This window comes from Pogoniulus pusillus, chromosome 31 (genome assembly GCF_015220805.1).
Source record: "Pogoniulus pusillus isolate bPogPus1 chromosome 31, bPogPus1.pri, whole genome shotgun sequence".
NCBI classification, from domain to species: domain Eukaryota; kingdom Metazoa; phylum Chordata; class Aves; order Piciformes; family Lybiidae; genus Pogoniulus; species Pogoniulus pusillus.
Genome location: NC_087294.1, coordinates 2,023,381 through 2,167,559, shown reverse-complemented (window position 1 = coordinate 2,167,559; position 144,179 = coordinate 2,023,381).

Below are 144,179 nucleotides of genomic sequence, written 5' to 3'. Positions count from 1 at the left end.
GGTGCATGTGCCATTTGTTTCCTGTAATACTTTCCATTTCAGAACCCCAAAGTTCAGTATCTCTTTATTTTTTTTTCCAATTCCTTTTCTGAATTAAGTTGAAGCTTAGCTTCATTCTTCCTACTGGACTAAGACTTTTTCAGTAGCAAACCCACAGCTGAGTGGAAGCAACACTGGACACAGTTGCCTCTTGTATCCATTCTTCACAGGAGCACTGTTATGACAAAAGTTTTCATCTTGTATCATACTTTGTACTCTTTCTGATTTTTTTCCCCTCACAGCAATGACTAGAATCATAGAATCATTTGTGCTGGAAAAGACTTATGCTCATGGAGTCCAGCCACTGACCTGGCACTGTCAAGTCTACCACTAAACCAGCTGCTTCAGCACCACATCTACATGTCTTTTAAAAACCTTCAGGCATCACAGTATCACCAAGGTTGGAAGAGACCTCACAGATCAAGTCCAACCCTTTACCACAGAGCTCAAGGCCAGACCATGGCACCAAGTGCCACGTCCAATCCTGCCTTGAACAGCTCCAGGGACAACATGGTGATTGTCACAGTATTTTACTCTGTTACTGCATACTGAGAAGTTATCTCAGCTTTTTGTTGAACCACATTTCAGTTGCTGAGTTGCACATTATGAATGCTGATGAGTTATTTCATTGGTGTCAGTAAAGGGCATGACTGAAGCACTTTCTAAAAGCATTCTTTAAAGTAGCCTTTAACCAGATGAGCATTTTCTGAAGGCCGTAGATATCCTGAACTCCAAATAACTATGATATATGGAATCCCAACCGTACACTTCCAGCTGAATTTGGTTCACTATTGCCACTCATGTGGGAAAGTGCTCTGTGGTATTTAATAAGCAGAATATTTCCGTCTGCAAAAATAGATCTTCTTCAATGTCCTGTGTAGCTTCATGCTCTCAGGTCTGAGTTACAGTTCAAGGTATATTTTGTCAAGTAGGAAATGAAGATTAAGAGTGTATGTAATAAAATTCAGAAAATCTGATTATTTCCCCTTCTTCTCCAAACACTATTTTTCAAATCCACAAGGTGATTTGTGACCCTGGTTTTCAGTCATTCTAAAGTATTGTGTCCATAGTACAAAACACTTAATTTTCAGCATTAGAGAGACTTCTGAGTGGTTCATTTGTCAGCCGCTGATGCTGAAAGTCAAGGGAAGATAAATATTGCAGTGGAAAATCTTCTAATAGAGTATATTTTGTGGCTTGAAACATTATAATGCTTAGAGTGTTTGCTAAGCTGTCCTTATTTAGCCAGGATCCATCCCAAAATACCAGCTGTGCAAACTTATTAACACATCCTTTTGTTTATGGTGACTCATTCCGCAGGAGTAATGTCTGAACAATTACTCTCGTTACAGAAAGTGCCATTCTGCTCAGTTTAATTGCGTGAGGTCTGATCTCAGCTGATTGTTGTTGCAGATGAGGACACAGGGACAGCAGGAATCTGAAAACATGGAAGACATGCATACTCACCCATGTAACTTCTACAACTCACTTTGCTGAATGGCAAGAACGTTACCATACTTTTTTGCGTATGCATTGCCTACTCTACCTAAGTGACAGTGTCATTTCTGCCAGTGGTCTCTTGGAACCATTTCATTGCAATGTGCAGCATGAACTTCTGTGGCAAACTTGGATCAAAAAATAGCTTAAATTGTGGATTGTCAAGGTAACCACAAGAGATACAGCAATTTTGTTTTAAAAGATGACTAACACAGTTGGCAAGCTATGCTTACACTGTCACTCACCCTAAGTACAAGAATTCAGTGCAATTAAGCCTCCCATCATGCTTTTGGCTATGGATAAAGCTTCACAGGATCACAGGATGTTAGGAGTTGGAAGGGACCTCCACAGATCATCAAGTCCAACCCTTCTCCTGGAGCAGGACCATAGAATCTAGCTCAGGTCACACAAGAATGCATCCAGACAGGTCTTGAAAGTCTCCAGAGAGGGAGACTCCACAACCTCTCTTGGGAGCCTGTTCCAGTGCTCCGTGACCCTTACAGTAAAGAAGTTCTTCCTCATGTTGAGGTGGAACTTTCTGTGCTGTAGTTTATACCCATTACCCCTTGTCCTATCACAGGTTGCAACTGAGAAGAGTCTGTCTCCTCTCTCTTCACTCCCAACCTGCATATATTTATAAACAACTATTAGATCCCCTCTAAGTCTTCTCTTCACCAGCCCAAAAAGCCCCAGGTCACTCAGCCTTTCTTCATAGGGCAGGTGCTCCAGCCCCTTAATCACTTTTGTAGCCTTCTGTTGGATTCTTTTGAGTAGATCTCTGTCCCTTCTGAACTGGGGAGCCCAGAACTGGATTCAATATTCCATGTGAGGTCTCATGAGGGCAAAGTAAAGGGGCAGGAGAACCCCCCTTTATCTGTTGGCCACATTCCTCTTAATACACTCCAGGATCCCATTGGCCTTCTTGGTTGCAAGGACACATTGCTGTCCCATGGATAGCTTGTTATCCACCAAAACTCCCAGGTCCTTCTTCATGGCGCTGCATTTCAGGAGATCACTTCCCTGTACTGGTGCAGTTTATTGTTCCTTCCCAGGTGCAGGACTCTGCACTTATCCTTGTTGAACATCATTCGATTCCTCTTTGCCCAGCTCTGCAGTCTGTCCAAGTCTCGCTGGATGGCCGCACAGCCCTCAGGTGTATCAGTACCATGGAAGTAGGGAATTAATGTGGCTGAGTCAGGAATTATAAAATAGAGCTCAGAGAGTGGTGGTGAATGGTGCCACATCCAGTTGGCAGCCAGTCACAAGTGGTGTTCCCCAAGGATCAGTGCTGGGCCCAGTCCTGTTCAATATCTTTATTGATGATCTGGACGAGGGCATTGAGTCCAGCATCAGTAAGTTTGCAGATGACACCAAGCTAGGAGCAGGTGTTGATCTGTTGGAAGGTAGGAGAGCCCTGCAGAGGGACCTGGACAGGCTGGATGGGTGGGCAGAGGCCAATGGGATGAGATTTAACAAGGCCAAGTGCAGGGTTCTACACTTCGGCCACAATAACCCCAAGCAGTGCTATAGGCTGGGGACTGAGTGGCTGGAGAGCAGCCAGGAGGAAAGGGACCTGGGGGTACTGATAGATAGTAAGCTGAAGATGAGCCAGCAGTGTGCCCAGGTGGCCAAGAGAGCCAATGGCATCCTGGCCTGCATCAGGAACAGTGTGGCCAGTAGGACAAGGGAGGTTATTCTTCCCCTGTACTCAGCACTGCTCAGGCCACACCTTGAGTGCTGTGTCCAGTTCTGGGCTCCTCAATTCAAGAAAGATGTTGAGGTGCTGGAACATGTCCAGAGAAGGGCAACGAAGCTGGTGAGGGGCCTGGAACACAAACCCTATGAGGAGAGGTTGAGGGAGCTGGGGGTGTTTAGGCTGGAGAAGAGGAGTCTACAACTACCTGAAGAGGCATTGTAGCCAGGTGGGGGTTGGCCTCTTCTCCCAGGTAACCAGCAATAGAACAAGGGGACACAGTCTCAAGTTGTGCCAGGGTAGGTATAGGCTGGATGTTAGGAGGAAGTTCTTCCCAGAGAGAGTGATTGGCATTGGAATGGGCTGCCCAGGGAGGTGGTGGAGGCACCGTCCCTGGGGGTCTTCAAGAAAAGACTGGATGAGGCACTTAGTGCCATGGTCTAGTTGACTGGCTAGGGCTGGGTGATAGGTTGGACTCAATGATCTTGGAGGTCTCTTCCAACCTGGTTGATTCTATGATTCTATGATTCCTGAAAGCCCTGCCCCAAACCATATACAAAACTAGTTTAGGTTCATTTACAGATGCTAATTCAATGGGAATTATCCAAAAGGATTCTACAGACAACTGCAGAGATTTAGGAAGTCAGGAAATGGAAAAGGCTAAGCTATAATACAGCTTTGCCCCACTATCAATCAGGCTGAGCAGAGAATTAAGGGCTTTACTCACAGAGGTGAGATAGGTATTCATCAGTGATCCCTTGCTGGATTTCTCTATGGCTCACCTGCCTCCTGACACTGCAAGCAGTATCCAATAGTCTGGATCCATGTGGCAGGAGCCCAAGGCAAGTGGCAAAGCTGCCAAACTCAGAAATGTCTCAAGACATGGCTGCCACAAGACAGGGATTCATGGAGGCAACACTGCTTCAGCAGTGGCAGGGGAGAGCCAAACTGCTAGGATCTCCCAGTCTGGAAGGCATGCAGGAAGTTGGCTGCTGATATGGTCCGAGAGTAGCTGGGTCCAGGTGCTGCCAGCAGCTCTCTCAAATGGACCCCAGGACTTGCCAAGCTTGCAAGTTTGCATAGAATGGTGCAAAAATGGGGAGAAACGTCCAAAGGTAGGATCTCCTCTCCATTCAAACCCTCAGGGGATGGGGAGGAAGAAGAAAGGAATTTGGAGTACTCTGGAACAATCAGCCAAGTCTCCCAGTTTGGTAGCATTAGCAGACTTGCTGAGCAGATGCTCTGTCCCTTCATGAATGTCATTGATGAAGATGTTGAACAGGACTGAGCCCAGCACTGATCCCTCGGGGACTCTGTGGGAAGCTTTCTCCTGCAACGAGGTATGGAATGTATACATCAGGCCCTGTGATGGGAAGTGTCCTTGGAGCCTTACTGATTCCCAGAGGCCTAGGCTGAGAACAGTGAGCAACCCACGCACAGCTGTCAGGGGGTGGAATCTGCCGGCCCCTGGGGCAGAAACAGCCCCAAGGGGGCTGACCCTGGCCAGCCCCCCTGGGTGGTACTCACAGGTTGTTTACCACAGGTAACCTATCTCTGCCTTACACATAACTTGGGGCCAATCTGTACTGTCCACTTGTGCCAGCCCCAGGCTGGTTGGGCACACTTCCTCGCAGGCACTATATAAGCCTTTGCACTACCCTAATAAAGTTGTCCTGATGCACAGATGCCTGGAAGCTGCTGTCTGGAGTCGTCAGTACCCCGATCTCGCCTCTTGCCAGCCTCTGTACCCCAACAGGACTCCACTAGTTACAGACCTCCATCTGGACTTGGCCCTATTGATCACTCTTTGCACTCTATTGTGTAACCAGTTTTCAATCCATCTCACTGTCTCCTCTTCTATCCCACACTTCCTGGGGTCATTGCTCACAAGGATGTTATGGGAGACAATGTCAAAGGTGTTGCTAAGGTCAAGGTAGACTATATCCACTGGTCTCCCTGTATCTGCCCCTTCAGTTACAGCATCATAGAATGCTTCATACTTCAGCTGGAAACCAACATTTCCATTTTCTACCTGATCATCTCAGCAATGGTATACAAACACCATGGAAAAATGTCAGGAAGGCTTAGTCATTCTTTAACAAAATTCAACATGAATGTCTACTTCTGAATCTTTTTCAGTTGGGATTTTCACAAGGTCACTCAAGGTTACTTGTTCACCAGGTTACCACTGGCTCCTGTCTAGCTTAGTAAGAATTCAATAGGCCCTTCCAGTGACATGTTGCTAAGGGTTAAGTGGGATCAGGCTTCATTCTTTTTTGCCTAGCACTCCATAATCATTGACATCTCTGTAAAAGCTTGGGTAAGCACTCTCCACAAGATATCAGCAGTGTATCTCCTATTTTTGCAGGCATTATGTTATATGTTAAATGACAGTATGATGATGAAGAATGATATCCTTTAATTCTTGTTAAGGAACAGGTATTTTTTACTGCAGAGATTTTCTTTATATACAAGTAAGCATTCAGATAAAACCTCTGGCAGCTTGAAATAATGAGAAATGAAGTTGTATTTTCTGTATTTTGTTATTTTTCTGACTCTTTAAAAAGCTGAGCATCAACAAATGAAAATTCATTACCACATTCATCCCAGAATGTAGGATATCTTTGGAGTTTCAAGCGTTCAAAGTTTCTTTTGTTACTTTGAGAAGTCCCTATTGGTAAGAGATCAGTACATGAATGACTAAAGAGTACATGAGAAAGAACTGAGCTGTTCAGCATGTTTTTTCCTCCATACCTCAGACTGAGGGGGAAAAGGAAGAAAAGATCAAGTACAATGTTCCAGTATACAGAGATAAACCAAAAATTCTCATCAATGCTTTGTAATGGAAATCTTTATAAGTGCTTTAGGTTCTGTCATTGCCTTGGTTCACTGCATTGCTCTTCCTCTATGCATCAATCTGCTTTCACACTTCATAGAAGCTTGTTCTCATTTAGGTTATATAAGGCCTTTATCCATTCAACATTAGTGTGCTCCCTTAATTATATCTGAACCTACGTCACTGTAGTTACAACAGAACTCTAACATGTAGGACAGTTCCAAATCCTTGAGTTTTAGGAAATTTCATATTTGGTACTGTTACAACTGTACAAACTTTACTCCATATTGGTGAGATAATCCAATTAAAGCCTTTTGTCTGACACCTCCTTAAATTCCACTACAAGCAAAAGTGTGTATCCACTTTAGCTCAAAATTCAGGAAATGGTTCCTGTGATACTTGAGGCAATCCACTTAGTAAGAAGGCTTACATAGATCTAACAGCCTTTTAGACATTAGGGCTGTCTATCCTTCCATTTAGGGTCAGCTAAATCTCATTAAACTGCTAATCAGGCAGTCTAAACAGCTGTGATATAATCCCTGTGTTGCTACAAATGAAACTATAGTCATAGAACTGTCTGAAACTATGCAAGTGCCAGTTAATGTGCAGGACAGTTTCCACTGGAATAAAATTACATGCCAAAGCAGGTCATTAAACACAGCACCATAATGCACAAGAAAATTCTACAGGCAGGATAATTCTGGCATTTTCTAACTCCTGTGATTCTCTTAGGAATTAATCTCTAAACAGTGTTTGTTGAGTTTCCCCCTAGACCTACAAGCAGTAGTGCTGTTGGAACACTTATTCCATGTGCAGAACAAAGACAATGTGTAGGCACTTCATAAAATATATAAGAACTTGGCTATGTTTATAGGAATAAACCAACCAACCAAAAAATTAAACCCCTGGAAATATTAAGGGGTCAATTAATTTTAATGTTCTTGAAATTTACTTACAAAAATGAGTTAAAGTGCTAAGGGATGCCCCTGTCGAACAAAGAAACAATTTGCAGGACCCAGTGCGCTAGTTTGAGCCTGGCTAGAATGTTTTGGTGAGAAGGATTAGATCACAGGCTGTGAAAGAGAAAAACAATGGTGATGTCTGATTCACTCATAGGCTTGCTGAGAAGTATATGAACAAGAATCCAAACGTAGATAAGAGAATCTTCTGCTGCTTCTAGGGGAACAGGCTGAGCTGCACTTCTCTCTAGCCTCTCTGCCGTCTCTCTGACTAATCCACTTTGCTTCCTAACCCCCTGGGCGAACCTCCATTCTTCCTTGGGACTGGGGTAAGGTAGAGGGGTGGGAGAAGGTGGAAGGGCAGTTGGGAGCCCCTCCTGAGGACTTAGGTTTCTGGGAGGGGAGTTGTGTTTCTGTATTACCTTTTCCCTTGTCTATTTCTGTCTATAACTGTATATGCAGTTCAAGGCAAGGTTGGATGTGGCACTTGGTGCCATGGTCTAGCCTTGGGCACTGTGGTAAAGGGTTGGACTTGATGATCTGTGAGGTCTCTTCCAACCTTGGTGATACTGTGATACTGTGATACTGTAACTATCTGCTTGTATATTGTGCTAGCTGTAAATATAAGCTTCATTCAATTTCCAGAGCTGGCTGAGTCTATTCTGGGTGATTTCTAAAGTGTGGGGGGACAGGGAACAGCCAAACCATCACACCTAGAAAAACAAATGCAGGAGAATCAGTCAGACACAGAAGAATTGTTTTCATAGGACATCTGTGAGTATTTGTGACAGTTTCCATTCAGAAACCAATGTGTTACATACATTTCATATTATTTTTCATTATTGCTATTTCAGATTTCTGCCTTGGATATATAAGAATAAAAATGTGAGTCTTTGCCTGTCTTTACAGACATTTGTTTTTGTATTTTGCTTAGAGCCATTACCTCTTGTTAGACTTTCTCTTTCTTGTTTCTTACACCATGTCCAGCTTCCATGCTGATTGGATGGCACACGTTAATGGAGGTCACAGAATCACAGAATCACAGGACAGTAAGAGATGAAAGGCACCTCTAGGAATCATCTAGTCCAACCTCTCTCTTAAAGCAGGTTCACCTAGATCAGGTTGCACAAGAAGATGTCCAGTTAGATTTTCAAACTTTCTAGAGAAGAAGAATCCAGAACCTGTCTGGGCAGCCTGTTCCAGTGCTCCATCACACTCAAAGTTTTCCTTACGTCAATGTGGAATTTCCTGTAATCTAGTTTGTGCCCATAGTCCCTTGCCCTGTCACTGGTCACCACTGAAAAGAGAATGTTCCTATCCTTTTGACACCCACTCTTTAGATATTTATAAGCATTGATAAGATCCAGCCTGAGTAGTGCTCAATCTGCTGGCCATGCTCTTCTTAATTCACCCCAGGATGCCACTGGCCTTCATGGCCACAAGAGCACACTCCAGCCAGCTCTCCAGCCTGTCCAGGTCTCACTGAACGTCTGCACAGCCCTCTGCTGTGTAAACCTCTCTTCCCAGTTTTATATCATCATCAGACTTGATGAGGATACACCATGTCCCTTCATCCAGGTCACTGATGAGGACATTGAACGAGACTGGGCACAGCACTGACCTGGGGGAACACTGCTGGACACAGGTCTCCAACTAGACTATACGCTGCTGAGCTCTGAGCTGTGCTGTTCAGAGGTTCTCAATCTACCTCACTGCTTGCTGATCTAACCCACACTTCCTGAGCTCACTAAGATGGCTGTGGAAGTGTGATAATTCTGGGTGGTGGAACAAACGAGGCCTGGCTTCCTATGGATGGACTTTTTGCTGTCTGTGGAGCTGCTAACTCCCCTTGAAGTTCGTCATGCTGCTGAAGTGTATGGCTTTTCAGTGCCTGTAATAACATTCATGCTGTGCTCTTTTTTCTTGTCAGGGCACTAACAGGGTCATCCAGTCTATTTTCATGACAGTAGTAGGTTGTTGGTTCCTGTGAAGCTACTGTTGATGTGTCAGATTGTCTCAGACTGTTCAAAAGGTGTTACATGGAAAATATGGACAGACAGAGATGTATGTTTACATCTAAAAACCCATGAAAAGCATGGTTTAATAAGCCTGGACTGGAAAATGTCATCTAAGGTAAGTCAAAGAGTACATTTTCCAGAGGTATCAACTTCAAGCAAAAACTGGAAAATACTGGGGGAGGGAGCAGAGAGGATCAGCTGCCCAGATGTAAGAATCAGATGCATGTACAACCTGGATTCCAGCAGCATCTCCTTAACTAAAAGCCATGTTACTGTGCTTAAGTCCTCTTAGATACATGGCCCTGTGAGTAAAACCTTTAAAATATTCTCACTCACAGCAGGCTCACAAATATGGCTGAAGACAGCAACAGGCAGCCCTCCTGCCATAGCCTGGCTTTCAGAAAATGCAATCTGTGTGCATGAACCCTTCTCAAAGTCATAAAGCTGCAAGCCTTTGCCCTCTGCATTTGTGACACAGAGACGTTTTGAGAAATGAGCTTGACAGATGCAAGAGCACAGTGACACACCCACAGACTAATGAGATGTTGAGTAATGAAAAGTTAATTCTTATGCTATGTTATCACAGGATCACAGCTCACAGGATATAAGGGGTTGGAAGGCACCCAAAGAGATCATCAAGTCCAACCCCCCTGCCAGAGCAGGACAATCCTATCTAACACAGATCACAGAGGGACACATCCAGACAGGCCTTGAAAGGCTCCAGAGAAGGAGACTCCACAACCTCTCTGGGGAGCCTGTGCCAGTGCTCTGGGACCCTTACAGTAAGGAAATTCCCCCTTGTGTTGAGGCAGAACCTCTTTTGTTGCAACTCACACCCATTGCTCTTTGTCCTATCCCAGGGAGCAGTGAGCAGAGCCTGTCACCCCCCTCCTGGCAGCCTTCAGATACTTATAAACATTTATCAAATCCCCTCTAAGTCTTCTTTTCTCCAGACTAAAGAGCCCCAGGTCCCTCAGCCTGTCTCCTAAGCCATGCCCTCCTGTCCCCTAGTCATCCTTGTAGCCCTCTGCTGGACCCTCCCCAGCAGATCCCTGTCCCTTTTCAACTGGGGAGCCCAAAACTGAAGGCAGTATTCAAGATGAGGTCTCAGCAGGGCAGAGTAGAGGGGGAGGAGAACCTCCCTTGATCTGCTGGACACACTGCTCCTAATACAGCCCAGGATCCCATTGGCCTTCTTGGCCACAAGGGCACATTGCTGTGCCATGGGGAACTTCTTGTCTTTGCATTTAAGTCAGCAAGATGTGTTCCCATGAAGAAGGCATCACGTCTGTAGGTCACTGATGAGTGCTCCAGCTTGCCCCACCTTCTCATGCAGACAGCACAGACACATGCATTTTATAGCCTGAATGCACCCCTGGCAATTTGTGTCTTCAGCTCTGGAGTGCCACAGGCCTGGGCTCAGTGGGCTCAGTGAATGGACAGCTTTTGTGCAAACTTTTCTGAACCAAACTCAGAATTACCATTTCCAACCACTTTTGATATTCTAGTGGCAGTGATACCCAGTGGTACTCTTTGGTGATCCTGTCCTGATTTATATTGTGCCCTCATTACAGAGCCTTTTTCTTCAAGAAACATCACTACAGTTACATGAAAAGCTGTAATCCTCACAACTATTTTCACATATTCAGGTGCTTCCATGAAGTCTTGCAGGTGTTTTCATTGGTTCATAGTGAGGCCTATGCCACTCTTTCTCCTACCAACTACTCTGGAAGGTTTCACAGAAGCACAGAATTAATCAGGTTGGAAAAGACCTTCAAGATCATTCAATCTAACCCATCACTAAATGCCTCATCCAGCCTCTTTTTAAACACCTCCAGGGATGGTGATTCCACCACCTTCCCAGGCAGCCCATTCCAATGGGCAATAATGCTTTCTGTGAAGAACTTCTTCCCAACATACAGCCTAAACCTGCCCTAGTGCAGCTTGAGGATGTGTCCTCTTGTTTTGCCACTGGTTGCCTGGGAGAAGAGACCAACTCCTGCCTGGCTACAATGTCCCTTCAGGTAGTTGCAGAGAGCAATAAGGTCTCCCCTGAGCCTCCTCTTGTCCAGGCTGCACATGCCCAGCTCCCTTAGCCTCTCCTCATAGGATTTGTGTTCCAGGCCCTTCAACAGCTTTGTTGCCCTTCTCTGGACACATTCAAGCACCTTGACATCTTTCTTAAATTGAGTGGCCCAGAACTGGACACAGCACTCAAGGTGTGGCCTGACCAGTGCTGACTACAGTAGAATGACCTCCCTCATCCTCCTGGCCACACTATTCCTGATACAGGCCAGGATGCCATTGACCTTCTTGGCCACCTGGGCACACTGCTGGCTCATGTTCAACTGGCTGTCAACCAGTACCCCCAGGTCCCTTTCTGCTTGGCTGCTCTCCAGCCACTCTGTCCCCAGCCTGTAGTGCTGCACGGGGTTGTTGTGGCTAAAGTGCAGAACCTTGCACTTGGGCTTGTTAAAACTCATGGCATTATTTCAGTTCTCTGTATCAGTCTTGTCTAAGACTCAGTCCAGGGTTTAAAATCTGTTCTGATGATATTTGACCACATTACATTATTTTTCTTTGCTGAAGTTTAAAGTGCAGCCTGCTTCTTCAGTTGCTGATATCCATTCCCAACCACTGGGACTCCTAACATTTCATAGTGGGCACTAACAAAAATGTGAAGGTTCATGAGTCTTTGCTTCTCCATAAAGATCACTTGAAAACTAAACCATGTCCAGTCTATTAACATCATCTTGAGCTTATATCTCTTGAATATTTCAATTTCTGGTCCCAAACCTACCTGACTAAACAAGATGGTCACTGCTCAACTAAAGTGCGACAAGAAAGCTTCCAAGTCAGAGATACAAGAAGAGGAAATGAAGAAGTATAAAAATGCTGTTTGGACATTGTGGTTGAAATTGGAACTTGAGAGGGACAGAAAGAGGAATAGAAACTTATTATACAGTCGGTCCAGAATGACCTGCAGCACCAGACCAGTTGGCCAGCAGAAATCACATTCAGAATGACAGATCTCTACACCTGAGGCATCCTGGATCAGGGAATGGCTGAGGAGCAGCCTTGTTGAAAAGGACACAGAGTTTACAGTGAACAACAAGATGAATATGATCCAACACAGCTCTCACTGCAAAACAGCACATTGGCCTACAATAGCACATGCAAGGCCAGAAGGCTGAGGGCAGCTACTGATTCCTTCTATCCAATGCTGGAGAGGCCACACTTGGATCCTGGGTCCAGTTTTAGGCTCTACAGTTACAGAAAAGTATCAGAGGACTGCAGAGGACTACAGTGATGGTCAGATATGACTTCTTGAGGACTTGAGGATGTGAGCCTGTTTATTGGCACAGAGAGAAAGCTAAAGGATCATAGAATCATTGAATATCTCAAATGGGAAGGGACTCATAAGGATCATAAAGTCCAACACTCTGCTTTCTCTCCGGACTACCTAAAATTAACCTATATGACAAAGAGCACCACCCAGATACTCCTTGAAGTCTGCAGAGACTCTTCTGGTGACTGACCACTTTCTCTGTGAAGAGAGTTTTCCTAATGCCCAGTCTGAACTTCTTCTGACACAGGGATGGAAGATCTAATAACCTGTGCCTAACAGATTACACAGATGATAGATCCAAGCTCATCTGAATGGTTCCAAATGATACAATAAGAAACATGGACCCCATTTGCATTTCATGTATCCTACATTCTTGAAGGGTTTTGAGACTTGTATATACAAAATGAGAGAGGCAAAAGCCCACTTAGAACTTAGGCTGCCACTGCTGGTAAGGAGAATAAAAAATGTTTCTATAAGTCTACTAATGGTAAAAGAACGGCCAAGAACAACCTCCAGTCCTTATTAGATGGAGAGGGGAATATAGGGACAAAGGATGAGGAAAAGGCAGAGGTGCTTAACACCTTCTTTGCCTCAATCTTCAATAGTAGGACAGGTTGTCTCCAGGACAGCTGGTCTCCTGAGCTGGAAGACGGAGTCAGGGACCAGTACAGTCTCCCTGTAACCAAGAAGGAAGAAGTAAAGGACTCCTGAGCCACTTAGATCCTTATGAGTCCGTGGGACCAGATGGGATCCATCCTAGGGTTCTGAGAGAGCTGGCAGCTGAGCTGGCCAAGCCACTCTCCATCATTTATCAACAGTCCTGGCTCACTGGAGAGGTCCCCAAAGACTGGAAGCTGCCAATGTGATGCCCATCCACAAGAAGAGATGGATGAAGGAACTAGAAAACTACAGAGCTGTCAGCCTGACCTCAGTGCCAGGCAAGGGCATGGAACAGGTCCTCTTGAGTGCCATCACACAGCACCTGAAGGATAGCCAAGGGATCAGGCCCAGCCAGCATGGGTTTAGGAAGGGCAGGTCCTGCCTCACCAACCTGATCTCCTTTTATGATCAGGTTCCTGCCTGGTGAATGTGGGGCAGGCTGTGGATGTAGTCTACCTGGACTTCAGCAAAGCCTTTGACACAGTCTGCCACAAGAAGCTCCTGGCCAAGCTGGCAGCTCATGGCTTGCACAGATTCACTCTGTGCTGGGTCAAGAACTGGCTGGATGACAGAGCTCAGAGAGTGGTGGTGAATGGTGCCACATCCAGTTGGCAGCTGGCACTAGTGGTGTGCCCCAGGGATCAGTGCTGGGCCCAGTCCTGTTCAATATCTTTATTGATGATCTGGATGAGGGGATTGAGTCCAGCATCAGTAAGTTTGCAGATGACACCAAGATAGGAGCAGCTGTGGAGCTGTTGGAGGGTAGGAGAGCCCTGCAAAGGGACCTTGCCAGCCCTTGGATGGATAGGCAGAGGCCAATGGGATGAGATTTAACATGGCCAAGTGCAGGGTTCTGCACTTTGGCCACAACAATCCCAAGCAGTGCCACAGGCTGGGGACAGAGTGGCTGGAGAGCAGCCAGCAGAAAGAGACCTGGGGGTGCTGATATATAGTAGGCTGATGATGAGCCAGTAGTGTCCCCAGGTGGCCAAGAGAGCCAATGGCATCCTGGTCTGCATCAGGAGCAGTGTGGCCAGCAGGACAAGGGAGGTTATTCTGCCCCTGTGCTCAGCACTTGTCAGGCAACACCTTGAGTGCTGTGTCCAGTTCTGGGCCCCTCAATTCAGGAGAGATGTTGAGGTGTTGGAAGGTGTCCAGAGAAGGGTGACAAAGCTGGTGAGGGGCCTGGAATACAAACTCTATGAGGAGAGGCTGAGGGAGCTGGGCTTGTGCAGCCTGGAGAAGAGGAGGCTCAGGGCTGACCTCATTGCGGTCTACAACTACCTGAAGGGAGGCTGTAGCCAGGTGGGGTTGGGCTCTTCTCCCAGGCAACCAGCAACAGAACAAGGGGACACAGTCTCAAGTTGTGCCAGGGAGGTCTAGGCTGGATGTTAGGAGGAAGTTGTTGGCAGAGAGTGATTGGCATTGGAATGGGCTGCCCAGGGAGGTGGTGGAGTCACCATCCCTGGAGGTGTTGAAGCAAAGCCTGGATGAGGCACTTTATGCCATGGTCTGGATGACTGGATAGGGCTGGGTGCTAGGTTGGACTGGATGATCTTGGAGGTCTCTTCCAACCTGGCTGATTCTGTGATTCTATGATTCAAAGCCTAGGCTAACTCAATAGCCTTGCCAGTACCTTTGCTGTGAGTGAGAGACTGACACAGGGAAACCTTCAGCATTCACTTCCAGTCAGCATTTCCATGTATTGTATTGGTCTATACTTTTGTCCCTCTGGAATGCTGAGCCAAGGTCGTGGATTTTGATATGTTTTATCCCAACTGTATTTTTTTTTCAATTGTCATCTTCAGTGCCTGACAGAAAGCTGTTTGATGAGAGAAATACACTGCTCTGCCCAAGTCAAGAAACCTTTTTTCCTAATTAGCATTATAAAGCCAGTGCAATGAGGTTGCACATTCTTGTCAAGCTCTGAGTGTTGAGTCATGTCCACTATTTAACACATGTATTGAATAGATTCTGTCACCCTAAATGTACTTCCCGATGTGATTGTCAGGAAGACATACCAAGTAATTTCACAGTAGTGGAAATATAATTGCAAGTGTTCACTTCTCTAGCTGAGAAAAACAAGATATTTGCATATTATTACTTTTTGGGAAGTCAGCACAACTGGGTGCCTCCCTCAAGTGCCTGTACATTAATTCATGAACCATAGGGATCGCACAGGAGGAATTAGAGATCTGTGTGCAGTTACAGGGCTGCAATCTCACTGCAATCATAGAGGTGTGGTGGGTTAGTCACACAACTGCATCATTGCAGTGGCTGAGTAGTGGCTTTTAGAAAGGACTATCTGGGATGAAGAGGACAACAGTAACCCTATTTGTTAAAGAGCATGGGGAATGTGTGGAACATGGGACAGATGGAGAAGCAGTAGAGGGCTTATGGGTCAAGATAGGCAAGCAGATCAATGTGATGGGTGTCTTTGAAAAGTCATGGTGACTGCCAAGGACTGGAAAAAAACAAACACTGCTCCTGCCTTTGAAAAGGGCCAATAAGGAGGATCTGGGAAACTACAAGGCAATCAGCTTTACCTGACACAAGTAATCCTAGAAACCATTTGCAGATACATGTGAGTAGTCAGTATGGATTGATGCAGAATAAAGCATGCTTATCCAACCTTCAAACCTTCTATGATGAGATGTCTGTCTTGATGGATAATAGGAGAGCAGTGGATATTGTTTATTTTGGCATTAGCAAGGCTTTTGACACTGTCTCCTATAATAACCTGATAGACAAATGAATGAAGTATTGACTAATAAAGTACATAGTGAGGTGGATTGAAAAGTGCAGCTGCACTCAGATGGTTGTGATGAGTGACAAAGTCCAGCTGCAGAGACAGTGCTACTGGTGTGGCCCAGGTGCTGATATGGGGGCCAATACTTATAATTGTGTTTGTTAATGGTCTGAGTGTGGGAACAGAGGGTATTTTCAGCATGTTAGCAGATAATGCAGAATTGGGAGGCATGATTGATATGCTGGATGGCTTTTTCTGGAGTGACCTTCAACAAGATGGAGAAATGTGCACAGAAGAACCTTGTGAAGTTCAGCAATGGGAAATGCCAAGTTCTAGCCTTGGGGGAAAATTGCCCTATGCATCAATGCAGAGAAGAGGGAAATAGAAAGTAGGCTGTTATGAGAAAAGCCAGTTTCCATTCACAGGCTGGGTAGTCCTACTGTTTTCAGTCACTTTAAATACGTAATTGTTTTGCACTAGGAGATACTGAACAGTCACAATCATAGTCATGAAAGGCACTTGGGCTCTCTGAAAGATCTTTTGAAATGCTGCATACTAGAGCTGTAAAGAGAGAAGAGTGCAGATAACTTGAAATCCCTTTAGATGCTGGGAGCCTTATGTCATGCAGCTTTGAACAGACCTTTGATCCACGCACAACTGTGCAGACCCCAACAGTTAGAAAAGTAACCTCATTTTGGTCATTGGAGTTACTGCAGGATTTTCTTATGCAAGAACAACACTGCTCACCCTTTCTTTTGTTAAACAGAAAGGCTGCTCACAGAAGAACATTTTGCTGCACTTTTGGATAAAGACAAGAACAGAAAGGCATTACAGCCACTGGTACCCAGTGGGAGCAGTCTGCGGTCCTCTCATTTGCAGTAGCCAGCTGGTACATTCTTGTAGCCAAAGGGTTTGTGCAGCCCAACAGACATGAAAGTCACACTGGATGTGAAGCACAGCATGACACAAGACCTACTGTACTCAGATTAACTTTGCTACTGATCACCAGCTCCTCAATATGTGATGGTCTGCCAGTCAGGAGAGATTACCTTGGCACTAGTTTATAAACATTTGTGTGATGGTTTGGGTGTTCCCTGCCCCTCCACACTTTAGAAATCACCCAGACTAGTCTCAACTGGCTCTGGGAATATAAATGAAGCTATTTATTTACAGCTAACACAATATACAAGCAGATAGTTACAGGATATACAGTTAAAGACAGAAATATACAAGGTAAAAGGTAATGCAGAAACACAACTCCCCTCCTAGAAACCTGAGTCCCCAGGAGGGGCTCTCAACCACCCCTGCACCTTCCCCCTGCCCCTCTCAACCTTACCCCAGTCCTAAAGAAGAATGGAGGTTCAGCCAAGAGGTTATGAAGCAAAGGTGAGTGGAAGGTGAGGTTAGGGAGGAAGATGTTACTCAGCCAGCAGCCCAAGGCAGAGTGCCACAAAATGGTGAGAGTGTTATCTAATGGTTTCCTTTCTTCTTCAGCAAGACTCTGAGGGAAGCAGACATCACCATTGTTTTCCTTTCACAGCCTACGATCTAGTTCGTCTCACCAAAACACTCTGCCCTGCTTCAAACTAGCACACATTTGTCATAATTTATTTAGAAAAACTTCTTATAATGTCTATTTAATTTTGCTGACCCAATACTACTGGGCCATGTTGGACAACTCCTATTTTAAATAAAGGATTATCCATTCTTTCCTAATAAAATGTTTACAAACATAGATTTACAGTTAATATTTTTTAAAAGGATGCTGGGGATGTATCATTTTCCAAGAAAAAAAGGTAGAAGAAGTAAAATATCAACTCAGACATACTTGATCAAAATGTACTTGATTTAAGAATTACACTGGCATGGCATGGAAAGTTATGCTAATTGCAGACCACCTCAAATGGTTTTATTTTTCAGGTTATGCCATGCATTTTGGCATTAAGTATGTGAATTCGCATCCTAAATTGTTGAGTAATTTTCAAATTTTCCTGATGGGAAAAAAAGGTTGTGTATTCCATGAAACATTAGAGCTTGACAGTGATTTTGAAGCCTGACAATGAAGTACTTCTGAGGTGCTTAGCTTATCGCAGTTTATAGCAATAGACATGTTTACTCCTTGATGGACTGAGAAAATCACTCCAGTTAAGGAGAGATGCTTCCAATGGAATTCAGCTCAGATGATTTCATTTTAGTCTTCTCTGAGGTATTTTTCATAAAAGCTGAAAAGAGTAGCCCCACCCTCTCCTCCCCACCCCCCAGCAAACAAAGAGATCTAAACAGGCAACAGAAAGACTAGATGGAGAAGTGAAAGGAATATGGTTTCTGCCACTTAAAGGACAGACCCTGGGCAATCAGAGAGGATCACTGTTAGAAACTGTCTTTTTTTCCAGCACACAAAACCAAGCAAGGAAAGCCCTCGCAAGGCAGCAGCCAAGCTAGAGAAGCCAAATGTGAGGCAAGTCAGCAGGTTGATTGCCACAGTTGGGCTTTTTTGTCCCTGTAACAGGATGCTACAAAACCTGATCCGTGCTTATTGCTGGTTTAAAATAAGGACCTTTCAGAGGTTAAGTGAACAAGCCAGTTGCTACAGCAATGGGAGCTTTTCAGCTGTGTTAAGCAGGATGAAAGCACAGAATTTTATTGGCTATGAAGGTGATTGCAGAAGTGATGAGAACATGAAAGCAAAAACTAAAACAATGAACAAAAAAAGGGGCTATCCTGTGCAGGGGGCAGTGGTGGAAATACCTGTGTTTGTTTAATTCTTTGACTTTTTCTTGCCACTTTAAGCTTTTAATTTACTATTCTGCTTTGTTTTTTCCTCCCTATGCTGTGAAGGTGCTGTCTGGTCTGAAGTAGTAAATCTGTTCTGGAGCATCCAGACTGCTGGCACCCTCTGATGGTTTGGAAGTCATCCACCCCACTACACAATGAAATCACCCAGACTAAACTCAGCTGGCTGGAAGTTAAGGAATGAAGCTTTATATTCACAGCTTAGCACAATATAAAAGCAGATATTTACCATATTGTACCTGGTTAGGGTGGATCCCTCCCCTGGGAGAGTAAACTCACTACAACACAGATTTTTGGAAAGTCAGGAAAACTGAAATTGTATTTCTTGTAGTTTAAACTAAATATAACAATACAAGGATGTAGTGATTACACTGGCTGATTAAATGAAGACCTACACCCAAATTCCTTCCATTCACAGTTTCACAGTTCCTCATATCTTCATTTGCCATCTTTACCTAAAGCTATACCATTGTTTCTTCAATACTGAACATATCACTTCCCCTATAAGGAGAACAAACTATTTCAGAAATATCATAACCTTAAGGAAGATGGGGAAGGGGTCAAGCAGCAGTGAAGCAGCAAAAGCAGCAGCAGCAGCCAAAACAGTGGTGGGGGAAGACAGCAGCAGACACAGCAGAAGCAGCAAGGGGAAGGTACAAGCTGTGCTTCCAGACATACAGCTCTTGATGCTCCAATGAAATGATATTAACTTATCTACTGTTGCCATTATATGGCCTATCCCTGGAACGTTCACCTCTCTGCTCAGAGCTTCCACTTCTGAGTTTCTCTGTTCTGAATATTTTCCTGTGTGAGCTAGAAATCTAGCTCAAATGGCCACACATGTTACAGTAGTTACAGAAATAGACAAAAGTAATACAGAAACACAACAGCCCTCCCAGATATCAGAGTCCCCAGGAGGGGCTCCCAACCACCCTTCCACCTTCTTTCCACCCCTCTACCTTATCCCAGAGTTTGCCTTTTGTGCAAGGGGAGTTTGGAATATTGTCAAGGGGGGCTTAGAACCAGAATGATTAGCTGGGTTACACAGATGCAAGCAGAAGAGAAACACACACTCTCTGACAGACAGAGACACACTGTCTTATCTATGTTTGTGCCTTTGTTTTTATACGTCTCAGACAACCTATGAGTGAAGTAAACATCACCACTGTTTTATTTTCACAGCCTATAATCTATTTTTTCTCATTAAAATATTCCTGTTAGCCTCAAACCAGTACACACCCAAGTAGGGAAGATGCTGATGACAAATCAAGCAAGTTCAATCAGTCTTTTCACAGTGGATGCCTTAGCTCCAAGAGCAGTCCATGGACAGAGATACCATTTCTGCTAAATTCTGTTAATTTTTGGACACTCTACATGAAAAAACTCCTTGAGTCAATAGCCCTACCCATCTTTTAACGGTTTGCCTTACCAAAATTAGCCACATTAAATCACCACTGACATCTAAATTTGTCCTAGGAGAGAGTAATGACTGTGAGGAGAAAGTTCATTATTAATCACCAAACCCAGTCTGAACAAATGGCTAATGGGGAAACCAAAGAGCAACTTCAAAGACCTAAGGTAACTTCGAGTCAGCCAACGTTTTGGGTTTATAACCATGTGTGCTGGTTTGAGGCTAATTGGAATATTCTAATTAGGGAAATTAGATCATTGGTTGTGAAAAGAAAATAATGATGAAGTCTGTATCATTCATTGGTTTGCTGAGAGGGATAAAAAGCCAAAATGCCAACAATTAGTCCCACTCTGGTCTGTGGTGCTGGATCTATTTGCTTTCTCCTCACTCTGCTCTAAAATCTCTCCACTAATTTTGGCCAACAGATAACAATGTAAATTTTGCTGGTTGTTTTGTTTGTCTGTATGGAAAAGAAGAAAGAGAAAGAGGAGGTAGCTTTGAGGCCCTTCTGGGCAGCTCCCTTTGTGCAGGAGGGAGTTTGGATTTCTGTATTATTTCTAATTTTTCTATAATGGTAAATACTTGTAAATATATTGTGTATATATCCTTGTAAATTTTGCTTTGCTGCAAATGCAGCTTCATCTTACTTCCAAGCCATCTGAGCCACTGTGGGAAATTTCAATAGTGTGTGTGTGTGTGTGTGGGAAGGTTGCTAATCCATTGCACCATGCTTGCACTGACAAGTATTGCAGTAGAAAAGAGAGTGCAGAGTAAGAGAGCTGGTGCTGAGAACTGAGTCACAACTTGGTATTTATGTGGGAACCCTTTTTAATATATATATATATATATATATATATATATATATATGTGTATGTATGTGGACTTTTATCCCTTAATTGGATTGTGGGCACATCTCATGGACTCACTGCCTGTTAGTAGCTGGAGAGGTAGATGTGCAGGTCATTGTCCCCAACCTTCTGCCATAGGCAATTGCCTCTATATCCTGCTCTTCAAGCCAGGACTGTCCATATAATTGACTTCTTTTATAATTCAGAGTAAATAATTGTTAATCTTAAGTGCCATGTGCAAATGGATAGTAAATATAACAATCCATACAATTTACAGCATTCTATGTCGTTTTATCAGTTTTTCTGTCTTCCTTGCAATTACAAAATCATTGGCCTTGCAGTGATTGCTTTCTCAGAACCAAAGGGCAAACACAGACTTTCATAATTGAGGCAATTTCTTTTCATCTGTTTTTTTTAGAGCTCCCTTCATGATTTGCACCTTTAAGGAGCTTCTTATGGTTTAAAATACTCAAATTTCACAGTGTTGGTTCTCCCCAAACTCCAAATGTTCTAAAGTCTCAGAGACTAGGTTGTGTTTGATATTCATTTGAATCAAAGCTTTCATCAAAATATTTGGTCAACAGGCCAGTTACCTTTTAAGCTTAAATTTCTGTGTACCTCTGAATATTTAGCTCTACACACATATAAGATTATCACAATGAAAGCTTACTGACTGTGGTTTTGGGCGTTAATGAAGAATAACTTAGTCCATTCAAAAGTGCAATTGTATTTAAGGAGCAATGTCTAGCCAAATACAATGAAGTCTCCATCAATATCCTGTTGAGTTACCTAAACAATTTGCTTGGGAATGAAGCTGTATTTTGCATTAGAAAAGGAGAAAGAGGAGGATATTTTATCATTATGGGGTTTATAGCTCTGTAGAGGATACTACAAGAGATCTTCAAGGTTGATCTTGCTTGAGAGTGACGGAATAGATGCATTTATCTCTTGAAATCTCTTACAAGCATTTGTCCTATGGTTTTATTGAACAAATAATTTTGTGATGGCAGGCCTGAAGAGCTAGTTTGTGAAGGACTGAAGAGGGAATTTTCCTCAGTCCTCTTCTGAAATAGCCACTGCACTATTAAAGTAGTTCTCTTTCACTGATCTAGGAAATGAAAGAAAGAAAATATTCTTTTTGTACTTTTCTACCTATAAATGGAATTTTAGAATATGATGTCTTACTAAAATCCTGTTTATTTTGAACCAAGCTTCTTCTAGCTTCATTTGATGGCCTCTACTTCAGGGAAAGACACAGAATATAGTCATGCCAATTGCGCTCTATGCATATTTACAGACATGTGTTCACCCTTCAGGACCTCAGAAAGATAGAGAGCTGAAGGCTGTAAGGAAATCTTTCCTGTCTAATACAAACTCTTTGTCCAGACTTATTGTCTCTGCACTGACTTATTTTGTAGTGGATTTTTCCTGCACCCCAAATTGAATAATTTGTCCAGATCTGGGCATTTTTTTTTTTTTTTTAAGCAAGAGTGGCAAAAGACCTATTACTGTTACAAATGAATTCAGAAATAGAGCTCCACTTCATTTCTGATGGGTGATGTGATGGTTTGGGTGTTCCCCCACACTTTGGAAATCACCCAGACTAGACTCAGCTGGCTCTGGAAATTGAATGAAGCTTATATTTACAGCTTAGCACAATATACAAGCAGATATTTACAGTATCACAGTATCATCAGGGTTGGAAGAGACCTCACAGATCATCAAGTCCAACCCTTTACCACAGAGCTCAAGGCTAGGCCATGGCACCAAGTGCCATGTCCAATCCTGCCTTGAACAGCTCCAGGGAGGGCGACTCCACCACCTCCCCGGGCAGCCCATTCCAGTGTCCAATGACTCAGTATATACAGTTATAGACAGAAATAGACAAGGGAAAAGGTAATACAGAAACACAACAGCCCTCCCAGAAACCTGAGTCCCCAGGAGGGGCTCCCAACCGCCCTTCCACCTTCTCCCTCCCCCCTCAACCTTACCCCAGTCCCAAGGAAGAATGGAGGTTTGGCCAGAGGGTTAGGAAGCAAAGTGGATTAATCAGAGAAACGGCAGAGAGGCTAGAGAGAGAAAAAAATGCAGCTCAGGCAATGCCCCAAGAAGAAGTGTCCTATCTATGTTTGGATTCTTGTTCATATACCTCTCAGCAAGCCTATGAGTGAAGCAGACATCACCCTTGTTTTCCTTTCACAGCCTGTGATCTAGTCCTTCTCACCAAAACATTCTAGCTAGCTTCAAACTACCACAGGTGTGTAGGGGGTTGTTTGTTTGTTTGTTTGAGTGGGGAGAAAGTTTCTGTGTTTTTCTTGTCTTGAAAATTTCTGGAATTGCTAAAATTCAAGTATGAAAAAGAGAAAATGAAAAACTAAAAAAAAAAAAATTAAAGTGCAGATCACAAATATGTCAAAATTGTAAAGCAATTTGGAACTGCACCTTGAAAATGGACTACAATAGCCATAACTATAAACCAGGCTATCAGTCTTGTCTCTTACTGTATTGCTCAAAAAATACCAGACTAAAAAAGAAAGATATTGAGGTGCTGGAACATGTCCAGAGAAGGGCAACAAAGCTGGTGAGGGGCCTGGAGCACAAATCCTATGAGGAGAGGTTGAGGGAGCTGGGCCTGTTTAGCCTGGAGAAGAGGAGGCTCAGGGGTGATCTTATTACTGTCTACAACTACCTGAAGGGGCATTGTAGCCAGGTGGGGGGTGGCCTCTTCTCCCAGGTAACCAGCAATAGAACAAGGAGACACAGTCTCAAGTTGTGCCAGGGTAGGTCTAGGCTGGATATTAGGAAGAAGTTCTTCCCAGAGAGAGTGATTGGCATTGGAATGGGCTGCCCAGGGAGGTGGTGGAGGCACCGTCCCTGGGGGTCTTCAAGCAAAGCCTGGATGAGGCATTTAGTGCCATGGTCTGGTTGATTGGTTAGGGCTGGGTGCTAGGTTGGACTGGATGATCTTGGAGGTCTCTTCCAACTTGGTTGATTCTATGATTCTATGATTCTAACAGCTGTAGAATTGGCATTGTTCTCATTTGCCAGGCCTATTATTCATGATTAACCAGCCCAAAACACTTACCAGCTAATTGTTTTGAGATTAGTTACTGCGGGGTCAGGAAAGCCAAGAGACGACTCAATATGAGTTAGCTTGCAAGGCAGTCCGAGGTTTATTGAGAGCATCAGGCTTCAAGTCACAGAGCATAGACTCTTAGGTTAGGGTGAGCCCAGCATGCAATGCAGTACATCTAAAGATTGGAATTTCCCTCCTAATCTGGACACGGTCCCATAGAAGCTGTTTATCAGAAGGCTCAAGGACAAATTCCACTGAGCTTCTTCACATACACTGCTGTGGCTTAACTGCACTTCAGTAACTCAGACCTCATGTCAAGGGCTTAATTGTACAAGCTTCTAGAGACTCATGTCCCCTCTTCTTCAGCCAGTTCCCAAGAAGTTACTCCATCATCCTCCTGCCAGATACAGAACTAAAGAAAACTGTGAAGGGTGATCAGCATCAACATATTTCACAAATTATATACAGCCTGGTAGAGTTTAACTCATCTCAGTTAAACAAGGTAGAGTATTATTTGTGAACAGTTTCAAACTGTTTTCAGCAGTAACAAACTCAGAACAATACACTGAGTATTAAATAAAAGACTGAAAGAAATAAGGGGCAAGATCCAGCATTAGGGAAAATAACTTTGGGAAAATTAGAAATTCAAAGCATTTGTAAGCAAAGGAAATGGTTAAAAATGTCAAAGTTGGGTGCCTGGCATAGCAGTTAGTTAAGGAAGCTAAACCACAGGTGTCTTTTGGTGGCTTTCAGAGACCTCAACATATTTCTTCATTTTGTCAGTCAAGGCTTTGGGAGGTGCTATCTACATGAAACTAGTGATAGAAAGTGAAAGAGAGCACAAAATCTCTTGGAGACACTAACACTTCTACAGGTGTGCTTGCAAATGTCTAAAAAACCCTTTGATAATTACTTTCAGCCAAATAAAACTTGAGAAGAAACAAAATAATAAAAACATTTGGTTGGTTGGTTGTTTTGTGGGTGGTTTTGTTGTTGGTTGCTTTTGTTTGTTTGTTTTGCTTGTACTTGAATTGATTTGCTGAGTAAAGCTGAAGGGCTCCTTCACAGTGCCAGAAAGGGCAACAAAATTCTGGTCCTGTGTAAACCTTGCAAGAGCATGGAGCCTGCCTGCCCTCAGAGAGCTTTAGTGAGAGCCTCAACCTCTTCCCAGGATAGACCTCCAGATATTACAGCAGCAGCTGGAAGACAGTGCCTTAATGTACATGCATTTTTGTGCAAGTCACAATACCATCAGACAGCCTGGAAATCCAAGGGCTTGGCAGTTTGGTGGTATCATGGCACACATTAGAGAAAGGAGCAGTTTTTTGCTCTAATCAATGCTTGAAGAGGAGCATCATCAAGGAAGTCAGTCTAGATGGATTTCTTCTGCTGTTCATGTCTTTTTCATTGCAGGTTCAGCCTTCCAAGACTGAAAGCTTTTTTCTTCTGATTTTGCCATGTGGTGCATTTGCCTGGGATGTAAAATTTCTCAAGTTCATAGCTGGAAGAAATTTGCTATGCTATTGCACCTTTAATTGCTCTTCTTTAAAAGGCTCTGCATATGCAAAGCCTGTGCTTTTCCCCTCTCCCTAACTCAGCCAACTAGGATTTTGTTGTTGGTTTGGGGTTTGTTTTGTTTGTTACACAGGCAGAAAGTGGTGCTGTCCAAATGGCAACTCTGTCTTGACAGTTTTTCTTGACTTACCTCTAACCATATCCAAGCTTCTTGCAGGTACTCCTCGCAGGTTCATTATGAGTCTATGTTAAATACTTAGAGCAGCTTCAGGTGGAAAGAGCAGGGTTTTTGCTGGCAGTGCAGAGGCCAATCATCCAACCACTGAAGTAAAAAACCTATCTCAAAATAAATACCTTAAAGGCAGACAGTTAATGTGGGCTCAAATTAAGCTTTTTCATACTCTGTTAGGCTTGTTCATCACTGTATCAGCAGGAGTCCTCCTGTTCAACAGTGCTGCAGTTCCAGAGCTGCAATGCTAGCTCAGGGAACTTCTCATGCTTCATGCTTCATTCTTACCTTTGCTGATGCTTTTAAGCTACAACATCTCCATGCTGGTTTTCTCTTCTCTCTTGTGTGGCACCTCACTGTTTTGTCAGTCATCCTTGCATCCCTCACCACCTATATCAGAATGTTTTGATTTATAATTAGCATTTGAGGACTCTGCTTTTAAACCTTCTCTCTTTTGTGCAAGTGGAAAGGTAACACAGAGGAAAACCAAAATGCCTCCTTTGGAGATCTCCAAATTGTCTTTTTTGGTTTTTTAGTCTTTCATTTGCCCTACCTGTGTATCACAGTATCATCAGGGTTGGAAAAGACCTCACAGATCATCAAGTCCAACCCTTTACCATAGAGCTCAAGGCTAGACCATGACACCAAGTGCCACGTCCAACCTTGCCTTGAACTGCCCCAGGGACGGCGACTCCACCACCTCCCCGGGCAGCCCATTCCAGTGTCCAGTGTAGCCTCATATCTGTTGGATCAGGGTCAGATCCTTTGGGAGACTTATACATTGTGGGACAAGAGTATAAGTGATAGCCATTCAGCGTAAAGTCCATTGGCTAAATAATCTCTTCTCACACTGCTCTGCATTTTCCATCAGTTTTAGGGTTGACTGTTACAGCAACCAAAAAAAACCAAACAAACCAAACATTTTTGTTTACCATATCTAAGTCTTGCATTCAAGTGATTTATTAAAAAACTGGGTTTGTGTTTAGGCAGGGCACAAGCAGCAGTTTAGCAGTTTTCATTGACAAAACACATGAAAATTGTGAACCGTGAAATTTCCACAGCGGTGTCCTCCAGAAGCTGGAGAGATTGGTTGTGTTCAACACTTGTTGTGCATTTCCCAGGAGAACTGACAACGAGCATCGATTACAAACATGAAGTTCTTAAAGACAGCTTGAAACCCCTGCTTAGCAATCTTCCCCCACTTCAGTCATATCCCATCTTGTTAATGGACTGCCTCGTTAATTGACTGAACTTTCAGTTCAAATAGTATTTGTGTAGTGTGTTATTACTTTGTACCATAATCTATTATTACTTTGTACCAAGTGAAAAAAAAAAATCAGCTTTTTAGCTTATTAACACTTCGTCATCAAATTCAACATTTCCATGAACTGCAGTTTATGGAGCTTCATTTGTATTTCATAGCAAATGAGCCACAAAGCTGCCATTCCTGGATTATAATGGATGTTATTTCTCTGCTGGGATGGTGTCCAGGTATGTGTTATCTCATACTAGGACATTGTTTCCAGGAGAGGAAAACATGGGGGAAACAGACCATAAAGGAGTCATTCAGTGATCAGGACAGATAACTAAGCTGGATTTGAATTGCACCAGCAGGCTAGGGCTGTGATGCTTTACAGCTCCCTGCAGTTTAGACATTTCTGTTTCATCCAAGGCACATGATGCTTACTAATGTGCCTGCTTTTTCTCTACTCTGTGAGCTCTCAGAGTCCAGGATTGTCTGAGAGGTTTTTCTTTGTGTGTTGCAATTACAGTTTCGAAGGGAGATTCTAAATGTCTGTAAACGATTTGCTTCTCCTCAGCTGTCACAAAAGGCAGTAACAGTTTCTTTTCACATTTTTCTTTTGAAAGTCCTTTTGGCAAAATTTTGAGGTGCCAAATTTATTCAGTAGATCACAGAATCGCAGAACCTTAGAGGCTGGAAGGGACTTCCAGAGGTCACCAAGTCCAACCTCTCTGTCAATGCAGGATCCCCTAGGGTAGTTCACACAGGAACACAACTGGGCAGGTTTTGAAAGTCTTCAGAGAAATAAACTCCACAGCCTCTCTGGCCAGCCTGTTCCAGTGCTCTGTCACCCTCACTGTAAAGAAGCTTCTCCTCATGTTGAGGTGAAACCTTCTTTGTTCCAGTTTGCAATACCCCTAGAAGGAATACCCTATAATGCTGTGTGTAACAACCTGACTGTCTACTGATTCACAGAATCATAGAATGGTTTAGGTTGGAAGGGACCTCAAAGCTCATCCAGTTCCAACCCCCCACCCCACGCAGGGACATCTCCCACTAGAACATGCAAGGCCTCATCCAATCTGGCCTTGAACACCTCCAGGGAGGGAGCAGCCACAACCTCCCTGGGCAATCTGTGCCAGTGTCTCACCACCCTCACTCTAAAGAACTTCTTCCTAATATCTGTTTTAAATCTCCCCTCTTCCAGTTTAAACCCATTGCCCCTTGTCCTGTCATTACAAGACTGTAATGGAAATTAATAAACTATTATGAATTATGAATATTAATTTAGGCACAAATATAGATTTTATTATTAGTATTTTTTAAAATTGGAGAAAGTCCCTGAGATTCTCTGGATTTTTAGTTGCCAGGAAGTAGTTGCATAGAATGAAATTGTTTAAACAGTCAGAACAAGGAAAATAGGAATGCTTAAACAGGGGAAATTGTAGCTATGCTTGTGGAGTCTGGGCACTAACTCCAGTATGTACTCACAATGGTTTTTGGTCCCTCAGCAAGTCTCCTGTACCAAAGCTGCTTTCAAACTCACAATAATGATTGCAAGGTAAAATATTCCATGCTGAGGAAGAAGAACTGAGTTGGTGCTGCTGAGCTACTAGTGCTAGCTGCACACACCTGGCCGCCTTGATGCCCAGTTACCAAGCTGCAAACGAGGAGAGGTGGGAAGGCTGAACACAGAAGGGCACAAAGCTGAAAGGCAGACAGCAGAAAAGCGTGGTTTCTAAATCACCCCCCATTAAATACTTCACTTTGAAAATCAAATGGCCAATAGGCACTAGCACCATTGTTCTGGCCGATGAAATCAAAGCTTCATGCCTTGTTTGACCATGCAGGCATATTGAGGGGCAGCACAACACATCTGACATGTGGTGCTAAGCCCCTAGCCCTCAAGGCTTTGCTCATCTTACTCCGCTTCCCAGACCTGCAATAGGATGGAGGAGAGCAAGGGCTAAACTGGCCTGGCAGGATTTATTCCCTACCCGAACAAAGACCTTGTCAATAGTCCCTCCCCAGCCTTCCTGGAGGCCCCCTTCAGATACTGGAAGGTCATTATAAGGTCTCCTTGATGCCTCCTCTTCTCCAGGCTGAAGACCCCCCAGCTCTTGTAGCCTGTCCTCATAGCAGAGGTACTCCAGATCTCTGATCATCTTCATGGCCCTCCTCTGGACTTTCTCCAGCAGTTCAATGTCCTTGTCTGCAAACTTGCTGAGTGTGCACTTGATTGTTCTGTCCATATCACTGACAAAGATGTTAGACAGCACTGCTGCCAGCACTGACCCAGCACTTTATAATTGACCTGAATAATACTGTGAGGCAGTTTTTAAGAAGTAGCCATTTAAACCATACCATTCAATCTAGACAACAAGCATCCCATTTTTTTCTCTTCAGAAATGTAGTTCCCAAATTCTCCAGGACAAATGGTGCAAGGGAGTCTTGGAAGCCAAAAAAATAGCATTGTCTTAGTGGGAAATGAAGTGTTTGCTGCAGCCTAAAAAGAAGTGAGCCATGTTTGCCTTGTCACATTTACAGTGCAAAGGGATGTTTGGAGAGAAAAACCCTCTAGGGATGGTACAATTCCATGCTTATAATGATTTTCTTCTCTGCCTTTTGCTATCAGAGCTAAAATTAAAGATCCAGTTGGCTTTCTAGCAATTCATCCTATAGCTGAATCTGTGAAGTCCTTATTCACATATTTTTGGTTCTTCTAAATCTAGTTCAGTTCCTTGTTAGTCATGCCACAATGCACTAAGGAACTGGCAGAAGGTGAAATAAAGGTTTAGTCCATTGACCTGCTCATGCTCCTTCTAAGTAATGCAAATAAATCTTTAACCTTTTTAGGACAGCTGAGTTGGAAAACACTGGGGTCTTGCTGACTTTCAGCTCTAACAGCATTTCCTGAAAAATCCTCTGAAAGTCCTGCATAGTCCTTTTGCAGTGTTCTGGTTTGATTTTATCTCCTTATCTGGTGACTTCCTCTGTGTGCGAGTTTGAAGCTAGGTAGAATGTTTTGGTGAGAAGAACTAGATTACAGGCTGTGAAAGGAAAACAGTGCTGATGTCTGCTTCACTCATAGGCTTGCTGAGATGTATAAAAACAGAAATCAAAACATAGCTAACACACTCAGCACTCCTGCTGGGGAAATGGCTGAGCTGCATCTCTAACCTCACCCCTCTCTGCCATTTCTCTGACTAACCCACTTTGCTTCCTAACCCTCTGGCCGAAGCTCCATTCTTCCTTAGGACTGGGGTAAGGTTGAGAGGGGTAGGGGGAAGGTGCAGGGGTGGTTGAGAGCCCCTCCTGGGGACTCAGGTTTCTGTGAGGGCTGTTGTGCTTCTGTATTACTTTTACCTTGTCTATTTCTGTCTATAACTGTATATACTGTAACTATCTGCTTGTATATTGGTGCTAGCTGTAAATATAAGCTTCATTCAATTTCCAGAGCTGGCTGAGTCTAGTCTGGGTGATTTCCATAGTGTGTGAGGGGGTGGGAAACACCCAAACCATCACACTTTGAGAAAAACAACCAATACAAAGCCCATTGCCACCAACAAAATCACATTGCAGTCAAACCTCCAAATTCCTGTAGTCAGATTCTGTAAGTGTCCTATAAGTATTCAGTCACTGATTCTTTTTCCCTTAGTTAGAGTTAGATCAATGCATTTTGAGTACACTTTGCTTTGGTAAACAGATACTTCTGTCTCTTCCATTTCAAAATTTAAGGAAAATGCTCAGATTTAGTTCCTGGTACCCTGCTTATTTAGATAAAGACAACGCTATGGATCAATAGCAGACTTCTCACTTGTCGAACTCAGGTCTGGAAGCAATCTCTCACTAGTGCATTCCTCTTCAGCAGAAGTTTTTCCTTGTTTTTACATGTCCTGATAGTATGAATTATAAGAGACACAGGCACATCCAAGTGGGTTCCCGGTAATGTTCTTGTGATTTGATTAAATGAATATTTAATCCACCAATTTATAGCTGTTCCATATGTAATTAAAGTTTCTTCTCTCAGATGTTCCAGTATTAAGGATCAAGTTAATTAGAGCAGTACAGTGTATCGTAACACTTCAAACCAGCTCTTAACATTGACATTTTATGGCTATCCACACTGCCCAGATGAAATAAGGCTCTTTCTATTCTGATATGGTAGATTTACTGAGCATCCAGCCAGGAAATTATCTGCACTAGTGCATGTGGATCTACATGAAGATCTGCAGATCGTCCACACAAGTTCTTCAGACTGAAATAAATATGTGCAGTCAGTTCAGGGTAGGAAGATCCTGGAGATATGCACTAGGAAGACAGTCTGTGGAGTGCTGGAATCCCATTTATCCATACTGAATTATAGTTTCTGGCACAGATAGTAGCTGCTTACCTTACAGCACCAGCAGCTGCTTTACTGCCACCAATTCCTAGCACACTGGTAACATGAGGGCTTTCAGAGTGTAATAACCTGAGCCTAACCAAACAAGGGCTGCAGCATCTGGATGTGTGGGCAGCAAAGTAAACTCCACACAGCTTCATAGTGCTGGTTTTCTGTAACCACTGAGAGTCATCTTGCATTCATGTAATGAAGTACCCACGAGACAAAGCACAGGTTAATGCCTGATGGTTGCCACCACTTGTGTCTGGTCTCCCATATCTTTGCATAGCCCCTGGCACCTCATCAGGATCAGTTGTCTTTTGAGAACATGGCTTAAGCAGCATTTCTTATGTGTGCAGAGAGCAAAGTAGCTTGGTTTATGGACTTACCTCTCTTCAGAGGGCTAGCAGAGACAGAAAAATATGCATCCTCATCCACACCTCATAGCCCCTCTGCTGAATGAGTTTATTATATCACATACTCCTTCATATATGTGATCAATACTTAGTTGAAGAAAGTTCTTTCAGTATGTCTGTCTTTAGAGCAGGTATTCAGTCCAGTCTGAAATAAGATTGTGTATTTTAAGTAGCAGAGAAAGCTGCAATTCTCTGGAGAAGCTCTGGAAAAATAAATGTTGACATTTCTTAAGTGTTCTGCTCAGTACCTTTATATCACTTTTCACAGAGCCACCGCTGTGCTGTGAAAAAAGTCCTGAACTGACTATAATACTGTCAGCAGGTGTGACACAAGAGTGCCCTAAATCATCATAATCCCAAGATGGAAAGCATGTAAAGGCCCCTCAACATAGAATCACAGAATCAACCAGGTTGGAAGAGACCTCCAAGATCATCCAGGCCAACCTAGCACCCAGCCCTAGCCAGTCAACCAGACCATGGCACTAAGTGCCTCATCCAGGCTTTCCTTGAACACATCCAGGGATGATGACTCCACCACCTCCCTGGGCAGCCCATTCCAATGCCAATCACTCTCTCTGGGCAGAACTTCCTCCTAACTTCCACAAGTTTATTACAGAATGAAAATAATTGCTCAGCCACTCTCACATGACTCCTGGGACTGAAGTCCCCAAAGGAAAGTGGATTTTTGATAAAACAGGGGAAATGGTCGGTATTTTGGGCAAAAGAATAGGATTCTTCTGTGAAGGTGGTGGGTGGACACTCATAGTTACTATGACTGGTTGCTCAAGGGAAAGAAAAAGACATTTTGCTTTATGGAAGCAAATCTGAGATTCTCCTTTATTGAGTCCCAAATTTCTGCTGACTGGTGTAGCTGCAGACTCCTTCCAGCACCTCTGCAGGTCGCTGAGCACACCAAACAGGGCAGGCTACCTGAATTCAGGCATACTGGTCAAACAGGTTTCTCCTTATTCAGCTTCTACATTTTCTTCTCACAGCTCTTTGCCATCCTCACAATAAAAATAGAAACCTTCACTGCTCTTGTCAGGATTTCTATTAAAGAAGAAATGAAAGTGGGATCTATGTGTCTCCAAAGGAGTTATTAAAACCAAGAATAGAGAGAGGAACAAAATCAATCTTCAAAAGACTTTTTTGGGGAAGGTGAATGGACGAATTCTGCATAAGTTAATACCAGCTGATTACAGACATGAGTTAGTATATGACTGAAAGCTGCTTCATCTAAATTTTGAGCCCATCTAGTGCACTTCTTTATCAGGAAGCATACATGTGGCAATCGTAACTCCATGAACCAGCCTGGCTGACATCTGGTGCCTGAAGGAGAGGTTATTTTCAGTTAGCTCCTAAGAGATGCAGGCTTCTCTCCTGTGGTAGCTGCTCCTAGGCAAAGCACAGAGGCAACTGCTAATTTCACAGCTGTGGTAAAACCTTCCCAAGTCTTCTGCCAACAGGTAAATCAGAAGCAAAAGCACATTTAGCCTGGAACAGAATGCTGAACGTTTGCAACGTTCATTTATAGTTGTAACATTTTAAACATGTTCCAATGGCTTGGAATTCATCTAAATATGGAATGAAATTCTTAACTGTGGGTTCTAAACACTGAAAATTTAAACACCACCTGTAGTTTTGATGATTCACTTAAATATAAGAAGTCAATTCAGGTGTTTACAATGTTACATCTTCCTGGAGTTGTATCCCACTAACTTTATCTGTCCTTGGTCACTTATGTTAGATCATTCTTGTGGTACTTGATTCTCTCTGACAACATAGCAATATGTCATCTTTCTGTGCAAACTTACTAAGAAAATAGGCAAAATCAAATATTTTTCTATTGAAAGGATATTTTATATACATCTTCCTATTTTATAGCTCAGACTAATAGTATGTAAGCAGGTCTTGGACAAAATTATGAAGCCATTTGACTCTGTCCCACGTGACATCCTGGTCACCAAACTGAAAAAAACATGGACTTGATGGGTGGAGCACTCCTTGGGTAAGGAATTGTCTGGATGGTTGCATGCAGAGAGTGGTGATCAATGGCACAACATCCACCTGGAGACCAGCGACAGATGGTGTTCCTCGGGGGACACGGCTGGCACCAGTGCTGTTTGACATCTTTGCCAGTGAGGACAGAGGAATCAGTGCACTCTCAGCAAGTTCGCAGATGACACCAAGCAGTGTGGCACAGTCAACTTGCTAGAGGGCAGGGATGCCATCCAGAGGGACCTTGCCTCAGGCCAATCTCATGACATTCAACAAGGCCAAGTGTAAGGTCCTGCATCTGGGTCAAGGCAATCCCAAGCACAAATCCAGGCTGGGTGGTGAATGGCTGAGAGCAGCCCCAAGGAAAAGGACCTGGGGGTCGGAGTTGATGCAAAGCTCAACATGAGCAGGCATTGTTGCAAGTGCAGCCCAGACAGCCAGCTGTGTCCTGGGCTGCACCAAGAGAAGTGTGGCCAGCAGGGCAAGGGAGGGCATTCCCCCCCTTTACTCTGCTCTCATCAAACTCCACCTGGAGTACTGTGTACAGTTCTGGACCCTCAACACCAGCAGGACACTGAACTGTTGGAGAGAGTCCAGAAGAGGGCCATGAAGATGATCAGAGATCTGAAGCACCTCTTCTATGAGGACAGGCTACAAGAGCTGGGGCTCTTCAGCCTGGAGAAGAGGAGGCTTCAAGGAGACCTTATAGTGGCCTTCCAGTATCCGAAGGGGGCCTCCAGGATGGCTGGGGAGGGACTATCGACAAGGTCTTGTAATGATAGGATGAGAGGTAATGGCTTTAAACTGGCAGAGGGGAGATTTAAACTAGATGTTAGGAAGAAGCTCTTTAGAGTGAGGTTGGTGAGACACTGGCACAGGTTGCCCAGGGAGGTTGTGGCTGCTCCTTCCCTGGAGGTCTTCAAGGCCAGGTTGGATGAGGTCTTGAGAGACCTGTTCTAGTGGGAGATGTCCCTGGCTATGGTGGGGGGTTGGAACTGGATGATCTTTGAGGTCTCTTCCAATCTGAACCATTCCATGATTCTATGATGTGTTTCAGGGTTGTTTGGGTGTGTTGCTTAGGGCTATAATTTAAGGTGAATCTTGTAGAGTGGGGTCATAGGTTGGCCTTGGTGATCCTGAGGGGCTTTTCAAACCTGGGTGTTTCTGTGGTTCTATCATTTGGTAATAAAACCATTGCAACGTCTGAAACTTGTCTCCATAGAGAAAACGATAATATCATCTGTCTCCTGGTTCATGGGAGACAATAAAAATATAATTTAATTGAAGTTGGACCACAGATTTATGCAGCTAAAGTAATATCAGAAGAAATTAGACTTAGCAGGAACTTTTCAGGGGAAAATATTAATTTAATCAAAAATATCACTGTATGAAAAGCAGGAGGAAAACCTATCATTTCAGCACACTTTTCACATCAGTGTTTTCAGAAGGCAACATGTGCCTAACATATTTATCTTTTATTTCAAGATGAAATAATTGCACTTTATTCATATTTCATTTTAATGGGAATCTTTAAAAGCAGAAGTTCACACAATGCTGTGAAGTTGCCTGGATAATTTTGTTTTGGCACAATTCCTCTTTCATTTAATTTGATTTTGATGTAGAATAATTTTTGCAGTAAATATATAAGGGATCAAATTTACATTGAATGAATTTGCATAAGAGAACACTTTCCAAAGAATAATCAATTTAATGCTATACTAAAACTTATGATTGCATAGGGAATTGGAGTGAAATGCTAACTTCTGTTTCCTTTCTAGGTAAAAACGTGCTGCTATGATAGCCTTATTCTCACAGGAAGAGGTTTGTTTGACAGATGGGCAGAGTCCAAGGGGATGGCATTCAATAGCTCCAAGTGCAGGGTGCTGCACTTTGGCCACAACAACCCCCTGCAGAGATACAGGCTGGGGTCGGAGTGGCTGGAGAGCAGCCAGACAGAGAGGGATCTGGGGGTGCTGATTGATACCCACCTGAACATGAGCCAGCAGTGTGCCCAGGTGGCCAAGAGAGCCAGTGGCATCCTGGCCTGCATCAGGAATGGTGTGGCCAGCAGGAGCAGGGAGGTCATTCTGCCCCTGTACTCTGCACTGGTTAGACCACACCTTGAGCCCTGTGTTCAGTTCTGGGCCCCCCAGTTTAGGAGGGACATTGAGATGCTTGAGCGTGTCCAGAGAAGGGCGACGAGGCTGGGGAGAGGCCTTGAGCACAGCCCTACGAGGAGAGGCTGAGGGAGCTGGGACTGGTTAGCCTGGAGAAGAGGAGGCTCAGGGGTGACCTTATTGCTGTCTACAACTACCTGAGGGGTGGTTGTGGCCAGGAGGAGGTTGCTCTCTTCTCTCAGGTGGCCAGCACCAGAACAAGAGGACACAGCCTCAGGCTGCACCAGGGGAGATTTAGGCTGGAGGTGAGGAGAAAGTTCTTCCCTGAGAGAGTCATTGGACACTGGAATGGGCTGCCCGGGGAGGTGGTGGAGTCGCTGTCCCTGGAGCTGTTGAAGGCAGGACTGGACGTGGCACTTGGTGCCATGGTCTAGCCTTGAGCTCTGTGGTAAAGGGTTGGACTTGATGACCTATGAGGTCTCTTCCAACCCTGATGATACTGTGATACTGTGATACTGTGATACTGTGAAGTGCAAAATAAAAATATCCATCTAAAAGTAGTTAATCTTTGGTGCGAATCTGAGGCAAGTGCACTTAAAGTCACAGAATCAAAGAATGATTTGGGTTGGAAGGGGCCTTAAATATCATTTAGTTCCAAGCCAGCCCACCATGGGCAGGAACATGTTTGATATTGGGGAACTTCATCTTGCCACAGGTCTGCAATCAGCAGATGGGACACAACTATCACAGAAGGGGAGAAGGACCCTGGCACATAAGCTGGCTGGGCTTGTTGAGAGGGCTTTAAACTAGAATGGAAGGGGGAGGGGTTTAAACATGACAGCACCAGAGATAAATCAAAGGCAATTGAGGATGGTAGGCTAGAGCTAGGAGTAAAAGCAGCAGCCCAGCTGAAGTGCATGTACACTACTGCACGCAGTATGGGTAACAAACAAGAGGAGCTGGAAGCTCTGGTGCTGGAGGAAAACTATGATATTGTTGCCATCACTGAAACGTGGTGGGATGGCTCACATGATTGGAGTGCTGTAATCAATGGCTACAGACTCTTCAGGAGAGACAGGCAAGGGAGAAAGGGTGGGGGAGTGGCTCTGTATATTAGGGATGCTCTGGATGTCGTGGAGGTAGAAATCAGGGATGATCAAGTTGAGTCATTATGGGTGAGACTTAAGGCGAAGGCCAACAAGGCTGATATCCTGGTTGGAGTCTGTTACAGACCACCCAACCAGGAAGAAGAGGTTGATTTATTACTCTTTAAGCAACTGGAGGCTGCCTCAAGATCACCTGCCCTTGTTCTGGTGGGCGACTTTAACCTACCAGACATCTGCTGGGACCTAAACACTGCAGAGAAGAAGCAGTCTAGAAGGTTTCTGCAATGTGTGGAAGACAACTTCCTATCCCAGCTGTTATGTGAGCCTACCAGGGGGGCAGCCCTGCTTGACCTGCTGCTCACAAATAGAGAGGGGCTGGTAGGGGATGTGGTGGTTGGAGGCTGCCTGGGGTCCAGTGACCATGAAATTATAGAGTTTTCAATACGTGGAGAAACCAGGAGGGGATCAACAGAACCTCCACACTGGACTTCCGAAGGGCAGACTGCAGCCTATTTAAGGAACTAATTCAGAAAGTTCCTTGGGAAATAGCCCTTAGAAACAAAGGGGTCCAGGAAGGTTGGACCTGCTTCAAGAAAGAACTCCTGAAGGCACAGGAGCAGGCAGTGCCACTGAGCCGGCAGATGAGCCAACGAGGGAGGCAGCCAGGCTGGATGGGCAGGGAGCTGCTGAAGGGATTAAAGATTAAAAAGAGAGTGTATCACCTTTGGAAAAGAGGGGAGGTGTCCCAGGAGAAGTTCAAGGAGGTTGCTAGGTCTTGTAGAGGAAAAATGAGAGAGGCAAAAGCCCACTTGGAGCTCAGGCTGGCCACGGCTGCCAAGGAAAATAAAAAGTGTTTCTTTAAATATATGAATGGCAGAGAAGGGCCAAGGACAACCTCCAGTCCTTACTAGATAGAGATGGGAACATAGTGACAAAGGATGAGGAAAAGGCAGAGGTGCTTAACACCTTCTTTGCCTCAATCTTCACTAGTGGGACAGGTTGTCTCCAGCACAGCTGGACTCCTGAAGTGGTGGATGGAGGCAGGGACCAGTACAGTCCCTCTCTAATCCATGAGGAAGCAGTAAGGGACCTGCTGCGTCATTTGGATCCTCACAAGTCCATGGGACCGGATGGGATCCACCCTAGGGTGCTGAGAGAGCTGGCAGCTGAGCTGGCCAAGCCACTCTCCATCATTTATCAGCAGTCCTGGCTCACTGGAGAGGTCCCTGAAGACTGGAAGCTGCCAATGTGATTCCCATACACAAGAAGGGTCGTAAGGAGGAGCCAGAAAACTACAGAGCTGTTAGCCTGACCTCAGTGCCAGGCAAGGTGATGGAACAGGTCATCTTGGGTGCCATCACAAAGCACCTACAGGATAGCCAAGGGATCAGGCCCAGCCAGCATGGGTTTAGGAAGGGCAGGTCCTGCCTCACCAACCTGATCTCCTTTTATGATCAGGTTACCCGCCTGGTGAATGTGGGGCAGGCTGTGGATGTAGTCTACTTGGACTTCAGCAAAGCCTTTGACACTGTCTGCCACAAGAAGCTCCTAGCCAAGCTGGCAGCTCATGGTTTGGACAGATTCACTCTGTGCTGGATCAAGAACTGGCTGGATGGCAGAGCTCAGAGAGTGGTGGTGAATGGTGCCACATCCAGTTGGCAGCTGGCACTAGTGGTGTTCCCCAAGGATCAGTGCTGGGCCCAGTCCTGTTCAATATCTTTATTGATGATCTGGACGAGGGCATTGAGTCCAGCATCAGTAAGTTTGCAGATGACACCAAGCTAGGAGCAGGTGTTGATCTGTTGGAAGGTAGGAGAGCCCTGCAGAGGGACCTGGACAGGCTGGATGGGTGGGCAGAGGCCAATGGGATGAGATTTAACAAGGCCAAGTGCAGGGTTCTGCACTTTGGCCACAATAACCCCAAGCAGCTCTACAGGCTGGGGACTGAGTGGCTGGAGAGCAGCCAGGAGGAAAGGGACCTGGGGGTACTGGTAGATAGTAAGCTGAAGATGAGCCAGCAGTGTGCCCAGGTGGCCAAGAGAGCCAATGGCATCCTGGCCTGCATCAGGAACAGTGTGGCCAGTAGGACAAGGGAGGTTATTCTTCCCCTGTACTCAGCACTGCTCAGGCCACACCTTGAGTACTGTGTCCAGTTCTGGGCCCCTCAATTCAAGAAAGATGTTGAGGTGCTGGAACATGTCCAGAGAAGGGCAACGAAGCTGGTGAGGGGCCTGGAGCACAAATCCTATGAGGAGAGGTTGAGGGAACTGGGCCTGTTTAGCCTGGAGAAGAGGAGGCTCAGGGGTGATCTTATTACTGTCTACAACTACCTGAAGGGGCATTGTAGCCAGGTGGGGGTTGGCCTCTTCTCCCAGGTAACCAGCAATAAAACAAGGGGACACAGTCTCAAGTTGTGCCAGGGTAGGTATAGGCTGGATGTTAGGAAGAAGTTCTTCACAGAGAGAGTGATTTCCCATTGGAATGGGCTGCCCAGGGAGGTGGTGGAGGCACCGTCCCTGGGGGTCTTCAAGAAAAGACTGGATGAGGCACTTGGTGCCATGGTCTAGTTGACTGGATAGGGCTGGGTGCTAGGTTGGACTGGATGATCTTGGAGGTCTCTTCCAACCTGGTTGATTCTATGATTCTATGATTCTATGTTCTGCTAGATCAGGTTGCCTAAAGCTCCATCCAATCTCGCCTTGAATGCTTTCAGGAATGGGGCATCCCCAACTTCTTTGAGCAACCTGCTCCATGGCTTCACCATTCTGAGTGAAGAACACCTTCTTTACATGCAATCTAAATCTACACTCTCAGCTAAAAGCCACTGTCCTTTACCTTACAGATACATCTCCTTGTAAAAAGTCCTTCTCTAGCTTTCCTGTAGGCTGCCTCCTGATGCCTTCTTTTCTCCATGCTGAACAAGCCCATCTCTCCCAGTCCACTGAGGGGAGGTGCTTTAGCTGCTTGATCATCTTTGTGCCCCACCTCTGGACTCACTCCAAAAGTCCTTCTTACATTGAGGACCCCAGAGCTGCATATGGAACTTCAGGTAGGGTCTCATGAGACCAAAGTAGAGGGGGGAGATTCAGCTTCCTCAACTTGCTGATCACACTTGTTTGAACACAACCCACAATACAAATGATTTTCTGGAATACAAACCTACCTTGTTGGCTCTTCCTTTCAGGGCTATTCTAAATCCATGCATATCCCAGCCATGTGCTTAAGATTGCCCCAACCTGGGTGCAGGACCTTGCACTTGGCCTTGTTCAAATTAAAGAGAATCACAGTGGCCCACATCTGAAACCTCATCCCTTCCCTCTGGCAAGACTGTGATACCATATAGCTTGGTGCCATCAGCAAACCTGCTGATAGTAGCCTCAGTCCCACTACCCACATTGCAGACAATGATGTTAAACAGCGTCAGTCACAATACTGACTCCTGGAGAATGACACTCATCACTGGTCTCGAGTTGGACATTTTGTCCTTGACCACAACTCTTTGAGTGCAATCATCCAGACAATTCCTTATCTACTGAGAGGTCAATCCATCAAGTCCATGTCTCTGCATTTTAGGGACAAGAGTGATTTACCTGGTCAAGATGGAATTAAAGAAAATGAGAGTATGCCTTTTGTAATCTTTTTAGACTCTTCAGTAAACACCATAAAGCCAGACCAGTAATGTATTTAGTCTGCAGCATCTCTGATTTGATTTCACTCTGAAGCAAGACTCTGGGCAATGAGGACTGAAGACTACCTGCATGGTTCTGTGGAACTGAAGAAACTCCTCCTCTCCCAATAAATTTGTTTACATAATAGTGATTTGTGCACCTAATCCAAGGGGAAAACAACAAACAAACAAACAAACAAACAAAGCAAAAAAAAAAAAAAACCAAACCCCAAATAAACCAACCAATCAAAACCCTAACAAACAAACAACAACAGCAACAACCAAGCAGAAAACCAAAACCAAACCAGACTTGGTTTCCAAAATGGTTTGTCATGTTAGACCTCTTCCCATTTGCTGTTGGTGTAAGAGACAGTAGAAGAGAAAACAAGCGAAAGGCCTGGAACACAAACCCCATGAGGAGAGGCTGAGGGAGCTGAGGGTGTGCAGCCTGCAGAAGAGGAGGCTCAGGGTGACCTCATTGCTGTCTACAACTACCTGAAGGGAGGCTGTAGCCAGGTGGGGTTGGGCTCTTCTCCCAGACAACCAGCAACAGAACAAGGGGACACAGTCTCAAGTTGTGCCGGGGGAAGTATAGGCTGGATGTTTGGAGGAAGTTGTTGGCAGAGAGAGTGATTGGCATTGGAATGGGCTGCCCAGGGAGGTGGTGGAGTCACCATCCCTGGAGGTCTTCAGGAAAAGCCTGGATGAGGCACCTGGTGCCATGGTCTGCTTGACTGGCTAGGTCTGGGTGCTAGGTTGGACTGGATGATGTTGGAGGTCTCTTCCAACCTGGTTGATTCTATGATTCTAAGCCAATATTTGCCTTTAGAGAAGGCTTCCACTTGAATGTCTAGAAGGATATGTAGGTGAGAAATTAATTCTCTTTAAGAAAGTTGAATATTCACCATCACAGTCTTTGATCCACCACACTGTGTTTGATTCTATACATATAGAAACTTGTTTATCAGAGGGAACTTCAAAACAAGTCAGCTGAGGAGGTGTAAGAGAGGAAAGCCTTCAGTCCTCAACAGGGCAAACAACCAAAAACAAACAGGTCATCCGTGGTACTATGGATGTGTGTTTGTGTCTGTGCCTGTGTCTGTATATGTACATGCACAGAAAAGACACCTGTAAAACCTGTGCATACACTTTCTTCCAACTCAGAGACAGTACAAAAGCAGACCACACTGTGCTTCTAAGAGCAGTAAGTGTGTGCCAAAGCTTTTCAGAAAATGAAGCACAAGCAAATAGATTGCAGAATGGGACTTGGAAATGTTCTCATTTCAAACTACATAAGCTATGTTAAAAGCTTACTTGTGTACACGGGAGTTTACTTCCAGATCATCTTGCCCAGTGTCTAATCCTGCATTTGTATTGATGTTATACTATAATATAAAATCTCCCTCTCTTATCTCTAGATTCTTCCTGTGTTTTGCAAGGAAATTATTTCCATCAATTAGCTGCATGGGTGGGTTTGCTCTCTGGTATAAATAATCCATGGAGCAGCATGTCTAAAAATTCTAAGCTTGTGGTCTTTACTAGGTCTGGACCACATGTGACCATCTGCTTATTTCCCAGAAGAGAAGTAAAAAGCTTTCAAGATCTTAGCTACTTTATTTTTCCTAACCCATTCCCCCCAAACAAACAAACAAACAAACCCCCTAATAATATTAGTATAATTCATGTCCTGCCATTTCAGTTGGCCTCTACTGAACTAAAATGCTTGCTGTGGCTGGTTTTATCCCAGTCAATTTTTGATTTGCTCATTTGCCATGTCCTGGAGTTAAATAAAGTGTTCTGCACAAAAATAATTAGATGTCCACGCAGCAAGTGCTGCTACTATTTACAGTGCTGTTGTGGTTTCAGGTCCAGCTGCAACTGTGGCTGCTCACTCAAATGCTCCCTACCCCACACCCTCCCACTGGTAGGATGAGAAGAACTTGAGAGCAAGGTGTGAGCCCCCATGGATTGAGATAAGAAGAGTTTAACAAAATAATGCCCAGAACAAATGAACAGCTGGAATAACAAGAAAAAGAATATGAAACAGGCAATGTAAAGTAAAATGCAGTTCACACAACGCTAACACTTTGCCACCTGTGCCAAATGTTGTGGAGGCAGGGAATTAATGCAGTCCAGTCAGGAATATGTAGAAAAATAGAGTTATTTTATTTTCCTGAAACCTGGCCCCAAAACTATACACAGAAATTCAATCAGTTCTAATTAGCAGGTTCAGTTTGATTGAGAAGCTCCTACAAGGATACCGTAGGTAAATTTGGCTACTTTGGAAGTCAGGAGTGGGAAAAGGCTAAGCTACCAAACATAGCATTCCCCACTATTAGTCAGGCTGAGCCACAAGCTCACTCCCAGGTGAGCCAGGCTGGCTGAGAGAAAGGGGCTCCAGACGCTTGTCCCTCGCTCTCTTTCAAAAGCCATCCGGGGCTCGTTAAGGCCAATCAAGCTGCATAAAGGAGATGCTTATGGTGGGAAGCATCCAAAGCAGGGACGGTCCTGTCCCTCAGGATCTTGTCCTTTGCAGCACCAGGTGGTCAGCGCCAGAACGAGAAGGGGAGATTTAGGCTGGAGGTGAGGAGAAAGTTCTTCACTGAGAGAGTCATTGGACACTGGAATGGGCTGCCCGGGGAGGTGGTGGAGTCGCCGTCCCTGGGGCACTTCAAGGCAAGGTTGGACGTGGCACTTGGTGCCATGGTGTAGCCTTGAGCTCTGTGGTAAAGGATTGGACTTGATGATCTGTGAGGTCTCTTCCAACCCTGATGATACTGTGATACTGTGATATTTATACCCTCCCTAGACAAAGAGTAGAGTTACCTCTGCCTGGGCGCGAAGAGCACAGCCAATGCCCAGCCCAGTTCCAGCGCGGGCACTGCACGGGCACTCCTCATGCAGGAAGGGCCCTTTGCTGCCCCCCTTCACACCTGCTGAGCAGGGCGGGGGGAATAGTTTTTTCCTGCCTTTTCCTCTCCCATTCAAAACACAGAGGGAGAGGGATTCTGGGGTATATCAGACCCTGGGACACCAAAACACACCAACAGACACCTGCCCCCATGCCGGCCTCCCAGCATGACATTTCTAGTACGGAATGCGTGGGTGGTTCAGCTGCTACCCTGGGTGCAAGATACTTCACAGAATCTTGTGAAAAAAAATAAATAACCCTGTCCAAGCTAAATCCAAGGCAAGTGCATAATAAAGAATAAAACTGATGGAAATTTGGCATCAAAGAGGAATCTAGTTTTACTGCGATAAATTCATTCCTCACTTGACTGCTCAAGAATTAGGCACAGAAATGTCAGATGATACAACTGTGTCCCAGTAATGAACACAACTAAAAAAAAATCCTCTTTCCCCTTCATATACAGTAAGGAAAAGAATGAGAGGCTCAAGTCTAGCCTAAAATATTGGAAATATCACCACATACATAATATAGACCACACCTTGAGTACTGTGTTCAGTTCTGGGCCCCCCAGTTTAGGAGGGACATTGAGATGCTTGAGCGTGTCCAGAGAAGGGCGATGAGGCTGGGGAGAGGCCTTGAGCACAGCCCTACGAGGAGAGGCTGAGGGAGCTGGGATTGGTTAGCCTGGAGAAGAGGAGGCTCAGGGCAGACCTTATTGCTGTCTACAACTACCTGAGGGGTGGTTGTGGCCAGGAGGAGGTTGCTCTCTTCTCTCAGGTGGCCAGCACCAGAACAAGAGGACACAGCCTCAGGCTACATTAGGGGAAATTTAGGCTGGAGGTGAGGAGAAAGTTCTTCCCTGAGAGAGTCATTGGACACTGGAATGGGCTGCCTGGGGAGGTGGTGGAGTCGCTGTCCCTGGAGCTGTTCAAGGCAGGATTGGACGTGGCACTTGGTGCCATGGTCTAGCCTTGAGCTCTGTGGTAAAGGGTTGGACTTGATGATCTGTGAGGTCTCTTCCAACCCTGATGATACTGTGATACTGTGATATTAAAGTTGATTTTCGTGATCGCATTGGAGTCACCCTGAATGTTTGTATGATCTGCCACGTGAATGTAGAGTAGCTTCTATGTTTATTGCACATACCAGTTCTCTTAATTCAAAAGCTGTCATGCACAAACACTCACTGTGATTTTTGTGGTTTTTTCTCCTTTACAGTGTGAGCTGATAGCCTTTCCTGAAGTAATTTCTAGCTGGAATATGAGATGAGTAATTATCAAAATAAGAATATTAGTATTGATATGTAGCCAAGAGGAATCCTTACATGATGATTGAATACAACATATGACAGTATCTGTCACCTTTTTTGTACATAATTTCAGCTATAAATAGTATTTAGTGTTTTAAAAATGCTTTTGGCACTTTCCCTTATCAGAGATAAGAAATCAAGATGCTATTGGAGAAAGAAAGCATTACTTTTGTCAATTCACAGTTCATGAAAGGATGGGAAAGGAAGACCAAAAGGTCAGTTTCTTCAAATAAAGAGAGGTTGCTAGAAGTATTTAGAACTATTTGTGAGAAATCTATGCTTTTCAGTGTATACATCACTGATCTAAAGTGATAGAGATAGTATAGAACATCCTATCCTATGCTGGTATGTAAAAATATTGCAACTAGGTCTGTCTTTGAAGGACCATAAACCATGCTGAGTGAACAGAAAGTGAAATGACAGAAGCTATGTAGTCCACTAAGAAATACTGCAATGGGGAAAAGCAGTCCTAATTCTAATAAACTGCATTACACATAGACAAGAATGACACTAAAAAAAAAAAAAAGGAAAGAACACTCCCAGTCAGGGCAGAGAGTTCTGAGAGAATGTCAAGAGAGTCCTCAGCCATTGTTAAAATCCCCCAGCAATTAGACTAGCATGAATCATTAGAAAGGAATTAGAGAGTAAACTCAAAACCTCATTTTGCCATTGTAAGTGCCTATGTGATTATATTCATTAAGAAGTCTTCAATCTGGTGTCATGAAAGGCCTGAACAGGCTAAAATAGGCCTGCCCATGTCCTGGCTTGCCCAGACATGTTTTTCTGCTCTCCCTTCTTCTATTGTTGGGAGAGGCAACTGTGGGAAGGAAGACAAAATGGCCTGGTGCCTTCATATCTGTCCAATTTTGTTTACAGGGTACCTGTACATTTTTATACACTTGTTTGTGTTCTGTCCTAAAAGGTGAAAGCAAGCCCTGACTTCACCTAATATGGTTAGGATTGTCTAAGTGTCATTCTGATTGACTAATCTATGTCCAAAGGCCTGTTTGATTTGGGCTACATTGATAAAAGAGATGAACAGGTAGAGACAGTGTGCTTGCTGCTTGCTGCTGCCACCACTGTTTCTGCCTTAGCACGCTCTCTGCTTCTGGCAGTGATTCTGCTACTGCCTCGTTGCCTCCTGCCATGCTCTGCTAAGCTATAAGCTAGCTCTTCCACAAAGTAACAAACTCTTAATACTTGGGGTTTGAGTTTACCAGGAATAGGAAGCAAATGCCTCCGCGGGATAGGCTTGCTCAGCCAGTGTGACACCAAGCCAAGACTGCACATCTGCAAGACACCCTGCCTGCCCCTCTGCAAGCCTCCCTGCTGGGTCAGGAGTCAAGAGGAACCAGGAGCAGATCAGACATTGTCTGCTTCCTTCCCCAGGATCCTTGATAAACCTAGGAAGACCAGAAGCCTCAGCGTCTGACAAAACATAGACAGAAGCCCCTGCAAGTGTTTGGGTGCTGTCTGGAAACTGTAGTTTGCCCCACGAGTCAGGAAATAATATTTTGTGAGTAAATACTCCAAGCCTCTTTATCAAATCTTTAGCAAATTCTGTAAATCAATCTAGTTGAACCAGAGCCTCCTGTCTTAAATAGAAAGGAGCTTCCTCAATCCTTCTAGCAGGCAAGCAGTATGCAACACTTCTTTTCCAGTTCTAATGGCTTAATGATGTATTATTGCTAGTTATGTGGTCTAGATCCATGTACTCCTTTGTGTAATGTTTTCATGACCACTGCAGAGAACCTTATTATTATTAAAATTTACCAGGTGGGTAGGAAGAGTCCTGAATATCCAAATTAATAAACAACATTAATTTTGAAAAAATCCCATCTTGCATCAGTTGGTTACCCTCCATTACATCTGGTAAAAGAAAAAAGGCTGGAAATGAGAGGGGAAAGCTAGACAGGAGAGGAACCTTTAAAGCAAGAGGACACTGAGGTGGTGCTGGGCATGTTTCTGTGCTGTTTCTCAAAACACAAGGAGTGAGGTGTACTACAGCAGGTTTAGAGGGAAGGCCTCTAAAAGCCTAGAGGAAATATCATTACATATAGGCTACATATACTTTTTGCTTGAGGTTGTTTGGTAGGTCAATGTGGAAAGAGATCTGTAGAAAACTGAGCATGTGTTTAGTCTGTATATGTTTCAGTGCAATGGTCTGCATACAGCTTCCACAGCAAAAAGCACTACACCCTACTGGTCTTCAGTCTTATACTATCTACAGGCATCCACTTTGCTGCTGTCGAGGACAGAATACTGTCTGTGGTTGTCTACTTATTTGGGGAAGTGACTTTTCCACCTCTGTGTACTATTATCAAAGACAGCATAAATTCAAATCATATTTAAAAAATAATGTCTAGTGCAGTAGCCTATTATTGTTTTGCTGCCCTGTAAGATTGACTCTATTTAGGGCACTGAGTATCAAGCACAAAAGACCAAATCATAGCCTGACGCTGTTGCCCATTAGCATTAGCAAAAACTGAGTAGAAAATAGGATTTCACAACGCAAAATAGAGCACTCCAGAAGAACTTTCTTATCTGTACTGCAAATACTTCATAATATATAAGGAAATTACAACACAGAATCAGGTCACCCACTGGCATTTGTTCATGAACAGGCTGAAATACTCTCCTGTAGCACAAGTAAGCTAAGAAGTCGTGATGGTTTGGGTGTTTCCCACCCCCTCCCACTTTGGAAATCGACTAGACTCAGCCGGCTCTGGAAATTGAATGAAGCTTATATTTACAGCTGGCACAATATACAAGTAGATATTTACAGTATATACAGTTATAGACAGAAATAGACAAGGGAAAAGGTAACAGAAACACAACAGCCCTCCCAGAAACCTGAGTCCCCAGGAGGGGCTTCCAACTGCCCCTTCACCTTCCCCCTGCCCCTCTCAACCTTACCCCAGTCCCAAGGAAGAGTGGAGATTTGGTCAGGGGGTTAGGAAGCAAAGTGGATTAGTCAGAGAAACGAGGGTGAGGTTAGAGAGAGAGCTGCAGCTCGGAGCTTCCCAGCAGGAGAAGTAGTTGTGCCTTATCTATGTTTTGCTTCTTGTTCTTATACATCTCAGCAAGCCTATGAGCGAGGTAGACATCACCATTGTTTTCCTTTCACAGCCTGTAATCTAGTCCTTCTCACCAAAACATTCTAGCCAGCTTCAGACTAGCACAGAAGTGTTTGTGCTTTAAAAGACTTGAACAAGAACAATAAACATTGATTGAGGCTTTTAGATTTTTTCTTTTGTACTTCTGTCCTCACCATGGCATCTCTGAATTTAAACAAACAAACAAACAAACAAACACCACAAAAAAGACAAAAACAAAATAAAGAACAATGAAATATTAAAAAAAAAACCAAAAAAAACACCAAATTATTGGAGTGCTCCTTTCTCTGGCATTACCAGCTAACAGGTTAGCTCAGAAGTGATAGATAAGTGAAACACCAATAGAAAATATTCCCAGCATGATGGGCATTAATGGGAGAACATATATTTCTAACAGCAGAACAGTTTTGTCAACCCAAATGTTTTTTAACTTGTGGCCATCTTATGCCTCAAAGGTCACCCAAGTAAGCGTTTTTGAATGAGAGGGATGATGAACATGCTTTGCTGATGTTTGCTTTCATCAGTCTGCAGGAGCAGTTCCTAGAAAGCAGAAAGATTGCTGCAAATACCAGCTGAGGATAAATGTACATCTGGATTTTTGGAGGATAGCTCATGAAAAAAGTGAATGGCATTCAGAGCGGTCTCCAGGCATGCTTTAAGCAAAACATAGATAGTTTACTTCAGGACAAATAATTTTTTCAGAACTTTTGGAAGGTAGGAGAGCCCTGCAGAGAGACCTGGACAGGCTGGATGGGTGGGCAGAGGCCAATGGGATGAGATTTAACAAGGCCAAGTGCAGGGTTCTGCACTTTGGCCACAACAACCCCAAGCAGCACTACAGGCTGGGGACAGTGGCTGGAGAGCAGCCAGGAAGAAAGGGACCTGGGGGTACTGATAGAGAGTAGCTGAAGATGAGCCAGCAGTGTGCCCAGGTGGCCAAGAGAGCCAATGGCATCCTGGCCTGCATCAGGAGCAGTGTGGCCAGTAGGACAAGGGAGGTTCTTCTGCCCCTGTACTCAGCACTGCTCAGGCCACACCTTGAGTGCTGTGTCCAGTTCTGGGCTCCTCAATTCAAGAGAGATGTTGAGGTGTTGGAACATGTCCAGAGAAGGGTGACAAAGCTGGTGAGGGGCCTGGAACACAAACCCTATGAGGAGAGGCTGAGGGAGCTGGGGGTGTTTAGCCTGGAGAAGAGGAGGCTCAGGGCAGACCTAATTGCTGTCTACTACTACCTGATGGGAGGTCATAGCCAGGTGGGGTTGGTCTCCTCTTCCAGGCAACCAGCAACAGAACAAGGGGACACAGTCTCAAGTTGTGCCAGGGGAGGTCTAGGCTGAATGTTAGGAGGAAGTTGTTGGCAGAGAGAGTGATTGGCATTGAATTGGGCTGCCCAGGGAGGTGGTGGAGGCACCGTCCCTGGAAGTGTTCAAGAAGAGCCTGGCTGAGGCACTTAGTGCCATGGTCTGGTTGACTGGCCAGGGCTGGGTGCTAGGTTGGACTGGATGAGCTTGGAGGTCTCTTCCAACCTGGCTGAATCTATGATTCTATGATAACTAGTAAAAAACTCAATGCATACACTGAAGTGGCCTGGTCAAAGCTTTACATATGAATGGCATATCCCCTTTCCTCACAGTTTAAGAGGGGATAATAATAGAGAAGAAATACTGTTGGAAATGTTTCAAAGAGCTTCTGCAGCCTCTCAAGCTGCATGCAGCAACTGGGGTCCTCTTAGGATATTGGTATTGCGGAACAAAACAAATGGATGTAATTTTTTTTCTCGTGTGAGCAACTGTCTCAGAGTTGTATTCCTTTTCTACACACTGCCTCAAGTTCAGTGAAGGTCCACAACAGTAACCTGCTCTTGCTGTGTGTACATCATGGAAACATGTGGCCTGAAGTACTAAATGCACATATTTCTGCTTAACAATTGCTTTTGTTTCATTATAACTTCATTTTATGTTGCATTACCCAAAGCAGCTGAGCTGTGATATTATATGATGTATCTTAATCACTGGCTTTTGCTAGCTAAGAAATTCCCAGTCCTACAAAGGAAAGAATCAGTCTTTATCAGTAAGTATCTAGTTTAACACTTTGGAAATTATTTGAGATTGCAACTCCATTCTCTGTCCTGCACTGCCCTCCTCTTAACACAGGCTTCTCTTCAGTGTCATGCATTGTGGACAAGTTCTTGCAGGATTCATCAGGAGACCTAACCAGAGAGTTTGTACCAAAAAGTACAAGTCAAATCTATCACAGTATCACAGTATCATCAGGGCTGGAAGAGACCTCACAGATCATCAAGTCCAACCCTTTACCACAGAGCTCAAGGCCAGACCATGGCACCAAGTGCCACGTCCAGTCCTGCCTTGAACAGCTCCAGGGACAGCGACTCCACCACCTCCCCGGGCAGCCCATTCCAGTGTCCAATGACTCTCTCAGTGAAGAACTTTCTCCTCACCTCAAGCCTAAATTTCCCCTACTGTAGCTTGAGGCTGTGTCCTCTTGTTCTGGTGCTGGCCACCTGAGAGAAGAGAGCAACCTCCTCCTGGCCACAACCACCCCTCAGGTAGTTGCAGACAGCAATAAGGTCACCCCTGAGCCTCCTCTTCTCCAGGCTCACCAATCCCAGCTCCCTCAGCCTCTCCTCGTAGGGCTGTGCTCAAGGCCTCTCCCCAGCCTCGTCGCCCTTCTCTGGACACACTCAAGCATCTCAATGTCCCTCCTAAACTGGGGGGCCCAGAACTGAACACAGTACTCAAGGTGTGGTCTAACCAGTGCAGAGTACAGGGGCAGAATGACCTCCCTGCTCCTACTGACCACACCATTCCTGATGCAGGCCAGGATGCCACTGGCTCTCTTGGCCACCTGGGCACACTGCTGGCTCATGTTCAGGCGGGTATCAATCAGCACCCCCAGATCTCTCTCTGTTTGGCTGCTCTCAGCCACTCCGACCCCAGCCTGTATCTCTGCATGGGGTTGTTGTGGACAAAGTGTAGCACCCTGCACTTGGAGCAGTGTGACCTGGAGATTTGGGCTCACTTCCTAGGAAACTGCCCAGAGCTGACTGATGAGAATGGGATCTTTCACTGACATACTGCTTGTTAGAGCAAGCATGGTAATAGGTACTGGATCAGGTCAGCAAGAGGCCAGTAAAAAAGGAAAAAAAAAAAACAAACAAAAAAAACACTTTAAAAGATCCTGTCAATGGTAGTTTACAGAATAGTGAATTTAGTTTTCCCATAATACTGAGTATGAATTTGATCTAGTCCATTGAAAGGCAGTCTGCTCTGTGTTTAGGACTCAATCAGTTTGTTAAATCACACTTTAGATACAGCTCTTCATTTGTCATTCAGTTGTCACTAATAACTTGGGCAGCATGAAACATTCTCATCATATTGCAGGAGAGAGATTGAAAACTAATTGAAGCAGAAAAATGCAATCCTTCCACTTGGGAAATAAGGCAGCAAAGAAATGCTAGTTTTTGTGCTGTCGTTCTCTGAGCCTCCAATTTCAATAAAACAGAGGCATTATGAACAGTCAAATCTGAAATGTAGCTCAAGGATTAGGCTTTTGTCATCATCTCAAAAGAATCAAGATTAACAGCAGTGTTAAATTAGCCACATCTTGAATCCTTCTCGTAAATCACAAATGGATTATATTATGGACATGGAAATAAATTAGAGAAGTATAAATTGAGATCCATAGGAAAACTACTTTTTGACAAACAGAATCAGAACCAAACAGAACAGCTTTGGTTGGAAGAGACCTTCAAGATTATCTATTCCAACCTTTGACCCAGCACTGCAAGGTCCACCACTAAATTCGTGTCTCTAAGTGCAAGGTGCACATGCAGTATAAACACCCCCAGAGTGTTTTGACAGGCTGAAGAGTCGGGCAGGGAGAAATTGAATGCAATTCAACAAGCACAAGTGTAGAGTCTTGCACCTGAGAAAGAACAACCCCAGGTATCAGTATAGGCTGTGGTTAGTAGGTTGAGAGAGGTTCTCCTCCCCCTCTACTCTGCCCTGGCATCTGGAATATTGTGTCTGGTTCTGGGCCGCTCAGATCAAAAAGGACCTCAGGCAACTGCTTGAGTCCAGCATAGAGTCACAAAAATGATCTTCCTGATGAGGAGAGGCTGATGGAGCTGGGGCTCTTTGGCTTGAAGGAGACTGAAAGGTGACCTCTTTAATATTTATAAACACATAAAGGGTGAGTGCCAAGAGGATGGAGCCAGGCTCTTCTTAGTGATGCCCAAGGACAGCACAAGGGACAATGGGTGGCACTTGAGGCGTAGGAAGTTTCATGTAAACAGGAGGAGGATTTTCTTCACTGTGAGGGTGACAGAACAACAGATCAGGCTGCCAGGGGGGTTGTGGACTCTCCATCTGTGGTGGATTAGGAGCTTCCCCCCCCCCCCCCCCCCATTCCCCCAACTACTGAAATTTAAAAGACTAGCTCAATTTGGAAGATAAAGCTATATTTACAGCAAAGCAAAATGTACAAGCATGTATACAGAGTATACTCACAATATATTTACAAGTATTTACAGTTAGAGAAAATTTAGAATACAGAAATCCAACCCCCCCCCCCCTCCTGGCCAAAGGAATTGCCCAGAAGGGGCTCAAAGCTACTCTCTCTTTCTTCCTTTACTTTCCCAGCCAGACAAATGAAAGCAATCAGCAGAGCTTGCATTGCTATTTGTTAGTGGAGAGATTAGAGCAGAGAGCAGAGGAAGCAAATAGAACCCACATCACAGATCAGAGTGCCTAAGACCCTCAGAGATTCAGATTCATATGTACACAGTTTAACAGTCTGTAACTTTGTATTAGATGCAAAGGCATTTCTGTGTCATTCCGGAAGTCCTGAATGAAGAGTCAAGGTTTGATCCCCAAGTGCTGCATATGTGCTTTGAGATGTGCCATGCTAGCAGGCAGATTCCACTGGTTCTCAAGGTAGTTGAGCCTTGATTTGGTGGCAGAAAGCTGGTACAGAAATAACATCACAGGAGAAAAAGTCTTTGTCCTGGAGTCCTGTACCCCTAAATTCCTCTCCTGCCCGGACTTCGGGGGGAGAGAGGAAAAGCCGCCTGGTTTCCCTCCCCCCCTCGCCTGCCCTGCAGCAGTGAAGGGGGGGAGGACTGCCCCGTGAGTTCCCGCGCTGGAGCCAGGCTGGGACTGGCCGTGCACTTTTGCGCCTGAGGTGTGGTAACTCTGCCCTTTGTCTAGCCAAGGTTATAACTATTGGGGGTCTTCCTGCCTTTGGGGTTCCCGCTTTGGAGTTTGCCTGTGCCTGGACGTATGTGTCTGCCTGAGCTCACACACTCTCCTCGGGACTGCAGACCTTCAGGAATTCGCTTTCCTGTTAACACCTTTGTGTGCCTAACGACCCTTAACGACCCTTAACGATTCACCTGCAGCCGCTGGAAAGGAAGAGAGGGACAGACCGCAGGAGCCAGCCTGAGTGAGTTATTTGGCTTAGCTTAATTTAGTAAGAAACCACTATTAATTAATAGCTGAGGCCTTTTCCAAATTCTGACTTCCAATATGGTCAGATTATTGATGGTATCCTTGTAGGTTAATTCTCATGCAACTGAACCTGTTTATTAAACTAAATTAATCTTTGTATATATAGTTGTGGGGGCGGGTTTTTGGGCAAATAAAAAATATCTATTTTTGATAAATTCTCGACTCGTCCACGTATTAATTCCTGCCCTCCGCAACAGTCTTCCAGGCTTTAGACAACATTGAAGGAAAGTTGGAACTGAAGTGCATTGCTTATAAACTTCACAGGAATCAGAGGCCAGAGTAGGATGAAATTGGTCTACTGAATCTCACTGAAATAGCTGCCTTTTGGTTTTGATGTGAGTGTTTATTACACTCAAAACCTTGTTTATAAGCAGAAATACAGAAAGGCAAGAGTTTACTATAGAATTTACTGTTAGTACAATGGAAACCTTCTGATTAGAGTAATTGTTAATCCAGATGTGAACATTACAGAAAAAGAAAGAATAATAATAAAGCTAGAATTTTAATACACTATTCACAGCTTCTGCCCCTTTTCCTGCTGTTTATGCTTGCCACTTCCCTGCCCATCTGAGTCTTAACATTGATGGTTTCAGTCTGGTGACAGTGGTGAGGTGCCTTGCTGGGTGGCCAATGCCTGGAGTAATTTTCTGCACAAGTCCAGCCTGCTATCTACCAGTACCCCCAGGTCCTTTCCTCTCCAGCCACTCTGTCCCCAGCCTATAGCGCTGCTTGGGATTGTTTCGGCTAAAGTGCAGAACCCTGCACTTGGCCTTGTTAAATCTCATCCCATTGGCCTCTGCCCACCCTTCCAGCCTGTCCAGATCCCTCTGCAGGGCTCTCCTACCCTCCAACAGCTCCACAGCTGCTCCTAGCTTGGTGTCATCTGCAAACTTACTGGTGCTGGACTCAACCCCCTCGTCCAGATCATCAATAAAGAAGTTGAACAGGACTGGGCCCAGCACTGATCCTTGGGGCACACCACTAGTGCCAGCTGCCAACTGGATGTGGCACCATTCACCACCACTCTCTGGGCCCAGCCTTTCAGCCAGTTCTTGACCCATATCAGAGTGGATCTGTGCAAGCCATGAGCTGCCAGCTTGGCCCGGAGCTGCTTGTGGCAGACTGTGTCAAAGACTTTGCTGAAGTCCAGGTAGACTACATCCACAGGACAGACTTTGATTAGGCAGTTCTTCACCCATATCAGAGTGGATCTGTGCAAGCCATGAGCTGCCAGCTTGGCCCAGAGCTGCTTGTGGCAGAAGATGTCAAAGGCTTTGCTGAAGTCCAGGTAGACTACATCCACAGGACAGACTTTGATTAGGCTGTTCTTCACCCAATTTGAAGCTTTCAGGATGGTGGAGTCACCATCCCTGGAGATGCTTAAAAGGAGACTGGATGAGACACTTAGAGCCATGGTTTAATTAGAAGGGTTAGGTGATAGGTTGGACTCAATGACAGAGAAGGTATTTTCCAACCTGGTTAATTCTGTGATTCCATGATTCTGTCAATAACAATATTCCAATTTCCTGAGTCCACCTTCTGGACTATCTAGTCCCTGAAGGACTTTTCAACTGTATGGTTCCTAAACCTGTAACAGTGAGACTGTGCTTTCCAGGGTTATAATTCTGCACAGCCCTAAATGCCATAGCCATGAAATCATGATTCTGATAGTGGGGAGTATTGTGCAATTCAAACCACTACCATGCAGCAGTGAAAGAGAATTAAAGATTACTTTGAATTTACTGCACACCTGAAGGAGGTAGAGTCCTACACTCAGTTGGACTGCTCTTGTTTACAGCAACACATTTTAATAATGACTTTCAGTTGCACAAGGATTCTGGTCCATTGGATAAGGAGTAGTCAGTCAAGATGAAAATAAGTTCCTTGTAAGAAAGGTACATGACATTCATTTGGGCTTATATTTTTAAAGAATATGAGTTCTTAAGTTTTAACAGAGCAATACAGATATAAAGTATAAAGCATTCTTTGTTGTTTATTACTGAACCAATATTATTTTCCCAATTCTATGCCAGCATCTCAAGAACTTACAGCCTCCGATGTCTTCTTTCAGTTATATTTTTGTTTTCAAGGTTTGAAAACACTTTCAGACTTGTTCCACACATCAGTTACTGCTGGGAATCCTTTAAGGTGTGCTTATCATAGGATTTAATTTTATGACTGTGAAGAACAACTAACTGTTCATTATTTTTCACTGTGCTAGTGCAAAATGGGTTAGTAAATATTACTGCCAAATCTCCCCAAGCATCAGTGTGGGAACTATCCAGAAGCAATTGAATTTAATAAAAGACTTTCCATTAACTGGAGGAAGAAGTGGCCTGAGCCCCAAGAGAGTAAACTAATTGGCTGATTGCATGCTGAGGTGGACTCCTCCTGCTCTGGGACACGATGTGCTCGTGCAGTGTTAACCAGGGCTTCACTGGAGCTGCACATTTGGGGAACCACTTCTTAATTAAAGCTTGCCACTGCAGAATTTAGACTTATTGGTCATCTGCAGCTGATGGCATTGAAAGAGAGCCTTGCATTTCTTTCTCCCTTCTGCACTAAATCTGCAAAAATTTTACTACCTGTTGCATATTGCAGGGCTAGTGAAGTTTGCCAATAGCCATTTAATTTGCATGCAAACTCTCATTTCTGTGCAGTAATTTCTATAGCTAATTAAGTCATGAAATAAAAAAACATAGCAAATACCAGTGCCTAATAAAGCTGCAGAGCGAATAAAAATCTCACTCTGCTCGAAATATTATTTCTATGAAGTGGGATGTATCTCAGCACTGTGCAGCCATGCATGCCTGTAATCCAACATTTACATTGTGAGTAACAGGCCACAAGGTTTGTAAAGAATTTGCTGAGTTAGGACTGAGGTGTGGTACGTGAGGTGAGTCCAAACGTTCCTCGATCTGTTACATCTTTGCCTTACTTGTCTTAGACATGACAATAGTTTCTGTAACTGACCTGGTGCTTATAGCCAATTTAATTGTTCTGTAGAATCGTAGAATGGTTTGGGTTGGAATGCCCAGCCTGCCACAGTTGGTACAACACCTTCTACTAGACTAAGCTGCTCAGAAACCCATTCAGCCTGCTCTCGAACACCTTCAGATACGGAGCCATCCATAACCTTTCTGGGAAACACGTTTCAGTGTCTCACCACCCTCACAGTAAAGAATTTCTGTCTAATATCCCATCTAAATCTCTATGCTCTTTCAAGTTAAACCCATTGCCCCTTGTCCTACCACCACACTTCCTGATAAAGAGTCCCCTTTGTATATTGCAAACATAGTTTACATAGACAGAAGCAGCTGGTGGTTTTTCTATGTAAAATGAGACATTTATGACTCTGAAATAATGAAGTAGAGAAATGCGGTGATGCAGATCTCGCGGAGAAGGGCTAAGTTCACTGTGCAAGGACACCGCACAATCCAATGTGGATCAAGGGCAAGTGGCAACTTTATTTAGTAGCCGCGCGCTTATATGTGTTACAGATAATATATGCATACATGTAAGAAGCTAAATGGCTGAATCTCTAAATACCCCATTTGCATGGTGCACCTACTTGCTACGTGCAGCTGCAAGCAGCAAACCTACTTTCTTATCTTATTCAGAGTTAGCTGTATCCTGCTCTGCTTCAGTTGCCTGCTGACTTGTCAAGGACAGTGCCTCCCTAGCTAGTTATATTAAATGCTGCCTTTGTTTATTCAATGTGGCCTTTGTTTCAGTGTGGCCTAGCACAGCCTTAATTTAGTTCTATATACTCATCCTGATTGCCCACCTCTAAGTCATGTCCATTTTCCTTTAGCCATTCTGCAACAGAAATATTGGCCTGGTATAACAGCATGCTTGCTGACTTGGGAAGCCAGAGGACGGAGTATGGAGGAATCATAGAATCAACCAGGTTGGAAGAGACCTCCAAGCTCATCCAGTCCAACCTAGCACCCAGCCCTATCCAATCAACCAGACCATGGCACTAAGTGCCTCATCCAGGCTTTTCTTGAAGACCCCCAGGGACGGTGCCTCCACCACCTCCCTGGGCAGCCCATTCCAATGGGAAATCACTCTCTCTGTGAAGAACTTCTTCCTAATATCCAGCCTAGACTTCCCCTGGCACAACTTGAGACTGTGTCCCCTTGTTCTGTTGGTGGTTGCCTGGGAGAAGAGGCCACCCCCCACCTGGCTACAATGCCCCTTCAGGTAGTTGTAGACAGTAATAAGATCACCCCTGAGCCTCCTCTTCTCCAGGCTAAACAGGCCCAGCTCCCTCAACCTCTCCTCATAGGATTTGTGCTCCAGGCCCCTCACCAGCTTTGTTGCCCTTCTCTGGACATGTTCCAGCACCTCAATATCTCTCTTGAATTGAGGAGCCCAGAACTGGACACAGCACTCAAGGTGTGGCCTGACCAGTGCTGAGTACAGGGGCAGAATAACCTCCCTTGTCCTACTGGCCACACTGTTCCTGGTGCAGGCCAGGATGCCATTGGCTCTCTTGGCCACCTGGACACACTGCTGGCTCATCTTCAGCTTACTATCTATCAGTACCCCCAGGTCCCTTTCCTCCTGGCTGCTCTCCAGCCACTCAGTCCCCAGCCTGTAGTGCTGCTTGGGATTGTTGTGGCCAAAGTGCAGAACCCTGCACTTGGCCTTGTTAAATCTCATCCCATTGGCCTCTGCCCACCCATCCAGCCTGTCCAGGAAGATAGTCATAGGGTGATAAAAGATGGAGCTCAATCTTGGTACTAGAAATCCCATAAATACAAACAGTTCACTTAATTAAAAAAATGGTAGAAGTGGACAAAATGAGTTTTAAATGTCATATAGAACACAGGTATTACACCTAGCATACATAAAAGGCACCATCAATAGACAAACCATGCCTAATGGAGACTTGCAGACCAAACAAGAAAGAAAAAAGGCTTAACAGCATGATAGCAACCACACAGAAATTACTCTGAGTATCCTAGAATGAGGAAAAAGGAACTAGAGCAGCCAGGAAGAAAGGGATCTGGAGGTATTGGTAGACAGTAGGCTGAACATGAGGCAGCAGTGTGCCCAGGTGTGCAGGAAAGCCACCTGGCCTGGATCAGGAGCAGTGTGGCCAGTAGGACAAGGGAGGTTATTCTTCCAGTCTGCTCAACACTGGTCAGGCCACATCTTGAGTGCTGTGTCCAGTTCTGGGCCCCTCAATTCAAGAGAGATGTTAGAGGTGCTGGAATGTGTCCAGAGTAGGGCAACAAAGATGGTGAGAGGCCTGGAACACAAACCCTATGAGGAGAGGCTGAGGGAGCTGGGCCTGTTTAGCCCGGAGAAGAGGAGGCTCAGGGGGAACCTCATTGCTGTCTACAACTACCTGAAGGAGGTTGTAGCCAGGTGGGGTTGGTCTCCTCTCCCAGGCAACCAGCAACAGAACAAGGGGACAGAGTCTCAAGTTGTGCTGGGGGAGGTCTAGGCTGGATGTTAGGAGGAAGTTGTTGTCAGAAAGAGTGATTGGCATTGGAATGGGCTGCCCAGGAAGGTGGTGGAGTCACCATCCCTGGAGGTGTTGAAGCAAAGCCTGGCTGAGGCACTTAGTGCCATGGTCTGGTTGATTGGTTAGGGCTGGTTGATAGGTTGGCCTGGATGATGTTGGAGGTCTCTTCCTACCTGGTTGATTCTATGATTCTATACCAAACAATTTTAGAACCACGAATATGGGTTCCTCAGCCTCCCTTGAAGCTGTCCTACTTGCAATTTAAAAGTGCATAGCCCATTGTTAAGAAAAAAAATCTTCAAAATTCTGCAGAGGGAATTAGTTTGGTGTTTTGTAAAGCTGCACTTTGAGAGCCAGTAATGGAACATGTTTTAAATGCCATAAACTGTTCTCTTTGCTTGTAAGCACTCCCTACATTTCTCTTACCTTGTTTCCAAACAATGAAAAAATGCTCAGTGCCACTATAGAACCCTTTATTTCTAACCAGAAAATATCTTGCTGGAAAAGAGTTAAGAAGTTGTGCTGTCAAAGAAATATTTTTAAATCTTGCCCTTTATGACTCAACTGGAGTTTGATCAGAAATAAGAAAGTATCTGATTTTCTCCTGTACATGACTCATCTGTGGTGCTTCTCTTGTCTTTTTCTCTGAGTCTTTCTCAAGTAACATGCTGTTTGAACTAACTTGCTAGGGCTAGATGTCAATCTGCCTCTTCTTAGTGGTTTCTAAACAAAGTCTAGAGGCCTTCAACTGCTAAAGCAAGCAAATGAACAACCTCCCCAAATTTTATTAGATGAAGAATGAAACGCTTTCCAAATAGTAATACCTTCAAGTAGGAAAGATAAAATGGAAGTTAAGAAATAATGTTCCTAAAATTTCTCCCTTTCATCTTGTAGTTCATGACCCTGCTTTGAAGGAGTTACTCAGCACCTTTCACCTGGCAGCAAGTTGTTGCCTAGAGAATTCCTTTCACTCTTTCCAGTCTCTGAGACTGAGTCTACAGTGACACATCAAACTGCCCTCGGGAACAATCCAGAGCATCGGAAATCAGTCATTTACATGACCACTGATTCTGCTCCATGCAGACCAAAGCCATCCTTAAGAAGCCCCAGGCGTGGCTCCAGAACCAGCACAGCTGAAAATCACTCTCAAAAGATGCACTGAACTCATACACCCTGTGTTATGGAGTCAGAGAGTCTGACAGAGCAGACAGGGGCAGCTCTATGCCAGCTGAATTGCAGTGCCAGAGAATGGTATCACAAATATTCCTATAGGCTTAATCTCTCCAGTGGCTCTTAAGTGTCTGCAGAGCCTTTTGGCCTCAGCCATCTCACAGGAGCATAAATCCACATTTTGCCTGCTCCGACCATCATAACTTGCAACTCTCTCTCTGCCTGAGCAGCCTCCAGACTAGGTGGTTCTAGCTCAGCCAAAAAAAAAAAAGCAAACCCAAAGAAGTCACCCCAAGGTACTCTTTATTTTAAGATATCTGCACATTTGAAAGCAAGGCGAATAGCTGCGGCCGCGGGAATCCAGCTGAGGTGGGATCCAGCGGGCACTGACGAGCCCTCACTGGCTGAGTTCGCTGCAGCAGTGCACTTTGCTGAGGCAGTACAGGGGCTTACATGCCACTTGGAAGAGGTGTGCACAGCTAACTTAGCTTGAGATCGGTACAGGTGGAAAGTACAGATGGGCAACATTATGTCAACAGCCTGCTGGGTCAACTTCCTGGGCTGGCTAACCTGGCCCCTTGCAGCTGGCGCTCCACCTCCTGCAGCTGCATGTGGGGCGTGCCCCACCGCCTGGCATCCTGCCTCGAGATGGACTCAAGGACACTTCCCAGCACAGGTCCTGTCATGTCCTATCAGCTCATGTCCCACCAGCAAGAAAATGCTCCCACAAATAGTGAGTAATATGAGCCAACGCAGACAGTCACCGCAACATGTAGCTCACTTTCCCAGACTAAGGCTGGGTTCTGGCCTTGCACAGCTAAAGACATTTTCTCTCAGGCTTGGTAGCCATTGTGTAGGGAAGTACAGAGGGAAGAAGTATTGCTGTGTCGGACATGATTTGCCTGCTGGTATCATCTCACCACAGCAGTCTTCGAACTATGAAGAAATCTGAGGTGCTGATCGATCTTTGGTCTGGCTTTATTTCTGCCTACAGCCCTTTGGAGGCTTAAATAAACCTTAGCTGTGATTATGAGGTATTTGTGTGAACCTGCCTGACCTCTGGTATACAGAGGGTCAGACTAGGTGATCTGGCATTTCATCCATCTTTCTCTTCTGCAAAACTAGAAAAAAATGGCTTTTTCAAAACTGTTTTGTCCAAGGTATTTTTAAATCACAGATGAAATCTTCTTGTGATGTAAGTCCTTCAGGAGGTCTCCAGGTCAGCTTGCAGTTACATCTCCTATGATTATCATAAACCAAGCACCGCCTTCCAATGAATATTCAGTTAAGTGAGAGTACACAAAAAAAGGAAAAGGCCAACATATCTAATTTCTCAAATCAGCTGGTTATTGTGAAAGCTAAATAACACTTTTTAAGGACTTGTGTTCTGAATAAGTTAAAGAAAAAAGAAGAAAGCCTATAATAAAGGATTCAATATAGAGGACAGAATCTTAACATGAACTCTGAGCATATGTATCTGCATTTTATAACATTTTTTTCTTTCCCCTTTGCTGAATTTGTGCTGACATTTAATGAACATGAAAGAATTTTCATTAAAAAGGAACTTTTAGAAAGAAATTAAAGGAGCTTTTAACCAAAAATTAACAGAGAGAAATTGAGCTGCAGCTGTGGCAGAGCATGGGCGTAACCTGCATTTGAAAGGAGAGGAATTGTGGAGATAAAAAGATAAAGCAAGATGAAATGCTGATGAAGCTGCCTAGAAACAAGTCTTTTTAAAGGTCAGTGTATCCATTCTTCAGGGAAATTAATCCTACTTTTAAATCATTTTGCTTATGTGTTTTGCTTACACACTTGCTTCAGATGAATGGCTAGTGCTTGAAGTAGTCTTTTTCTCTTGTGTCTAGTCTTGATTTCTTATGAATCAAGAAAAGAGAGCAAATTCTGAATAGGAGGGTGCAGATAATGGGAAAGACTCTTCCTATAGTAGAAATGAAGCTTTAAAAGGATATAAAGAGAAAAGTGGGTCAGAGGGCTTAAAAGTGAAAAAGGAGTGAAGGGAAAAGTCAGAGAGAGGCCAAAGGACAGAAAAGATAGAGAAAGCATAGGTAGAGATAACAACTGCTGAAGGTTGTTTGTTTGTTCACTTGTATGCAAAAGAATTTAAGTGGCCACACCAAAAAAGGGGAGATTAAAACTTTACTTGGTGAAATGAGAGTGTGGATTTTGCAGATCTTTGGCGTACTGAAACTGCAACATGTCTTAAATGCAGGAAAAAGACAGTAACAAATAGTTTGTACTGAAGCACTGATGAGAAGTCTGATGTTCTGTACCTTCTGAGTATGAGCAATAGTATCAGACTCACTGGAATAAGTTGTGGAGGAAATGTCGTGAAGCAGGAAGCAGAAGAAAAGGAGAAGTGGAGTGAATATAGCCTAGAATTCATCTGCATTTCTGTAGAACATGCCAGTTACTTTATAAGGCTGGCTGTGGGTTACATATAGGTTTAAGTTTAATGTTCAGGAAATTAGAATACATAACCAGGAACAAAAATGCCTACAGGATAAAAACTTTTCTGGTAGACTTTTGCCTTAAAACTTCTACATGTTATCTGGAACCTGGACTATAGCAAATCTGTATGTCACAGCAGGTTGTTAAAATATTAGCTAGCATGGTGCTTAGGGGGGCTCTAGTTTAGAATTGGGGGATTCATGCTTCCATCAGAGACCGAATGAAGGAGAGTTAACTGAAAGCAGAATGCAGAAGTGCTGGTGCTGTGTTCCATTGCCTAAGGGTGCTTATCAGATATCAGCACTGCTGCTAGAACTAAAAATTCCGACTACTGCTGGTAATACCCCCTGCAAGCAGAGAACAGTGATGCAAACCAGCACTGGCCATAAAAAAAAGTCAAATAACTTTCTTGATATGTAAGCAGCATAGTCAGAAAAGAATACTCAAGATTGCTTTTGTCCTGTTTTGCTCTGTTTAACATTTCTGTTTGCTGCTAGCTTCTTAAAGTGTTTATGTCTGTGTATGTTGTTCTAAAATGAGAATTTTCCTGCCTATATTTACTTGCTTGCTCACTGTTTTCTTGGATTTAACAATATGTACTGTCATTTCCCTGAAATTTGAAAGATGAAGTGATGTTGAGCTCGCTGCAGATCTCTCACAAGTGGCTGTTTAACACTCTGTACATAAAAAGACCCTAATTTAGCCTCGTGGGTTTATTTGTATCAATTTAAAAGCTGTGCAAAATGCTACTGAATCGGATTAATGCATAAAACTAAACAATGTACAGGGCCGTTGAGGATCAAACATAATATCTGACACTTCGTTGTGCTTATAAAGAAGAAAAATACAGTTGTTAGTCCACCATATCTATAAAAACATCAGTCAGAGTTCTTCCTGCAGAGTATTGACTAAAAATATACTTACACAGTGAAACACAATTTACCAACAGCATGTCATCAGGTTGACCCTTGCCACTTGATTTCTGGTTCTTAAGGCCAAAATATTAGACTAGAAAGTAGGCAGTGTTGTGAAAAACTGCATCTTCTGAACCTTTCTGAATGACTATAACCAGAACTTGGGACTTCTCCAGAGTCCTGTATACATTTTTGCTTTAAATTAGGTGCACCTTCAGCTCACTTAAAGTGAGTGGTATGAGGAAAGAATGCGTAATATTCATCTATTTATAACATAAACATATAGAATTATGCCAAGTGTATTTTACAGTGAATTGTGCAAACTGTACTTTACACATGGAGTTCTTAAGTATTGGAGTGTTGATATGAAGAAGTTCCAAGAAGAAAATGGTCAGAGGATACAACGCTTTTTTGCTGCCATTTTCCTCACTTGGTGGGAAGCAGGAGACATTCACCAGACCTTTTGAAAAGCAGAAAGGGACAACAATGCAACCATAAGAGCTGTGAATTTCAAAACATTAGTTTGGGGGCAAAATTATTTTGAATATGAAGTCAGTGCTACTCAATGTCTATTCCTCTGATTCTCCTGTCAGCTATATGATTAATGAAAGGAATCATTGCTGTAATTATTTTTGAGAACTCAGAGCTGTCAATCAAGAAATAACAGTGATGCTTTTATTATTGATTTTTTTTCCTTTAAAATGATTGCTCTATATAGTTCTTTTCCAGTTATATGTATGTTTACTTTTTCTGGTAATTACAAATGTCAAAATACCCTACACAAAATCAGTGTCTTAGTCATTTATTGAGTGTACTGAAAGAAAGCCATGTTCTGAGCTTGTTTTGCTCACTGAACACTGTTACTAAAAATATCATGTATAGGCCTATGGAAGTTAGTACAACTCATATCAGCCTATATAAATTACTGTAATCTAGACTGAAACTTAGAATTTATGTTGGTCTTCAGTGCAGAAAATAAATCAAGACTTCAGGGTTTATTACCTTTTCAATGTTAAAAATCAATTTGAATAGTGAACAAGACTGTCCACATTGTGCTGAAATTGTACCACTTCAGTCTAACTCTGTCTAAGACTACACTTAGGTTATACTGATTCATAATAAAAAGACAAAGATAGAGCTAATGGTTAGGACAGAATAAGGGGGCCCCTAGCAAAATGGTTGAAATGTGCACCTAAGTCCTTCAGAAAGTGAAGCAGGCAGTGGGATTGCTAAAGCATGGGTGTAGTAGTTTTTTAAACCCATAGAGAGTCAGAAACCTTTAAGATAGAAAGAAGCAAACTGGCAACAGAGATGTGGCATGGAAGTTCTACTGGTTTATATCACTGCTGCTGCAAGTCCTGGAGCTGGTCACGAGTTAAGACCTACAAAGTCCTTTTCCCTTCTTCTAGATCTGGTCTATTGGCATACAGTCAGAGAAGAACTTCCTTCTGACTGGTGAAATAGCTTTCTGCGATAGCTACATCATAGATGATGTAGTGTTGTGGGGTTTTTTGTTTCAGCCAGTTAACATTTTCCTCAGCAGTGGCCTTAAGGTAATATCAACCTTCCCTGAGAACTACAGACTATTTTATTTCACTGGAGAAAGGTGAATTAGAAATTATCACAGTATCACAGTATCATCAGGGTTGGAAGAGACCACACAGATCATCAAGTCCAACCCTTTACCACAGAGCTCAAGGCCAGACCATGGCACCAAGTGCCACGTCCAATCCTGCCTTGAACAGCTCCAGGGACGGCGACTCCACCACCTCCCCGGGCAGCCCATTCCAGTGTCCAATGACTCTCTCAGGGAAGAACTTTCTCCTCACCTCCAGCCTAAATTTCCCCTGGCACAGCCTGAGGCTGTGTCCTCTTGTTCTGGTGCTGGCCACCTGAGAGAAGAGAGCAACCTCCCCCTGGCCACAACCTCCCCTCAGGTAGTCGTAGACAGCAATAAGGTCACCCCTGAGCCTCCTCTTCTCCAGGCTAACCAATCCCAGCTCCCTCAGCCTCTCCTCATAGGGCTGTGCTCAAGGCCTCTCCCCAGCCTCGTCGCCCTTCTCTGGACACGCTCAAGCATCTCAATGTTCCTCCTAAACTGGGGGGCCCAGAACTGAACACAGCACTCAAGGTGTGGTCTAACCAGTGCAGAGTACAGGGGCAGAATGACCTCCCTGCTCCTGCTGACCACACCATTCCTGATGCAGGCCAGGATGCCACTGGCTCTCTTGGTCACCTGGGCACACTGCTGGCTCATGTTCAGGCAGGTATCAATCAGCACCCCCAGATCCCTCTCTGTCTGTCTGCTCTCCAGCCACTCCGACCCCAGCCTGTATCTCTGCATGGGGTTGTTGTAGCCAAAGTGCAGCACCCTGCACTTGGAGCTATTGAACCCCATCCCATTGGACTCTGCCCATCTGTCCAGGTGGTCAAGGTCCTGCTGCAGAGCTTTAAAAGGCTCATGGATACCAGCCACAAAATAAGGAGACTGGTCTAGTTAAAAAGAAGTGTAAAAAGATTATAGTGAAGATTGCAGCAAACAAGGCAGTCAAAACATAGCATCCTGTTCACAAAATGGTGCTCACAGCTGCATTCAGAGGGTTCCCAGCTTGTGGCTGATGGCAAGCAGAATAATGTCATCATTGATAATGGATTAAAAGTAGCAATGAAATGGAGCTAGGTTGAGTTTTGTTTAAAAAACTGTGCATATATAATGAACTGTATTAAAAATATGGTGAGGTTTGGGGGTTTTTTTACATTTTGCTGATCAGGTTAAAGGAAATCTACTTCTAAGATATAACTCTAACACCATTTCTTCAATCCAAACTGATATTTCTGTATAAAAAGTGATGCCATTTTCTCCTTTCTCAATGACAAACCCACTTTAATCTTAGTTAATTTGAATGTCAAAGTAGGAAAGGGGAATCAGTAATCCATTCACTATTATTCACTCTAGTTTGGATGTGAGAAAGAAAATGTATGTTTTCTGCAGACAACATTATGGCTCTGCAAATACAGTATGAATGATCCAGGTGCCTGTCAGTAAGGTATTCAGAAACCATGTATTAAATGATTTTAGAGAAAGAAATGGTTATGGAGCCATGTCTGGAGTTTGATTTCCTTTCTAATTGCTTACTAATAAATTGTACAGAGTGATTTATCTTTTGTGTGTTTTTCTAACATGGTCTCTGTTGAGGGGATTTTAGCTGTGTATATAGCTGCTATTGCATATGAACAGCTGTGTGATGATTTGGGTGTTCCCTGCCCCCCCACACTTTAGAAATTACCCATGTTAGACTCAGCCAGCTCTGGAAATATGAATGAAGCTTATATTTACAGCTGGCACAATATACAAGCAGATATTTACAGTATATACAGTTATAGACAGAAATACACGAGGTAAAAGGTAATACAGAAAACACAACTCCCTTCCCAGAAACCTGAGTCCCCGGGGGGGCTCTCAACCACCCCTTCATCCTCCTCCTGCTCCTCTCAACCTTACTCCAGTCCCAAGGGAGAATAGAGGTTCGTCCAGGGGGTTAGGAAGCAAAGGTGGGTTAGTCCAAATGGAAGGTGAGGTTAGGGAGTAAGATGTTGTGCAGGCAGCAGCCCAAGCAAGAGTGAGAGAAAAAATGGTGAGAGTGTTATCTAATGTTCTTCTTCCTTGTTCCCATACATCTCAGCAAGCCTATGAGGGAAGTAAACATCACCATTGGTTTCCTTTTACAGCCTGTAATCTAGTTCTTCTCACCAAAACATTCTAGCCTGCTTCAAACTAGCACAAGCTGGAACTCCGCATTTACTGCTGTCTAAGTTTGGGGGGGGGGAACAGACCAGAAAATAAAAGAAAAATATATGCATAATGATTACCTTTGGTACAATGAATTTACAACTCAAAGGGAAAAAAAGTGTTAGTTCAGAAATGCTGAGACAACTGTTCTTCATTAACTGTTTGAAAATGCTGAGCCATTGGCAGGTTGGTATGTGAGCGTGCAAATATCTTGGATGCGTCTTGCTCAAGTTCCATAACTGGCAATACAAGAGGGAATCTTTGGATGTCAGTGCCTATTCCTTCTATGTAGGGATGAATATTTCCCTGTTAATACTTATGAATATATGTTAGCGTTGTCCAGGTATTTATTTATTTATTTATTTAATATTTATTCAACCTGTGCAAACCTTTCCTAGATTAATTCTTACAGTGAGACATCCCAGGTATTATCTCTACCTCAGTGATGCCAGCCAGTGAGCAGTCACATTGGAATTTTCCACATAGATCATTTCTTCTGCTGCTAGCTTTTGTAAAAATTGACAGTCAGTTCTGCAGTAATCTGAAATGTATGTGATTTTGAAGAACACATTGAACCCAGAAGTATTTCCTTAATCCTTTTCTTTTCCAGATCTTAATGTGGTTTCAAATACTGTCCATAAAACAAAAGGGTTGGAATTGATGATCTGTGAGGTCTCTTCCAACCTTGGTGATACTGTGTGATACTGTGATACTGTGAAAAGAATATTTTTCTTCCTCTAGCTTCAGATGCTGAAATATCCATTCTGATTATTCCTGTGTTATTATGCAAAGTGCAAACTTCTTTCTCTTCAGTCATATTTAAATATATGCAGCTTTATAAACTGTATAGAAGGTAAAACTGTGTCATGGCTTTGCCAGAAAGTGTCTGTATTTGTGTAAATAAAACCTAGTGGAGAAGAAAATCCATCAAATGTTGGTTATCAAAGATAATTATGGGTGTTAGATCATCGGAAACCAATGTTTGTTGTTTGCTTCTCCTTGTGTATAAAATTCCTAGAAATTTCATAGCATTTCACTAGACAAAATTAGATTGTAGTCTGTAAAAAGGAAACAATGGTGATGTCTGCTTCACTCATAGGCTTGCTGATATGTAGAAAAAACAAGAACAAAAGCATAGATAAGACAGAGTGTGCAGGTCTCTGTCACAGTTGGTGCCTGTGCTTTTCTCCCTGGGCTGCTTCTGTGTAGCTAATTCTTCTGCTTTCTAACCCCCCTTGCTGATCCTCCAAACTCACCTTGCATGTAAATTATACTCTGGAGTAAGGTAGAGGAGTGGAAAGATGGTGGAAGGGTGATTGGGAGCCCCTCCTGGGGACTCTGATTTCTGGGAGGGCTGTTGTGTTTCTGTATTACTTTTAAGTTGTGTATGTCTGTATATAGCTGTATGTATTTGTGATATATTGTAAATATCTGCTAGTATACTGTGCTAAGCTATACATATAAAGCTTCATTCCTTAACTTCCAGCCTGGCTGAGTCTAGTCTGGGTGATTTCATAAGAGTAGGGGGGCGGGTAACTCCCAAACCATTACATACTTCTTAAGATATAAAGCAGTTTTGAGTCCATTAATTCAGATGTAATAGGTTTCCAAAGATCTCTGTTAAGTAAATTGAATCAATCTAACTAAAGTTATCTTTGTGACAGGCTCTGTAAATGGGGCAGGTGACAGAAGCAACCTGACTTCAGGAATACTTGTCAGACTGCAGCTAAAGTTTAATCTAACTTTATAAACACCTGTAGTATAGCTATTCACATCCAGTTTAATCATCCTTTGCCATGTCAATGGAGGAAAATGAGAATTTCTAGAAAGCAGCTTGCATAACAAAATGAATCAAGAAGTTGCTACTCATCCAATGCAAGCAACTCTGTAATTCTTCAGCAAGACTTATTTCAGTTAGGGGAAGTAATCTCTACTGCATGGGCATGGTTTTCTCTGGGGTAGCGTGCAGTTTGGAACAGTTCTGGGAAGCCTTGAGAAGAATACAGGAGAGAAAAAAAAATCATCATCTCAAAAATACAGTATGTAAAGGCAGATTAAATTAATTCCCTGTTTAAAGGCAGGCTGTTAAGCTATTTATGGCGCTTCACCTGTTTCCCCAGAGCTCATAAGACAACAATGTAAGGCATAAAGATTGTTCCTGTCACTTCCTGGTTTAGTGACAAACTTCTCTACTACAGAAGCTTCCTACCAAAACAGCTTTTTCTTGGTTTTCTGCAAATTATTTATTAGCAGAATTCGTAGCAAATAACGTAAGTGAAGGAGGCAGGCCTCGACAAATTCCACATGAGAAAAAAAATTGTCCTGGCATTAACTTGTTCTTAGCTACACAATTTTTAGATTAATTCTAAAGCAAAGAATTCTTTCCAGAGTACATTAATTTCTCTTCAGAGGTACAGCATGAGCAGCATGGGCTCCTCATAATCACTGTCTCAAGTAGTTTCTGTGATTTGAGGACTGAAAAATAAAAACCAACATGAACTGCAGCTGGAAGTCTTTGAAAATTGACAGAAAAAAAATTTAAGTGATAAACCATGTCAGTATGTACCAATATTCACCCCATGAGTCCACCTACCATCCCTTTTTGCTCTTATGGTGAAAAAGATTTCAGTTTGCAAAATGTCACAGGGCCATAATCAGATGCCCTAAGTCAGATTCCCTGCTGTTGGAAAACAAGTGGCTGCTAGGAGAAGCACAGAATGAGCAACAGCAGTTGTTCCTTTTTTACCCTATAAAAATGAAATATCAGTCTATAAAATACAGAGAATTTAAAAATAAAAAGAGTCAAAATGTTTCTAAATTTGAAAAATCTCAATAAAATAGAGGAGGATGTGCTTGGGTGAAAATTATTATAAAAGCTCTTTGGGGAGTTTTGATTTATTTTGCTTTGTTTAGTTTGACTCTATCTAGACTGAGGGGGTTATGTGATGTTATAGTCATTCATTGCCACAGGCTGGTTACGATTGGTAATAGGGTAATAAGAGACAGGGAGAAAGGCTTGGTACAAGCAAGTTCCAAATACAGTCCAGTTTATTGCACCCCAAGCATGGACTTATATACTTTCTATCAGAAGGCTACATAACAGGGTTACATATAATCATAGAATCATAGAATCAACCAGGTTGGAAGAGACCTCCAAGATCATCCAGTCCAACCTAGCACCCAGCTCTATCCAGTCAACCAGACCATGGCACTAAGTGCCTCATCCAGGCTTTGCTTGAACACCTCCAGGGACAGTGACTCCACCACCTCCCTGGGCAGCCCATTCCAATGCCAATCACTCTGCGAAGAACTTCCTCCTAACATCCAGCCTATACTTCCCCTGGCACAACTTGAGACTGTGTCCACTTGTTCTGTTGGTGGTTGCCTGGGAGAAGAGACCAACCCCACCTGGCTACATCCTCCCTTCAGGTAGTTGTAGACAGCAATGAGGTCCCCCCTGAGCCTCCTCTTCTCCAGGCTACACAACCCCAGCTCATGTTATACTCTAATTGGATACATACACTTGCATTAGGACTACATTAGGTTTACAAACTATTTAGTGTAGACTTTCTTCATAATCTCTCCACAACACCTATATAGTGTCTAAGCAGAGATAGGAGAAAACCACAGCCTTCAGCCTTACATTTGTTTACTGTTGCACCATTCTCTAAGGTCATTCCAACCCTCTATCAGTACTTCTGAACTCGTGCATTCTCACCTGTCCATAGCTCAGGTTCCACTGTATAATATTCCAGTAGCTGTACCACAGTCAGACAATTCTATAAAATCACTGCATTTAATATTACTATATCCAACAATTCATGTTTAGAGAACAAAAACTGTTAAAGTGGAAGTAGTCCTGGAGCTATTTTATTTTTTGGTCAGTTACAAGAATTTCTTTGTTTTTCCAAGTGTAATGTAAGGAATTGTAAGAAGTCCAAAGGAAATAACTGAATTACAGAACATAGAAAAAGTCTTGTCTAGAAGTCAGTGTTACGTTATGCTGCTATAGTTGTATTTGCAGATAGAAAAATCCTAAGGCACTCACACAGGGAAAACAGTTAAGATAATGATATTTAGTTTGTTCTTAATGGTAAAAAGACTTCTGATTTGTTTGTCCTGGGCATCTTCTCTTCAGATAGATCAAGATATGTCTATTCCTCCAAACTCTTTAGGTAAAATAAAGTGGGTAGAGGCTAACACATTAAAGTTCTGGTCTCTCCACCTTCTCTTTGGAGAAGCTTTTCAAGGACTGTAATAAAATTCATGCTGTGCTTTTTTTTCTTGTCAGGGCACTAATATGGTCATCCAGTCTATTTTCATGACAGTAGTAGGTTGTTAATGCCTGTGAAGCTACTGTTGATCTGTCTCAGACTGTTCAAAAGGTGTTACATGGAAAATATGGAGAGACAGAGATCATAGAATCATAGAATCAACCAGGTTGGAAGAGACCTCCAAGATCATCCAACCCAACCTAGCACCCAGCCCTAGCCAGTCAACCAGACCATGGCACTAAATGCCTCATCCAGGCTTTTCTTGAACACCTCCAGGGATGGTGATTCCACCACCTCCCTGGGCAGCCCATTCCAATGGCAAATCAATCTGTCAAGAACTTCCTCCTAACATCCAGCCTAGACCTCCCCTGCCACAACTTGAGATCAAATATAGTCCAATGAGGATGTGGTAAAAGTCTCTTTCCATTTCTACCCCATTTGGTTTGAGAATCTTGAATAACTTTAAATGCTCTCCCTCAGCCAGAAAAGCCCAATCTACTCTTATCTCTTAGCTTCCCAGATGACAGGGATTCAAACAACACTGGCTTTGGCTGGAGCTAGTATCTCTGAAGACTGCTGACAGCTTTTATTAAGTTCATATGGATGCCTGGTGCTGGATTGTGTCTTTTGACAGTTAATTATCTTGACTGGAAATGTTGAACTTCATTCTCTAATAAGTGAAAGTCTTGAAGAAGAAAATTATAGCATCTCACCACAGACAACATTTCTAGTCTAGCAGGTTTGGCTTCTTCATCAACAAACTACATTTAGATACGTAACAGTTTGCCTGGTTGATACCAGAAAAGGCATTTTTAGGCATGTGTCTTGCTCATGGCTCAACAGCTACACAAACCATTGCAGCATAATCATACCAGTGACCCTAAGGTCAGGAGCAGGTCTTTGAAGTCTTCTCTGGTAAGGAATGAACAATGTCAGGACACTATTATCTCTAAACAACAGAGGTGTTTCCATGCACCTCATCTGCTCCAAGATGAATTTCTTTGGTCATTTTACTCCCCACCTCATTCCACAAGTCAAGGTCATTGTTCAGTTGTGTGAATGCTTCCAGAAAAAAACACTTTCAGATCAACAAATTGCTACTAATTTCAAGCAGCTCGCTTGTCTAGTAACAATAAGCTGATTTTCTCTTTGGCTTTCCTTTAATATCCTGAACCTAGAGAGTGAAAAATACCAGACAGTAAAGAATAGCTCTGTTTTCTTCTAAGCCAAAAGAAATAGTAACTCTTCTGTGAAACTAAAGGAAGCTGAATTACCCTGGTGGTGAAACATGTCATCACAGTATCACAGTATTAGTATCATCAGGGTTGGAAGAGACCTCACAGATCATCAAGTCCAACCCTTTACCACAGAGCTCAAGGCCAGACCATGGCACCAAGTGCCATGTCCAGTCCTGCCTTGAACAGCTCCAGGGACGGCGACTCCACCACCTCCCCGGGCAGCCCATTCCAGTGTCCAGTGACTCTCTCAGTGAAGAACTTTCTCCTCACCTCCAGCCTAAATTTCCCCTACTGTAGCTTGAGGCTGTGTCCTCTCGTTCTGGTGCTGGCCACCTGAGAGAAGAGAGCAACCTCCTCCTGGCCACAACCACCCCTCAGGTAGTTGTAGACAGCAATAAGGTCACCCCTGAGCCTCCTCTTCTCCAGGCTCACCAATCCCAGCTCCCTCAGCCTCTCCTCGTAGGGCTGTGCTCAAGGCCTCTCCCCAGCCTCGTCGCCCTTCTCTGGACATGCTCAAGCATCTCGATGTTCCTCCTAAACTGGGGGGCCCAGAACTGAACACAGTACTCAAGGTGTGGTCTAACCAGTGCAGAGTACAGGGGCAGAATGACCTCCCTGCTCCTGCTGGCCACACCATTCTTGATGCAGGTCATGCCGTCATTTGCATGAATTTACTCAAATGGTACCTAATATTTTAAGGCCTTTTAATGTGATATCTCACCCCTTCAGTAGTCATTTAAGGGAAAAAACATCCTAATATTGGAGTATTTAAAAGAATAAGATACTGAATGCATAGCATCCACTGCATTTAAGGCCATATGTGGCCATTCAAAATTTCATTGAGGTTTAGTCACTACAGAATTGTCTCTCATAGAAGCAACAAAGAAAAACTTGGCAACTAAAAGAGAAGTGTCCAGTTTGAAGACTCCTCAAGAAATGCATAGAAAATTAAGTTGTACTGTGTAAACTGGCTGAGGTTATCGCTCTGCCACTCTCCATCATCTTTGCCAAACCACGGCAGACAGGAGAGATGCCTGAGACCTGGAGGAGAGCCAAGGTCACTCCAGTCTTCAAAAAGGGCAAGAAAGAGGTTCCAGGGAACTACAGACCAGTCAGCATCACCTCCACCCCTGGAAAAATGATGGAGTGGCTTCTGCTGGAGTGCATCTCAAGGCACTTGGAAGAGAAGTTATCAGGAGTAGTCAGCATGGATTTACCAAGGGGAAGTCATGCTTAATTAACCTGATAGCATTCTGTGATGCCATAACTGAATGGGTAGATTCAGGGAGACCAGTGGATGTAGTCTGCCTTGACCTTAGCAAGGTCTTTGACATCGTCTCCCAAGATATTTTAACACAGGAAAGCCACGTGTTCTGTTCAGATCAGTTCAGTTCAGCTCAGCTCAGCTCTCTGACCCTGCCTGCAAGGACCAGACACAGTTCTGACCTTCACCTGAAGCGCTCAGCCGCTCATACTCACACGCTCAGATGCCATTGCACTGCTCTGATGCTCAGAGGCCCAGACCTCATGCTTTGATTCATTTGCAGCTTACCTGTCTGCGTACCTTACATGCAGAGCTCATTCAAGCCTGCTCATAATATATATGAAGGGAGCCGATAGCCTCCTAAACCATCTGTGCATACCTGCTAGCTATAATGCTTTATCTACGACTCCCAGCAGCCTAGCACACTTTGCATGCCCACTGCTTATTGCCTGGAGAGAACCAGGAAGCAGACTTCTGGATTGTCTGCACACACACACACACACATACACATACACGGCCTGAATCCGTGAAAGAACCATGCCAGTGACTGCATGAATATTCTTCTCCTGCTCCTGTAATCCTGCCAAGCGGATAATCCCTGGACACAGCATCCAGAAGAAGACAGCAGCATCGAGGCAGAGATCATCCCACACCAGGAGAAAAGGTTAGAAAGCCTATTTACCCCAGAGACTGGGAAGATTTAGCGTTTCCTCCCAAGCCAGGAAGATTCCAGCCTCACAGAGTCCACAGAGAGACCTCTGGAAGTCTGGACATTGGGCACATGCTGTGACACAACCCCAGAGGGTGATTAATAATTAATAGCAACACTTATAAGTAAAGCTTTAATTCCTCTGTAATATAAGTTCTCTCTGCCATAGAGCAGAAAGAGTTTCAGCCCCTCTGCTGGGCAAATAGCTTAAGCTCACAAGTGGCACTAAGCCAGAAGGGAAACTCCTCTCTCTCTGTTTATAGTTTAATATTTTGCTAGTTATTAACCAAATCTCTGTATATATTCTATCCTAAATTGTTTTCATAATCTTGCATAGAACTAAATACTAATACACAGTGGTTGGGGGTGGTGAGAGTTCATAAATATTAATTTTAATAAATTATATTTTTATATAAAATTTATATTGCCTCAAATTCATTTCTCACCTCTGCCAAATAGGCGTAGGTACAGGGAACCCCCTGTGCAACACAAGGACAAGTGCAGAGTCCTGCCTGTGGGGAGGAATAATAAACTGCATCAGTACAGGCTGGGAGATGATCTGCTGGAAATCAGTTCTGTGGAGGGGGACCTGGGGGTCCTGGTGGCTAACAAGTTACCCATGGCACAGCAATGTGCCCTTGTGGCCAAGAAGGCCAATGGGATCCTGGGGTATATCAGGAGGAGTGTGTCCAGCAGATCAAGGGAGGTTCTCCTTCCCCTCTTCTCTGCCCTGGTAAGACTTCATCTTGAATACTGTGTTCAGGTTTGGGCTCCCCGGTTGAAGACGGACAGAGATCTGTTGGAGAGGGTCCAGCAGAGAGCTACAAGGATGATGAGGGGACTGGAGGACATGGCTGATGAGGAGAGGCTGAGGGACCTGGGGCTGCTTAGTCTGGAGAAGAGAAGACTTAGAGGGCATTTGATAAATGTTTATAAGTATCTGAAGGCTGCCAGGAGGGGGGGACAGGCTCTGCTCACTGCTCCCTGGGATAGGACAAAGAGCAATGGGTGTAAGTTGCAGCAAAAGAGGTTCTGCCTCAACACAAGGGGGAACTTCTTTACTGTAAGGGTCAGAGAGCACTGGAACAGACACCCCAGAGAGGTTGAGGAGTCTCCTTCTCTGGAGCCTTTCAAGGCCTGTCTGGATGTGTTCCTCTGTGCTCTGTGTTAGATAGGATTGTCCTGCTCTGGCAGGGGGGTTGGACTTGATGATCTTCTTGGGTGCCTTCCAACCCCTTATATCCTGTGAGCTGTGAGTCTGTAAAATTCAGAGTGAACACAGAATAATGGTAATGTTTGTGTGAGGTACAGTGTGAGTCTAGAGAGATTGAAAAATGATAGCGAGAGGACATTGCATAGCAGTTTCATGTGGAGGAAACATTGGTAGGAGATGATGAACTTTTTACAAAATCTTTGTTTTAAACAACTTAAAAAAGCACTTAAGAAAGACTGACAATATCAGGTTTCTTAATAAAAGGAATAATTGGAGAAAAGACAGAACTAGATTTAAGTCAACTGAATTCCAAACCTTTGACCTACACATTGTAGTGATTCCAGTGTCAAGGGTTTTGTCAACTGACCCACAGCATTTTGACAGAATGGAAAACAGGAGACATATGTGGTGGAGAGACTGAGTCTGTCTGAATGCTTCCCTGGGTGTTTTATCCCAGGTGATCCTGCTCTAGAAGGGGAGTTGGACTAGACGATCCTTGGAGGTCCCTTCCAACCCACACCAATCTGTGATTCAGTGTGACTCTGATAAGAGGAAAATGACCTCAAGTTCCACCTAGGAAGGTTTACATTCGATGGTAGAAAAAAACTTCTTCACCAAAATAGTTATGAAATAGTGCAGTAGGCTTCCCAGGGAGGTGCTTAACTCACCATTTGTGGAGGTGTTAAAAGATGCATAGATGTGGTGCTACGGGACATGGTTTAGCACCGAATTTGGCAAAGTTAGGTAAAAGTTGGACTTGTGTTGCGGAGAGCAGGAATTAATACGTGGCCGAGTCGGGAATTTATCAAAAATAGTTATTTTTTATTTTCCCATATACCCACCCCCACAACTATATATAGAAAGATTAATTTAGTTTAATAAGCAGATTCAGTTGCATGAGAATTAACCTGCAAGGACACCATTAATAATCTGACCATATTGGAAGTCAGAAGTGGGAAAAGGCCTCAGCTATTAATTAATAGTGGTTTCTTACTAAATTAAGCTAAGCCAAATAACTCACTCAGGCTGACTCCTGAGGTCTGTCTTCCTCTTCTTTTCCAGCGGCTGCAGGTGAATCGTTAAGGGTCGTTAAGGGTCGTTAGGCACACAAAGGTGTCAATAGGAAAGCAAATCCCTGAAGGTCTCTCTGCAGTCCAGGCACAGGGGAGTGTGTGAGCTCAGGCAGACACATACGTCCAGGCACAGGCAAACTCCAAAGCGGGAACCCCAAAGGCAGGAAGACCCCCAATAGTTATAACCTTGGCTAGACAAAGGGCAGAGTTACCACACCTTAGGCGCGAAGGCGCACGGCCAATCCCAGCCTGGCTCCAGCGCAGGAACTCACGGGGCAGTCCTCCCCCCCTTCACTGCAGCAGGGCAGGCGAGGGGGGAGGGAAACCAGGCGGCTTTCCCCTTTCCCCCCGAAGTCCGGGCAGGAGAGGAATTTAGGGGTACAGGACTCCAGGACAACTTGATCTTAAAGGTCTTTTCCAACTGAAACAAATGTATGAATAGTGAATTGTTTTGATGAAAAATCCCCACAAACAGTGAGGTTCTTTGAAAGTTGTTATTGAAAAGAATCTGCTTGTGAAACAGAAATCTGTTATTCACCAAAGAAGGAATGGTGTTTAAAATATGAAGGTGAGCAGATAATAACCACAATGATCTTTTGTGACAATAACAGTTGTGAATGAATCTCTTTTTCCCTGAATGAAAAGCACGTTGATTGATTCCATGCATAGAATCATAGTATCATAGAATCAACCAGGTTGGAAGAGACCTCCAAGATCATCCAGTCCAACCTATCACCCAGCCCTATCGATTGCTGTTCTTATGCTATACCTCTTCTTTCTGGACATGTTTCCTGGATTGTCAGCTTTTTTTTGTGTCACTGTCCTAGACCATCATGGTTTTGCTGACATCCATTTTAATTTGATTTTTTTTTTTTGGTGGGCTTTTGATATCAGTTATGTCAATTTCTGCCTTAAATGGAATTAGTCAACTCTACTATAGTTGAATTTTATGTCAAAGACATGAGACTGTTACTTGGATAGTTCCTGAGCTGCCCAGAACAAATTCTGCAATACCAGAGTAACAAATTCCAAATAAGCATCTTCAGCCACTTCAGCAAAAGTGAATTTCTCCAGATATCTCAAGAAAAGGTAGAAAGGCTTCTGGGTGCCTGGCAGAGTTCCTCTAGACATTAACTATTATATTAATCAGACTTCCCCATACTACCCAAACCACAGACAGCTGTGGCAATTGGCACAAGTATTGCCTAAGTAAATCCCAGCCAACAACGTTAATGTGGCAGAAGCAATTATCTCTATTAGCATGACTGGGTCTGTCTACACTTAGAAATAATCAACCTAACTGACATGCTAAGAGAATGACAAAAAAAGTGTGTCTTAGATGCACCTGCTGGTTGGTAATTCAGGGAAAAAGATTACCTAAAGGGTAAAAAATACATTGAGGTAGAGTTGAAATATGATTGTAATAACTCCCCAAAAATGTATAGCAACCCAAAATTTTCTGTGCTGCTTTAAATGCTAAAGCAAATTATAAAAACATGTTCAAATGATCACATTAATGCCATTTAAACTACAAGAAAAGGGTTTATTTTCCTTTCATAAATCCATAGCTCTTCAAATGAACAAAGGTTCGATTTCCAGCCAAAGGCACTTCCCAGTGTGTGGTCCTGCAAATGAGACATGTAATCCTGCAGATGAAACAATACCTGAGAGCTCAGTGTCTGAGCTATGCAACCTTCTCTCCCAGCCATAAATAGTTTGGGGTACAGTCATATCTGTTGATGTAAGCTGAGAAGCCCTGGAAGGTAGGAAAGTGAATTTTTAAGGAAGAGGCTTCCTCACATGGCTGCCTTGTAGTTTGCTAATACATTTTTCAGCAAGTTTTGTCAAGCATGTCAGATTTTCTCCCGTCACCTTCACATAGATCTTGGCAGCAGGGTCTTAGACAGTCTTACAGCTTACAGAGATACTGATGGAAGAAACAGGATCAAAGAACAAACTCAATCATGGATTATCCATACTGAGACAGTTGTGGACCATGCAAATTATCACTATCTTGGTGCATGGGCTTGAGCCACAGTCAATACCTTATATAGGTATACACTGCCAAGGTACAACCCAAATGGAGTCTTTTCACAGTCTTTCAACATTACGTCATATACTCACTAATGCCCAGATTCATCTACATGCCCTGTACTAGGACATGGAACACACACTCCCAGGCTTATTTTAGAAGCCTTGACAAGCTAATCATATTATCTCAAAACCTTTGAATTAACAAAAATGCCCTCAAAATGACATTGTAGTGGTTTAGGCAGCAAGGTTAGTGGCAGTGAGGTTGAGATGTGGCTCGGTCTGAAGGCAAAAGCAAAGTGAGACAAAATGGAGAATGTTATCTAATGTTTGCTTCTTATTCCCAGACTTCTCAGCGAGACTGTGAGAGAAGAGACACAACCATGTTTTCCTTCAATAGCCAATTATCTACTTTCTCTCACCAAAACATTCTAGCCTGCTTCAAACTAGCACAGACATTATGTTGGGGCTAATTGGATGATGTGTAGAACCCACTGGAGATTCAGCCCTGATCTATTTGTGTTTCTTAGATTAAACTACTGTCTTGGGTTCTAATGCAGGTTCCCAGAGACTCTAATAAATTTAATAGACCCAATGACAATTTATAGAATTTATAAATTCTCTCTCCCTCCTTTCCCAAAGATAGGGAGAGAGAGAGAGAGATAAGCACACCCAAATAAATCAATCTCACTTGATTTGGAAGTTAAAAAGGAAAAGTTTAACAATAACTTAGAAAGGTATTGGAGGTAGGGAAGTTTACAAAGGATAAGGAAGGGAACACAGCAAAATACAAAAAGGGATGGATACAACCCGAGCAATGTGATGGTGTCTCTGCCTCGTGGCTGCTACGTGGTGTGCTGGTATGCAGTGTGAGTGTGTGTGCCAAGAGGGAGCGAAGGAAAAAGAGAATGAGGCGCAGGAAGCTCCTCTGTTTTATAGCACAGGAAGTGGGGGCAGTGGGCTAACCATCACCTGGAGTGTGGTCCACCCCTGGGGAGGGGCCAAGACCCCTAGGGTCAGGTTCAGGGTTACTCCCCCAGGAGTGTTAACCCTATACAACTACAAAGGAAGGTCCTTGGCTCTATTTTATTTAGTAAAATGCACACACTTATTTTCCTTCTTTCTGAAAGATTTGCATATGTGATATCTTCTTCTGTCCAGAACCACTACACACCTCTTAGTTTTGTTCCTCTTGCATGGAAGCTTATGTAAGGTAAAGATTTCAACTTGATACACTTCCACTAAAAAAACAAATATGGAAAACTCTGGCAAATATATACACCCAAAGGCTCTGTGTTTCCATACTTACTGAGCTTCACATGAACACTACCACTGTGAGGACTCTTGGCAGTTGTGCTCTATCACTTGTCCTGTCATACATCACCTGAAACCTAAAGTGAATCACAAGGATGACTTCAGGAAAATAGATGTTGGGAGACCAGTAAATTGACAGTTGTGGATGAGTATCACTGCAGAGCTTACACAGTCCTGAGTACAGCCATCGTGTAGAAAAACGAAAAAGAAAATGAAAGCATTTTTAGTAAATTAATGCTAAAATAAAAAAGACATGAACATTTTTAAAAAAATGTTTACTTCATTTGATATAAATCACAAAAAACTCAATTAAGTATATTTTTGATGTATCAGTCTATACTGGGTTTGGCTGAGATAGAGCTCATGTTCTTCGTAGTAGCTGGTATGGGGCTGTGTTTTGTATTTGTCCTGGAAAAAGTGTTGATAATTCAGGGATGCTTTAGCTATTGCTGAGCAGACTTTACATATCCTTAAGGCCTTTTCTGCTTGTTGCACCACCCCACCAGTGAGTAGCCTGGGGGTGCACAGAAGCTGGGAGAGGACACAGTTGGGACACCTGACCCCAACTGGCCAACGAGATACTTTTTACCATATGACTTGTCGCTTAGCATATAAAGCTAGGGGAAGAAAAAGGAAGTGGGAGGATATTCAGAGTGAAGATATTTGTCTTCCCAAGTCATTGTTATGCATGATGGAGCCCAGATTTTCCTGGAAAGGCTGCACACCTGCCTTTGTCTCAGCCCATGAGTTTTCTCACTTTTGCCCTTCCAGTTCCCTTCCCACATCCTGCTGAGGGGTAGTGAATGAGCAGCTGGGTGGGGTTAAACCACAACACATTCTTTCTCCCTAACCTTTGTGTCATTCTCCTTCATTTGCAAAAGCAAAAAAATAATAACTAACAAAGAAAAAAAAAAAGGGAAAGAAGAGGTAAAAAAGAAACCTCTTTAAAAATCAAAGTAAAAGCTAAATGTTCACATTCAGCAAATGCTGCAAAACTTTCATGATCTTCCAAACCTCACAGTTTATACAGGCTCTTTTATTGTCCTTCTGACCAATTCACAGCATTGATTCTAACCACAGGCTGAAAAACACTACACAGTAATAGGTCAAAATGCTCAGGAATTCTGTCTGTAAATCCAACTCAAACATATAGCAGACAAAATGTAAAGAATTTGCTGTCATGTACTGTGGTTGTTTGAGCTGATTTTCTAGCTCATAGTGGAGAGGTGAACATTCCAGGGATAGGCCCTATAATGGCAACAATGGCTAGGTTAATAGAATTTCAATGGAGCATCAAAAGCTTTATGTCTAGAAGCACAGCTTGTTCTTTCCCCTGGCTGGCTTCTGCTGCTTTTGCTGCTTCGTCACCACTTGACCCCTTCCCCATCTTACTTAAGGCTATTATATTTTTTCTCTCTAGTATTTTATTTCTCTTTATGCTGCTATACTTACACTATAAGAAATACAAATTCACCTTTCCCTGACTTTCAAAAAAAAAAAAATCTATGTTGTGGTGAGTTAATTCTCCCGGGGAAGAGATCCACCCTAAGCCGGGGCATGTACTCACTCAACACCTGATTATGCCACTGTTGTCATACTGAAAAGTTCTTTATTTCAAAAACACTGTCAATAATGCATTCAGTTACCAGCAGATGAAGATCTCATTCACTGTGAGGCAAGAAGGTGAAATGAACCTGCTAGAAAAAATAACAAAGCTGAAGGAACAGCTGTGGTAGGTTGCTAACTCCAATCTTCATCACTTCAGGCTATACGCTTAATTGCCCTGATGTCAGGAAGCACTATTTTTATCCTTTCCCTCTTGTGTTTTAAATCTCTTACCTTGGGTACACTTCAGTATTTCCTTTAATTGCAGTCACAGTTTTATCAAATGGAGAGAAAGAGAAAAAAACAGATAGTTAATATCTGCAAATATACATGTCTAATGGAGAAGAAATAACTATGATCACTTAAATGACATATAATAAGACATCATTTAAACAGGGCAAGAGATGTGAGAGGATACTACATTGATTTCGAAGTAGCAGTCATCCAAACTCACTATGCTACAACAGACAAGTCACGTAGAATAAACCAGCAAATGCCAAATACAGCTCTCCTCAGATCAAAAGAAATGGCTGAATTAATGTCAGGTTGCTGCAGCAAGGACAGGAAGCATCCAGCTGGTTCTTGAATTGTGCAGACACATTATAAACTCATTATAATGACTGTGAAGTAATAACTGAGAAAAGCTGATTTCAAGAGGCAACACAGAAACGTTCACATTTTGTTTGTATGTCCTGAAGACAGTGATGAATAAAAAGTAGGAAAGATTGAGCACTGTAAAGAAACAAGAGAATTTACATTTTCACCTCTGGAAATTGTCAAGGATAAAACGCATGTTCTGTAATAAATACATTGTTTTCATTTTCAAAGAAGTTTTGTAGCCAAAACTCAGTCACAAGAATATAGAAAGAACCTGCCCATCAATATTCATTTGAGGAAAATAAGCTTCTTTTGAGTGTTATTTAGGACTAACTTTATTCACACAACTTGAGTCACGATTTCCGCTTAGGAGATTATTTGTTGTGAGAGAAAACGTCACAAATGTTTGGTCAAGCCTCAGTTTACATTGATGTTTGTGTATCGACTCTTAATTTTTCCCAAACAGAGCAGAAATAACACAACACAAATTGATTGCCATGTCACACAAATAGCAAATTACTAAGTACACATTCACAAAGAGATACATGCGAGTACGATGTGAACAAACCCCAAGCTAAACTCTGAAGGCACAAACTATGCACTGAATCACAGGTTGCAAACAAATGTATCATCAAAACTTAACCACTAATACTTCATGACTGGGAAACATGATTTTCTTTCTCTTTTGGTTTTTCCCAAGCTGACTGCTGTGAGTCATTTGCTTACTCTGAGTGCAAAAACATAATCAAGGCACTGCTGCTTAACTCTAGCTGATGAAGTCAGTCTGATGGAAGGATGTGGGGAGCTGGCCCTCATCACACTTTCCTACAATGATAGCATTGGTTTCTAAATATTCACCCACAGGTTGTGTGAACTGATTGAATCTTTGGAACTGTGTTTTGGACAAGGCTATATCTCATTGTTTTCTTAAAAATTGAAACTCAAGAAAAAAATTATAACTGTACAAGGGACACAGATGAAGCTGTTCCCCAAAATGCACATTCTTCCAAATGCTTGTATTCACTGTCTCAGCAGCTCTCTTACTAAGGCTTCTACTTTGGAAGCTCAAAGGGTAAGCATCTATAGAGACAAAAAAAAAAAAAACCAAACAAAAAACAAAAAAACAAAAAAAACCCAAAATATTTTTGTGATGATTATAACCTAAATAAAAATGAGACTTAAAGCTTCCTAAAATTAGAAATTCAGCTTTTACTCTATATGTGTGCATACAGAGTCACAGAATATATTTGGTTGGAAGAGACCTTCAAGATCATTTAGTCCAACTATTAACACAGCACTGAAGGGTCAAAACAAAGCACCAGATCCATGCATCACTTAAACACCTTGAGGGATAGGGTCTCCACCACTGCCCTGGGCAGAACATTCCAATGTTTGATAACCCTTCCAGTAAAGAAATATTTCCTAATAGCCAGCCTAAACCTCCCCTAGAGCAGCTAGCATTTGTTTCCTCTAGTCCTGTTGCTTGCCATCAAGAAGAAGAGGTTGACCCCCTCCTTGCTCTAACCTCCTTCAGGTGGTTGTAGAGAATAGTGAGGTCTCCACTCATGCTCATCTTCTCCAGACTGAACAAACCAAGCTCCTTCAGCTTCTCCCTGCAGGATGTGCTCTAGGTCCTTCATGAGCATTGTACAGATCTACAGAAACAAACCAAAATAAACTACAAAAAAAAAAAAAAAACAAGAGCTGGTCACTTCATTCACCATCTGTCTGCACAGTTAGGCAAACTAAGGTGTTACAATGATCAGGAAGCTAACGGAATGATTTTTTCCAGAGGAAGAACCAAGAGAGGACAACGATTTTTGAGTAAATAAATAAGCAATACCACTGTCTAGTGGCAAGACTTTAATCCTACATTGTCTAGAGTCACCCTACAGGTTAAACCTATCCACAGTGTCCCCCACACTTGACTCACCAAGTCAATGTTGCCATCTCTCCATAAAAGCACACAAGCTAACTGCTCCCTTCCACTGCCCCATTATGTCTCTTCTTCTGCCGAGTTCATTTGGCTTTGAGCATGAAAACATTTACCTGCAGAAAAGAGCCACAAAACTCCAATGCAATTTGTGTCACATTGGGCATATCTAACGTTCTCCATTTTGTCATACAGAATATTGATGCAGCAATTTTGCTTGGAAGTAAGATACCCTTCATTAACATCTTGAAAGGCTGGTGAAGGGCCTGGAACACAAACCCTATGAGGAGAGGCTGAGGGAGCTGGGGATGTGCAGCCTGGAGAAGAGGAGGCTCAGGGCTGACCTCACTGCTGTCTACAACTACCTGAAGGGAGGCTGTAGCCAGGTGGGGTTGATCTCTTCTCCCAGGCAACCAGCAATAGAACAAGGGGACACAGTCTCAAGTTGTGCTGGGGGAAGTGTAGACTGGATGTTAGGAGGATGTTCTTGCCAGAGAGAGTGATTGGCATTGGAATGGGCTGCCCAGGGAGGTGGTGGAGGCACTGTCGCTGGCGGTGTTCAAGAGAAGCCTGAATGAGGCACCTGGTGCCATGGTCTAGTTGACTGGCCAGGGCTGGGTGCTAGGTTGGACTGGATGATGTTGGAGGTCTCTTCCAACCTGGTTGATTCTATGATTCTATGAAATTACTTTGAAGTCCACAGACAGTAAATGATATAATGAAATTAAATATAAATTTGTGACAGTAGTTTTGGGGATAACAGTTCCTTAAATCCCACCAAAGCTTTCAACTAATGCTTTAAATTAAAATGAAATCTGTAGGTAGATTTGATTTTCCCCAGCTTCCACATCCTCCCACAGGTTCCTTCCTTTTAAAAGCACAGTATGCTTGTGGGGTTTTTAAACTGTAATGTGTGAAAGACATGAGATGTGCTACTACTGTCTGTCTGCAGCTATCATGTTCTTGAGGGCAATTATGGTGCAGTTCTTGTGCATGTACGTCATGGCACAAGTACATTTGGGAAAAAAGAGGGAAAATAAAATAAAGTATCCTTAGAAATATTAATCTACAGCCTAAGTCCTGCATCTTTATGTTTGAGTAGAAGATACCGTCCCTATAGGGTTAAAAATCTTCTGGGGACTAGAAGATTGTTATTCAATCCCATAATTTTGCTATCTTGTAATAAGCTCGCACCAAGGTCAGTTCTTTTTCCTTTCCTCCTCCTCCTGCCCTGTGTGTGTGGCAGGAGCCACTGTATCAGGAAGAGCCTGCAAGCAGTATGCCTCCAGGGGCTTGGTTAGGCCTCTTTGGATGGCAGAGACACTGGGGATGGGGGAGGATTGGAGCACTGGGGAGTATTAGATTCAGTTTTTGGGATGGGGGAAAAATCCCAGGGGGTTTGCCAGGGATGGGTAATTGCTGTGTAATGTCTATCTCTCTATTTCTTTCTCCGATGTCATTTGAGAGTTTAATTTCTGGCAGCTGTCTTTAAAAACCACGGCAGCTACACATTTGAGAGACAGCACGTTCTGGCTAAATTAATTCTGTTCCTTTGTAAAGTTTCTCTTGGAATGACAAAATCCTAATTAGCTAAAAGATAAGATTCTTATTCTGAAGTCAAGTAGCAGTGGAATTTAAAGTGCGCTGGGTCTCACACACTGCATGTCCCTGCATCAGTTCTACAGTCTTCTTGAAAATGGCAAAGTCTTGCTGCCAGGTACCAGCATCAAAGCAGTGAAAGAAAGGAGGAGCAGAACAGTTGGATCAGATAAATTTCCACAGCTAGCAGCATATGGAAACCTAAACGTTGCTGTGTGATCTGAGAAATAGCACCCAAGTAAAACTGGTTTGGATTATTACATACTAAAGAACTCCACAGCACAAAAACAGAACAAAAGAAGGGAAAAACCACCAGCAGCATAACTTGTAAGTGACATACAGAATAAAGAAAGATAATGTCTGGACAAGGGAGGTTATTCTGCCCCTGTGCTAGGCACTGGTCAGGCCACACTTTGAGTGCTGTGTCCAGTTCTGGGCTCCTCAATTCAAGAGAGATGTTGAGATGCTGGAAGGTGTCCAGAGAAGGGCAACAAAGCTGGTGAGGGGCCTGGAACACAAACCCTATGAGGAGAGGTTGAGGGAGCTGGGGATGTGCAGCCTAGAGAAGAGGAGGCTCAGGGGGGACCTCATTGCTGTCTACAACTACCTGAAAGGAGGCTGCAGCCAGGTGGGCTTGGTCTCTTCTCCCAGGCAACCAGCAACAGAACAAGGGGACACAGCCTCAGGTTGTGCCAGGGGGAAGTACAGGCTGGATGTTAGGAGGAAGTTGTTGGCAGAGAGAGTGATTGGCATTGGAATGGGCTGCCCAGGGAGGTGGCGGAGTCACCATCCCTGGAAGTGTTCAAGAAAAGCCTGGCTGAGGCACTTAGTGCCATGGTCTAGTTGACTGGCTAGGGCTGGGTGCTAGGTTGGACTGGCTGATCTTGTAGGTCTCTTCCAACCTGGTTGATTCTATGATTCTATTAACAACAGAGCTCAGAGGGTTGTGATCAGTGACGCAGAATCCAGCTGGAGATATGTTGCTAGTGGTGTTCTCCAGGATTCAGTACTGGGTCTAGTCTGGTTCAACATCTTCATCAATGACCTGGCAATGACCTGAGGGCAGAGTGTACCCTCATCAAGTTTGCCTATGATATGAAACTGAGTGGAGTGGCTGACATACCATCCAGCAAGATCTGGACAGGCTGGAGAGGTGAGTGAAGAGAAACCTAATGAAATTCAACAAGGGGAACTGTAGAGTGCTACATCTGGGCAAGAACAACCCATTGCACCGGGTTAGGGGTTGACCCGCTGGAAAGAAGCTCTACAGAGAAGAACCCTGAAGTCCTGGGGGATGGTGAGTTGGCCATGAGAGAGTAATGTGCTTTTGTGGTCAAGAAGGCCCATAGTCTTCTCAGGTGCATTAAGAAGAGTGTGAGTAGTGGGTCAAGGAATGTTCTCCTGCCCCTCTACTCTGCCCCAGTGAGGTCTCACTTGGGATATTGTGTCCAGTTCTGGTCTTCCCAGAGAGGTAAGGCACCACTAGACAAGAGTCCTTTGGAGGATGATCAAGAGAATAGAACATCTGCTATGAGGAAAGGCTGAGTGACCTGAGGTTGTTCAGCCTGAAGAAGGGCTGACAGGGAATCTGATGCCTTAAGAGTTGGTGTCTAGAAGATGGGGCCAGACTCTTTTTCACTAGTACTCATGCATAGGACGAGGGACAACATACACAATCTGGCATACAGTAAATTCTATCTTAACATGAGGAAAAACTTCTTTACTGTGAGGATGATGGAGCTGAAACAGGCTGCTCAGAGATGTTGTAGAGTCTCCTCTGGAGACTTTCAAAATCTGCCAGGATGTTTCTCTGTGACCTGCTCCAAGTAATCCTGCTTTGGCAAGGGGATTGGACTTAGTGGTCTCCAGAGGTCCCTCCCAACCCCTAACATTCTGTGATTTTTGTAATTCTGTGGTGGTAATAAGCAAGAAAACCAGAGAGCCATTCCTCCCTCAGGGCACACCATGAGGTCACTGATCCAATACATTTCTTTGCTCCTTTTGTGAAGGTGTGGTCCTACTCTCAAAGGTGTGACTATGATGGCTGATTCTGAGGACCTTGTGATTTTCAGTGTAGTGTTTCCCACTGCACACCTGGTGCACTCACGTGAACAGAGCTCTTGTCCTGCAGTGGTGTCACGAGGCATATGTCCAGTGCCAGAAGCACTCCCATAATCCTGGGGCCTTCATTTAGAAATAGACAGGAATGCAATGGAAAAATGGCCTCATTGGAAATGCTTTTACTTTTCATCTAGTATAGCTACATGGAACAGTTCATATCTACTAATCAAAACTGCAGGTTCTTAAGGGTACTTATGTTTGGCCAAAGTTAGACAAATTTCTATTAAGTCTGCCCAAATCATGTCATTAAGAGTTTTCCTCTCTGTTTTCAATTCCTGCCAGAAAGAGTGGGATTTAAAAAAAAAAAAAATAAAAGGTAAAGAAATAATGGAGAGAAAAAAAAATAAAATGAAAGAGAAAGAGAAATAGAAAGGAAAAGAGAAAGGAAAAGGAAAAGAGAAGGAAAAAGAACAAAGAAAAGAAAAAAGGAAAAGAACAAGGAAAAGAAAAAGGAAAATAAAAGGGAAAAATGAAAAGAAGAAAAAGGAAGAGGAAAAGAAAAAGAAAAGAGAAAGAAAAAGAGGAAAAAAGGAAAAGAAAATGAAAAGAAGAAAAAGGAAGAGGAAAAGAAAAAGAAAAGAGAAAGAAAAAGAGGAAAAAAATTAAAGAGAATAAGAAAAAGATAAGGAAAATAAAAGGAAAAAGAAAAGGAAAAGAAAAGGAAAAGGAAAAGGCAAAGAAAAAGAGAAACAAAAAGATTAAAAGAAAAGAAAAGAAAAGAAAAGAAAAGAAAAGAAAAGAAAAGAAAAGAAAAAGGAAAAAAGAAATGCAAAAAAGCAAAAAGAAAAAAGAAAATGAAAAAGAAAAAGAAAAAGGAAAAGGGAAAGGGAAAGAAAAATAAAGAAAAAGAAGAAAAATATTAAAAGAAAAAAATGAAAAGAAGAAGAAAAGGAAAAAGAAAATATGAGAGAAATTTCCTGCGAGATTTTAGGATGAAGATCTATTTCCCCCTCCTTCTTCTTTCTTGGAAATGGCTGAAGGGTGTTAGTTTAAGCTACAGTCATCACCACTGCTTTACAATAGTCACCATTTCATGCCAGAGCAATTTTCTGGCATAGGTTATTTTGGCCAATCTGGTTTGATCTTAGGAAAGACTGACCACAGTGAAAACAGGATCTTGGTGAGTAAGGAGAATAGGCTGTGCTCGCAGCCCTGCCAGTAACATTGGGAGCACTGCAGCTAAGGTGTGGAAAAGCAGGCTGGCTTTACTGAGATCAATTACACAAACCTGCACTTCTGCTTCTATGTAGCAGTGGTACCTTGCAATGGTTCTCAGGCCATGTTGTAATTGCTTCCATCAACAAAGGACAGTCAAGAAAGCATTTCAGTTGAAATAGCTTTAAAATAGCTGCCTTTCTGAGGAAAATGCTGTAGCCAGGAAGAGCAGATCAAGGGCAAGAACTGCTCTGCTGCTTGACTTTAAAATAATTCCCTATCTGTTCAGGTTTGCTATCTGCTATTGAAAGCTCAACGTGACTCATATGATTTCTCCCTTCCAACTAAACTTTTTTGTAGGAGCAGTTCTAATTATTCTGAGAACTTTACAAAGAAATGTATGATTTGCTATTTTTACTACAAAAAGTCAGATTTGAAAGGTAAAGATTAAGATGAGGGGGAAAAAAAACCCAACCTTACTCCCAAACCATGAAAGCTTTGACAGCATTAATTTCCACATCCTCTGGTGCTATCAGAAGGTGACTGTTGGAAAGATGGTGTGAGGGGTAACGATGAACACTCGATTTCCCCAGTCTGCTTTGCTACCAGGACTCCTGTGCTAACTCTAGGTCTGATGTAGAGCAAGAAACAATTTTTTTAAAAAGGAAAAAAAAAGGAAATCAACATTTTTTCATCCTCAGAGCAATGGCAGAGTAGGAAAAGTGTCTGAAGGAAGGGTATCTGACAGATGTAACCCCAGGGCTTTATAAAAGGCTCTCTTGTAGTCCTGAGAGCTGAATATGGCTACTCTCTTTGCAGCTCATGACCAGAAGAGTGGAAGTTGCTAGCTAGTTTGAATTATTCAGTGTTTCACAGGGAAATGCAAGTTAGTAACTTTCTGCCACCCTCTCTATGGCATACTGGTAGTGGCCTCTTCGCCTCCATCATTTCAACACCACTGCATCCAAGCACGACAGTCTTAACTTTTACAAAACTGCAGTTAATTGGGAGTTCAAGGTTCCTCAACCCTTTTTCTTCATTGTATCCCTGCACTGTTGTGGTTGAAATCTGGAGGGAAATTCCCTCTGAGTTCAGAGAGGTCAGCATTTATCCAGGTTAAAACAGCCAAACTTGCTTCGGAGCACCAAGAGGCTGAAGACTTAGCAGCAGTTGGTAGGATCAATCTGCCCAATACCTGCTTGGTGCAGTTTTCAGGAGTACTGAATAATAATGGTTTCAATGTAATTTAAGGAGGAAATCCTGTGAATCTTGTTCTGGAAGATTACAGTCTTGTTATATTTCCTGTCAGTGGACATCCTGTTATCTAGGAAACATGTTAATTTTTTGGTTAATAATTGGTTAACAATTGGCTAATTTTTAAAGACCACTTCCTCCAAGCCCAAGCTAGGTGTGTGCCCCTGAGTAAAAAATCAGGTAGACCTGCTAGGAGACCTGCATGGCTGAGCAAGGAGCTCCTGAAGGAAATCTCAGGGAAGAAAGAAATTCACAATTCATGGAAGAAGGGATTGGTCACTTGGGAGAACTATAGAGAATTAGTCAGGGCTTTCAGGAAAGCAACAAGGAAGGCCAAAGCCCTCTTGGAACTGAAGCTGGCAAAGGAAGTAAAAGAGAACAAAAAAGGCTGCTTCAAATCCATCCGTAGGAAAAAGAAGCCCAGGGAAGGTGTGGGAGCACTGCTGGACAAGAAGGCAGCCTGAGAACTGAGGATGCAGAGAAGGCAGAGTTGCTGAATGCCTTCTTTGCTTCAGTCTTTACACCTAAGGCTGAACTCCCCTATGGACCCTGGATGAAGGAGAGGAAGCCTGGAGGAGGGAATGCTCCCCACTGGTCAGTGCAGACTGGGTTAGGGATCAACTGTGCAAACTGAACATTCACAAGTCCATGGGTCCTGATGAGATGTACCCAAGGGCACTGAGAGAAGTGGCTGAGGTTCTCTCTCTTCCACTCTCCATCATCTTTGCCAAATGGTGGCAGACAGGAGAGGTGCCTGAGGGCTGGAGCAGAGCCAAGGTCACTCCAGTCTTCAAAAAGGGCAAGAAAGAGGTTCCAGGGAACTACAAGCCAGGCAGCCTCACCTCCATCCCTGGAAAAATGATGGAGTGGCTCCTGCTGGAGTGCATCTCAAGGCACTTGGAAGAGAAGAAGTTATCAGAAGTAGTCAGCATGGATTTACCAAGGGGAAGTCATGCTTAATTAACCTGATAGCATTCTGTGATGCCATAACTGAATGGGTACATTCAGAGCAAGCAGTGGATGTAGTCTACCTTACCTTAGCAAGGCCTTTGACACGATATTCTAGTGAGCAAGCTGAGGAAGTGTGGGATGGAAGAGTAGACATTGAAGTAGATTAGGAACTGGTTACAAGATAGAGTTCAGAGGGTGATGATCAATGGTGCCAGGTCCAGCTGGAGAGCTGTGACCAGTGTAGTTCCCCAGGGATCGGTGCTGGGGCCAGTCCTATTCAACATCTCCATCAGTGACATTGATGAGGGCACAGACAAGAGTCTGCTCAGCAAGTTTGCTGATGACACCAAGCTGGGAGGCTTGGCTAAGACAGCTGCAGGCTGTGCGGCCATCCAGAGAGACCTGGACAGAGCTGGGCACAGAGGAACCAGATGAGGTTCAACAAGGACAAGTGCAGAGTCCTGCATCTGCGGAGGAATAACAAACTGCACCAGGACAAGTTGGAAGGTGACTGCTGGAGAGCAGCCCAGTGGAGAGGGACCTGGGGGTCCTGGTGGCTAACAAGTTACCCATGGCACAGCAATGTGCCCTTGTGGCCAAGAAGGCCAATGGGATCCTGGGCTGTATTAGAAGGAGTGTGTGCAGCAGATCAAGGGAGGTTCTCCTCCCCCTCTTCTCTGCCCTGGTGAGACCTTATCTTGAATACTGTGTTCAGTTTTGGGCTCCCCAGTTGAAGAGGGACAGGGATCTGCTGGAGAGGGTCCAGCAGAGGGCTACAAGGATGATTAGGGGACTGGAGGGCATAGCTTATGAGGAGAGGCTGAGGGACCTGGGGCTGCTTAGTCTGGAGAAGACTGAAAGGGGAACTAATAAATGTTTATAAACACCTAAGAGCTGGCCAGGAGTGGGGGGACAGGCTCTGCTCACTGTTCCCTGGGATAGGACAAGGAGCAATGGGTGTAAGTTGCAGCACAGGAGGTTCCACCTCAACACAAGGGGGAACTTCTTTACTGCAAGGGTCACAGAGCACTGGAACAGGCTCCCCAGTGAGGCTGTGGAGTCTCCTTCTCTGGAGACTTTCAAGACCTGTCTGGATGTGTTCCTCTGTGATCTGTGCTACATTGTGTGATCCTGCTCTGGCAGAGGGGTTGGACTGAATGATCTCCTTGGGTCACTTCCAACCCCTAATATCCTGTGATATATGTATGATTTTTCTCCCTAATTGTTATCTTATTTATGAGCAAGCACATGCCCTTCTCAGTAGTAAATGGAAACTCAAGACTGGATCTCCAAGGACTTCTTTCTGCTTTTTCTGTACATCATGTTTCTGGATTGTCTGGAGTTAGACTGATAGAAATCAATAGAAAGATATAAACCTTACAGGTTGAGGTCAGGCAGGGCTTGTTTTGTGCTTGTGAGCTTTGAGAAATGGCCATCTCATACACACGTCAGGAATATGTATTCTCCTTATTCCTTCTGTTGGTCTGTTTTGTAAGACACCTTCATCAGAAGTCCAGTGCTGGGCATAGCTACAATCCAGGCAGCTGTGGCAGTACAAAGGATGAGAGGATTAGACTTCAAGAGACTGGAAAAGGCTTTTTCTTTTTCTGACTGTGTGATGGTTTGGGAGTCACCCAGACTAGGCTCAGCCAGCTGGAAGTTAAGGAATGAAGCTTTGTATTCACAGCTTAGGACAATATACAAGCAGATATTTGCAACATATTACAGATATTTACAGCTACATACAGAAATACATGAGTTAAAAGTAAAACACAATACCCCTCCCAGAAATCAGAATCCCCAGGATGGGCTCCCAACCAACCTTCCACCTTCTTTCCACTCCCCTCTCTTACCCCAGAATCTGCCTTATGTGCAAGGTGAGTTGGAAGGGGAGTTAGAAGCAAAATGATTAGTGGGGTTGCACATATCCAGCTAGAATCCAGGGAGAGACACAGACACCAGCAGACTCCAACAGACTGTCTTATCTGTGTTTGTGTCCTTGTTTTTGTACATCTCAGCTACTATGAGTGCAGTAGACATCACAATTGTTTTCTTTTCACAGCCTATAATCTAATTTTTCTCATTAAAATACTCCAATTAGCCTCAAACAAGCACAGGCCAGGATGAATCCTTGATTCCTGAGAAGTCTCCCTCAGCTTGTCTCCAGTGTGGCGTGTGCTGTGCACCTTAATGATGTCCAAAAGAGCTTCCTACATAAAGGAGATCTTTCCAAGACACTCAAATGGGTGCAAGCTGCCTTCTGGATATCTTTCCAAGCAGAGACATTGCCTGAGGAGATCCAACAGATGGAGGAAGCGTTGTGGCTGGTCAGGTTGGCACAAGTGATGATGAAGTCTGCTCAGAGTTGGAGATAGGCATGTAGGAAAGAACAGAAGAGAGAGGTTGAGGGTTCTCACAAATCCTGAGATATTTTTGAGGATTGATTTCAAGTTATTCTGAGTTGGTCCAGTGCCACTGCAAAAGAGGGTATAAACTTGATGCAGTGCACCTCCTGTGTTTAAATGTCCTTGAGGAACAAGGCAATTGAGGTGTTTCAGACAAGCCAAGAGAGGAAGATAATACAGGCAGTGTGAGAGCCTAGGACTGATCCAAAGCTCTTTCCTCAGGTAGTAGAGTGCCTCAGGCACTTCCTGGGACCCCACTGCAGCTGGACTTAGGTAAGCTTTCATCCATACTGAGGATAGTTTTATGGAGTCCATATAATTGCCAAAACACTATGTAAAACTAATAGCTCCTTTTTTCTGCCTGAAGTTTTGAGCACACAATTAGCATACCCAGGCATTCAGACAATAAGGACGTGCATGAAACTTTCCATTTTGCAGTTTCCCTCCTCAAAGCCTTTCAGATGAATAACAGATGTCTAGGTTCTCCCTGGTGTTTACTGATGCTCATGGTGCAGTAGCACATCTGCTGAAGAAACCAAAGTGTTCAACTGCTATCAACTTCCTAATCAATACAATATGGGTTATATTTGTTCAACTGTCTTGTAGTTAACATTTTATTACTGTTAAGTGTTAACATTTCATTACTGTTAAGTGTTTTCTGCAGAAGAGATTACAAAGGTCACTAAGACTAGCTGGAATTCAGTAGTAACAATGGCAATGACTTCGTATTATCAAACCATAATCATTCTGTGGGTGCAATCATGCATTTGTTTCTAGATCCTGATAATGGCATTCTGTAGGCACCAAAACAGACACTTGCTTTCTTTTCATGTAGAGGACATGAAGAGATTTCCAGTGCCTTCGAGGCAGTGTGCTCCTGAGTGCATGTGGCAGTTTGAGGCTGGGTGGTGCATTTAAGAACACCACAGAGGTACACATGTCCAGGAGCTAGAGAGGCCCAGGAGGTGCTCCAGAAAGTGTAATCTTTGTCTTTCATACCCATACGCCCTGCCTCCCTATGAAACTGGCTGAAAAGTCAGGTTGTCCCCTTCCCCTTTCTCTCTCCTCCCTGGAAGGACGAGCAGGTTCTTACTCCCTGGTGGGGGAGATAAGACCTGCCTGGTCTTGGCAATGCTGCCAATTAGGCCTGGAGCTGCTTAATTGAGCCCAGAGTTGCCAAGCTGTATTTTGTACTGTGTCGTAGTGCTTTTGGTATGGGGTAGAGAGGCATGGCAGGGAGGGGGCATTCAGGGCCGGGATTTTGGGGGTTGTGTGAAGCATTGGCTTAGCAAGCTTCTGTGTAGCATAGGCTATGGATTTCTTTGAGGTTTGTGTTTTGCTATGCTCTGCACTGTAGCACTGCAGTATGTGATTGGCCTTTCCATTTAAATTTCCCAACTCTCCAGTCCTTTGTGAGCAGTTCTCTTTTGTCCCTGTTGGCAGAGGTAAAAGCAATCGGCCCCACTTAAAACCACCACGGTGCATCATGAGAGCGAGGCTGTTTGTGGCTGTGGTCTCTTTCTCAGTGCTTAGCCCAAAGGAAATGACTTTGCATTGATCAGCATGCTAAGCACAAGATTGATTATCCACAAGTCTTCAGAGAAATAAACACAAACCTGGCTTCTGGAAAAAAACATTCTTTGAGCAATTTGTAAATACCCTTAGCAGCTTGCAGTACAGACAGAGCTCATCATCCTGATACTATGGCCTGGACAGGAATTTCTGAACTGGGGAAACAAGCAATAAACAGGCCAATTCTGTGAATGGTGGGAATTTAGTTCATAGGCTTGGAAAACAAATATTTGGACTAATTAATCAAATATATTTTCAAAGGAAAATTCCATTATAAATTACATGGATCATCAGTAGAAATATTTGGTGAGAGTATTTTTTTTCTTTCTGGAGAAAGAGAAGAATTTTTTTTTACTTAAGGAGAACAGCTTGAGCTGAGAACATTTCATTTTTCCCAGGTATCTGGCAGCTTCAAAGTATATGAACTTCATAAAGGAAAATTTGGCATTTGAATAAATTGCCCAGGTGTGCTAGTTTGAAGCAGGCTAGAATGTTTTGGTGAGAGAAAGTAGATAATTTAGCTGTGAAAAGGAAAACAATTGTGATGTCAGCTTCCCTCACAGTCTCGCTGAGATGTATGGGAACAAGAAGGAAAACATTAGATAACATTCTTGCCATTTTGTTTTCACTCTGCTTCTGGCTTCGAACTGATCCACAGCTCCCTAACCTCACTGCCACTAACTTTGCTTCTTAACCTCTTGGCTGAACCTCTCTTCTTTCTTTGGACTGGGATAAGGTTGAGAGGGTCAGGGGGAAGGTGCAGGGGTGGTTGAGAGCCCCTCCTGGGGACTCAGGTTTCTGGGAGGGGAGTTGAGTTTCTGTATTACTTTTAACTTGTATATTTCTCTATATAATTGTATATACTGTAAATATCTGCTTGTGTATTGTGCTAGCTGTAAATAAATAACTTCATTTATATTCCCAGAGCCCGATTGAGTTAGCTGGGGTTCTTTCTAAAGTGTGGGGGGGGCAGGTAACACCTAAACCACCACACCATGGAATGTAAAATATAAAAAACCAATAAATTAAAAAACCCCACAACAAAACAAAATATACCAAAAAATCCCCAAAGAAAACATAAAAAGAGAACAGAGAGAAAAAGAGAAAGAATAAAGTATCAGCAGAGCCATTGGAGTGGTCTGGCCTTCTCTATACAACGTTCTTTGTCTTTAACTCTTGTAAACCTCCATGCTCTCCAAGGATGGATCCCATGTTAAGATCTGACAGGGCATATCTGTGCAAATTGGGCTGCAAAAGATCTGTTGCGGAACAGAGTTTAGGGGAGTTTTGGGGAATAACATGCGAGGCTGACTTACAAAAAAGAAAGTTTAAATGGCTTATCACTAAACACTAGAAATCCCCTTCCCCACACTTACTTATAACTATCCCACGTAAGTTCTTGGATCGCCATTGCAGATTAAAATGCAGAATGGTAAAAACGAAGAGAGTCTGTGATTTTAAGAGAGTTCATTTGAGTCTTGAGAGATTATTCAGTCTCTAAATAATGAGTTTGTCAGTTACTCACCGTCCAAATGCAGTTCAGAAGAGTTTCAGAGTGTTATGAATTTCAGGCGCGCTGTCCAAGCCTCTGCGAGTCTGGGCCGAGCTGAGCGCTGGCTTTCCGAGGCTTACGAGGATCGGGCGCTGCCGAGTTCGTGCCGTCCCCAACTGGCCATAAATTCAGTGCTGCGGTGTGAATGCGTATGCAGGCAGGGTACCATTCAGAAGGAGAGCAAGAGGACGAAGGGCTCTCAATTAAGGTTAATGCAGCATTTTACAGTGTTCAAAAGAGGTGTGTTTAGCCAGTTCAGGTGCTTTTACGTTCATTTTACAGATTGGTACAAAGTTATAATCAAGTCATACAATTGGACAATTATTACCAAAAACAGCCTGTAGGACCACCCAGGGTCAGACCCCAACAGATGTTCACCGGGCGATGGGAACCAAGGTCTTTGTCCCAAAACATAGCCTATGTTTACCCTTTCTGCCCCTCTGGGGGAGAAATCTTCTCAGAGGCTCTGTAGCTGCTGGGACAACAGATAGAAATATTGTTTTAATTTTACGATAGCTTGGCCTGCTCTCTTCTCTCAGGTGGCCAGCACCAGAACAAGAGGACACAGCCTCAGGCTGCGCCAGGGGAGATTTAGGCTGGAGGCGAGGAGAAAGTTCTTCACTGAGAGAGTCATTGGACACTGGAATGGGCTGCCCGGGGAGGTGGTGGAGTCGCCGTCCCTGGAGCTGTTCAAGGCAGGATTGGATGTGGCACTTGGTGCCATGGTCTGGCCTTGAGCTCTGTGGTAAAGGGTTGGACTTGATGATCTGTGAGGTCTCTTCCAATCCTAATAATACTGTGATACTGTGATACTGTAAGCCACGATCCTGTGCACAAATGGAGCCTGCAAAAGGGCTCTGCTACCTTCCATGACAAGATCTTTTTAGTTTACTGAATAAGTGCTCAGCAAAATCAATATGAAAACCCATAAGGAAAATCATCTCTGAATCTCGTTCTTTCAGCTGAATGAATTCTGTGATGGCAAGGCCACAAGAGCATCAAATCTTTTTTTTTTTTTAAGATAAAAATGTGAGCTTGGAAAATGCAGCAGAAAATGTCAATGAAAATTATTTCAGGGGGACAGGCTGCATGTCTCTGGAGCGTGGATGTAAGGCTTTGGTTCATACCGCAGGAACCCATGCATACTCTTCACAGCAGCTCACTTATTTATGGGTAGCGCACAGTACAATGAATGCAAAGCTTTCCTAGTCACATCCCTTGACAGATTTTGCTCAGGTAAAAAGGGAGCCAAACATTAGGTGTTCTGTCAATTTAACCTTCACAGTAACACATTTTAAAGCTGTGCTAGTTTGAAGCAAGCTGGAATGTTTTGGTAAAAGAACTAGATAACAGGCAGTGAAAAAGTAAACATGGTTGTGTCTCTTCACTCACAGTCACGCTGAGAGTTCTGGGAAGAAGAAGTAAAACTTTCTCCATTTTGTCTTTCATTCTGCCTTTGCCTTTAGACCTAGTCACATCTCATTAACCTTGCTCCTACTAACCTTGCTCCCTAACCTCTTGGCTGCACCTCTCTTCTTCCTGAGAACTGGGGTAAGGTTGAGAGGGCAAGGGAAGGTGTTGGGGTGGTTTGAGAGCCCCTCCTGGGGACTCAGGTTTCTGGGAGGGGAGTTGTGCTTTTGTATTGTTTATCCTTTGTATATTTCTGTATATAATTGTATATATTGTAAATAGCTGCTTGTATATTTGCTGCTGTACAATAAATAGCTTCATTTATATTCCCAGAGGCAATCTGAGTTAGCTGGGGCAAATTCAAAAGTGTGTGGGGGCGGGTAAGAGCCCAAACCATCACAAAAGCCCTGCCCTCTGGTTTGCATGATGTAGCAGGATCAGAAAGAATCTGACAAGAGTTTACAACTGCAAATGTAACATACAGCCCACTTATATAATCCACATGAAGGACAAGCATGCAGAGCTTTGAAACCATTCCATTGTCTTATTAAATCAGGACAACTGGAATTCACTGGTTGTCTTGTGCCTCAAAGTCTCAGATGGGGAGTGTAATCTTTGCATAGTGCTTGGAGACTCTTGAGGGAATTGCCTGCTGTGTTTATGAAAAACAACTTTAAGTTTTCACAGAATCACAGAATTAACAAGATTGGAAAAGATCTTTGGGATCATCAAGTCCAACCTATCACCTAACATCTTCTAATTAACCAAATCATGGCACTAAGTACCTCATCCAGTCTCCTTTTAAACATCTTCAGGGATGGTGACTCCACCACCTCCCTGGGCAGCCCATTCCCATGGACAATCACTCTTTCTGTGAAGAACTTCTTCCTAACATCCAGCCTGTACCTGCCGTGGCACAGCCTGAGACTGTGTCACCTCGTTCTGTCACTGGGTGCCTGGGAGAAGAGACCAACTCCTGCCTGGCAACAACCTCCTTTCAGGTAGTTATAGACAGCAATGAGGTCTCCCCTGAGCCTCCTCTTCTCCAGGCTGAACAACCCCAAATCCCTCAGCTGCTCCTTGTAGGGCTGTGCTCCAGCCCACTCACAGCCTTGCTGCCCTTCTCTGGGCATGTCCTCAGCATCTTTGTTTCATCTTTCATTGAGACTTGAGATTCACTTAAACTGAAAATTTAGAAGGCAGATATTAAGGAAAAGAAATGACAGAAAGAAAAAATAAAATAGCTTTTAGGTAGCTAGAGAGATGTAATTGTTTTTGTAAAAAGAGCATGACTATGAATTAGAACACATATTGTAATATAATTACCATTCAGAAGGGGGCAGTGATTATAAAATTACTGCATTAGTAATCAAATAAATATCAAGGTTAAAACTCACACTTTGATAGTGTGCTAATGGAAGAAAATAGGGAGGAATGATGTTTGAGGTTTTCAAAGCAGGAATTCCTCTTTGGGAATTCCAGGTTGGACCAAGTGAAGAGAAAGAGGTCTTCACCAAAGATAATAGAGTAACTAAACAGAGCAATATGTGAAGCAGGTGTTATTGCAACCAGAGGAGCATAGCATTTTGGATCACTGAGTGACAGATGGTTGAGCTGTGTTTCCATCCCTGAGGCAAACAGTTGAACTGGTACTGGATTCCTCTCCAGGTGAATGCAAACTGAGGCCTGCACTCCTTTGCTATGGGAATAGAGAAGAAAGCATTAGCAATGTCTATGGTTGCATACCACTTAGCCTCCTTCGATTCCAGCTTGTACTGGAGTTCCAGCATGTCCGGCACAGCTGCACTCATGGGTGGCGTCACCTCGTTGAAGGCATGGAAGTCCACTGTGAGATGTCAGTCTCCATTATGCTTGCACACAGACCAAATCAGACTGTTGAAAGGTGAATGAGCTTTCTCGATGACAGCCTGACTCTCCAGTTGACGAATCAGCTGATGAATGGGCAACAAAGAGTCACGGTTAGTTCTGTACTGCCTGTGGTGAACAGTTTGAGTAGCAATTGGCACTTCCAGGTCCTCTATGTCATGATGTCCCACAACTGCAGATTCATCAGAAAGTTCAGGTCTAATGGACATTTTGAATTTACTGTTCTCAATTTCCACAGATGGTATTCCAAAGGCCCATTTATCACCTTCAGTATTTTTGAAAGGCCCTTGTATCAAAAAGTCAATTCCCAGAATGCAAGGTGCATCAGGACCAGTTACAATAGTTTGTTCTTCCACTCTTTACCAGTTAAACTTTTTTTCAGCCTGCAACTTCCTTAACTCTTGAGACCCACCAGTGATCCCAGAAATAGCTATATACTCTGCCCCTTTGCACTCTGATGGCAATAAAGTACACTGAGCACCTGATCACTGCAGAGTACCTCATCAGGCCGAAGTATGGACATGTTTCATGAAGCAGTAGTAGTCATCTACAGTGAATAGTCTGCTCACACAATGCTAGGGAAACGTTGGTGCTGATGAAACAGTAACGTGTTCAGATGATGCCTGCTTTAAGTTACTTAACACAAAATGAAGCATATCAGGAAAGATGTTCAAAGCTAAACCAAATATCCCCAAGTCAAGTATTTCCACATCTGCTTTGGCATCATACCAGTTATGTAAGTGACCATCTTGTCAAAACATTCTGTTTGATCAACCTTGAATACATAACTGCCCTGGAGGTTTTGTGGATTTGTTGGGACATTTTTTGTTTGGTTGATTTGGGTTTTTTTCTGGGAGGGTGGTTGGGAATTTTTTCCCTAATTGCTTCCTGATCCTAAACTGTATTACCAGAATGACTTTGAGTGCCTAATCAGACATATCAGTCAAGTACCTTCAAGTACTGTGCCACCTCAAACTATGGGTGTCCCTAACTCAATAGCCAGCTGCAGTCAATTGCCAGTGCTTCAAATGAATAGATGCATGTGTAGAGGAAGAGGAGAATTTACAAGTCAAATTATGGCCCTGACTTTTACAGCTGATCAGCTGAGGCCCTGAAGAATGAGATCTGATTATAATCACAGTCCTAATGCAAAGCTGGAATTGTTATGAGGGCATATTGAGGGCAATGAAATCTATCCAGCTCTATTTGGGGTTAGTGATGAAAAAAAGGAAACAGGATGACTCAGTTCTCATGTGGCTTTAGATAAAGGCAGAAGAATGCCTTCTGAAAGTGAAGTTAAATAATAACTCTCTGAACAAAATGTGACCTTGCTTTAAGTTTCTAATTTTAAAATCTGTGTCTATTTGGAGATTAAAAAACATATGGGGATTTACTGTTAATTACATGAGTATTTGTTTTGCTTTTTCCCCTTTAATTTGGAATGGGAATGAGGTAACCAAGGAAGGGAAGAGGTGTATTCAGAAAATGTGCTATATACTTGAGTTTGAAGTTTGAAATCCTTGACATTTTGAGGCAGTTTGTCCATTCAGTTTTGGCTTTTATCATTGCTGGAACACTACATGATTGAGTTGCTGTTTGTCTGTGACTCTGCTTCTGTTTCTAGTTCTGTTTTGATGTATCTTTCCAACTGACAAAGAGGAAGATTTTCCTCTAGATAATTATTAATTAAGCAATTATTATTTATGTTAGTGTAGTAAACTAGAGACATCAGGTCTGGACCAGCACCAGGAATTGTTAGCATTCTATTGAGGTATGGCATATAAATCTATCCTGCTCCATGAAGTTTGCAGGCCAGTCATGAGACAAGAAACAGGCAACAGCAGATGAATAACTGAAATAGTTAAACTATTGTCCATGCAGTTTAGTGTGCAGAAGGCACTAGTTATTTGTTGTCAAGATATTTTTAGGCATCTGTGCTAGTTTGAAGCAGGGTAGAATGTTTTGGTGAGAAGAACTGGATCATAGGCTGTGAAAAGGAAAACAATGGTGATGTCTACTTCACTCGCAGGCTTGCTGAAGAAGAAAGGAAAACATTAGATAACACTCTCACCATTTTGTCTCACCTTCTGGCTGGGCACTGACTGAGCTGCATCTCTCTAACCTCACCTTTGCCTCTTAACCTCTTGGCTGAACCTGCATTCTTCCTTGGGACTGAGGTAAGGTTGAGAGGGGCAGGGGGAAGGTGCAGGGGTGGTTGAGAGCCCCTCCTGGGGACTCAGGTTTCTGGCAGGGCTGTTGTGTTTCTGTATTACCTTTTACCTTGTCTATTTCTGTCTATAACTGTATATACTGTAACTATCTGCTTGTATGTTGTGCTGCTGTAAAATAAATAGCTTCATTTATATTCCCAGAGATGGCTGAGACTAGTCTGGGTGATTTCTAAAGTGTGGGGGGTGGGGAACACCCAAACCATCACAGCATCCTGGCAGCAGGACTTTTTCATGAGTTCCAAAGCTGTTTGCTTTTCGAATTACTAAGTGTTCAGAAGAATTGTGTCTATTGGAGGAGAGCCATAAACAGAACACAATTCTTTTCCTTTTTTTCTCTAAAAGGTGTTTTTCAGAAAACAATGCTCTTCTGTTACCTCTCTGCTTTGAGTAATATTTGTGGCAATATTTGTAATGGGAGAGTATGTTTTTTTAACCCCTCAGCCACAGATATATACATTCTTTCTATTATTCATCTCACCAAAGACATTCATCTTGGAAAGTTCCTTGACAAACAGACCTTAGAAACAAAAGGGTTCAGGAGGGTTGGACCTGCTTCAAGAAAGAACTCCTGAAGGCACAGGAGCAGCTGTGCCATGGTACCAGAAGATGAGCCAAAGAGGGAGGCAGCCAGGGCATCTGAAGGAATTAAAGATAAAAAGGAGAGTGTATCACCTTTGGAAAAGAGGGGAGGTGTCCCAGGAAGAGTTCAAGGATGTTGCTAGGTCTTGTAGGAAAAAAAATGAGAGAGGCAAAAGCCCATTTAGAGCTTAGGCTGCCACTGCTGGTAAGGAGCAAGGACAACCTCCAGTCCTTATTAGATAGAGAGGGGAATATCGTGACAAAGGATGAGGAAAAGGCAGAGGTGCTTAACACCTTCTTTGCCTCAATCTTCAATAGTGGGACAGGTTGTCTCCAGGACAACTGGACTCCTGAAGTGGTGGATGGAGTCAGGGACCAGTATAGTCCCCCTATAATCCATGAGGAAGAAGTAAGGGACCTGCTGAGCCACTTGGATCCTCACAAGTCCATGGGACCAGATGGGATCCATCCTAGGGTGCTGAGAGAGCTGGCAGCTGAGCTGGCCAAGCCTCTCTCCATCATTTATCAACAGTCCTGGCTCACTGGAGAGGTCCCCAAAGACTGGAAGCTGCCAATGTGATTCCCATCCACAAGAAGGGCTGGATGAAGGAACTAGAAAACTACAGAGCTGTTAGCCTGACCTCAGTGCCAGGCAAGGTGATGGAACAGGTCATCTTGAGAGCCATCACAAAGCACCTACAGGATGGCCAAGGGATCAGGCCCAGCCAGCATGGGTTTAGGAAGGGCAGGTCCTGCCTCACCAACCTGATCTCCTTTTATGATCAGGTTCCCTGCCTGGTGAATGTGGGGCAGGCAGTGGATGTAGTCTACCTGGACTTCAGCAAAGCCTTTGACACTGTCTGCCACAAGAAGCTCCTGGCCAAGCTGGCAGCTCATGGCTTGGACAGATTCACTCTGTGCTGGATCAAGAACTGGCTGGATGGCAGAGCCCAGAGAGTGGTGGTGAATGGTGCCACATCCAGTTGGCAGCTGTCACTAGTGGTGTGCCCCAAGGATCAGTAAGTTTGCAGATGATTCCAAGCTAGGAGCAGACGTGGATCTGTTGGAGGGTAGGAGAACCCTGCAGAGTGACCTACCCAGGCTGGATCAGTGGGCAGAGGTCAATGGGATGAGATTTAACAAGGCCAAGGGCAGGGTTCTGCACTTTGGCCACGACAACCCCAAGCAGCACTACAGGCTGGGGACAGAGTGGCCAAGAGAGCAGGCAGGAAGAAAGGGACCTGGGGGTGCTGGTGGATAGTAGGCTGAAGATGAGGCAGCAGTGTGCCCAGGTAGCCAAGAGAGCCAATGGCATCCTGGCCTGTATCAGGAACAGTGTGGCCAGTAGGACAAGGGAGGTTATTCTTCCCCTGTACTCAGCACTGGTCAGGCCACACCTTGAGTGCTGTGTCCAGTTCTGGGCCCCTCAATTCAAGAGAGATGTTGAGGTGCTGGAAGGTGTCCAGAGTAGGGTGATGAAGCTGGTGAGGGGTCTGGAACATAAACCTTATGAGAAGAGTCTGAGGGAGCTGGGGGTGTTCAGCCTGGAGAAGAGGAGGCTCAGGGCAGACCTCATTGCTGTCTACAACTACCTGAAGGGACATTGTAGCCAGGTGGGGCTGGTCTCTTCTCCCAGGCAAGCAGCAATAGAACAGAGGAACACAGCCTCAAGTTGTGCCGGGGGAAGTCTAGTCTGGATGTTAGGAGGAAGTTGCTGGCAGAGAGAGTGACTGGCATTGGAATGGGCTGCCCAGGGAGGTGGTGCAGTCACCATCCCTGGAGGTGTTGAAGAAAAAAGTGGATGAGGCACTTAGTGCCATGGTCTAGTTGACTGGATAGGTCTGGAGGATAGGTTGGACTGGCTGATCTTGGAGGTGTCTTCCAACCTGGTTGATTCTATGATTCTATGATTCTGATTCTATGATCTTTTGTCAGCTTTTTTCCAGTCCATTCAGCATGTGTCAGGAAGATGCAATGCCAATCAACAACTGTATTTTGAAACTATTTATCTCAGAAACTGCGGTGTGACACATGTGTAGATATACCAGCACTTAATCAGCCATCCGCAGTGCTACGTTTATACCAAAACCAATAGAAACACAGAGTCTACCTAAAAGCCTTGCACTGCCTTACTTGTCTTCAGAGAAGTGAAATCTAAGGATAGCCACAAGCTTGTAGAAGTGCAATTCATATTAGGTTATAAGTGATGTCTTCTTTTAAGAAGTATCTTAATGCAGCCTGTCTATTCTAGTGTGGTGTTGAAACGGTGACCAGTTCCCATGAGCCTTCAAGATCCTTAACTGGCCATGGCTTTGCTTATGCTTTATGTACTTACTGCAGGAGAAACTCTCCAAAGAGGGGCTTGAGTACATGAAATAATACCACAGGATTTGTAGCTAATCTCTGAGTAACCTTATGCGACTACAGAAGGTAACAGTGACCAAATGGGAAAAGATCCTGATGCAAACTTCAGTTTGCCTTTTTTTATGGAGTCTTTGATCATGGATATCACAGAGTGAATTAAGTTGAAAGGCCCCCCTGAACATGGTCTGGTCCAGCCTCCTGCTCAAAAGGAGTCATTATGTCTAGTCAGGGGTTTAATATCTCCAAGGATGGAGACTTTCCCATTGCTCTGGGCAGTCTCTTCTAGTGTTCAACCACTCTCACAATAAAAAGAAATGTTGTCTGGTGTTCAGACTGAATGTCCTATTGTCTGAGCCCTTTGCCTCTTGTCCTTTCACTGGGAACTACTGAGAAGACTCTATCTCCTTCATCTGCATTCTCTCCTATTAAATATTTACACACTTGGATGAGACACCTCCTGAGACTGCTCTTCTTCATGCTGAGCTGTTCCAGTGTTGTAACCTTCCCTCGTAGGAGAGATGATTGCAGAATAAAATCATAGAATAATTCATCCAGTCTCTTAAACAGTTTTGTGTCCTTTTTACAGACTTCTTGTTATTTCCAGGATGGTGAGATCCAGGTAAGGTCTGTACTTTGAAAACAGTGACACCCATTTTACAATGTATTTATTACTCATTTGGGTACTATTAATCCACCCAGACCACTCAGATTTCCTGTTTGCTTTTGTAACCAAACTGAAAGGAATGAGCTACCTAGGTTTTGGATGTAAATTAATAGCAGTTAGTCTAACTTTACCTTCAGGTGATGAGGCCATTGGTTCAAACTTTAAAAAATGCCTTTGCAGGTCTAGATGTCCTGCAGCAAAGCTTAACCTCATTGCCTACAGAGAGCTGGCATTCTGGCAGTGTGATGGTTTGGGTCTTCCCTGCCCCCCCCCCCACTTTGGAAATCACCCAGGCTAGACTCAGCCAGCTCTGGAAACTGCATGAAGCTTATATTTACAGCTAGTTCAATATACAAGCAGATAGTTACAGTAGATACAGTTATAGACAGAAAGAAATAGACAAGGTAAAAGGTAATACAGAAACACAACAGCCCTCCCAGAAACCTGAGTCCCCAGGAGGGGCTCTCAACCACCCTTTCACCTTCCCCCTACCCCTCTCCACCTTACCCCAGTCCCAAGGAAGAATGGAGGTTTGGCCAGGGGTTAGGAAGCAAAGTGAATTAGTCAGAGAAATGGAGGGTGAGGTTAGAGAGAGAGAGATGCAGCTCAGAGCTCCCCAGCAGGAGAAGTGCCTTGTCTATGTTTTGATTCTTCTTCTTGTATCTCTCAGCAAGCCTATGAGTGAAGTAGACATCACCAGTGTTTTCCTTTCACAGACTGTGATCTAGTTCTTCTCACCAAAACATTCTAGCCTGCTTCAAACTAGCACAGGCAGGAACAATCAACAACTGCATGGACAAATAACTACAGTCATAGATCTCCTTTTCACTGATGTACTCTGGGATGTTAGGCAACCTCCCTGTGGTCTTCTGCAAAAGCCCAAGAAAATATCAATAATAGCTAGAACTGGTGAGTCACTGACAGTGAAAAGATACCTCTCAGTTGTCTTCCAACTCCCAGTGTCAAGGCAACTGACTAAAAAGTGCACAGGTAAAGCACACTCATTGCCCTGCAACTGATGGATTTTTATTCAGCTTCTCCTTTTCACAGGTCTCAGCCTAACGTAGAGGCTGTAGCTTTGGTCCGTCTGTGTTGCTGGGCAGGGCAGGTGCAGAGCATGTTCTACTGCCCTGATTATCCCTGTCTGCTCCTAAAACTCTGGAAAGTTTGAAAATATCTTTTGTCAGTACTTTTGCTGTCAGGAAATGTGGAGATTTGTTCCTTCATGCTGCTAAACCTTTCTGCACACCCACTGTGCCACAGTCTTTGCTTGCCCTGGGTGTGCTGTTGAGGATGTGCAGTTGCCTGCTATATTCACCTTTAGAAATACTGGTTTAAAATAGAGGATCATAAAGGTTAGCAAGGACTGCAGCATGCTCATGATACTTCAGTCAAGAAATCTTCTTAAACAAGTGCCAAAAGAGCACTTTATACATCAGCTGTGGGATTTGCTGGACCACTTTAAATACCAAGTAAGATTCTGGACTGGAACAAGCTTGAGAAAGTCTTTTTGACTTTTGTTCTTCATACTGAAATTTGCCTGGAGCACAAAAAGTCTCTTACTCCAGATAATGTATGAAGCATAGGGCCACAACCAGTGCACTGCTTGAGAATGATTGTGTTTTAGACCAGTCCAGTCCAGAGGCTATGAGTTACTCCTTCCTGATTTACTTTTCAAACCTGTGAACAGAGAGATTTTCTGTGCTGTAACTTACATTGATTCAATAGATTTCTGGTCAGTGGGAAGAAGGACAAATTATATTTTCAATATCCAATATTAAGACAGATTCAGTTAATTTCATGGCTGCACCTAAGCTGTAAAACCAATAAATCTAAAAAAATTATACATTTCCTAACAAATAAATTGTTTTTGGAGACTCACTAAGCAGAATAATCCTTTGGTTCACTGCCACTGCAGAAAAGAGGACAATGCCAGAATCTGAATAACAGAGTGCTGCCATATCAAATATATTGTTTTGCATCAATGCTTGACACTAAATTTCAGACAAGGGATTTTTAAGGATAATTAAGGTTGTAAACTGTAAGATGTCAAATTACAAAGAATGCCTGACAGGTGCACCATTTGTGCACATCTCAGATAAGCAGTTACATAACAGCACGATGATAAGATGACTTTGCATAGTCATGTGGCAAGGCACACCTGCAGATGAGCTGCATTCCTGTAGGAAAGCTGTTCCTTCTGACATCCTCACCCATAATGCTGTTGTTATCAGAGAAGCACTTAGGACATGAAACAAATCTGTAGGAAGATGAAGTATGATCTCAGGATAAAATAATTCAGTGCTGACCAAGATTGTCTAAGTATTTGCTATTTTATTCTTAGGTATTGGCAGTGAAATAGGCATGGATTTGGGGGAAAAAAAGAAAGAATTCTGACTACATTAATATTTAGTTTACAGTGAGATAGAATAGAATAGAACAGAATAGAATAGAATAGAATAGAATAGAATAGAATAGAATAGAATAGAATAGAATAGAATAGAATAGAACAGAACAGAATCAACCAGGTTGGAAGATAACTCCAAGATGATCCGGTCCAACCTAGCACCCAGCCCTAGCCAGTCAACCAGACCATGGCACCAAATGCCTCGTCCAGTCTTTTCTTGACCACTTCCAGGGACAGTGACTCCATCACCTCCCTGGGCAGCTCATTCCAATGCCAATCACTCTCTCTGGCAACAATTTCCTCCTAATATCAAGCCTATACCTCCCACAGCACAACTTGAGACTGTGTCCCCTTGTTCTACTGCTGATTGCCTGGGAGAAGAGATCAACCTCACCTGGCTACATCCTCTCTTCAGGTAGTTGTAGACAACAATGAGGTCCCCCCTGATCATCCTCCAGGCTAAACAACCCCAACTCCCTCAGCCTCTCCTCACAGGGTTTGTGTTCCAGGCCCCTCACCAGCTTTGTTGCCCTTCTCTGGACACGTTTCAGTATTTCAACATCTCTCTTGAATTGAGTGGCCCAGAACTGGACACAGTACTCAAGGTGTGGCATGACCAGTGCTGAGTACAGTGAAAGAATAACCTCCCTTGTCCTACTGGCCACATTGTTCCCGATACAGGCCAGGATGCTGTTGGCTCTCCTGGCCACTTGGGCACACTGCTGGCTCATCTTCAGCCATGTTCATGCTCAGGAGGAGAATCTGGCAGTTGCTCTGTTAAATTTCACATGGTTAGTGATTGACTAGCTCTCTGTAAGACCTCTCTACCTTCAAGGAAATCCACAGCTACTCCTCACTTGGCATCATTGGCAAACTTAGTGAATGTACATTTGATTTAATGTGTTTGATGAAGTCAGAGTTGTTGGTGTTGCCCTATGAGAGGACAAGAGGCAATGGGCACAAAAGAAAACAAACAAAATTCCGTTTAATGTAAGAAAACACTTCTCACTTGGTGATCAAACATGGGAATGCAGAGTGCAGAAGAGTTGTGGGGTGCAGGTGCAGGAGAGCTGTGGGAATGGAGTGAACAGAATAAACAGCAAGCATACCCTTATAGTAGCAAACCTTGGCTCTCACATGCAGCTGGCTACCTTATCTCAGAAGGGGCAGGTAACGGACACCTTGCTAATGAGAGTAACAAGGCGTAGCTTATGCTGATGGAGTGGGTTGTCCTTGACTAATTGTGCTAATGTGTAGGTGTGTGCTCTAATGGCTGAGTGCTTGTGTACTCGGGCTCTATATAATAGTGTCATAATCCCCATTGAATGGTCTGGAGTCCTTCCTAGCTAGGTCTCTGACCATGTTGGTCCACAGGTCTACTGCAGTTCCCGCGCCAAGCGGAGATCTACGAGCAGCACCATGCTGCAGCAGTCAAACCCTATTGCAGGTTAACCAGAGAGGCTACTGAGCACTCCCTGTTGGAGATACTAGAATTACAAGGGGACAAGGCTGTGAGCAGCCTCCCTGCTGGTTTGTGCAGGGTGGTTGGGCTAGATCTCCAGCGGTGCCTTTCTGCTGTAATCATTTTATGATTCTAAGTTTAAGATCAGAGATGAAATTAAGAGTCTCTAAGTGTATTATGATTAGTAACACCAAAATTAAAGACAGACTGTCATTGACATCAAGGAGGCTCTTTTGTCCTTAATTGGTTAAGGATTTTATTGTGAAGAAAATTCAGGGCTTGCATGTAAGGCATTGAATAGACTTGATCAAACTAAGATATAAGCTTATATAGCAGGAGTAGTCAAAGATTTTCAGAGATCTTCATATCTTTTTTTTTTTTTTTCCAATGGATATCTACATGTCATTGTGATGGTTTTGGTGTTCCCCGCCCTGCCCGACCACCCCCACTTTAGAAATCATCCAAAACTAGACTCAGCCAGTTCTGGAAATTGAATGAAGCTTATATTTACAGCTTAGCACAATATACAAGCAGATAGTTACATTATATACAGTTATAGACAGAAATAGACAAGGGAAAAGGGAATACAGAAACACAACAGCCCTCCCAGAAACCTGAGTCCCCAGGAGGGGCTCCCAACTGCCCTTCCACCTTCTCCCACCCCTCTCAACCTCACCCCAGTCCCAAGGAAGAATGGAGGTTCGGCCAGGGGGTTAGGAAGCAAAGTGGATTAGTCAGAAAACCAGGGGGTGAGGTTAGAAAGATGCAGCTTAGAGCTCCCCAGCAGGAGAAGTGCCTTATCTGTGTTTTGATTTTTGTTCTTATACATCTCAGCAAGCCTATGAGGGAAGTAGCCATCACCATCGTTTTCCTTTCACAGCCTGTAATCTAGTTCTTCTCACCAAAACATTCTAGCTAGCTTCAACCTGGCACATAATATTGTGAAGAAGATTTAGGGCTTGCATGTAAGGCATTGAATAGACTTAATGAAACTAAGATATAAGTTTATTTAGCTGGAGTAGTCAAAGATTTTCAGGGATCACCATATTTTTTTAATGGATGTCTACATGTCATATAGTCCAGTGTCCCACAATCTGTCAGCTTTGCATTCGATTTAAGGCTGATGTATGTTAAAAATGCATCTATCTACAATAAGTTCTCTGAGCAACTAAGAACAGATTCAGTATTAGTCAGGAAGCTTTGCATTAAGTATTAAATAAACAATGAAAGGGCTCAGAGGAAAAAAAATATTTTTGTGAGGCAATATAGTCCTGAATAAAGTCTCTCTCTCTTCACATATAAGCTAACAAATCAGCATAGTATCACAGTATCACAGTATCACAGTATCATCAGGGTTAGAAGAGACCTCACAGATCATCAAGTCCAACCCTTTACCACAGAGCTCAAGGCCAGACCATGGCACCAAGTGCCACGTCCAATCCTGCCTTGAACAGCTCCAGGGATGGCGACTCCACCACCTCCCCGGGCAGCCCATTCCAGTGTCCAATGACTCTCTCAGGGAAGAACTTTCTCCTCACCTCCAGCCTAAATTTCCCCTGGCACAGCCTGAGGCTGTGTCCTCTCATTCTGGTGCTGGCCACCTGAGAGAAGAGAGCAACCTCCTCCTGGCTACAACCACCCCTCAGGTAGTTGTAGACAGCAATAAGGTCTGCCCTGAGCCTCCTCTTCTCCAGGCTAACCAATCCCAGCTCCCTCAGCCTCTCCTCGTAGGGCTGTGCTCAAGGCCTCTCACCAGCCTCGTTGCTCTTCTCTGGACATGCTCAAGCATCTCAATGTCCCTCCTAAACTGGGGGGCCCAGAACTGAACACAGTGCTCAAGGTGTAGTCTAACCAGTGCAGAGTACAGGGGCAGAATGACCTCCCTGCTCCTGCTGGCCACACCATTCCTGATGCAGGCCAGGATGCCACTGGCTCTCTTGGCCACCTGGGCACACTGCTGGCTCATGTTCAGGCAGGTATCAATCAGCACCCCCAGATCCCTCTCTGTCTGTCTGCTCTCCAGCCACTCCGACCCCAGCCTGTATCTCTGCATGGGGTTGCTGTGGCCAAAGTGCAGCACCCTGCACTTGGAGCTATTGAACCCCATCCCATTGGACTCTGCCCATCTGTCCAGGCGGTCAAGGTCCTGCTGCAGAGCCCTTCTGCCTTCCAACTCAGTCACATCTGCCCCCAGCTTAGTGTCATCTGCAAACTTGCTGATGACTGACTCCATGCCCTCATCCAGGTCATCTATGAAGATGTTAAAGAGGATGGGGCCCAGCACTGATCCCTGAGGGACACCACTAGTGACAGCTGCCAGCTGGATGTGGCACCATTCACCACCACTCTCTGGGTCTGGCCCTCCAGCCAGTTCCTAACCCAGCATAGAGTGCTGCCATCCATCCATACATTCTGAAAGTAGGGGTTTTAGCAAATCTGAACAAAAAATATGTTCTAGCATGGACATATCTGCTGTCTATTTTTATCATTCCTATTTAGCATTAGAACTGTCCAAATCACCTGTAGTGAGGACTGAAAAGCTGATCTGTGCCAGAAGTAGCAAGTGAATCCTTACCTTGTTAGGTCTGGCAAGCTGGGCTTATAATAAAAAAACACACCAAACAAAACAAATAAAAAACCTCACTGAGGCTTGAGAGGGAGGGTGGGGTAGGCAGATTCAGCATATGGTAGAAAATAGAGGAGAAAAGAATAGAAAGCAAAACAGGCACAGCAAATGGAGCGTTTTAAGATAGGTCAGAGGCAGAAGAGGATCAATATTTTCAATGAGCTGCTGAAAGAGCGTTGAAAAAAGTCTATTGGTAAGCACATGCTGAAATGTTTTCCTGAGGAGAGCCTGCCCTGTCCCTAGTTAATTTAAATACAGAGCAACCTCACTTACATTGTGAGAAGATGACTATGAAATTCACCATAAATTAAGAAAATCTGTGCAAGCAGAATGCTCTGTGATGAAGAGTAATTTTGGTAAAGGTGTTTGGAGGCAAGCAATTATCTATCTGCACAACTCTACCATGAAACAAGGCAATAACTGTATTGGAAGAACAAAGCTTGACATTTATCTTCTCTGAAAAATAAAAAGATTGAAAGCAATGAGTTTTTCTTGACAACATTGAAACCAATTCATGATTAGGTGGAGAAAGAAGTTAAATATCATTAAAAGGTCATAAAATCTCAAATGGTCTGAGAATTAGAAGCAGCACAAATCTCACAAAAAGCCTTGGAGAGAAGTATTTTACAATAAAATATGTTACCAGATGGAATCCTGCTTCAGAATCAGGCATTGCTAGAGATGAGGAAGCATAAATTACCTTTCAGTTGGTTTTGAAAAAAATCTGTTCAAAAAGAATAAATTCCATTGTGAATCCTCAAGTGCTTTTAAAGTGATATAAATAGTTACTGTGCAGAGTGGATAGTGAGAGTAAGACCTTGAGAGAAAGGGTGGTGAGGCATCAGAACAGGCTGCCTAAGGTGGTGGTGGAGCCATCATCCCTGCAGGCATGGCGCGTCAGGACATGATTTAAGGGCCACCATGATCTCAGGTTAGAGGTTGGACTTGATGATTGTGATGGTTTGGGTGGTCCCCGTCCCCCCTCCCCCTGCACTTTAGAAATCACCCAGACTAGACTCAGCCAGCTCTGGAAATTGAATGAAGCTTATATTTACAGCTGGCACAATACACAAGCAGATAGTTACAGTATATACAGTTATAGACAGAAATAGACAAGGGAAAAGGTAATACAGAAACACAACAGCCCTCCCAGAAACCTGAGTCGCCAGGAGGGGCTCTCAACTGCCCCTTCACCTTCCCCCTACCCCTCTCAACCTTACCTCAGTCCCAAGGAGGAATGGAGGTTTGGCCAGGGGGTTAGGAAGCAAAGTGGATTAGTCCAAAATGGAGGGTGAGGTTAGAGAGATGCAGCTCAGCCAGCAGCCCCAGTGAGAGCGGTGCTGAGTGTGTTATCTATGTTTTGACTTATATTTTTATACATCTCAGCAAGCCTATGAGTGAAGCAGACATCACCATGGTTTTCCTTCCACAGCCTGAAATCTAGTCCTTCTCACCAAAACATTCTAGCCTGCTTCAAACTAACACAGTGATCTTAAAGGTTCTCTCCCAACTGAAACAATTCTGTGTTTCTATGTGCATAAAATCAGCCTTCATTGGTTACAAGACAAGTGATGCTTCTCAAGTAGTAAATCCACACTTTACAAAGCCTCCATTCCCAATCAGTGCCGTAGTTGTTCACAAATCTCTATTTTAAGCTGATGACAAATCCATGAGGTTTGCACCATGTAAGCCTATTCTGTGTAAATATAAAATCAATAGCCTAAGGTTTTGAGTACAGATATAAAAGTGTTGTGATGTTTTACTCTCTACAATATATTTTAGATTCATATAATAAGAAAAAGATTTTTTTTCCTCAGAGATTCTGTCACTTCTGTTTGCTGAAGAAGTCCTGTTTCAGAGACAGGAGATATATATTTTTGGACTTAGGAGGCAGAAAAGTTAGCTCAGGGGACTGACAGCTGTTGTCAATTTAAAGTCTTTAGATTCAATACTGCTAACATAGAAAATAACTTTAAAGTAACCTGACTGAGAGGGAGGGAGCTATTTTATTGAGGTAACTGTATTAAGTAAGAATATATGAAAGTGTTAGGTTAAAGCTGCACCAAAAGCACTATGACTTCTGAAACAGTTTTGCTGGTAAGTTCCCCAAGAAAGTGTGAAGCATGAAGATACTTCTCAGTCTGTACTGATTAGAAAGGAAGATTTGCCAACGGCAAGAACTTTTATAAGGTTTTGAAACTTGAAACCTTCTGAAACCTTTTTCTGTTCTCTTAAGAAAAAGTCTCACCAAGCCTCCAAAGATGCCAGCCCATGTCTGCCGTTGAAACAAGAAGCAAAGAGGCCCTGGCTTAGAGGAGTCACTGCTCTAATGAGCAGGCTCTGTGCTCTCCAGTACTTTGTCTGGCTGCTTTATATTTTAAGTCTGAAAATACTTTCTCTTTCTGTGATGGCAAGCTTCAGATGTTCATGACCTGCTGGGTACAATCGTACTTTCCTTGGCCTGTTTTGGCCTCATCCCTGTCCTGGTTTGATCTTTGTCTCTTCTAAGGAGCTGTGCTTTCTGGAATCCGTGGTTTGTGTTTGCAGTCAGTGTCTGCTGCTACTACAGATAACAATCCCTGTCTCCAGTGAGCAGCTGCGACTGGTGTGCAGACCATGGCTAACAGCTAAATCTTGTGTATTACATTGGGGGCTCAGAGTAAAAGGCCACACCTGTGGGGAGTAGATGTCACCTGCTCAGGACAAGTGGTCCTACACTGACTAATGATGTGTGCCATTCTACATACAAAGCTGAGAGCAAACAAAGGTCAAGCTCTCTTCTCCAGGGGCCAGTTTCCAAGGTGGACTCTGTCTATTTTGCCTTCTGAGTCCCATTCTCTTCTGCTGCTGAGTGCAGCCTGGGACTTGCCGCAGTTTCAGTGGTGATAGTGACTAACTGCCATCAGGGAGCTTGATTTCAACATTGGTTTTGTCTGTGTTTGCATATATTTAATTTTGATTGTAATTAAAGTAGTTAATTTTTCCAAACATAATTCTCCCTCTCTTTCATAGAATGATAGAATCAGTCAGAGATGGAAGGGACCACAAGGATCAGCCAGTTCCAACTCCCTGCCATGGGCAGGGACACCCTACCCTAGATTAGGCTGGCCACAGCCTCATCCAGCCTGGCCTTAAACACCTCCAGCCATGGGGCCTCAACCACCTCCCTGGGCAACCCATTCCAGGCTCTCACCACTCTCATGCTCAACAGAGTGGAGTAGAGAGGGAGAATCACCTCCCTGGCCCTGCTGGCCACACTTCTCCTGATGTAGCCCAGGCTCTGGTTGGCCCTTCAGGCTACAAGTGCACACTTCTGGCTTCTGTTGAGCTTCTTGTCCAGCAGCACTCCCAAGTCCCTCTCCTCAGGGCTGCTCTTCAGCCACTCACTGCCCAGCCTGAATTTGTGCTTGGGATTGCCTCCATCCAGATGCAGGACACTGCACTTGGTCTTGTTGAACCTCATGGGCTTGGCTTGTGCCCACCTCTCCAGCCTGTGCAGGTCCCTCTGGATGGATCCCTTCCCTCCAGCCTGGCTGCTGCACCACACAGCTTGGTGTCATCAGCAGACTTGCTGAGGCTGCACTCAATGCCTCTGTCCATGGCACCAACCAAGATGTTGAACAAGAGTAGTCCCAGGACTGATCCCTGAGGGACTCTGCTTGTCACTGGCCTCCACTTGGACATGGAGCCATTGACAGCCACTCTTTGGGTGCAGCCATCAGTTCAGTTCTTTATCCATGCTGTGGTGCACCCACCAAACCCCTGTGTCACCAGCTTGGAGACCAGGGTGTGGTATGGGACAGTGTCAAAGACTTTGCTCAGGTCCAGGTAAATGGCATCAGTTGCTTGCCTCTCATCTGTTAATGTTGTGACCTGTTCATAGAAGGCCACCAGGTTTGCCAGGCAGGATTTGCCCTTGGTGCAGCCATGCTGATTGTACCCAATCACCTCTTCTCTATTCTCCTGTCTCAGCAGTGCCTCCAGGAGGATCTGCTCCATGATCTTACCAGGCACAGAGGTGAGACTGACTGGCCTGGAGCTCCCTGGCTTCTCCTTCCTACTCTGTTTGAAAATGGGGGTTGTGTTTCCCCTTTCCCAGTCAGTGAGGACTGCCCCAGGCTGCCAGGACTTTTGGAATGGAATAGAGAGGAGTTTAGCAACCTCATCTGCAGTTCTCTCAGCACCCATGGGTGTATCCCATGGACTTGAACACTTTCAGGATCTTCACTTAGGATGGGCAGTTCTTCCTCCCAGTCCCTGCCATTATCTTCTATGGCTCCAGCAGTGTGGCTGGAGGCCTTTGCAGTGAAGACTGAGGTAAAGAAGTCATTGACAACCTCAGTCTTTTCTGTCACTTGTGGCCATTTCACCTGTTCCCTTTCTGAGAGGGCCCCACCTTCCCATGCCTTCTTTTTACCATTAATATACCTGTAGAAATTCTTGGTGTTCCCTTGGACCTCCCTGGTTAGATTCAGTTCAAACTGTGCCTTGGCTTTCCTAAGCAGACCTCTAGCTGCTGGGGCAGCTTCCTTATATCCCCCCCCCATTCCAGCTGTCCTTTCTTCCACTCCTTGTAGAGTTTCCTTCTGTGTGGCAGTGTGTCCAGGAGCTGCTTGCTCAGCCAGGCAGCCTCCTAACATTCTTCTCTGCTTTCCTCTTTGTCAGTATACATTGCTCCTGGACACAGGGGAGGTGATCCTTGAATCAGCTGTCCTGAGCCCCTCTTCCCACTAGGCCTTCATCCCACGATACTTTGGCCAAGGCTATCTCTGAACCTCACCTTGGTCACCAGTCCTTCCCTCTTGGTGAGAACAAGGTCCAGCATAGCACCCTTTCTTGTTGGTTCCTCTATCATTTGAAGAAGGATGTTGTCATCTATGCAACCCAGAAACATCCTGGATTGCTGATGCCTTGCTGTGTTGTCAGCATCAGCAGAAATTGTCACAGTGGCTGAATTCCCCAATGAGGAGCAGGGCTTGGGATCTGGAAGTCACTTCTGTTTGCCTGTGAAGGGACTCATCTGCTTGGTTCTGCTGGTCAGGTGGCCTGTAGCAGACCTCTACAGTAACATCACCCTCCCCTGTCTTCCCTTTAATTTTAACCCATACACTCTCAACCAGCTCATCATCCTTCCCCAGGTGGAGCTCCACTGATTCTATCTGGTCACTGATAGGGAGGGTGACAACTCATCCTCTCCTAAAGAGCTTGTACCCATCTATCCCTGTATTCCAGTCATGGAACTCATCCCACCAAGTTTCAGTAACAACCACTATGTCATGGCATCCCAGCAGCACAGTGGTCCTCAATTCATCCTGTTTGTTGCCCAAGCTCCATGCATTTGCATAGAGGCACTTCAGCTGGCCTGGCTCTGTCTTCCCCTTGTGACAATTCCCCTTAATTTCCTCACATTGTCCTGGGGCATCTTCTCTGGCTTGCCTCAAGGCAGCAAGTTGAGGGCCCTCATTAACTCTCCATCTCTCTGCACCTGGTGAGTTGCCCCACTGTTTGTCACCAGCCAACAGGAGACTATTAACCCCTTCCCCTTCCAAATCTAGTTTAAAGCAATGACCTCTGCCAATTCCTGCCTCGGGATCCTTTTCCCCCTCTGGTGCAAGTGCATCCCATTAGTTGTTTGTAGCTCTGATGCCTTGTAAACTGAGCTGTGATCATAGAATCCAAGCCCCCATTGATGGCACCAGCCCTGGAGCCATGAACTGAGCTGTTGTCTCTTCCTAAATGTTCCCTCATACATGGCTCATTTAGAGGAATAGAGGAGAGCACAACTTGAGCTCCTGATCCCTTTAGCAGTTGCCCTAAGTTCTTGAAGTCTCTTTTAATTGATCCTGAGCCTCTCATTGTTATATTGTCACTACCCACTTGAAAGACCAGAAGTGGCTAATAGTCTGAAGGACTCACGAGGTTGGTCCATTACCTGGGCACCAGGGAGGCAGCAGACCTCTCTATGAAGTGGGTTTGGACTTGTATAGGGTTAACACTCCTGGAGGAGTAAATTGTCTTGGGTTCCAATGCAGGTTCCCAGAGACTCTAATAAATTTAATAGACCCAATGACAATTTATAGAGTGCCCTCCCCTCTTCCCCCTCCTTTTCCCAAAGATAGGGAGAGAGAGAGAGATAAGCACACCCAAATAAATCAATCTCACTCGATTTGGAAGTTAAAAAGGAAAAGTTTAACAATAACTTAGAAAAGGTATTGGAAGTAGGGAGGTTTACAAAGGATAAGGAAGGGAAAACAGCAAAATACAAAAAGGGATGGATACAACCCAAGTGGTGTGATGGTGTCTCTGCCTCGTGGCTGCTACGCGGTGTGGGGGTATGCAGTGTGCGTGTGTGTGTCGAGAGGGAGCGAAGCAAGAAGAGAGTGAGGAGCAGGAAGCCTCTCTCTTTTATACCACAGGCAGTGGGGGGAGTGGGCTAACCATCATCTGGAGTGTGGTCCACCCCTGGGGAGGGGCCAAGACCCCTAGGGTCAGGTTCAGGGTTACTCCCCCAGGAGTGTTAACCCTATACAGGACTGCATATTGGGCCCTCTGCTCCCTTCAGTAGGGAGTCTCCTATAACAGTGACCCTGCAAGGTCTTTTCAGGATCAGTTTTGATGGCTGGCCTGAGGCAACTTGTCTTTGGTTCAGTTTCTGGACTTTCTCAGTCCTCAACCTTGCTGATGACCTGTTGCTCCTGCAGAGCCTCATACATATTCTGCAAGTGCACTGTGGGCAGTGTGCTTCTTAAAGTAGTGCACTTGCTCTGCTCACGTTTGTTCCAGCAGGTGGAGACCTGTTCTCATTGGGTTACTACATGGAGGCTGAGAGACTTGCTGTTGGAGGGATATAGGATCCCCTGCTCCACTAAGAGTTAACCTGAGTTCAGATTTTATAGAGATTAGATTATGGAAATAGTCAATTTTCCATTTCTCTTTCTCTTCAGAAAGATTGGGGGGGGGGGGGGGGGGGGTAGCAAAGGGACTCTGTCACTCATTTATTGGTCAGGCCAGCTCTAACATTTTGATAGACCTGTAGGATGGTAGGGTTGGAAGGAACTTCCAAGGATCATCCAGTCCAATCTCCCCCAGTAATGCATGTATGCCTAGATCAGGTTGCAGAGTGTCTCCTTAAACTCAAGTGAAATCTCCTGTGTTCTAGTTTGTACCTATTGCCTCTTCTCCTGTCACTGGCCACCAATGAAAAGTGCCCAGTCCCATCCTCATAACCTCCACCCTTTAGGTATTTATAATCATTGATGAAATCCTTTCTCAGTCTTCTTTTTTTTCCCAGGTCAAAGAGTCCCAGGTCTCTCAGCATCTCCTCCTAAGAGAGATGCCCCTCATCAGCCTTATGGCCCTCTGGTGGACACTCTTCAGTAGTTCCCTGTCCCTCATGAACTCAGGAACCCAGAAATGGACACTATAGCCCAGAAAGAAAAAAGGAAACAAAGAAGGAAAAGAAAGAAAAGAAAGGGAAGAAAGAAAAGAAAGAAAAGAAAGAAAAGAAAGAAAAGAAAGAAAAGAAAGAAAAGAAAGAAAAGAAAGAAAAGAAAGAAAAGAAAAAAAGAAATCTACATCCATTCATTCGGAGGACTTTTGCTATCTAGGCAGAAAAGTATTATCACTACCTTTTAAATGAAGAAACTGAAAAGTTGAAGAGGCTTCCTAAGGCCAAAGGCTAAGAAAAGGAAAGAGCTCATGCTTCAACTCTCTACTGTCTGGTTTCTAGTCTAGAATTCTGCATGTCGTCTATCCTACACAGTTAGCACACAGTTAATAGGATAATGGAAGATGTATTTTGCTCACAAGGAAAATACAATTACAAAATCTGCACATTTTTCTATCAGCCAGGTACTATGACTGGCATTTTAAGTAGATATTCAAAGTGTAGGAGGAGAAGGAGAAAGGTAATTTTATCTTCTTGCAAACATGTAGTCAAGGACTGTTTCTTCACTGCAGGCTTACATCCTTTACAGAGTTCAATTCTAAGGGAAGCTTTTTTCCTGACTGCTCGTTCATATTCAAAGATTTTCATTCTTTCATTGTAGTTCTGAAGTGTGAATTTACATGTCACTGCAGTCTCAGACTAACAGTCCTGGAGGATAAAGTTGTTCATATCTACCTAAACTGTGCAGCTTCCTCAAAAGGTGGTTAGCTATAGGTTGAAAAATTTCATCTGACTTTAGAAATTAGTTACCAAGGATTATTTCCCCTGTAACACTTGTATTTGAGGGTATTGGATTTTCCAGGAAGGCATGGAGTAGTAAGATTTATCTGAAGTACAGAGAAACACCAGATATCTCTGGAACCAGAGAGAAGTTAAGGGTCCATGTTAAGCACAATCATAAACCAAATACAGGAATAGAAAGAACTTTGAAAAGTGAAATTACCACTTGCTAGTTCAGCAAGGAGATGGATCTGTTGGAACAAGTTGAGACAATCACAGGATCACAGGATGTTAGGGGTTGAAAACGACCTCCAGAGATCATCAAGCCCAACCTCCCTGCCAGAGCAGGACCATAATCTAGTGCAGGTCACACGGGAATGCATCCAGATGGGTCTTGAAAGTGTCCAGAGAAGGAGACTCCACATCCTCTCTGGGGAGACATGTAGATGATGAGAAGGCTGGAGCATGTCTTCTATGAAGATAGGCTGAGAAAGCTGGGGTTGTTCAGCTTAGAGAAGACTCCAGGGAGACCTTTAAGCAGCTTTCAAGTACCTAAAAAGGACCTAAAGGAAAGCTGGTGAGGGACTTTTTACAAGGGTGTGTAAAGGGTGACAAGGGTGACAGGACAAGGAGCAACAACTTTAAACTGCAAGAGAGCAGATTTAAATTATATACAAGGAAGAAATTTGTCACTGTGAAGGTGGTGAAACACTGGAACAAGTTCCCTGCAGAAGTTGTGGCTGCCTCGTTTCTGTAAGTGCTCAGGATCAGGTTGGTGGGGGCTTTGAGCAACCTGCTCTAGTGGAACAAGTACCTGCCCATGGAAGCAGGGTTGGAACTAGATGATCTTTAAGGTTCCATCCACCCCTAACCATTCTGTGATTCTAGTTGTCCCACTTCTTGTGAAAGAGGAAATTGCATTTTAGTGTGCACAGGGTAAAAAGGTGGTGGCAAAACATGGTTCTACTTATCATTCATAACTACAAGCTATTAAAAAATCACATTTAAGGAGAAATGTGGACCTAAGAGCAAGCTTTGGCAGAAATACTGTAAATATGGACATTCTTCACACTGTCTAACAATAAACAGGTTGAAATAGGTGCTGGACAATATTTCTTTTTCCCTTTATTTGGCCACCATGAAGTATGTAAGAGAAATGACTTCATAGAAAAGTAGGATATATACTGTTCCAAAGGAGTACTGAAAAACAGGATTCTTTTGAAACAAACTTTTTTACCCTGGTATGGAGCATGCCACCAGAGATTTTTGTAGAGCTTTCTACAGATTCTGCCCATGTACACAGAATCATAGAATCAACCAGGTTGGAAGAGACCTCAAAGATCAGCCAGTCCAATCTAGCACCCAGCCCTAGCCAGTCAACCAGACCATGGCACTAAGTGCCTCATCCAGGCTTTTCTTGAACACCCCCAGAGATGGTGACTCCACCACCTCCCTGGGCAGCCCATTCCAATGCCAATCACTCTCTCTGCCAACAACTTCCTCCTAACATCCAGCCTGTACTTCCCCTGGCACAGCTTGAGACTGTGTCCCCTTGTTCTGTTGCTGGCTGCTTGGCAGAAGAGCCCAACCCCACCTGGCTGCAACCTCCCACCACTCCACAAATGCAAGTTGACACAGGTCCAGAGCCACAGATGAGTAACTTCTTCTAAAAATGTCCTGCAGATAAAATGGTTGTTATGACCTGCACCAAGTTTTAAGAGGCATGTCAAATGCAGAAGATGAGGCTGCAGGGCTGCGCAGGGGAGCATGGGCTCTCCAGGTGTGCTCTTGTGCCCTGTCTTACTATGTGTTTAGTGAGATGCAGCAGAGCTGACACACTGAACTGCTCTTCAGCCTCCTGAAATGTTTTGCAATTCCAGAATGAGAAAAAAATCAAGGCTAGAGATGAAAGAGCAGGTACAAGTGTGCACGGCACAATGATTCAAAACCTATAGCCTGTACCACAGAAGTTTGCTTCTATCACTGAATTATTGTCAAGATGTACAATATCATGAGGAGTTTCTCATTAAGGACTTGTCTATGAGTGAGTGAGACTTGATGTTCCTTAGTCTGTGGAATTCAATGGAAGAGTAATTTCTTCTACCAGGATCTCTCTTGAGAAAAAAAAAAAAGGAAAAAAAGAGCAAAAAAAAAGTTGAACATCTGTGGTGTGAAGGCCTTCTTAGGGAGCCCCAGGCACTCACACTGCATCTATGGTCATCAAACAACAACTTCGTCCTCATTTCTGTCAACAGATACTGAAAACTTCTGAAAACAGAAGAACAGAAGTATCTATAAGTTTACTGTAAATCTCATACTAATATGTCAGATATTTTTAAAACCCCTTCTCTACTTCCAAACCTTGGTATATGTTTACATTCACATTCTGTGCTTGAGGATGCTTTATCCTTCTGATGAAATTTACTGTTGTATTCCTGAGACAATACCCTTCACAATTGGTGTGGTAGGCCTGGTAGGCCCAAAACAGGCTTATGTATGTCCTGCCTTGCCTAGGCATGTTCTTCTGCTCCACCGGAGAGGCAAGCTCAGGAAACAGACACAAAAGAACCTGGAGCCACTGAGTCTGGCCTGCCCAGGGTCCTGTGGTGTGAGGTGCACACACTTAGCTTGTGCCTGCCCAGTGCCAGGCCTGTGCTTTGCCCAGATTAGGGAAAGGTGAGCCTGTGGCTTAGCCTAATATGGTGAGGTTTGGCTAACTGCCATCCTGATTGGCTGTGCTGTGTCCAAAGGGCAATTAATCTCAGCCCACATTGACAAAAGAACATAGGCAGGTGAACAACCTGCTTTTACTTCCCTGCTTTTGCTCCCCTGCTCTTTGCCTGCTCTCTCTGCTGTGCCCAGCCCTGCTGCTATTGCACACTGCCTTATTGCTGCCTGCTAAACTCCACTGTCACCAGTTACCAGGAGCAGACCCTGGATTGGCCTGTGTGGCCAGCTGACATCGTGCTGAGACTGCATGACATCTGCCTCTGCACCTGAAGGTTCTGCCTAGAATCCCTGGACATATACACAGATGGTCCAGAAGCAGCCAGGAGACAAGGGCAGAGATTGTCTGTGTCCTGTCCCCAGAAGCCAGGAAGGTTCAAGCCTCAGCATCCAACAAGACAGAGTCCCCTGAAAGTGTTTGGACACTGTCTGGACTGTGGCCAGCCCCCATGAGGCTAATAATAATAATAATCTGTGAGTAAATGCTTAAATGCCTCTTTGTAATTCTCTATTGCCTTCTGCCACAGAGCAGAGAGAGCTTGGGCTCAGCTACTGGGCAAGCAGCATATCGACCGTAAGTGGCATTGACCGCAGGAATAGTCTCTTCCAGTTCAGTTAATGTTTATATATTTGCTGGTTATACTAGCTGTAGATATTATCCATAGAATGTTTCCATAACCATGTAAGAACCAAAACATTGTTAAAAACAGTGGTCAGGGGTGGCACAGCCCTGAACAGCAACATTGATAAACAATATTAATTTTGGAACATATCATCTCGCATCAATTAATTTCCCCTCCCCCAAAACAATAACAAGAAAAACATTTAATCACCTTACATAGATGCAGTGACATGAGCAGAGTTTTTTGTCTGTTTCAGTGGCTACTGTTACATGGAGTACAGGGTGTTCTCCATAGCTATTACACATAGTTTTTGGAAGACGTTGAAGAACAAACCGAGAATGCTCAATGATAATAAAACTGACTTTTGCCCGTCATGAACATTTAGTTAGTGATGTGTGAGTCAGTACAAAGCAAGATTTGCTCTTTGATTAAGATACAAATTTTGAAAGAGGGAATTAATTTGAAAGATATAATTCAAGACCAATTACAATCTTTGAAACACATTCTAATAGCACTAGGAATTTAATCTGTTTAACCAGAAGCATGAATCTCCCAATTAATATCTCTACTTAACAAGTGCAAGGTACCTTAAGATCAAAGAATACAATAAAGTTCAGAATTGTACTTTGATCAAAAGTGAATGTTGGTCTGGGTTTAAGACATATCTTTTGGGACTCTAATGCTTCAATGGAAATTTACTTAGGTATTATGGTACATGGATAATTAGTCTGCTCTAACATTGAACTGATTTTTATGAAACTCATTCAAGAAACAATAAAAAAATGAAGGAAATAATAATAACAACAATAATAATAATTTGCCAGCATGATATGGGATCAGGTTTTTATATATTCTCTCATTTAATTGGTGCAATAAACTGTTAAATTATATTTATATAGGTACAAATTTAGCAGTTTTAATATTCTATATTATACAAGAAAATAGTAAAACTAATCCCATTCCTGTTTTGCATTCTTTGATACTGTAATGACTTACTACTGCAATGACAGATCAAATACTGTCTACTCACTCTGTGAAGAATTTCCTCTTAATATCAAGCCTATACCGCCCACAGCACAACTTGAGACTGTGTCCCCTTGTCCTATTGCTGGTTGCCTGGGAGAAGAGACAGATCCTCACCTGGCTGCAGCCTCCTTTCAGGTAGTTGTAGACAGCAATGAGGTCACATCTGAGCCTCCTCCAGGCTAAACAACCCCAGCTCCCTTAGCCTCTTCTCATAGGATTTGTGTTCCAGGCCCCTCACCAGCTTTGTTGCCCTTCTCTGGACACTTTCCAGCACCTCAACATCTCTCTTGAATTGAGGGTCCCAGAACTGGACAGAGTACTCAAGGTGTGGTCTTACCAGTGCTGAGTACAGGGGAAGAATAACCTCCCTTGTCCTACTGGCCACATTGTTCCTGATGCAGGCCAGGATGCCATTGGCTCTCCTGGCCACCTGGGCACACTGCTGGCTCATCTTCATCCTTGGTATTTCCCTGCTTGTGTAGAAATAGGCAGAAAACTGCGTACTGGAATTTCATGTTTTCAACTGGATGCCACCTGAAGAAATTGGAGAATAAAGGCAAGTGATTAGAAAATGCAGATCAGGGGTAAGTCAACTGGGGAATACAGCCCCTAGAAAAATTTAATTACATCCCTTGACATCAAACAGTTGTGTCATATTTTCCATACATGTATAATTGGTTTGCCTCCAATTCATAAATTTTACTCTTGTATTACTCTGTATAAATACCAGACAAGAAAGATTCCCAGGAAGATCAGAACTGAAAAAGTTTGCATATTCCATGCATTCTGTTCCTATTATATTGCACTGCCTAGGAAAGACTAAACTGTGATGGCTGTAAATACACTTTCTCTGCTTGGATAGCTTCCAGGTTATTTACTGTGACCAGCCAATGCAAAAAATATAATTAGCCTTACTTGGAAAGTAGCAGCTACAATGGCAGCTCTCCACATGGGTTAAAATGTTTTAGGGGAAATCAAAAGGCTAGTAAAATGATCCAAATGTATTTTAGGAAAAAAAAAAAATTGAACAATGAAAATATGGGGTCTGGAGTGTGAAAAACTATTTAAATTAGCATATCTGTATCAAACATGATTGTCTTGCTGTAATTGAATTTAATGTTTCAGTTATTTTACAGTTTTTAGATAGCCTTGAATGGAATTTAGCTGATGTTAATACCTTTCCCTTTGTATTTAAAATACAGTACTGATTATTTTATTCTGTCAAGATTGTTTCTTTAAACTCTCAAATGATATGACATAGGAGGAAGTATAAATAAGATGGACATCTTTTGCAGAATTTTAACAGTGATGCATTGTGAAAGGCTTCCAAAAACAGTCCTGCAGTCTTTCAGCATTTGAACACCAAGTTTTCCAGGCTCATGTCACTTAATTCTAGGAGATTTTGTTTTTTTCTACTTTCTCTGTCCCAAATGTATCACAGTATCACAGTATCACCAAGGTTGGAAGGGAACTCATAGATCATCAAGTCCAACCCTTCACCACAGAGCTCAAGGCTACACCATGGCACCAAGTGCCACGTCCAGTCCTGCCTTGAACAGCTCCAGGGACGGCGACTCCACCACCTCCCCGGGCAGCCCATTCCAGTGTCCAATGACTCTCTCAGGGAAGAACTTTCTCCTCACCTCCAGCCTAAATTTCCCCTGGCGCAGCCTGAGGCTGTGTCCTCTTGTTCTGGTGCTGGCCACCTGAGAGAAGAGAGCAACCTCCTCCTGGCCACAACCTCCCCTCAGGTAGTTGTAGACAGCAATAAGGTCACCCCTGAGCCTCCTCTTCTCCAGGCTAACCAATCCCAGCTCCCTCAGCCTCTCCTCATAGGGCTGTGCTCAAGGCCTCAAGGCCCCTCCCCAGCCTCATCGCCCTTCTCTGGACATGCTCAAGCATCTCAACGTCCCTCCTAAACTGTCACTAATAGTACAACTGGATTTGTATTAAACATGTTCAAATACAAGAAGCGATTATTAAAACCGTGAGTAGGCTAAAATGCTCACAGAATTGTTCAGAACTAATGTGCAAAAATGGGTACACTTTATGTATTTGTCTTAATATGTGGTTTAAAGTAGGTCTAAGAGATAAAAATGTGCAACATAAGCTCATACAATATTCAATATAAATGTCAGAGTCTAGCACTGCAATAAAGCAGACTTTATGCCTCCTATCAGATCGAATATGTTGCAGTCACAACAGCCAGTGTTAGTTCAAAGTCACTCAAGGGCCAACAGATCAGCTCATATAATCAAACATTTTGCAGTGTTATGTAACATCTGCCTGCAACAATGAGTCTTCAGCAGATCAGGTTTCATATGTTTTCCTTCTGCCATATAAAACACTATAAACTTTGATTCATGTCGTTTATTATGCACCCATGCAGTACATGTCCCAGCTGGTTTATATTCCATTGGCTCTATGACAGAGTTACACTGTAACTGCTCAGGTCCCATTTTATGGTTGTAGAGCATGGGGATATGATAATTTGGAACAAAAAACCCATTACAACCAAGAATATGAAAAATTATGTTGTCTTCTTAATTTTGAATCCTGTTTTCATATTTGGTCCTTTTGGTGTGTCACTTGTTTCACCATTGCTTCTTATCTTCTCTGTTACTTATTTGGGCTTGTACAAATCCAGTACATTAATTAGCAGAACCAGTTCAAGATCTGAATAATCACAGAATCACAGAATGTTAGGGGCTGAAAGGGACCTCAAAAGATCATCTGGTCCAGCTCCCCTCCCAGGGCAGGCTCACCTATACCAGATCACACAGGAACGCATCCAGGCAGGTCTTCAGGTTCACCTCTATGGCTTACAGCTAGTGCAGAATGGAAAGAGAAATGAGTTAGGAAGGAAACAGTTAGGAAATTCAGAACATATAGAGAACGCTGATATATTTTTACCTGTTAAGAGCATTGTCCTAGTGGGAAATTACTCTTGTATTTGACATTTAACCTAATCTTGTAATCAGTTTTTTACTTTCATCCCTTATGATGATTTGGGAGTGACCCACCCCCCCCCCACTCTTATGAAATCACCCAGACTAGACTCAGCAGTCTGGAAGTTAAGGAATGAAGCTTTATGTTTACAGCCTAGCACAATATGCAAGCAGATATTTACAATATATCGTAAATACATACAGCAATATACAAGTTAAAAGTAATACAGAAACACAACAGCCCTCCCAGAAATCAGAGTCCTCAGGAGGAGCTCCCAACCACCCTTCCACCTTCTTTCCACCCCTCTACTTTATCCCAGAGTTTGCCCTATGTGCAAGGTGAGTTTGGAGGATTGGCAAGGGGGGTTAAAAGCAGAAGGATTAGTTACACAGAAGAAGCCCAGGGAGAAAAAGTACAGATACACTCTGACAGAGACACACTCACTGTCTTATCTGTGTTTGTGTTCTTGTTTTTATACATCTCAGTGAAAATGAGTGAAGTAGACATCATCATTGGTAACTCTCCACAGCCTATAAAGTGATTTCTCTCACTAAAATATTCCTATTAGCACAATCCATCCCTGTCTATTTCACTCAGAGTTTTGCTGAGTACTGTCTAATCTAAACCAATATTTAAAATAATGAATATTACAAGTGCAGTTCATGCTTTGTTCTGGCTACCTCAGATGTAGGTGATTCAAAAGCTCAAAAACCAGCAAACAGTTTGTCTCTTCAGAGATGAGACAAGAACAGGGACTCCCAGTTTGTGCTCATGTACTGTAGATTCTCTCCTAGACTGTGCCTTTGGACACCAGGTAATACCTAGAACAGAAGACTCCTAACAGATTGTATGTTACACTCTGAATTTAAACTCTCTCAGCTAAGGTTAGATTTCTCTGTGGAGCACACTGGGTTTCACCATTCTCCTGTGTTACCTAGCTGTGGAGTCTCCCTCTCTGAAGACATTCAAAACTCACCTGGTCACATTCCTGTGTGATCTGGTATAGGTGATCCTGCTCTGGGAGGGGCGTTGGACCGAATGATCTTTCAAGGTCCCTTCCAGCCCCTGACATTCTGTCATTCTGTGATCAGGTGAAGTTGTTGGCAGAAATGTTCTTCAGACTCTGTGACATGGACCCTCTTTGAAGCAACACCCTGTCTGTTATCTTATTGATCTTTGGGTCTGTTGAGGAATGGCTAAGAGAGAATGGGCACGGAGAATATATGAAATTGGTGGGTCAGCAGAATGAAGAGATTGCAACATGCTGATGTGACAAAGTGACCAAGGACACTGTCCTTGGGCAAAGTGGTAAACAAGGGGAAAAATGATGTGTTTCCTGTTGTGAAGAAAGAACACATACTTGTTTTGAAGGAAGAACCACACAAGTGCATCCTGTAGAGCTACAGATAAGCAATTGCTGACAGTGTCAGCTGCTTGCTATAAAAGAACGCTACTGCTCCAATAAAGTTGTCACCTGCTTATAATCCATATTGGATTGGATGCGGTGTCCATTTCTTTCCTTCTCCCAACATGGGTCCACTTTGGGATGAGTTCGGTTTGTCCTCCCCTTTGGAATGTTCTATCCCCTTCTGAAATCTGCCTGATTCACTATAATACTTGTATTATAGATCCATGAAAGTTATCCATCATAAGCATGTCTGCTGCTATATCTTTTATGTCTCTTCACTAGTAACTTGGAGATAACCTGTAATACACCTATTTAATTGTTGTTACTACATTGATTGTTGTTATATGCTTTATGTTATATGATTGCTACTACATTGTTGATTGTTACTACAGTATTGATAACTGATAGTAATTTGTAATAGCTTGATAGAAACATATATTTGCTCTATTAATAATAGATACATTTTCTAGTGGTGATCTGTGTGGTATTTGTGATAATCTGTAATAAAGTAGAGAAATTCAGAGGATACAAGTCCCCATGTCTTTGTGTATTACAAAATCCCATGAACTCACAGTTACAATCTCAACTACTTTCGGGTAATCCTTTAGCTTGTGACACCTGTCTATATGATTATCCACACCATTAACCATATACTCTATACTACTTTTTCCCCCTCTGTTTTGTAATGCCTTTGTCAGCTTGGTAAAAAGAACTGGCAATGTTTTGACATAAACTCAGAAATCTAAATGGTGAGCCTACATCAGTGAAATTAACACTTCAACTCCAAATTCTGATTTCCCAGACTAAGACTTTGATTCAACCCGTTAGAGGCAAACTGTATTTCAGAGCCAGAATTTGATAATCTTCTCTATTCTATTTTCTCTTTTGCTCTTGCAAACAGGTGTTTGCTTTGAGATCATGATCTTTCTACTAATAATTATGTGCAATTATATGGAAAAAGGAATGATTGAAAAATGATGTGTATCTGCAGCCTGGGCTTTGAATGGACTGCATGAAATTAAAATATAGCTTCTCCTAGACCTGTAGTCTCCAAATACAGCAAAATATTGCAGTGCATACTGTTCTGTTCAATGCATCAGACCTCGAGGTAAGAAGTGCTGTTCCATGTCCTCTCATTTATCTTTGAAACAGATTTTTAACTTAGGGTTAAAAAAAACAATGCAATGAATTGCATGGAGAAACAGTTTGCAGGCTGTAGGGTCAAAACAATATCACTATAAATCCATAACATCCCATATGAATTCTTTGCCTCACCTTAGCTATTGAACTTCAGAAGTCAGTTATTCAGAAATTTCATTGGCAGAAATATTTTGTCCCTCTTGCAATGCCATAAGAGTGAAACTACTTCTACACCATATTTCTCTGTATAAACAATTATTTGTGTTTTTTCTTTTGAGTAATAATACAAGTTTTATATACAAACTTAGGTCAGTATCTATTTCACTACCATACACACAAACTAAGAGAAACAACCTATCTATGTATTGATGTTCATAAAGCTAACACTTTGCTGCTATAGTAGAAATAACACTGAAAAGAAAATAAGAGTAATTAACATATTATGATGAAACAGGAAAATCACATGCAACTTCAAGAAAAGGGGTCTGTCTACTCTCTTGATGTTACTTTTGAGATCACAGTAACATAGCAATAGGGAACAAAAAGTAAACTTCTCTGAACCTTTCTGCCCTTTAATGAATCTAAGAAAGGGAAATCCAATATTTCTGAAGATTTTTTTCTTTACTAATCAACAAAATAACCTTGAGGCACCTATTTCTATTGTATATCATTTCATTTCAAGAAGGAAATCATAAGTTTGGTTTGCTCTAGGGGGAGATTTTTTAATATTTCCAAGCTCTAACATTTATTTTGCAGATAAAAAAAGAAAAGACAGTTTGTCCTGGTTAAGAATGAGGTTGCAACATATAAATTAGTTGAACCATCTTGCAAATTTTAAATGTCACCCTGCATATAATAAATGATGGACAAAATTGGTTCTGATCAAAGATGTGACAGCACACAAATAATATGGAGGATGTTAACCCTAGCAGCATACTTATTCACGTTTATGTATTGCTGCAACAAGGTATTGTTCATTGCTTAAGCTGTCTTTAAGGTGCTAATAAAAGTGGCTGTGGAGTTCAGCCCAGGAGAGTGAATTTTTCTCTGCAGAATCACTTTCAAAGTTTTCAAACACAAAATATTTAAATAGCAGATTCTTAAATCTGCAACACTGTCATTTAAATAAACCATCTCAAATATACTAGAAAGTATATTTGATTCATTTAATAATTTAACTTTTAATCTCCAAATTAGAAAGTCTTCTCCATTTCAAATGGGTTCTTGATTCCACATTTTCAAATATATGAGCCACAGCTGCATTATAGAATTCTATTAATTTCATCATATTTGACAAATTCTATTAGAAGATCGTATATATGGTGAGAAAAGGCATTTGTTTATGCATGGTTCCTGTCCTGAAGCATAGGTTTGATGCCTGACAAAGAAATCTCTGCAGAAGCATGCAGACATGCACGTCTGGACAAAGATCCTCAGAAGTCTTTACATGTTGAAATACCTACAGTAGAATCATAGAATCAACCAGGTTGGAAGAGACCTCCAAGATCACGTACTGTAGATTCCCTCATAGATTGTGTCTTATTGGACGCTGATAATACCTAGAACAGAAGACTCCTAACAGCTTGCATTATACACTCTGAATACAAACAATCTCAGCTAAGGTTAAACGTCTCTCTGGAACACACTGGATTTCACCATTCTCCTGCATTACCCAGTAGGTATGACCAGGGCCTTCAGCAGAAACTGCTGCTCAGACAGGTTTCCTTTTGCCCAAAAGAGAAAATACTCACACAGATTTTCATAACAGATTCTTTTAATGTACAACAGGAACTTCATCAGCATCCACTGTTGGTACCAAATCTGATTGTGCAGGTCCTGCTCCGTTTGCTGAACCCCTACTATTTACCAACCAGGTTGCTTGTGCTGCTTGTCCCAGTTTTCAAAGTTCCACCCCCCATGGCTTTTAGGGTGGTATTCAGCAAACCAGTCTTTTCTGAAGCTGGTGCATAGTAGGGTATGTGGTAGATCTACTCCATACCATGCTCTTTGGCCCAATTTTTCATGAAATTGTTCTTGAAATGAGTACCATTGTCTGATTTGATTCTCTCTGGAGTTCCATGTCTCCACATGATTTGTCTTTCCAAATCAAGAATGGTGTTGTGTGGAATTGATTTTAACTTTGAAGCTGGTCTTACCTTGACTTGGGCATTGGACTTCGTGATTCTCAGTTAGTCTTTCCAACATGAATTATTCTATTATTCCATGATCAGTTTTGGAGTGAGATTTTGAGACATAGTTTATTTAGCAATGCATATTGAGACAAATAGATTTTGAAACAGAGAGGAGCACTGCATCTAAGTAGCAATTACTGCTATTAAACAAATCTGTGTGTGGAATATTAGAATACTTCCAAATAAATTGTCTGCTGTCATTATAGACAAAAGAGTGAATCGGTATCAGAATGGTCTGTGGGTAGCAATAAAGTGGCTTCCTCACTTTGACACTGAAAAGTTCATGATAGTATAGATTTCTGTGGTTTTATGCTAAAAAAGAGATTAATGTACACACCCTTGTGTGATTCTGAACATTCTGCTTGCACTGCCAATTATAGTTGTAGCTGGCTGATTGAAAGAAGTATTTGCTGAACAACATGTCATCACTACTTCTTTGTGCTTTGTGGTAACAAATATGTTCAATCTATTTAAATTCTTAGTAAACAGTATCAGATGTTTGTCCCTGAACGGCTCATTATCTCAAGTGATAAATCTGGCCATTACCAGGCAGTGCACTCACAAGGGTTTTAAGAAGGAAAGGTGAGGTAAAAAGCTACTTTATGTAATGAACAATCTCATAGGATATAAACAAGATAGTTTTCAGACCTATGAACTACTGTGAAAGCAAAGAGAAAAAACAGTTCATTTCCTCATGTTCCTACATATCAGCTCTTTCAGTGCCATTTATCATCATGGTATCTGAAGCACAATGGCATGTAAGAAGCAGAGGTTGCTAATATAATGGTCATTGGTCTAGCATGGAACAGTCACACTCCCATGTAAGGTCAGAAACCTAATGCAAAGGACCTGAGTGAGAAGAACAGGTGACCTTTTATTGATGTCTGAGGAAAGCTCTTCAGGGAAGCTATGAAACATGCCTGATGCATGTTTACTTTATCTTTGTTATTGGAACAGTCCATAGAATCATAGAATCATAGAAGCAACCAGATTGGAAGAGACCTCCAAGATCATCCAATCCAACCTATCACCCAGCCCTATCCAGTCAACTAGACCATGGCACCAAGTGCCTCATCCAGTCTTTGCTTGAACACTTCCAGGGACGGTGCCTCCATCACCTCCCTGGGCAGCCCATTCCAATGCCAATCACTCTCTCTGCCAACAACTTCCTCCTAACATCCAGCCTAGACCTACCCTGGCACAACTTGAGACTGTGTCCCCTTGTTCTATTGCTGGTTGCCTGGGAGAAGAGGCCACCCCCCACCTGGCTACAATGTCCCTTCAGGTAGTTGTAGACAGCAATGAGGTCTGCCCTGAGCCTCCTCTTCTCCAGGCTAAACAGCCCCAGCTCCCTCAGCCTCTCCTCATAGGGTTTGTGTTCCAGGCCCCTTACCAGCTTTGTTGCCCTTCTCTGGACATGTTCCAGCACCTCAACATCTCTCTTGAATTGAGGGGCCCAGAACTGGACACAGGACTCAAGGTGCGGCCTGACCAGTCCTGAGTACAGGGGCAGAATAACCTCCCTTGTCCTACTGGCCACACTATTCCTGATGCAGGCCAGGATGCCATTGGCTCTCTTGGCCACCTGGGCACACTGCTGGCTCATCTTCAGCTTACTATCTACCATGAGAAACAAAAAAGCATGCACAGAAGTCTAGTCATGTACTGCAAAAAACAGCAGGGTATGAACAGTGGAAATGTGCAAAACATAGACATAAATGTGCTCATATCCAAGGGAAGGGCTGCAGCTTATCTTGCATTTAGAGAGAGTTAATGTCACTGGTATTCCACCCATCTTATTCCATGTCCCACTGGAGATGTCTGTCCAAAGGCAAACTCAGGGCTGTTGTTTTACCCTCCACAAATAAACAGATCTGAAAATATCACCATTTATCTCTCTAAGTTTTCTGTATGAAATAAAAGCCATTTAGGATGTAAGCAAATGTTTATGTATATCTTACATATTCCTTATGTTCCTTAAAAGAACATGCTTAAAAACCCCAAACCTGCTTGCTGAGTGATGTGGTGAACACGAGTCGTTGCGGGCATTTCTCAGCAATATTAGACATGCAGTTTAATTTGTCAGTACTAGAGGAGCACCATAATGTTATTCTGTTTGATGGCACTGCTATTGCTAAAAGGAGTGTCATAATATTTATGTTCTGTGCAATGAAATAATCTGCCAATTATCAAGGAATAAAAGGAAACAAATAAAACAACCAATACATTGTGCCAACTGCAGGAAAATGTAGCCATACTGCGCAGCAAGGCAGTCTAAGTTCTCAGAAAGGAGTTTTCTAATGAATGCATTGAAATCTACAGCTGCCTTATGTGGAACATATGTTACTTCCTTGATACTGTGGATGACGAGGGTACATGCTCATCAGTAATGGGTTCTATACCTGCAATTCTGACAGATTGTTTTCTTTACTCAGGCTTACACTGTCTGCATTGGAAATGAGCTCAGTATCATAACATTATTGTGAGTCTACTCTGTATAGCCCAGCCTAAGAAGTCATTGGAAGTGTTTCAATCCCTTTGATAGATACACTTGGATAAGTGAAACATAATCAAGCAACACTGCTGTCACTCTGGTTACTGTGAAGACAGGTCGTGGATACAGGTCAGGCTTTTACAAAGACATTTTTCATTTACATTCCGTGAACTGATGACTACAGACATGATACAACTTAAAAATTCACTATGTCTTTTTCTTATCACTGCTGCCTGTTTTACTTTCATTGTAGCTTCACTTCAATTTGTATTCATCTTTTTCTTTGCTGTGCAGTGTTGTGGAGGGCCTGTAGGCCTGAAAACAGGCTTGTTTGTGCCTGGCCCTGCCTGGACATGTCTCTCTGGCTGCACTAGGGGTAAAAGAGCACAAAGGGGCACAACAGACCTGGTGCCATAGAGTCAGTTGCCCAGGACACCTGATTGTGTAAGCCCCCACACGCCCAGCTCATGCCTGCCTGGTGCTGGGCCCACGTGATTCCTGTATTTGGAGTCCCAATGAGTTTTCCCTAGTATGGTAAGGTTTGACTGAGTGCCAACCTGATTGCTCATTTTGGTGGCCAATGAGACCATTAACTCTCGGCCCACTTTTAATAAATAGGGGTGCACAGGCTTACATACTTGTTCCCCCACATTGCTTGCTTGCCTGCCTGCGTGCACCTCCTTGCAGCGCTCACCTATGCCTGCCTTTCTATGATTGCCTGGTGTGTGCCACTGCCACAAGTTGTCAGGAGCAGACCCACTTGTCTGCATTCGATTGGCCTGAATAGCCAGCTTTAGACCCATGCTCAGACTGCACAGAATCCTGCCTCTGCACCTGAGATCCTGCTGTGGTGGTTTGGCTGTTACCCCACACACACACACTTTAGAAGGTACCCCACCTAACTCAGCTGGCTCTGGGAATATAAATGGAGCTATTTATTTACAACTAGCACAATATACAAGCAGATATTTACAGAAATATCCAAGGTAAAAGGTAATACAGGAACACAACTCCCCTCCCAGAAACCTGAGTCCCCAGGAGGGGCTCTCAACCACCCCTGCACCTTCCCCCTGCCCCTCTCAACCTTACCCCAGTCCTAGGAAGAAAAGAGGTTCAGCCAAGAGGTTAAGAAGCAAGGTTAGTGGCAGTGAGGTTAGGGAGATGTAGCTCAGTCTGAAGCCAGAAGCAGAGTGAGAAAATGGTGAAAAGTGTTATCTAATGTTCACTTTCTTGTTCCCATACCTCTCAGCGAGACTCTGAGGGAAGGAGACATAACCAATGTTTTCCTTTCACAGCCAATTATCTACTTTCTCTCATCAAAACATTCTAGCCTGCTTCAAACTAGCACACCTGCCTACAAATTCCTTGTAAGAAATCAGCAGCACAAGGTCAGAGACTGTCATTGCCCCCCTGAAGCCAGAGGATTCCAGCCTCAAAGTCCACAGGCAGAGACCCTGGAGAATTGGACACTAGGCATAGGCTGTGACATAGCCCCAGAGGGTGGTTATTGATTAATCAGAATTGTGAGTAAATACTTCAATTCCTCTGTAATTTCTATCACCTCTGCCATAGAGCAGAAAACAGCTTTCAGCTCACCTTTGCTGGGCAAATAGTATATAGACCCCAAGCAGCATTAAGCCATGGGGAAAACTCTCTCTGTTAATAGTTTGAATGTTTGCTAGTTGTTATAATAGTTAATGTTTGATATATTCCCAGAATGTCTTCATAACTGCATAGAACAAATATTAATATTAAATTTCAGTGGTTGGGGGTGGTGAGAGTTGAAATATTGAAGTTAATAAATATATATATTTTCATAAATATCCTCTCACATCAGTTAGTTTCTCCTCTCTGCCACAATCAGTGTAGGTGGCAGAATCCCCCTCCGTGACATTCAGCAGGAATGTTGTTTTGATAAATAGCAGGTAGTTTTAAGACTCAGTCTGTGGACAATCAATATATATATTTTTGTGAGCAGGCTTCTGTATTTTAATCAAAGGAAAAAGGATCCTTCATAAAAAAGAAATGTCTGAGCTGACAGTGTGGAGGGAAGTACTCTGTGTGCATATGCACACACAAGTAGTGTGAGGAACGCTGAGTTAGTGCAAACTCTTGTTGACAAAAAAGGAGGTATTAAAGCAGAAATGTAATAAATGAGGAAGAAAAGAAAGAACAGGGAAATGCTGGAGAGAAGAATGGAAATTTGGCAAGAAAATTGTGCAAGTAGGTGGTTAGACTAATTTAGGCAACATCATAGAAACATCACATTCTAGGTAAACATGAGTAGCTTAAGAGATTAGAGATCAGTTTGTGTGACAATTTGAGTATTAGTACTTCAAAATCTCATTAAAATATGTCCATATATTAAATGTGATATTTCAACATCGAGATCAGCTACTTATGCAGATCACCAGACCTAGCTGAGTGTGGTGGAGGGTCACATAGGCCAATGGCCATGTTTACGAATCTATTCTTGCCCGGGCATGTTGTCCCCCCGAAAGGTGGTACCCTGCCCAAACCTGGGGAAAACAAATTAAGGGGGACAAAGGAGCACAATAAGCCTGGTGCCTTCGAGTCTGGCCTGCCTGTTTGCAAGGTTGAGGTAAACATGTTATGTAAGCTCATGCACCTAGGGTGGGGATCCACCTGAGCCGCCTCCATATTTGGGGGTACTGGACCCATGTTTTTCACCTTATTTGGTATGTTTTGGCCTGCTGCCAGACCCTTATTGGACAGAATTGTGGCCAAGGACCAGCAATCTCGGGCTCATATCATAAAAGGGGCAATTCATTGTTCCTGCCACCCTCCTCCACCCACTGCTTCCAGCCTCTTTGCCGCTGTGGGACCATCGCTGCTGCATGATTTCATCCCACAGTACTTCGCACCGCTCCAGGGGAAAATTCAACCAAGGCGTTCTTAGCCAGCCACCACTGCAGCTCGTCACTCCCAGCCCAGCCGTGCCTGTGGAGCTTCTGTTTCCATCTCTTTGCCACCCCAGCTCTCTTGAGAAGTGAAGGTGTCTGCCTCCTTGGAGAAGCTAAAGCAAATAGATAACACTAAAAAGAGAAAATCCTTTCAAGTTCTTGGCAACTGTAGTAAGTAAAACTTCTTACTTTCCAAATACATAAAATTCTGAATTTTCTGAAGCTGCTTGAAGAATTTTGTATTCAAGTTGGAGCAATAAAATTGTATGCTGTCACATCACCGACTGCCTACAACCTGTGACTTGGGAGCATAGAGGCTAGTTCAGTCGAAAGCAGAAGGTACTCATAATGCTGTTATTTCTTGAAGTAACATGGTCACAAAAGAGTGTAGAATTTAGTGCATATGTTTTGAGGCTTGGAGCCAGAAGCCTGTGAAATAGTTGCTATGAACAAAGCCTTTCAATCAAAACAAACAGATGTAGAGAAGAGTAGATAACAATTCCATACAAGTCTAATGAATTCTTTCAGTCTCTGCTGATGCCAAATTTGCAATCCCATTCTTAGGAAAAATATTTCTACTGAAACCAACAGAGCTACTGTTTGAATTATTTGTTGGTGAAGATTGTTCTGACTTTCAATATGTAAGACATGAATTCCTATGAGAAAGAGATTAAGCTCTTACAACCTGATAAAGTATTCAGGAGTGAAAAATCAGGGACAGCACAGAATTTTAATACTAGCCATGAAGAGGAAATTAATTCATTTCCAAGCAAAGAAAAATGTTTCTGAGCTACAGCTGCCTAAACCCACTATTCCAACACTTACTTGTGAGTTACCAAAGGCTTAGAAAAAATGGCTTGATTTGCAGATGTACTTCTGTATTTACATACTTCCTCTGTACTCATTAAAGCCTTGTATGAGCCAAATTAGAATAGCATTACCATTCAGTCTGTTCTCAATAATTCAAGATCCAGCCACACAGATCTGTCCTCTGTCAAAAAAGGTTTCAGAACATATTAAATTCACCTGTTATTGGAGGGAATGAGTGACCTGTCACAGCACTTGCAAATAACTGCTTTATTATCCAGCTCATAACAAATATGTTGCTTGGTATTCTTTAATAACTATCTACCACAGTAATTCTGAGTTACTATGAAATTATTTGGCATTGTAACTATCATACATACATATCAGTAAGGCTGAAAAGCTTATGCTGTATGCATTTGAGTTTTTAGTTCTTTGTAGTTTTGTTTGGTTTTATTTTCAGTTAGTATCATGGTGATTGGCAGCTGTTTCACTCTTCTTTTCTTTTCTTTTCTTTTCTTTTCTTTTCTTTTCTTTTCTTTTCTTTTCTTTTCTTTTCTTTTCTTTTCTTTTCTTTTCTTTTCTTTTCTTTTCTTTTCTTTTCTTTTCTTTTCTTTTCTTTTCTTTTCTTTTCTTTTTTTTCAGTTAATTTAAGATAACCAATGAAAAATATTTCTGTTAGAACTGGGTTTCTAGTTAAGGCTGGAGGAGGCACAAGCTACCAAAGTCTTCTTCTGATGAGTGGCTTCTCCTTGGTCACTTACTTTTCCACTTGCCCAAAAAATCCAGGTTAGATAGAGTAAAGATACAGCACATCAAACACCTATGAACACCTGTGCAATCCCACTGCCGAAAGTGTGGGGACAGCAAATACACAAGGACCTGACTTACTTTCTAGCCTATCTATCAACCTGTGGCAAAAGAATGAAGTGTGGCTTTAGATTCTTTGCTTTCAAGCATAGAGGCAGAAACAAGAGAAAAGAATCAGAATGTGTGGAAAGCTGCTCAAATCAGACAGAAAAGAGAAAACAAATATAATTAGCTGCAAAGTGGCACATTCAGTGATGCTGGCAAGCCTAATATTTATGACTTTATCTGTTGTGGAATGTGGAGAAGGAACAAATATCACTGTTCTCCTTGGTACATTTCAAAACAATGTTCTAGTTGGGTGAAAGATGCTACTGAGATCTGGCATCCAGATAATGCAGGAGCATAAAGAAAATTTGATTTATAATAAATCTCTAGTTCTTAAATGGTTCTCATGCTATTGTTCATATATACTGTGTGTGGTTTTGTGCTCATGTATAAAAATTTCAGGAAAGTCTTTGCTTTCACACAAGTGACTCTGGTGTGTCACTGACAGAGACACCATTTCCCACACAGGGGCTTATCCATCCAGGAAAGTTTCAGTTTCATTCTTGTTTACTTCTCTGGAGTGCCATCCATCTCACTGCTCAGTATGCCCCTGGCCTAATAAGGGCACTGTAAAGCACAAATGAAAGACTTCATTCTATGGCTGCAGCACCTTCTGTAGGATAACATGTCCCTGGTCAACTGAACACAGTTCTATTGGTTATATGTTTGTTTGAGAAAGATAAAATAGTCAAGGAGTTTCCTAAAGCCATTGTTACTGAGCTTGTTTCAGCTCTGCTCAGCTGGAGATGCTGGGCCAAAGGAAAAACTGGTGGAATTACTTCATCTCAACAGCAAGGAACCAGCAATGAGAGAAAAGAGTCTTTTGAAGGCCAATCAAAATGAACAAGACATCTGTCACTGGTTAGTTACATAGATTTAACTCCTATTGGATGGAACTGGGCAAGCCTATACTTTTGTGCTAGTGCATGACTATTATCCGATGTATTTTTTCAACTCCCACTTCCTGCCACTCAGTGACTAATCAATTTGGAATGGAAAAGTCCATCGTGGGCAAAGTCATAATTAACTTCCCCAAAGCCATGTCCAAGTCTGCTTTAAAAACTTGTTTCTGGCTTTTCTGTAAAATGCAAATGAAAGGGATTAATAAACTCAATCTTTCACTTTCTACTAGTTCCCAAACTGCTTAAATACAAATAGCAGTGTCCACATTTCTATGCAGTAACCACCCAGTTGCTGCGTTCTGGGCAATGTAAACATGAATTAAAAAACCAAACCCATGTTAAAGCTATACTAGGATTACTGAGCATTGCCCTAGAGAAAGAGGATGAAATGGATAAAGAAATGGAAAGGGTGCATTACAGGCATGAAGATGGAGAAGCCCTCTTCTGAATTAGGAACTTGCTATTTCCATTCAGATTAATTTGGCTTCAACTTCAAACTCTTGGTTCCTCTTCAAAATAAACTGCCTTCCAGGACTTGCAGATTTCTCCCTGTGAAGAAATGAATAAGCTGTAGTTGTGTTTCATCAATCTTTTCTTCGATAATCTAAATTATACTACACTCACAAATTCTTTTTGTTATATATTTGATGTTATTTATTTTTCTTTTTAGTCAATGTCCTTTTAAAAATGTGGGCATCCACAGGGAATGCAGCATTGCAGAATTAGTCTCAGCAACACACTAAATACAGGCTGTGCATATATTTTATGTGCATATGTTTGTATGAAGAATAATCATTACTGTTTTGTCTCCAAAGCTTATTAAGTAGCTTGCCATTTATGATCCAAGAATCTTCACCAGAGTCACTGTTTTCCAGTTTCTTTTGTTCACTGTTTCCTTGCTGAATGCATAACTTGGTATTTTGTAGAACTAACCCAGTTATATTTTTGAGTGGGTGTAGTTTATGAAATGACTCATCATAATCACATTTCCTGTTCTGGTAATTTCATGTCACTAACAATGATATTTCTGCAGCATTTTCATATAAATTCTCCTCTTTGTCCTGATGTGATAACTTGTCCTTATAACCCTAGAATACAACCCTTCCATTTTGATCTTTATTTCTTCTAGTTTAATCTTCAATTTTTACTCATTGCCTTATTTCTACTCTTAACTCCTTTACAGAAAGGAATTTGGAACCACATTAAATTCTAGTGCAGAAAGATAAGAGAAAGAACAATGCTTAATGAAAACAAGGTTAAGGCAGCACTCATCCTGGCATATAGGTTGGGATTTGAGATTGAATGTCAGGTGTTCTGGTTCTACAGAAAATACTAAAGGGAAGGTTAAAAAGAGGTGGAGAGTTCTTCTGAAGCTACCAAAGGAAAGAGCTTGGGGTAGAAGACTAGGAGATCCCATTTGATGGTTCAGTGATGTACTTAGAGAACTCATCCCTTCGACTGTAGTCACCAGTGGGGTCAGCCATGGATTTGACAGCAGCTGTCAAATCTCATTTGAGAGGCATTCGGTGTGGCTGGTTGTTGCAGTTGCAAGTTCTGATTTCCTTCACATTGCAAATGCTGTACTGTTTTCAGCTATTTGTGCTCTTTCTTTGGGCTCATCACACAAAGTAGAACACATGCAATGGAGTAAAAGGTAAGAAGGTACTGAAGCAATTGTAAGGATAATTTCTCTTACAAAATTTGCCTTTTTCTGTCAATTTTCATTCTTTTCAAGTGTTCATCTCACTGTGATCCTTTTCCAGAGATCTCATTACTTTGTGTTCAATGCTGATGAACTGTCACGGAGGGGCGGATTTGGCAGAGGGGAGAAATTAATTGGGGTGAGATAATACTATATAAAATATATATTTATTAAACTCAATATTCTGGACTCTCGCCACCCCTAACCACTGTATATTAATATTAAAGGATTCTTTACACAGTTATGAAAACATTCTAGGATAAAGTATGTACAGTGACTTATTAATTAACTAGCAAACATTCAAACTATAAACAGAGAGAGGAGTTTCCCCTGTGGCAAATACTGTTTGGGATCTATATGCTATTTGCCCAGCAGATTGGGCTGAACTGATTCTGCTCTATGGCAGAGACAACTTATATTACAGTGGTACTAAAGCATTTACTCACAACTGTAATTAATTATAATCACCCTCTGGGGCTACATTACAGCCTATTGCAAGTGTCCGATTCTTCAGGGTCTCTGCCTGTGGACTTTGAGGCAGGAATCCTCCAGTTTCAGGGGAAATAAGAGTCTCTGACCTTGCTGCTGGCTCCTTCTGGATGCTCTGTCCAGGGAATTCGTAGGCAGGATCTCCAAGTGCAGATGCAGGATGCCGTGCAGTCTGAGCATGGGTCTAGTGCTGACTCCTCAGGCTGATCTAATGCAGACAAGTGGGTCTGCTCCTGGCACCTTGTGGCAATGGTGTACTCCAGGTAATCATAGAAAGGCAGGCATACAGCTGCAAGGAAGCACACAGGCAGGCAAGCAAGCAATGTGACAGAGCCGCAAGTAATGTGGGGCAGGCTGCATGTGAGCCTGTGCACCCCTGTTTATTAAATGTGGGCCAAGAGTTAATGGTCTCACTGGCCACTAGAAGGACCAATCTGGTTGGCAGTCAGCCAGACCTTACCATACTAGGGAAAAGGCACTTGTCTGGACTATCCCAAACATGGGGATCACATGGGCTAACACCAGGCAGGCATGAGCTGGGTGTGTGGGGCTTACACAATCAGGTGTCCTGGGCAACTGACTTTATGGCCCCGGTCTGTTGTGCCCCTTTGTGCTTGTTTACCCCTGGTGCAGGCAGAGAGACATGTCCAGGCAGAACAGGCACAAATGAGCCTGCTTTTGGGCCTAGAGGCCCTCCACAACATTAACCTAATCCTGAATAAATACAAGAACTTTAGATCACCAGTTGAATCAAATATGTACAACAAAAAAAAAGTATCTACTGGTTTAAAAATAAAATGTAATAAACACATAATGAAAGAGAAAGAGGGTTGAAACATCCTGCTGTTCCTCTTTATTTGCATTGTGTGTAAGCCCAGAGAAAGAAGGGCTTTCTTTGGTCCCATTCTCTGGCAGGCAGTCACACAACTGTAGACTTTGGT